Consider the following 144,179-nt stretch of genomic DNA (forward strand, 5'->3'; position numbering starts at 1 on the left):
ACTCTTAGGCTGGCATTGTATGTACAGAACTAAAACATCCACATAACTGATCTCTAAGTTTATTCAGGACTGAGACATAGCTTGCAGTTGTGTGGCTCCGATACATATTTAGATATGGTCCCCAGGGTAGGATTTCTGGTGATAACGTTTTAATATAAAATACATCGATTTTAATCCCACCTTTCTCATCTATTTGCTCAATTGCAGGACGTGTTCCTTACAATATATTCAATTACAAAAATACAAGGATTCCACAACACAATAACTAGTAGCAATCAGGTGTTAGCAATGTTACCATGTGATATTAGATCAATGAATGGCATAGACAGAGCCTGGAAAACAACTGGGGGAGTAGATTGGAGAATCAAATTATACTATTAGGGGGTTACATGGCTTTTTGAAATGACTTACCCGCAAACCCCGGGGGCATGAAATCTGGGTTTGATGTTCCTAATTATCTTTAATTTTCTTTTTGCTCTCCTCTCACAATGACATCTCTGTATATCCTGAGCTGATCTGTTTATTCCGCTTTCTCATTCTGTCACTATTTTGGATCGGTGCCAAGGGTCTCATTTCTATATTCCATTTGAAGGCTTAGAATGGAAACCCGTTAATTTTGTATAGCTTTATTTATTGTGACTGGGTTTCTCGAGGGTTGTAGTTTATAAATTTGTATGCATTGGCAATTATGCTGCACATCCTTGAGGCACACATTTGTCAAATAATTAATTAAATCAGTCCACGTCTTGGTATTTACATTTCAGATCTTAATTAAGGGTATGAAATTTGTAATTGTCATGGCGCCGGAGGGATGCAATCACGTGACTGTGCCTGATCAGCTTGGCCATAGCCAAAGAGGGCATCCTACCTTAAGGCAGATGCAGATCTGATGGGGTTGCGTGTAGGTGTGGTGTTCTAACAGATGCTGACCACCTCCTGACTAAGCATGCTTACAGCTTCGCCTCCTTGACATCACAAGGCCATTTCTGACCAATCCCGGCCATCTTAGGGCTATTTAAACCCATTTAGGCTTTAATCAGTGCTCTGTCATGGTTTCCATTCACTAGTAAACAGAGAGTGCGTTTATCTTGTATTTCTATTTGGCTGTTCTGACTATGGCTTCTATTGACTATTCTTTTTGGTATCCTTGACCTATTGGCTTGTCTTCTCATACTTATCTAATTCTGTATCCCTGACCTTGGCTTGCATCTTACCATTCTATATTTATGTTAATTACGGCCACTCTAAGGCCCAGTAATATATATATTTCTAATTTAAAATATATATAGTTTTACTTACACACTGGCTGTTGGGTCATAGTATATCCTGACAGTAACACAGTGTTTAACACTGATTTTTAAAGGGACTTTTAAGGTACCAAATCCTATTTCTTGTGATAATTGTTGACTTGCCTACAGTTTTACAAGACTGGAGTTCAGCCTTTTCCCAGCTGGAAGCTCCAGTAAGGTCAATTTCAAGATCAATATGCTCATGACGGTTTCTTTTCAAGAAACCCCTTGGCATGTGGAGACCTATTCTAGATCGTCACCATCTCAACGAGTTGATCAAAGAAAATTTATGATGACGTCTCTGGCCATTATCATTTCTGTCATCAATCAAAATGTTTGGCTAGTGTATGTTGACTTAACAGACGCATTTTACCACACTCCCACCGCTCCTGATCAATTCCTTTGCTTCGGCATAGGGAGCAATCACTTTCAGTTGAACCATCATCTGTCATCAACTATTGGTCTGATTCAATGCCAGTGGCATCTTAGAGTGCTGCAGTGGCTATTTCGTGATCCAGTTCAACTCACGGCACCTTAACTGGAATCAATGGATTCGTGTTCTAAAGTCCGTTTTATCTTCAGTGGTGGCAGGATCCAGTAGATAATTTCAGAGACTTTCCATTAACTCTGATACACTGGAAATTCATGACTGCAGTTCCCACACTGGTGAGCTTGAGTGTTATCTCTAAGTCAATATTGAATAATTGAGAGCAGTCTTGAAAGCCCTGAAAGCCTTCAGTCCATAAATAACAGATCAATGGGTAATGACCAGACTGGACAAAAAGTCAGCAGCCTCATATAACTATCAGAGAGGGCACAAAGAATCAGTTATTAAAACTGGAGCTTCTGATGGAGTGGTCTCAGGAATTTCTTCAAGGTTAACAGATGACAGAGAAGTGGCATTCATTAAATCAATCTCATGGCCTCCACCAAGAACGCCAAGGTCAAATTTGTTTGTCCAGAAGGTTCAATCCAAACACCATGGCCACAGCTGTCCTAACAAACAAATCAAGATTCCATCTTGGGGTTATTTTTTTTTTTAATTGTCCTGATTCCCAGAACTTCAAAGAAAATCAGACTCAAGAAATTGATGGCACTCGTAATCTTTCTCTTTAGGCCATGACGGCTTTGATATCCAATGCAATGGAGAATGGAAGTCTAACCACTATGCGAATACAAGACCAGAAGACCTCCTATTTCAAGAACCATGAACATATTGTCAGAGTGGTTCTAGAAGAAGCAGTCTTCTTTCTGTCCTGAACCTTCTAATAATAGCAATCCTTGGATCTAGTTTGTTGTCTGTCAGTTTATATTGCCAGAACTTCATCTGGGAGAAAGTCTTCTCATCTCTTTGTGCTACCTTTTGTCAGGGTCTTACCTGAGTTGGGAGTCTGTAGCGCAGATATGTTGCTCACCCTTGCAGATGGCCACAGGCCAAGGTGGTCAGGTAAGAATTCACCCGGCCTGTGGGTCTGTGCACGGGGGCTGTGCAGGTTGCAGTACCAATACGCAGGACAGGCAAGGACTGAACCAGCAGGATCATCAGGGAATAGCCGAGGTCAAAGGATGCCAGAGAACAGGAACAACGAGGAGTAGCCAAAGTCAAGGGATGCCAGAGGTCAGAGTAAACAAAGTCAGAAGCCGGGGTCAATAACAAGTAGCAAATCAGACGACAGGAACACTGGTACGAAACACACAACAGGATCAAAAACTTGATACTGAGCACAGGCGAGGCTGGGTTTAAATACCCTGCTGATGACTGATCAGGGTCAGGTGGAGCAAAGCCATAGTCAAAGTGCAGCCTCCAGGTTAGTAGACATGCCAGGCTGAACAGGACCGGAATCACTTGTCACGGTATAAAGCTGCTGTGGTTCAGAGGTACGAAGCAGGACCAGGACTGAGAAGTTCCCCGGTTCAAGTCCCCTGTTGGAAACTCCAGGACCGACCACGTCTGGCCGTCTGTCTATCTGGTGAGAACCGTGACAGTACCCCTGATGTGGGATTATTAAAAAAAATCCTTATTGTACTTGTATTGAATTATTGCACTAACTCCATTTTAACTTTATACTGTGACAATCCTCCATTTTGTCCTCCTAACCTGACTTCTTCAATCCTCCATTTTGTCCTCATAACCTAACTTGTTCATTTTAAAACTACCTTACATGACAGAATTTCCCAGCACATCTAATACAATAGACAAAGACTGTATTTTCTATAAAGACATGATTAACACAGGAATTGCTGACTTTTCCTTAAACTTGCAACATAGTATAATTTGAAGGCCATGAGAACACAGTAGTATTGAAATGTTCTATTCATAAGAGACCTTGCACCTGGCCACGAGGCCTGAGATCACCGACCGTGTAAAATGACGCTCAAGACCCCCTTGTCCCCACCCGTGTCCAGAACAATCCCACCTCTTGGTGGGTGGACACGGGACTAACCACTTAGTTTTCGAGCCAATTAACAATATTGATAGGTGGACACTAATCCCGACACTTAACAATTAATCCAATTAATGATGTTTATTTACTGATATTCTAATAATCAATGATGACGTAAAATGTCTCTTAAAAGGGCCTGCGCGTCCGCTTTTTAATCACTTGCCAATAAATGTTCTCGAAGTTATTTTAACCTGAACTTTGTGTGTCAGACTTAATTACTTCAGCGTATATACGCAATTTAATTTTATTGATTTGGACAGGAACAGATAGACATTTAAACATTTTGGTTTACTTCTAAAAAGTACCATAACAACTTGGCGCCCAACGTGGGGCATCGGGCTATGTCCGGCCGGTGAGCCGTCCTAAGGAAGACAAGGGTGGACGGAGGAATCCAGGGGGAAGGAAAGGAGATTGATCACCTCCAGGTACACGGTAGAGACTTCTGCAGAGCCACCGGTATGTTCCGGCCCCTTTGATTGACCCGTCCACGTGTCTGTGACTGCTTCCCGGGAGGACATCAAAGACAGGTAATATCTTGCCCGGTGCCTCGTTACTCACTTGTTTACCTGCATTTTAGTCTATCTGTTGCCTGGGTGTGTTTGAATTGTTTGCCTGTTTCCCCATTTTGAGATAAAGGGGGGTGGACCTGCAGGGGATTTGCCTGGGGTTCTGTCTTGCTTGTTTTCCCCTTTTTGGGATAAAGGGGGGTGGACCTGAGGGGACTTGCCTGGGTCTTCAGTATATCTGTCTATCTGTTTGTATTTTACCCCTTTTGGGATAAAGGGGGGGTGGACCTGAGGGGATTTGCCTGGGTCTTCTGTTGCCTGTTTTACCCCTTTTAGGAACCACGGTGCTGTGGTTGTAGGGAAAAAGGGGGGTTGACCTGTGGATGTGTTCCTGGGGGTCATCTTTTCCTGTTTAACTCTTTTAGGAGCCTCGTGGCTGGGGCTGTAGGGAAAAAGAGGTGTGTTGGATCTGTGGAGATTGTGTAGACTCATAGTTTCCTGGGGATCCTTCTTGTGTCACTTTGATAGCCTAGCTAGCTTCTCTGTGCACGTTACTCTGCTTGCAGAGTGGTGGTACCCTCCAGCTTTGAGCGCTGAGCTGGAGCCATTCCAATTTTTTATTTGTGGTGGATGAATTCGGGCAGGCATTGCTGTTTTCATCGCCACGGAGTAGTGAGACTTATAAAGTGGGTTTTTATAGGGGCACTACAAGGGTGAGGGTAGCGCAGACACTATTAGTGGGCTGCTGTGTCGAGGGAGGCTGGCGGAACTCGGACCGGTGTCAGTTGTTTTCCGCGGCTGCAGGTAGTGGAGACACTACGGGGTTGAGGGAGGTGACTTTGGAGTAAGCACACGAGTAAAGGAAAGGAATTACTGTTGATTTTATTTGAACTGTGATGCATGCACTGTATTTCAACTTGTTTGTTTAATGAGGAGTCTCATGAACTCCTGTGTCTGTCTCTAAGGATTTTTTTCCTTGCCTTTCATCTTTTCTACACTTTCTATATTATTATACTATCCACTCCCATTCCTCTTAAAAGAGAAGTGATTGGTCACACACTTCTCACTTCGCTCCAATCCGTGTCTGCCACCCCGGGTAGGCGGATTCAGTGACTGGTCTACGTTTTGGGAAGACGCACCTGAGAAAGTCCCACGGTTCTCGGGTGGCAGTCGAGCATTGTAGACGTTCCTGTTCAATTTTCCTTCTCTCTCTCTATATCTAGGACGCTGGTATAGGGGTAAAGGGACTATGGGACAGGATTTAGATAAGCCCAGCAAGGGCTGGTTAGCATGTGATTTAGTAGAGAACAGAGAGGGTGAAGAGATGGTTAAAGGTGTTGAGAAGATTGCAAAAGTATGTAAAATTGCTGTACCGACATGTGGAAGATTGCAACCAGAAAGTTGGCGCAAGTTACTGGCAGAAATGAAAGGCAAGCTTACAGATAATGGTTTATTAAAGACTGCTGAAGCATGGTACAGAGTAGCGAAGGCTATTCAGTTAGAAGGTTGGGTCGAGGAAGAGATAAATCACAAAGGTGTGAAATTGTTTGTGTATCATAAGAATTGTGTTGCTGGGGTTTACCCTCAGCCAGCGCCCCAAAATGGCGCCCAGGGGATGTCTATCCCCAAGGTTCAGTCAGCAATAGGTGATAGCCAGCTGACTATGTTCCCCACTCCCAATCCTCCCGAATCCCATCCCATCACCTCCCCTGTCTGCCCGGTCCTGAATTCTGACGGATCTTTCTTTACCCCTTCCCCTTCTCTAACAGTCCCATCATCCTCATCCATCCCCACGCTCCCTTCCATGCCTAATCCTAACATCTCATCTGCCATTTCCTCCCTGCAATCCCTCTCCATGACTAATCCCCTCCCGTCAGCATCCGCCCAACTAACTGCCCCTCCCTCCCTTGCTCCGACTCCTCCTTCTGCACCCATCCCTACCAATCCCGTCCTGTCTCCTCCCATAACCAGCTCCGCCCCAGTCCAATATCCTACCTCCTTAAATGTACCTACCCACCCTACTCTTCTGCCCTCCCCTGCCTGGCCCTACCCCTTCCCATATCCCATGGCCCTGCCCTACCCCGGTTACCCTCCCTTTCCCCAAGCCACTCCCCAGGTTCCGGTCATGCCCAGTCCGGCTCAGTCTGCCCTGGAAGTGCCCATATCAAACATGGCCGCCACTTCTTCCCTTAATCCTAATGCAACTCCTTTCCCCGCCGCCAATATGGCGGCCCCCAGTTCAGCCCTGATGCCGGTAATCCCCGGTGACTACCTGTCCCCAGGTTATGACTCGCTAGCCACCCCTGCATCTGGGGCTCTTTCCCAACCCCCGATCCTTTCACCTCACGCGGGCCCTGCACCGCGTAAGAGAGCCAATATCATAGAATTCGATGACGAAGAGGAGGACAGGGTGTCCCATGTCTCATCGGAGGTTGCTGCGGGAGCCTCAGCTCATCGTTCTATCGATGACCCCTTTGGCCACAAGGGTCGGGGAGAACGGGCCCCTCCTAAATATGTTGCTTTCAACCCCACTCAAGCTAGTGCTCTAATGAAATCACTCCCTGACCCAGAAAAGCAGCCTATGCCCTTCTACCGAGGGATAGTTCAAATTCAAAAGACTTATTCCGCCGCATGGCGTGATCTACTGAGCATTTGTGCTATTAAAGCAGGGGATGCATATTGGCCAAGCATGGCCCGACACCTCAGTACAGATCTGCTCAGCAGTGACGTTGATTACCCCTCTGGAGTAACTTTTTGCACCCAATTAAGAGAATGGGCTAAGGACAAACTTGCAGATCAGGCTGCTGGCCTTACTGATGTTATTCAAGATAAAGGAGAATCAGTGGAAAGGTTTCATGCAAGACTGTATCAAATGTTTACAGATTTGGGGTTTGATCTTACTGACAAGATTCATTCACAAATGCTGTCTGGTGCGTTTGTCCAAGGTGTTAAAGACTCTATACGCAAGGGAATTATTGCTGCCCGCCCAGAATATAAGGTTGTTCCTCTGGATACCCTGCTCTTAGTTGCCAGAGGGTTAGAATCTGCTCAGACCCCAAGAAGACCCACTTCAGCTCCTCTCATGGTCTCCCGCTCTACCCCTGTTCCCAAGGGCGTCCGACCGGAGGATGGCCATTGCTTTAATTGTAAGGCTAAGGGACATTTTAAAAGTGATTGCCCAGAACCCAAGAGAGAGCCAAGAAAGCCATCCAGGCCTGCCCCGGCCCCCAAGGCCGAGAAAGAGGTTCCGATAATTGAGGAACCCGATGATTAGGAAATTGGCAAGCCTGTGTCTGTAACCCCTGTAATGGCAGTGTCTGCAGGGGATAAGGGGGGGCCACTTGCCACAGTGACTTTGCCCATTGAAGGCCACCCTACCACATTTCTGGTTGACACAGGTGCAGCCCGTAGTGTTCTGCGAGAACAAGACCTGCCAGACCCATCCTTCCTGTCCAATATTGATGTTTCTTGTGTTGGAGTGGATGGCCAGCCAAGGCATAGCCCTCTAACAACTCCACTACGAGTTGGCTCTAGCCTGCTTGCTCGCTTTGTGGTATCCTCCACATGCCCAATTAACCTGTTAGGTGCTGATGTTCTTTCACGCCTGCAAGCCTCTATCACCTTTACCCCAGACGGTCAGGTAGAAATGTCTACACCCCTATCTGAATCAGACACCTCAGCCTTGTGCTCATTGCCTCTGATGCTGCATTTAGAAAAGCCCCGTGAGAAAGCAGCAGAATTAAGGTCCAATTTCCCAGAGGTATTAAAAACACAGGTGCCCGCCAAGTTATGGTCCTCAGGCCCAGAGGACATAGGTCACCTAAATGTTCCCCCTGTGGTGGTAAAGCTTATCCCAGGAGCTAAGTTACCAAGAAAACCACAATATCCTTTAAAACCAGCACAGGCTGCAGCCATTTCTACCCAGATCAAGGCACTCTTGGAGAAGGGTGCCTTGGTAAAATGTAAATCTGAATGCAATACCCCGCTATTTCCTGTGAAAAAGAAAACTCCAAAAGGTGAGCCAGAGAAGTACAGGATGGTTCAGGATCTCCGTGCCGTCAATGAAGCCACTGTCCTGGACACCCCTCTTGTACCAAATCCCCATACTCTGCTCTCTGGAGTCCCACCATCTGCAAAATTTTTCACAGTCATTGACCTAGCAAATGCCTTTTTCAGTGTCCCACTGGACCCATCCTGCCAATACCTGTTTGCTTTCACCCATGAGATGCAACAGTATACCTGGACTGTCATGCCCCAAGGGGCACAAAATTCACCAAGTCAGTTTGCAAAGGCCATGGCCACCATCCTTGACCCATGGCAAGCTGAGCACCCAGAAGTTGTTCTGCTCCAGTATGTGGATGATTTGCTGCTCTGTGGAGATGATATACCCACTACTGAAAAGTGCTCAATTTTTTCTTTAACAAAGTCTTCTTTGTTATTTGGCAGAACAAGGATGCAAAGCTTCGCTCATCAAGCTACAGTTCTGCCAACCCTCAGTAATTTTCCTTGGACATTGCCTATCTCAAGGTACCAGACATCTTACTCGGGACCGGGTAAGAGCTGTACTGGATATTCCAACTCCAAGGACTTCAAAATCTCTCCATGCCTTCCTAGGCCTCATTTCCTACTGCAGAGCATGGATCCCAGAAGCCTCCCTGCTCATGCAACCTCTCTATGACGCACTTAAGTCTGACCCTTTCTGTTTGACTAATGAAGCTCTGGACAATTTCAATGCTCTCAAACGTGCCATTGCTTCTGCTCCTGCCTTGGGCCTACCTGACTACTCCAAACCTTTCAAATTATTTGTCTCTGAAAGACAAGGCCACGCAACAGGAGTTCTCACCCAAACTAATGACTTAAGAGGCCGCCAGAGGCCTATTGGATATTTCTCATGTCAACTGGACATTGTGGCCAGAGGGACTCCTTCCTGTCTCAGGGCTGTTTTTGCTGCAAGAGAGCACATAGAAAGAACCTCAGACCTGGTCCTTGGCCACCCTCTGGTTGTTTTGGCCCCTCATGACATTTCTGCCATCATCAACCAAGTCCAGCTCAAGCACGTGTCTCCGGCCAGACACCTACGCCTCCAGTGCCATCTTCTTCTACCTGACAACATTTCCATCCAAAGATGTCAAGTTCTTAACCCATCCACTCTTCTTCCACTCCCTGAGGGGGGTATCTATTATGGATTTATCACGGATGAAACCTACATTTACCTGCTTTGTGGATGTATCAAGAAAGTCATGCATCCACATTTGACATTTTATGAAGATGAGAAGCCTCTCTGTGAAGGCCCAGATTACGCCTTCTGTACCATGTGGTACAAACCAAACATTACTCCCGAACCTTGCTATGAAGATGAGCTTTACCACTGGACTGATGTGAAGCTCACTGCTCAAGATTTCTATTGTGACTCTGAAGGCAATAGCATGGTCTTGGTCCAACTACCTCAACAACTTAACTACCTCTACCGCCATTGGGATACTGCTATCCCACATATTCCTGTTACCAAATTGAAGACAAGGTCATGGAATGATCTTGGGCCCATGGCAAAGTCATGGGCCACCATGGATGAAGAACAGCTACAGGAAAATGGTATTGTCAAATACCCAACAACTGACCTTCTGGAAGCATGGCCACGCCACTTCCTAGAAAAAGAATTTCAAGATCTGGTCATAGTGAATGATTATGACCCCGAAACACCTCATGACTGTTTTGAACAGATGAAAATGGAGACAGTGCACCTACCAACTGTGCATGAGAATCCATTACTAGATCCAGATTTTACCCTGTTTGTGGACGGCTCAAGATATGCTGATGAAGAAGGAAGATATCATACAGGATATGCCGTAACCACAACAGATGAAGTTATCAAATCATCATCCTTACCGCCAGCAATGTCTGCGCAAGAAGCTGAATTACAGGCTCTGACTTCAGCATGCAAAATTTCCGAAGGAAAACGTGCCAACATCTATACAGATTCAAGATATGCTCTGGGCGTGGCACATGACTTCGGCCTAATTTGGAAGACAAGAGGATTTCTTACCACCACCGGTACACCAGTCAAGCATAGTACTGCAATCAAGGAGCTAATGGATGCCCTCCTACTCCCTAAAGAAGTGGCCGTTTTGAAGGTAAAGGCCCATGGGAAATTGGATACAGATGAAGCAAAGGGCAACCATTTGGCTGATCAGGCTGCTAAGCTAGCAGCCAGGGATCTGCAGGAAGTGGATGAAGAAGTGTCCGGACAAGAAGAAGAAGAAGTCCCTATTTTTGCTCTGCAAACTCTTCCTACTGATTTGCGAATTCTGCGAGAACAGCAAGCTGCAGTCACTCCTGAAGAAATCCAGAAATGGAAAAAGAAAGGAGCTGTCCAAAAGGACGGAGTATATTACAATAACTTCAAATTTTGTCTTCCAAAAAATTTATATCCAGCAGTTGTCCAATGGGCACATGGGCCTGCACACCTGTCAAAGGAATTGATGGCCGCCCTCATACAGAAGTATTATGAAGCACCCGGAATCACAACATTGATCAGCAGCTTCTGTAAGGCCTGTGTCATTTGTGCAAAATGCAATCCAGGAAGACCAATCAAGGTGCCTGCGAAACACCTGGCAAAGCCCATGTACCCCTTCCAGCGAATTCAAATTGACCACATCCAAATGCCCAAGAGTGGGCCCCATGAATATGCACTAGTCATAGTGGACATGTTCTCAGGATGGCCAGAGGCCTACCCAGTGGCCAATATCACTGCAAAAACAACCGCAAGACGCCTACTTACAGAGATAGTATGTAGGTTCGGACTCCCAGAAGTCATTGAAAGTGATCAAGGCCCAGCCTTTACAGCAACAGTGTCTAAAGAAATTTGGACTGCTCTAGGGGTGACCCTAGCCTTCCACACCCCTTACCACCCACAAAGTAGTGGTAAAGTAGAGCGCATGAATGGCACTCTAAAAGCCAGAATGTTAAAAATGTCACAAGAAACGAAAATGCCCTGGCCAGAAAGCCTGTCAATAGCTTTATTTAGTGTTAGGCACACACCTAGAGGGAAGCATTCACTGTCCCCATATGAGATTCTATTTGGGACAGCACCCAGACTAGGTTGTTATTATCCGCAGCAGTTACAGCTCCAATCAGATGTTTTAGTAGATTATGTAACTGAACTTGCAAGTGCCTTGAACAAAATACATGCCCAAGTTTTCTCTTCAATTCCAGATCCCGAATTGGATACAGGTACCCATAACCTGCTTCCCGGAGATTGGGTTCTGGTCAAGAAATTTGTGCGGAAAAATACCCTGGAACCAAGATTTGACGGTCCATTCCAAGTTCTCCTGATTACCGCAACCTCCGTCAAACTGGCCGGTAGGCCAAATTGGATCCACGCTTCTCACTGCAAGAAATCTCCAGCCCCCGAGGAAGCAGATACCGCACAAGCATGTACCTCTGGTACACCTTCTCCTTAATTAGCCTCATAAAGGCCCAGCAAGTAGCCATCACCAAAGATATTAGTGGGTATACCTTCTGGTACAATTCATCGTGCACCCATGTGGCTACTTACACCTTTGACTATTGTGATATTGTAGAATGCCCGTTCCCCACATCACAAATCCAGAGTATCTACAGAGATATCCCTCATTCAAAAGACCCATATGTTTGTGTAGTTGACAAGCAATGGGGGCACAATTGTAACCATTGGGGGGCGGCGGGATGGAATGCCGGGCCTGCCTGGGGTTACAAACCAAAAAGTGCCTTATCTAAAGTAGATGATCAAGGTAGATCCCTTCTCCAGAGAATGACTTTGAGAAAGCCTGGGGGGGGTACACCAATGAAATTAATCCTTAACATTGAGCATCCAAGCCCAACGGATGCAGACCAGTATGTGATGGGAATGTATTGGAAAAAGGGTTCCTACCGTAAATTAGGGCATTTCTTCCTAAAAGATATGTGCAACTCTTCTGAGTGGCAAGGGGCCACCCATATGGTCCCTAACCCATTAAAACCTCATATCCAGACCTTTCAAGACATGATGGCCATTGCTAACCCCACCTTTGAAGATACCATGGCCGCTGAAACAGGTTTTAATGATGTAAATTTATGGTTAGAATGGATGAAATATAATGCTAATAAGCATAATAAGACTGCATGCTATGTGTGTGGCGGTGCCCGGCCTCACCTGGGTACTGTACCTCTAATCCTGCCAGTAGATGTAGAGGAATGTGTTTTAAGCCTTTTTGCCTATCACTATGATTTTAACAGGTCCATATGTATTGCATGGACAAAGGAGTATCCTCTCCTAACAAAGGATGTCAAACCCCCAGATGGTATTACCGTGTATAAAGGTAATTACACTTGTTATGCTAATTATGATGGAATTGGTAAATTCTTGGGTAACTTCTCTAAGGGGTATTGTGCTACCTACAGAAGTGTCTCTATGAACTTGTTGCAGTTTCACACCAGGTCATTAGGGGATATCTACTGGTTGTGTGGGGATTTACAGCTAAGATCCAGAATGGACAAGGAGTGGTGGGGGGAGTGTACTTTGGCTAAAGCCATTATGCCTATACATATCATCTCTGACACACACCTCGTCACCCATGAGTCCAGGCACACTAAGGTTAAGCGTGACGCCCCAGTGAAAGGAAGTTTTGATCCTCATGTGTATATTGATGCCATTGGAGTGCCTAGGGGGGTGCCCAATGAGTTTAAAGCAAGAGATGAAGTTGCTGCAGGATTTGAATCACTTTTTGCCATAGTTACCACAAACAAGAATTTAAATTGGATAAATTACATTTATTATAATCAACAGCGTTTTGTTAATTATACCAGAGACGCCCTCCAGGGATTGGCCGAACAGTTGCAGGCCACATCCCAAATGGCTTTTCAGAATAGAATGGCCCTAGATATGATCTTAGCCGAAAAAGGAGGGGTTTGTAAAATTTTGCCCGACACCATGACATGTTCCTATATCCCAGAAAACACAGGCCCTAATGGTGAAGTTACATTAGCCATAGAGAAATTAAATGACCTGTCTGAAGAGTTAAAAAGGAATTCCGGGATAAAAGATCCCTGGGAAAGATGGTTTGGTTGGATGACAGGATGGCAAAAGGCTTTAATGCATATTGGTATGGCTATACTAATTTTTCTTTTTATCTTTACTCTTCTCTTTTGTTGTATCCTCCCATGTCTGAGAAAATCCCTCATGAAGACTGTTGACCAAGCGGCACCCACTTTCACCCATCTCGAAGTTGATGACCAAGATTTCCAAGACATCAACTCACCCTGTCTGCCGCTGCAAACAATCCCTTTTGTTGATAAAGTGCAGGAATTCTAGGAAGGGACTAGCTTAGGGACAGCATCTGTCAGTGAATGGTAAAGGCCCCGTGTGGAGAAGTGGTGGGTTAGCTGCCATGGGACACCCATGGGTGTGAAGTGTTCGAGAGCCATACTGACGGATGAGTTAGCCTATCAGGGTCAGATCTAGGGACAGTCTTGCACTTTGCATTAACACCTAGCTAGCGGCCACGGGGTTTCTGTGCCTTTGGGTTAACACGTCTTCCTGATACTAACTTAATAAAGTTTTATCTCTTAGAATCTAACATTTCATAGGGGGGACTGATGTGGGATTATTAAAAAAAATCCTTATTGTACTTGTATTGAATTATTGCACTAACTCCATTTTAACTTTATACAGTGACAATCCTCCATTTTGTCCTCCTAACCTGACTTCTTCAATCCTCCATTTTGTCCTCATAACCTAACTTGTTCATTTTAAAACTACCTTACATGACAGAATTTCCCAGCACATCTAATCCAATAGACAAAGGCTGTATTTTCTATAAAGACATGATTAACACAGGAATTGCTGACTTTTCCTTAAACTTGCAACATAGTATAATTTGAAGGCCATGAGAACACAGTAGTAATGAAATGTTCTATTCATAAGAGACCTTGCACCTGGCCACGAGGCCTGAGATCACCGACCGTGTAAAATGACGCTCAAGACCCCCTTGTCCCCACCCGTGTCCAGAACAATCCCACCTCTTGGTGGGTGGACACGGGACTAACCACTTAGTTTTCGAGCCAATTAACAATATTGATAGGTGGACACTAATCCCGACACTTAACAATTAATCCAATTAATGATGTTTATTTACTGATATTCTAATAATCAATGATGACGTAAAATGTCTCTTAAAAGGGCCTGCGCGTCCGCTTTTTAATCACTTGCCAATAAATTTTCTCGAAGTTATTTTAACCTGAACTTTGTGTGTCAGACTTAATTACTTCAGCGTATATACGCAATTAAATTTTATTGATTTGGACAGGAACAGATAGACATTTAAACATTTTGGTTTACTGCTAAAAAGTACCATAACACCCCCCCCCCTTTAAAAACGACCTCCGGGCGTAAATAGGTTCTCTGTCAGCATAGTACACCTCTCCAGGGTCACTATCTGAATCCAGTCCCCAGTATGGATTCCTTTTACAGCTTGGGAGTCCGCAGTACCAGCTTCTGGTACAGCTGGAGAATTGTCCAGGTCTTTTAGGTTCCGGGCACAGGTGGCAAGCACTTCCACAACTTCAGCAGGAGCAGTGTTCGTAGCTAACAATGCTTTTTCGAACATTTCAAGGTCTTCTGTACGGATGGTAGTGCCAATAGAAGAAATATCCTTTTTGGGCGGGCAGGAAGTAGTGATGGTATCACAGGAAGCAACTTCGGGAGTAGATGCAGGTGGCTCTGGAGCAGGGGATGTAGTTTTTCCCGTGGAAGCCAAGCATGGGCAAGAACAACGGCTTCTATTTAGCTTTCTAGGCTGGTATGCGGTGTACACAGGGCGAAGGAAATTAGTACACAGTCGGAGAGCTGGAGGTCTAGGAGGACGAATAGGACACAGTGTGATGAAATGCCCTTTTTCTCCACAGTAATAACATAGGCCATGGCTTCTCCTTCGGTCTCTTTCCTCAGGTGTCACTTTGCAGTGGACAAGTACTAGTTGCATAGGTTCTTCAGGGTCAAGTGGAACACAGGATACCTCTGGAGTTTTCCTGGGAACAGGATCCTAAGGGGGCATCACTGGGGTGTAGTGATGGTACTCGGTTCCTTGGTTACGAAGACTCCGCGATTTTTTAGTACGTGGAGCTGGCTTGGGCACAGTGGTCTTGCATTGTGAGTCCATAGCAGTACTAAAGGATTCCCAGCTGCTGTGGTTCAGAGGTAGGAAGCAGGACCAGGACTGAGAAGTTCCCCGGTTCAAGTCCCCTGTTGGAAACTCCAGGACCGACCACGTCTGGCCGTCTGTCTATCTGGTGAGAACCATGACACCTTTAGACTCCAGGAAAGGGGACACAACTTGCACAGGTAGCAGAGGTGTGGGGTGCATGAGATCACTGTAATTGGATCCACGGCATGGAGGACATGATGACACTGTTATTACAGCAGAGTACATAAAAACAAAATTCTGGCCAAAGTTAGTGTTAATATTTGTTTGTGTGTGAAAAATGCAAAATACTAATTTGAATGCCAGTTTTGGCCAGTGTTTGTGACTAAGTAGCTACTATATAAGACTGGACATTCCCCATTTGCAATACCTTGGGTTGTCTTCTTTTGTGAATGATATGGTATGGTAATCCATCAAAGGGGTAATTCTCATTCCTGGGCTACCATACGGTCTCAAAGGCAACAAAACCAATCTGGCTAATTTCAATGTGAAAAAACTGAAACACAAGCCTTATATTTGATTCTGTCACTTTTGAAAACACCCTAAAACCTGTACATGAGGGGTACTGTTATACTCAGGAGACTTCGCTGTACACAAATATTAGTGTACAAAACGTAAAACGTATCACAACAATTATATTGTCAGTGTAAGTGCCGTTTGTGTGTGAAAAATGCAAAAAAACGTCACTTTCACTGATGATATCATTGTAATACATTTTACTGTTTTGAAACCCTAATATTTGTGTTCAGCAAAATCTCCCGAGTAAAACAGTACCCCCCCATGTACAGGTTTTATGGTGCCTTGGAAAGTTACAGGGTTACAGTGCTAGCAAATTAAATTCTCTGGACTTTCTGCCTGGGTTATCAGGCAGGTCCTACAAATTGTAATTAATAAAATGACTTAATTATGTAAAAATATTACATAAATATATATATATATAGAATTAATATATATATATATATGTCAGGATCGGGACAGGGATCCAACACGCAGAGTACAAACAGTAGCCAGATACGTATACCGGACCTTAGAATGGCCGGACTAACGTAAGTAGTACAGTATAGAATGGTCAAAGACAAGCCGAGGTCGAGGGTAACAGAAGACAGGTAAGCGAGAGACAAGCCGAATCAAGGGAAACAGAGATAAGCAGAGTAAGGTAAACAAGCCGGGTCAAAACCAAAAGGAATAATAGAATACACAAGCACTGAGTGACTAGAACAAGCTAGAACCACAACAGGGCAATGAGCTAATGAAAGAAGCTCTGTTAAATACCCTGTCCAGAGCAGTAACCACGCCACCGAGGCGTCCTGATTGGTCCTGCAGCAATTGACTGACAGGTCGTTCCGGGGGAGTGTCCTGATGACTACTTCCTGCCTAGATGCTGTAAAAGGCAGTCACTCCCTCGCGGCCGGCCTAGCATGACCGGATAGACCGCGGGGAAGGGAGCCATCAGACCGTCTGCATGGAGGAACAGCTAAGTCTCTACCTCTTTCGGAGGTAGAGACCACAGGTACCCTGACAATACCCCCCCTCTCAGATACGCCCACCGGGCGGAATGAACCGGGACGAGATGGGAAGCGAGAGTGATACGCCCTGCGGAGACGGGGAGCATGAACATCCTCCTGAGGTACCCAACTCCTCTCCTCAGGACCATATCCCTTCCAATCAACCAGATATTGTACTCTCCCCCGGGAGATTCGAGAATCAATAATAGCGTTAACCTCATACTCCTCCTGACCCTCCACCTGAACGGAGCGAGGAGGGGCTATTGTGGAGGAAAATCTGTTACATATGAGTGGTTTCAGCAATGAAACGTGAAACGAGTTCGGGATGCGTAAGGTATTAGGAAGAGCTAAACGATACGCAACTGGATTGATACGGGTCAGCACCCTGTAGGGTCCAATATAACGAGGAGCGAACTTCATGGAGGGCACTTTTAAACGGATGTTCCTCGTGCTCAGCCATACCCTATCACCTGGAACAAAGACCGGAGCCGCCCTTCTACGTTTATCAGCGTGTTTCTTGACCAACATAGAGTTGTGCACAAGGATTTGTCGAGTTTGATCCCACAACTTCCTCAAATTGGCAACATGAACATCAACCGACGGCACCCCCTGGGAAGGAGAATCCGAAGGAAGAATAGACGGATGAAAACCATAATTCATGAAGAAGGGGCTTGAATGAGTAGAATCGCAAACGAGATTGTTGTGTGCAAACTCCGCCCAAGGAATCAAACCGACCCAATCATCCTGGTGTTCAGAAACAAAGCATCGTAAATATTGTTCAATTTTCTGGTTGGTACGTTCAGCAGCTCCGTTAGACTGAGGATGATAGGCAGAAGAAAAGTTTAATTTAATACCAAGTTGAGAGCAGAAGGACCTCCAAAAGCGGGAAACAAATTGGGAGCCTCTGTCCGATACAATTTGAGAGGGTATCCCATGTAGGCGAAAAATCTCCTTAGCGAATATCTCTGCCAATTCGGGAGAAGACGGGAGTTTAGGCAGGGGAATGAAGTGTGCCATCTTAGTAAACCTGTCAACCACGTTGAGGATAACAGTCTGTCTTTTACAGATAGGTAGATCGACAATAAAGTCCATGGCCAAACAGGACCATGGTTTTTCTGGAACCTCCAAGGGTTGCAGGAATCCACATGGAAGCGTATGGGGTTGTTTGGTTTTAGTACAAACTTCACATGCAGCGATGAACTCCTCAATATCCCTCCGTAAAGCAGGCCACCAGAAGTCCTTAGAGATCAACGCGTAAGTTTTGCGAATACCAGGATGTCCCGCCATCTTGCTATTATGTAAACACTGTAAAAGTTCCAGTTGAAGAGCAGGAGGAACGAAATGACGGCCCGCAGGAGTCTGTTTAGGTGCTAGATGTTGCAACTTAATGATCTCGGCCAGTAATGGAGAATGAATCCTGAGATTCGTATTAGCAATGATATTGCATTTCGGAACTATAGAAGAAAGAACTGGTTCAGGTACAGTAGAAGGTTCATATTGGCGAGATAATGCATCGGCTTTAGAGTTTTTAGAACCAGGTCTGTAAGTCAGTACATAATTGAAGTGAGTCAGGAATAAGGACCAACGAGCTTGTCTAGAGGATAAGCGCTTAGCCTCCCCAATATAGGACAAGTTTTTGTGGTCCGTCAAAATCGTAATAGGGTGTAGGGTCCCCTCCAACAAATGTCTCCACTCCTTTAAGGCTTTAATGACTGCTAACAGTTCCCTTTCCCCGATGTCATATCTGCTCTCAGGCCCAGAAAATTTCTTAGAGAAGAAACCACAAGGGTGTAACGGTTTATCCACCCCTAACCTTTGAGACAGAACAGCCCCAACTGCTGTCTCAGAGGCATCGACCTCGAGCAAGAAAGGCAGAGTCGTATCAGGATGGACTAGAATGGGAGCCGAGGCAAAAAGTTCCTTGAGAGTCTTGAAAGCACCAAGAGCTTCCTTAGACCAGAACTTAGTATCAGCCCCTTGTTTGGTCATATTGGTAATAGGCGCAATGATAGAGGAGTATCCTTTAATGAAGCGCCTATAGTAGTTGGAAAAACCAATAAACCTTTGGATAGCCTTGAGTCCTTTGGGCAAGGGCCAGTCTAAAATAGATTGGAGTTTTACAGGATCCATTTTAAAACCCTCCCCAGAAATCACGTATCCAAGAAAGTCTACCTGAGACTGATCAAAACTGCACTTCTCCAATTTGCAATATAGACCATGTTGCAGCAGCTTGAGTAATACCTTTCTGACCTGTCTATGGTGAGTCTCAATCTCCTTAGAGTGTATTAGTATGTCGTCCAGGTAAACAATAACACAATCATGCTGAAACTCCCTAAGTACCTCATTAATCAAATCTTGAAATACTGCAGGAGCATTGCATAGTCCAAATGGCATAACAGTGTATTCGTAATGGCCATACCGGGTATTGAATGCCGTCATCCACTCGTGACCTTGCTGGATTCTCACCAAATTGTAAGCCCCTCTGAGATCTAACTTGGTGAAGATTTTGGAGCCCTTAAGACGATCAAATAACTCGGTAATCAGTGGGATAGGATAGGCATTTCTGACAGTTATTTTATTCAAGCCTCGGTAATCGATACAAGGTCTCAGCGTGCCATCCTTCTTCTTAATGAAAAAGAACCCAGCCCCGGCCGGAGAAGAAGACCTCCTGATGAATCCCTTTTCTAAATTCTCCCGAATATACTCCTCTAGAACCGAGTTTTCCTGAACAGACAAAGGATATACATGGCCCCTCGGAGGCATAGTGCCGGGTAGAAGCTTAATCTTACAGTCAAATGACCTGTGTGGAGGCAAAGAATCGGCATTCCTCTTGTCAAACACTGCCCTTAAGTCTAGGTAAAGGTCTGGTATTTGTCTTTCTGTGGACTGAGTAGGATTCTCTGGTATGTTAATATTAGCTAATGGAGAAACCTTGCACAAACACCGATCCTGGCAGCCCTGGCCCCACGAGAGTATCTCTCCTAACTCCCAATCGATAATAGGGTTATGTTTTTTCAACCATGGGTACCCCAGAACTATGGGAACGGAAGGAGACGAAATGAGCATAAGAGATAATTTCTCCACGTGTAGGATACCAACATTTAAATCAATGGGTATGGTCTCACGAAAGATAACAGGGTCTAGTAGTGGTCTACCATCTATGGCCTCAACGGCCAAAGGTGTCTCCCTTAGCTGGGATGGGAAATTGTTCTTACTAGCAAAGGCTTGGTCGATAAAATTCTCAGCAGCACCGGAATCTATCAATGCCATAGCCCTTACTACTTCCTTCCCCCAAGTTAAGGAAACTGGTAGCAGAAGCCTGTGATCTTTATAATCAGGAGTAGAGGACAAAATAGAAACACCCAAGGCCTGTCCTCTAGAGAGACTTAGGTGCGAGCGTTTCCCGGGCGGTTAGAACAGTTCGAGAGTAAATGACCCTTGGCTCCACAATACATACACAAACCCTCTCTTCTCCTGTGCTGTCTTTCCTCCTCAGAGAGGCACCCTATCTGCATAGGTTCAGTAAGCAAAGATATCGTGGAGTCAGGACTTGGAGCAGCGGGAGCTAACCTAAAAGAAGGTCTCTGGTTCCTCTCTCGAGTGTTCTGTCTCTCTCTTAGACGTTCATCTATACGAGAGATGAACGAAATTAAATCCTCTAAATTCTCAGGGAGTTCTCTGGTAGCAACCTCATCAAGGATTACATCAGATAGGCCATTCAAAAATACATCCATATACGCCTGCTCATTCCACTTGATTTCTGCCGCCAGAGACCTGAACTCTAGTGCATAATCCACTAGTGTTTGGTTCTCCTGTCTCAGGCGCAACAGTAATCTGGCTGCATTAACCTTTCTACCTGGAGGGTCAAATGTTCTTCTAAAAGCAGCTACAAATGCGTTATAGTTATAAACTAATGGGTTATCGTTCTCCCATAGTGGGTTGGCCCATCTCAGAGCTTTCTCAATGAGTAGGGTGATAATAAATCCTACTTTTGCCCTATCTGTAGGATAAGAGCGAGGTTGCAATTCAAAGTGGATACTAATTTGGTTTAAAAAACCACGACACTTCTCAGGAGCCCCACCATAGCGTACTGGGGGGGTAATGCGAGAAGAAGCACCCACTGTGGCTACCTCTAGACCTGAACCGACAGGAGAAACAGGGGTATTACGTATCTCCTCTGGTGGGTTATTGGCACAAGCTAATAGAGCCTGTAGCGCAAGCGCCATCTGATCCATTCTGTGATCCATGGCTTCAAACCTAGGATCAGGAGCAGCCAGCTGACTGTTTGTACTTGCAGGATCCATTGGCCCTGTCGTAATGTCAGGATCGGGACAGGGATCCAACACGCAGAGTACAAACAGTAGCCAGATACGTATACCGGACCTTAGAATGGCCGGACTAACGTAAGTAGTACAGTATAGAATGGTCAAAGACAAGCCGAGGTCGAGGGTAACAGAAGACAGGTAAGCGAGAGACAAGCCGAATCAAGGGAAACAGAGATAAGCAGAGTAAGGTAAACAAGCCGGGTCAAAACCAAAAGGGATAATAGAATACACAAGCACTGAGTGACTAGAACAAGCTAGAACCACAACAGGGCAATGAGCTAATGAAAGAAGCTCTGTTAAATACCCTGTCCAGAGCAGTAACCACGCCACCGAGGCGTCCTGATTGGTCCTGCAGCAATTGACTGACAGGTCGTTCCGGGGGAGTGTCCTGATGACTACTTCCTGCCTAGATGCTGTAAAAGGCAGTCACTCCCTCGCGGCCGGCCTAGCATGACCGGATAGACCGCGGGGAAGGGAGCCATCAGACCGTCTGCATGGAGGAACAGCTAAGTCTCTACCTCTTTCGGAGGTAGAGACCACAGGTACCCTGACAATATATATATATACATACATATATTATTTTGTTCTAAGTGTATTTTGATATCTATATACATACAAAATACACAATCCTGCTTCCCCCTCGGTCCTGGAGATTTATTCCCGGTTCCCTGGGTGTTCAGGGGCCATGTATGCTACAGACCGAGCTCTCTCCCCAGTCTCTAGCCAGCAAAGGCACTTAGAAGATGCAGTTTGTGCCTTATGGGAATACAGATTGCGGCAGCCATCTTGGATTAGGGCAATTGCCAGAGAGTACCTAAATGGAGGGAAAAATAACTGTAAACATCCCAAACTTATTTGGAAAGTAATTGCAGGTTCTCCAGACACGGGTAGGTGCTCTTTTCCAGTTTTAAATATGTTTGTTTTCTTGGTTATAGAATTTGACAGCGCCCTTTTGTACTTTTATACTTTGCCACATGTAATTCTTTTTGTTTTGTTTATTTTATGTCTGAATCTACACCATGTTCTGATTGTGATGGAAATGCAGTGGTAGGAAAACTGTTATGCATTGCCTGTCTTCAGAAGGTAACCTCTTCAGCTTCACCTATAGCTGCGCAGCCACAGGACATGTTGGCATAGCTTATAAAGGAAGCTGCAAGGTTTTGACTGAATCTACACCATGTTTTGGTTCTGATGAGAAAGCAGTGCAAGAAAAACAGTTATGCTCTGACTGTCTCCAAAAGGTAGCTGCTTCAGCATCACCTATACCGGCGCAGCCACATGACAGGTGGGACGATGCTACCGCTTGACAACCTAGCTTTTTTTTTTTACGCAAGCCTATGGATCAAAGGTGGACGCAGACCTGTCCAAATTTATACGCCTGCTGATGCAGGTTGTCATCCAGCTGTAGTTTTCACTGCTGTTTCTAGAACCATGAAAAGAGTGTTTAAAGATCTAAATGCTACTGTGGATAGAGATATTAAGAGCCAAGATTGAAGATGCAGTCTGTATTCTTCAGGTCACAAGTGACTTCTTCACAGAAGCTTCCTTAGATGTAACTAGGATATTCTCTTGAACAAAGCACTTTATGTATAGGAGCTAGGAAAGCATTATGGTTCTGCTTCTGAGATGATGACTCATCCTCCAATTCTGCCCTCTATGCCATTCTATTTGAAAGGGAGCTGCTGTTTGGGAAAGCTTTTGATGAATCCATTAAAAGGTAGCCGAGGGCTGCAAGGTATTTACCTCAGGACTGAAGATCCAAGAATCCGGCTCCTCAGAGCCAGACAGGAGAACCTCCAGTGACCAGCATTTCTGAGATACATGGAATTACTGACCCTGCAGGGTATACTCCAGAGGTAACTCGTGGCAGTTGGTAACCTGCCTATCAAGGTTCGAATAGAGCTATAAAGAAGGTATAGCACTGAAGCTTCAGACACGAGAATCTCTATATCAACAAGAGAATTCAGACAGATGAATCCAAGGTAGAGCACTGAAGGTGCTTCTGGACAAAGATGTGATTTCTTAGGTCCCTTAACAAGAGCGGTTCCTGGGACAATGTTCATCTCTCTTCTGATGCTAAAAGTAAAGGCACATTGAAGTCTATACTGGACCTAAGAAGGGCCAACAATAGGATGGATGACAGAGCCTTCAGGATAGAGTCAATCAGATCCATATCCCGAGCAATTTGGAAGGACAAGTTCCTTATCTCTATATATCTCATGGATGCTTACGATCATTCCAATAGTCCTAGATCTTTAGCATTATCTCAGAAGAGAACTTCCAATTAGTGCCCTACCATTTGGCCTCACTGAAGCCCCAAGAACCTTATGTGTGCTTATAGTGATATTGAGAGTCCAGAACACCACCTGGTTCCATTATCTGGATGATCTACTACTGGTAGCCTCAGACCCACAGAAGGCAGGCGCACAGAGGGGTAGAGTTCTTTCAGAATGTCTGAAGTTTGGCTGCTTGATGAATACCCTCATAAGCAGTCTCACGCCAGCTCAGAGGATGACTTTTCTGGGTGGAGTATTCTATACTCTGCTTTCCCCTATCTCAGGAACAGTTCCACAGGTGTAACTGGATGCAACTACTAGGAATCCTGGCTTCCACCATTAGACTTGTCAGATGGCCTTAATGGCCTCTCGGGATTCCTCAAAGGTCCTTCCTATCTCAGTTCAATAAGAGTAAGATGAATTGGGGACAGCCACTGACGATGTCATCATCAGTGGAGTTACACCTTACCTGGTAGCTGACATATGTCTCTGGGTTTCCTATGAACAGAACTTCATTGGGCAATTATAAGCTCGGATTCCAGTTTTCAAGGATTGGATACACATTGTCTGGACGATGTTACACAAGGTCTGTGAATAAGGGAAGGAACAATATTTCCATCCAATGTTATGGAATTATGAGTAATTTTCAGGGCTCTTCTTCACTTCGGAAGGTTGCTGAAGAACAAGCGGGTCCAAATTTGCTCAAATATCAATTCAAATGTATCCTATATCAATCATCAAGGTGGGACTCACAGCCACTTATTGATAAAGCAATTGCAGCCCATGATGAGCAGGGCACAGGAGTACAACCAGGGGCTCAGAATACAATGGCTGATTACCTGAGCCAAGTAACAGTGATCAAGGTGGAATGGCAACTTTGTCCTGACGTATGCTCGGGGTTGACTCAGATTTGGCTGATACCCTATGTAGATCTGATGGCCACTTCTCAGAACAACCAGATCCAGAAGCCTTTTTTTTCGTTTTTAAGACCAGAATGCTCAAGGTCAGAATACTCTGACACAAATTTGGATTCTCAGTCTGATGTACATACTTTTCCTGTCTTCAACGTTCCTAAAGGAAATTCAAAGGAGACAGTTGAAAGCCACGAAGACTCTAAATTCACATGATGAGTAAGATTAATCTGGAACCTCCAAGGTAAATTCCAGTATATCCAGACCCATTATTACAAGGTCCCGTGACACACCAAGATCCTTAAGCTCTAGTGTTGAGGCTGGTGTCTCTAGAAGTATAGGCATCCCTGAGATGGTCATTAAGATCCTCTTACAGTCCTATACATACTTTACAGATTACAAACGTGGCATGGATTTGTCTATTGGTCTTAAGAATAGAGGTTGGAATTACTCCTCAATCAGGCCTTGACGTGGTCTGCATTATAACACTCTAGAGGAGCACAGATTGGCACTTTCTACATGGATGGGTACCCATTGAGCTTTGCTTCACGCAAGCAGCAACTAAATTGAAGTCTCCACCGAGGGTGCTTCCATGGTGGCAGCGCAGAAAGTGATGTTGCTGGTGGCTGGTACCTCAGCAAGGTGAATGTGTGAACTCCAGGCTTGATCCTGAGTACCTCCATTCAGTAATTTTCAACAGGATATGGTTGACTTCCATTTAGCACCAGAGATCCTGCCTGAAGGGTATCCATTGAGTATTGGAGCCCCTGGTGCTTTGCTTCATGTAAGCAGCAATTAACCTCAAGTCTCCACTGAGGGTGTTGAAGTCCATATGTGACCTACCACTCGTCTTGCAGGCTATGACTAAACCATCATTTGAACCTCTAGCAGAAGCTCCCATGATGTTAGCACAGACGGTGCTGTTGCTGGTGGCTGGTACCTCAGCAAGGTGAATGTGTGAACTCCAGGCTTGATCCTGTGTACCCCCATTCACTGAATTTATACAGGATGTGGTTGTCTTGGATTTAGCACCAGAGATCCTGCCTAAAGTGAAAGCTTTTCAATGCCATTCTTTACCTGTACCAAAGGGTTTCGGGGCACTCTCCACTAGTGCAGTTGCAGCATCGTGGGATCCATGCAGGGGCGTGTCTTCCGCGAGGCAAACAAGAAATCTGCCTTGGGCGGCACTTTGCAGGGGGTGGCAAAAAAAGCCGCCCCCAAACGCCCATGCAGATCCCTTGCTTGCCTCGCATCCTGGGGGGTTCAATAGCCGGCCGGCTGGCCACTTTTGAGCCCCGGGGCGGCGGGCAGCAGGGGAGCGAGGGAGAATACTTACCTGATCACTTCCTGCTCAGCTCCCTCCGCGCTGCTTAATGAAGCCGGGAGCCGGAATAGGATGTCAGACCAGCTCCCGCCATCACTAAGCCTGTGCACCCCCTGCCTGCCCGACCAGCAGCCACACTGGACTGCAGGTAAGCAATCCACTCCAGCTCTCCCAGGGAGGCTGGGTGGATTTAAAATAAAATAAAAATAATTATAAGTGAGTGTTGGGAGAAATGTTTGTTAAGACCTGCAGTGGTTGTGGTACTGCGGTCTTCTATTCCTTTCCCAACAGCTGAGCATAAGTGATTATAGCTGCAGCAAGGAGTAGAGGAATAGTGTAGATGAATGCAGCTTCCAAGACGATTCTCCCCAGCAAATAGAATATTCCCCAAACATGAGCCTAGACTTCATGAAGGGTGTAACAGGAATCAGGTTTATTGAAAACACACTGGCTTTTATGAGAAATCCTCCTGCAAGAGGACCTCCCACAGCAAACAAAGACATTGACCAATCATCATATAGTTTTACAGTAATACACGCCTTCCCTCTGCCTGGGAGATATTGAGATAAGTTAAGGAATCAATCAATTATCTCCAGGCAGAAGGCACACAATTTCCCCAAAAGTTGGAACACCCCTTTCCCCACAAATTACATATCCCCTGATAGCCCCGATCTGGGGGACAAACATATCCAAATTTCACCCAGATCGGTCCAGGGGTTCTTAAAAAGTATGGAAGTCGTGTTTTACCGACCACACGAGGCTCCTGCCCAAAACAGTTCCACAAATTCAGCGTGTGCGGTCGGTCAATTAAGAAAAAGGTAAAAAACGAACAAAGTACCGAATGGATCCTCCTGTCTCATAGGAGCGATTTTTCCCCTTGTCTGTACGAACAAAACTACCGAATGGCGCTCTTCTGGCTGTTCAGTAATTAAGAGAAGCCGGCGTTCGGTAGTTTCAGCAGTGGTTCGTGAGGTTGAGTGTCCGATTTTAGTTCCAGACACTCGACGACCAAGTCCCGCTGACTCCCCTCGTGCGAACAAGATGGCCGCCGTTTTCTTTTCCACGTGGCGTTCGGCTATACGAACAGCGGCTGCCCAGGGAGCACTTAATCGTCGGTTCTTTTGAACTTAATGAGCCAGGAGGGTGGTCGGTAGTTTCAAACTACCGAACTAATATCCAATATCCATGCAGTGAATGGAGAAAACAAACGAATAAAGAAGAAAATGTCAAATAAAAGTACATTTTCTTCACAATGTGTATGTGTCTTTAAGTGTGTGTGTCTAAGTGTATGTTTGTGTGTCTGTAAGTGTGTATGTGTGTGTGTCTGTAAGTGAATGTGTATGTGTGAGTGGGTCAGTGAGTGTGTATGTATCGGTCAGTGAGTGCGTGCGTGCGTCTGTCCGTGTGTGTGTGTCTGTCAGTGTGTGTGCACTTGTCAGTGTGTGTCCAAGTAATAGTGTGTGTGTATGTCATTGTTTGTCAGTGTATATGAGAGTGTGTGTCTGAATATTTTGGTGAAACACTCAGACATGGTGAACGTTTTGGTGAAACACTCAGACATGGTGAATGTTTTGGTTAAACACTCAGACATGGTGAATGTTTTGGTGAAACACTCAGACATGGTGAATGTTTTGGTGAAACACTCAGACATGGTGAATGTTTTGGTTAAACACTCAGACATGGTGAATGTTTTGGTTAAACACTCAGACATGGTGAATGTTTTGGTTAAACACTCAGACATGGTGAATGTTTTGGTTAAACACTCAGACATGGTGAACGTTTTGGTTAAACACTCAGACATGGTGAATGTTTTGGTGAAACACTCAGACATGGTGAATGTTTTGGTTAAACACTCAGACATGGTGAATGTTTTGGTTAAACACTCAGACATGGTGAACGTTTTGGTTAAACACTCAGACATAGTGAATGTTTATTAAATACTCAGACATGGTGAATGTTTTGGTGAAACACTCAGACATGGTGAATGTTTTGGTGAAACACTCAGACATGGTGAATGTTTTGGTTAAACACTCAGACATGGTGAATGTTTTGGTTAAACACTCAGACATGGTGAACGTTTTGGTGAAACACTCAGACATGGTGAATGTTTTGGTGAAACACTCAGACATGGTGAATGTTTTGGTGAAACACTCAGACATGGTGAACGTTTATTAAACACTCAGACATGGTGAATGTTTTGGTTAGACACTCAGACATGGTGAATGTTTTGGTGAAACACTCAGACATGGTGAATGTTTTGGTGAAACACTCAGACATGGTGAATGTTTTGGTGAAACACTCAGACATGGTGAATGTTTTGGTGAAACACTCAGACATGGTGAATGTTTTGGTGAAACACTCAGACATGGTGAATGTTTTGGTGAAACACTCAGACATGGTGAATGTTTTGGTGAAACACTCAGACATGGTGAATGTTTTGGTGAAACACTCAGACATGGTGAATGTTTTGGTGAAACACTCAGACATGGTGAATGTTTTGGTGAAACACTCAGACATGGTGAATGTTTTGGTGAAACACTCAGACATGGTGAATGTTTTGGTGAAACACTCAGACATGGTGAATGTTTTGGTGAAACACTCAGACATGGTGAATGTTTTGGTGAAACACTCAGACATGGTGAATGTTTTGGTGAAACACTCAGACATGGTGAATGTTTTGGTGAAACACTCAGACATGGTGAATGTTTTGGTGAAACACTCAGACATGGTGAATGTTTTGGTTAAACACTCAGACATGGTGAATGTTTTGGTGAAACACTGACATAGTGAACGTTTATTAAACACTCAGACATGGTGAATGTTTTGGTTAGACACTCAGACATGGTGAATGTTTTGGTTAGACACTCAGACATGGTGAATGTTTTGGTTAGACACTCAGACATGGTGAATGTTTTGGTTAGACACTCAGACATGGTGAATGTTTTGGTTAGACACTCAGACATGGTGAATGTTTTGGTTAGACACTCAGACATGGTGAATGTTTTGGTTAGACACTCAGACATGGTGAATGTTTTGGTTAAACACTCAGACATGGTGAATGTTTTGGTTAAACACTCAGACATGGTGAATGTTTTGGTTAAACACTCAGACATGGTGAATGTTTTGGTTAAACACTCAGACATGGTGAATGTTTTGATGGTGGACACGTCTCTCTCTCTCTCTTTGTGTGACTGTCTCTCTCTTTGTGTGACTGTCTCTCTCTTTGTGTCACTGTCTCTCTCTTTGTGTCACTGTCTCTTTGTGTGACTGTCTCTCTCTTTGTGTAACTGACTGTGTGACTGACTCTCTCTTTGTGTGACTGACTCTCCCTTTGTGTGACTGACTCTCCCTTTGTGTGACTGACTCTCCCTTTGTGTGACTGTCTCTCCCTTTGTGTGACTGTCTCTCCCTTTGTGTGACTGTCCCTCCCTTTGTGTGACTGACTCTTTGTGTGACTGTCTCTCTCTTTGTGTAACTGACTCTGTGTGACTGACTCTCTCTTTGTGTGACTGACTCTCTCTGTGTGTGACCGACTCTCCCTTTGTGTGACTGTCTCTCTCTTTGTGTGACTGACTGTCTCTCCCTTTGTGTGACTGTCTCTCTTTTTGTGTGACTTACTGTCTCTCAGGAGCCAAGGTCTACATGACGTCATGAGAAGGAGCTCGATGCACTAGAGACACACAGCTGTTACTATGGTTACTGCACCTCACCCGCGCACAGCCTCCTTTCCCGACAGGCATTGCGCAGAGTCCCTGAGAATGTGATCAATTAATCGGCTCTGGGTGTACCCGGCATGGAGAGAGCAATGTTAGAGCCTGGGGCTGCAGCTAACACGATTTCTGAATCCAGGCTAAAAGTGATGAGGTGGCGGCCATTTTGGTGAAGCCCCCAGCCCGTTACTCCATGGGCTTCAGAAACATGGCGGCGCTAGCTGTGCTCAGTGACAGGCTGGACTCCAGCTCCCGGCATGCCCCGCGCACCCCGTGACCGTGACGTGAGATCGCAGCGCTGTTTCCGGGCTGTGTAGTCCGGGGCCCGTGACGCAGCTCGGTGCAGGGATCGGGATCTGTTCGCTGGGCCCCCAAGAGCCGCTCGCCATGGAGGCCGTGCCCCGTATGCCCATGATATGGTTGGACCTCAAGGAGGCCGGGGAATTCAGCTTTACCCAGGCCGTCAAACAGGTGACAGGGGCAGGAGGGCAGGAGGGCAGGGTCTGGGTGGGGGGACAGGGGCAGGAGGGCATGGTCTGGGTGGGGGGGCAGGAGGGCTGGGTGGGGGGGACAGGGGCAGGAGGGCAGGGTCTGGGTGGTGGGGGGGCAGGAGGGCTGGGGGGCAGGAGGGCTGGGTGGTGGGGGGGCAGGAGGGCTGGGTGGGAGGGGCAGGAGGGCAGGGTCTGGGAGGGGGACAGGGGCAGGAGGGCAGGGTCTGGGTGGGGGGGGCAGGGTCTGGGTGGGGGGGCAGGAGGGCAGGGTCTGGGTGGTGGGAGGGCAGGGTCTGGGTGGTGGGGGGGACAGGGGCAGGAGGGCAGGGTCTGGGTGGGGGGGGCAGGAGGGCAGGGTCTGGGTGGGGGGGGCAGGAGGGCAGGGTCTGGGTGGGGGGGGCAGGGTCTGGGTGGGGGGGGCAGGAGGGCAGGGTCTGGGTGGGGGGGGCAGGAGGGCAGGGTCTGGGGGGGGGGGCAGGAGGGCAGGGTCTGGGGGGGGACAGGGGCAGGAGGGCAGGGTCTGGGTGGGGGGGCAGGAGGGCTGGGTGGGGGGGACAGGGGCAGGAGGGCAGGGTCTGGGTGGTGGGGGGGCAGGAGGGCTGGGGGGCAGGAGGGCTGGGTGGTGGGGGGGCAGGAGGGCTGGGTGGGAGGGGCAGGAGGGCAGGGTCTGGGAGGGGGACAGGGGCAGGAGGGCAGGGTCTGGGTGGGGGGGGCAGGGTCTGGGTGGGGGGGCAGGAGGGCAGGGTCTGGGTGGTGGGAGGGCAGGGTCTGGGTGGTGGGGGGGACAGGGGCAGGAGGGCAGGGTCTGGGTGGGGGGGGCAGGAGGGCAGGGTCTGGGTGGGGGGGGCAGGAGGGCAGGGTCTGGGTGGGGGGGGCAGGGTCTGGGTGGGGGGGGCAGGAGGGCAGGGTCTGGGTGGGGGGGGCAGGAGGGCAGGGTCTGGGGGGGGGGCAGGAGGGCAGGGTCTGGGGGGGGACAGGGGCAGGAGGGCAGGGTCTGGGTGGGGGGGGCAGGAGGGCAGGGTCTGGGGGGGGGGCAGGAGGGCAGGGTCTGGGGGGGGGGGCAGGAGGGCAGGGTCTGGGGGGGGGGCAGGAGGGCAGGGTCTGGGGGGGGGCAGGAGGGCAGGGTCTGGGGGGGGGGCAGGAGGGCAGGGTCTGGGGGCGGGAGGACAGGGGCAGGAGGGCAGGGTCTGGGGGGGCAGGAGGGCAGGGTCTGGGTGGGGGGGCAGGGGCAGGAGGGCAGGGTCTGGGGGGGGCAGGAGGGTAGGGTCTGGGGGTGGCAGGAGGGCAGGGGCAGGAGGGCAGGGTCTGGGTGGGGGGCAGGGGCAGGAGGGCAGGGTCTGGGGGGGACAGGGGCAGGAGGGCAGGGTCTGGGGGCGGGAGGACAGGGGCAGGAGGGCAGGGTCTGGGGGGGAGGACAGGGGCAGGAGGGCAGGGTCTGGGGGGGCAGGAGGGCAGGGTCTGGGGGGGCAGGAGGGCAGGGTCTGGGGGGGAGGACAGGGGCAGGAGGGCAGGGTCTGGGGGGGGAGGACAGGGGCAGGAGGGCAGGGTCTGGGGGGGAGGACAGGGGCAGGAGGGCAGGGTCTGGGGCGGAGGACAGGGGCAGGAGGGCAGGGTCTGGGGGGGAGGACAGGGGCAGGAGGGCAGGGTCTGGGGGGGAGGACAGGGGCAGGAGGGCAGGGTCTGGGGGGGAGGACAGGGGCAGGAGGGCAGGGTCTGGGGGGGGAGGACAGGGGCAGGAGGGCAGGGTCTGGGGGGGGAGGACAGGGGCAGGAGGGCAGGGTCTGGGGGGGGAGGACAGGGGCAGGAGGGCAGGGTCTGGGGGGGAGGACAGGGTCTGGGGGGGAGGACAGGGGCAGGAGGGCAGGGTCTGGGGGGGAGGACAGGGGCAGGATCTGGGCGGGGAGGGACAGGGGCAGGAGGGCAGGGTCTGGGGGGGACAGGAGGGCAGGGTCTGGGGGGGGACAGGGGCAGGGTCTGGGGGCGGGAGGGCAGGGTCTGGGGGGGCAGGAGGGCAGGGTCTGGGGGGGGACGGGGGCAGGAGGGCAGGGTCTGGGGGGGAGGACAGGGGCAGGAGGTCAGGGTCTGGGGGGAGGACAGGGGCAGGAGGGCAGGGTCTGGGCGGGGAGGGACAGGGGCAGGAGGGCAGGGTCTGGGGGGGGGCAGGAGGGCAGGGTCTGGGAGGGCATGGGGGCAGGAGGGCAGGGTCGGGGGGGGCAGGAGGGCAGGGTCTGGGGGGGGAGAGGGGCAAGAGCGCTGGATCTGTGGGAGGTAGAGGGGCAGGGTCTGTTGGAAGAGGAGCTGGGTGGGAGGGATCTGTGGGGAGGAGGTAGAGGTGAAGGAAGGCAGGGTCTATGGGAAGAAGCTCAGGAGGGCAGGGTCTTTGATGAGAGGGGCAGGAGGGTGGGGTCTTTGATGAGAGGGGCAGGAGGGCAGGGTCTGTGGGGAGAGGGGCAGGAGGCCAAGATCTGTGGGTAAAATCTGGAAACTGGAAATAGTAGTCACTAAAGGTACCATAACCACTTTAGTTTACTGAAGTGGTTATAGTACAAATACCTTTTCCCAGCAGTCATTCTAAATGCGCAGTGTGCTAAATGCTGAGCACATGGCTATTACTATTTGCAGCTCCCAAGGTGTTTAGGAAGGGCGGGAATGTCACATGCACCGAGGTGTGACCAGGGCTGTATAAACAAAGTGATTTAATTCCTAAATGGCAGATAATTGAGCGGTATGGCTGCAGGGGCCTGATCTATACACCACAACTGCTTCATTAAGCGAACGTGGATTTGGTGACTATAGTGTCCCTTTAATGTGAAACTATAGGCATTTAAATAACGTTTGCTTACCTAGACGCAGGTTTAGATAAATTCAAATTCCCCCAACACTTCAGGAACACCGTACATGCACTCTATTCCGACCCCTCGGCCAGAGTGCTCAATTCAGGTTTCCTGTCAAAGCCTTTCTGTATCGCCAATGGCACTGGAAACACTAGTAGCCAAGATTCAAGGTCTTCTCTACTCATGGCATACAAGTTAGGGCAATCTGTTCACAGATGATATTCTACAAACATTGACTTAACTACTTGTGTCCCTACCAAACCTTATGCAACAAATTATAACAAATGAAATGAAAAACCCAAGCCATGGGCCTTAATCTGGACAGAATTCTAATGGGTAGACCCCGGGAGGCCTTCCCTCTGGACTGGTGGACCAACTACTGGCATTAGACTCACTTAAAACCTAGCCCACATCTTCCATGAAAATTGTTAAAGGATCACTATAGGGCCAGGAAGACAAACCTGTATTCCTGACCCTATAGTGTTTAACCCACCATTTAGGTGGCTTGCCCCCCCTCAGCCCCGCTATAAAAGTATCAAACTCACCTTATTTCCAGCACTGTGCGACTCCGCTCCTTTGTGACATCAAAATGGCCGATTTTTAGCCAATCAAAGCATTGGATTGGCTAAAATCGGCACGGGGCAGGGCCAATTGCCGTTTTGGCCAACCAGGACCTCCTCATAGAGATGCATTGAATCAATGCATTTCTATCAGGAAAAGTCAGCGTCTCCATGCAGAGCGTGGGGACGCTGAACGTCAGAGCTGCTTACTGTGCAGTCCATTAAGCTGTAGTTGTTCTGGTGACTATAGTGTCCCTTTAAACTTCTAAAGGCCACAGTCAATGTTAATCTTACCCAAACTTCAATACCTTTTTCAAACATTGCAAATTCTGGTTCCCAGACAATTCCTTAAAAAAACTTACAGGTTTTTTTTTTTTTTTTTTGTCAATCTTTGTTATTATTGAGGCATAGGATGGGTCAGTACAGAAAGTAAAACAAGTGGTTAATGCATGAGAAACATACGTTATACATAACTGGTTATACAATGGTTACATGCACTCCCGAATATAACGGCCTCTTTTTTATGAAAGTTTTAACTGTAGTATTGTACAGGCTAAACAAGGTAAGTAGGCTAAATACTAGAGGTTCACTTAACTAAGTCAGATTCAAAGCTGAATGTTACCTCGCTGGTATATCTAAGCATGGAAGTGGGTGTTAATGGCAAGTTAACAGGCTAGTATATCAACGCTAGTTTTGACCCTAAGCTTATGTGAAGCAATGTATTTGAGGAGGCTTGGGGACTAGGAGCCTATCTGATAACACAAATATTTAAAAGCTTGTGAGGGACATGAGACAAAGCGTACAAAAGTAAATAAAACACCGCTGTGTAGAGTGGACTAAAGAGTACATATGAATGCTTGTTCCTATAGAGGAAACATGAGCTGAGTCACATATACAGAAAATATAGTAGACATGGTCAGTGGTGTATCCTGGTTTTGTGCTGCCCTAGGCAGGACAAAACTCAGGCGCCCCCCCTCCCCCGCGCCACCCCCACCCAACCTTTCCCCCCGCCCCGCATTCTAAATACACACACATTCACTGACAGATACGCATACACTAGCTAACAGAAACACACACTCGCTAACAGAAACACACACTCGCTAACAGAAACACACACTCGCTAACAGAAACACACACTCGCTAACAGAAACACACACTCGCTAACAGACACACACACTCGCTAACAGACACACACACTCGCTAAAAGACACACACACTCGCTAACAGACACACACACTCGCTAACAGACACACACACTCGCTAACAGACACACACACTCGCTAACAGACACACACACTCGCTAACAGACACACACACTCGCTAACAGGCACACACACTCGCTAACAGGCACACACACTCGCTAACAGGCACACACACTCGCTAACAGGCACACACACTCGCTAACAGGCACACACACTCGCTAACAGGCACACACACTCGCTAACAGGCACACACACACACACAGTCAGACACACACACACACACAGTCAGACACACACACACACAGTCAGACACACACACACACAGTCAGACACACACACACACAGTCAGACACACACACACACACACAGTCAGACACACACACACACACACAGTCAGACACACACACACACACACAGTCAGACACACACACACACACACAGCCAGACACACACACACACACACACACAGTCAGAGACACACACACACACACAGCCAGACACAGAGACACACACACACACAGTCAGAGACACACACACACACAGTCAGAGACACACACACACACAGTCAGAGACACACACACACACAGTCAGAGACACACACACACACAGTCAGAGACACACACACACACAGTCAGAGACACACACACACACAGTCAGAGACACACACACACACAGTCAGAGACACACACACACACAGTCAGAGACACACACACACACAGTCAGAGACACACACACACACAGTCAGAGACACACACACACACAGTCAGAGACACACACACACACAGTCAGAGACACACACACACACACACACAGTCAGACACACACACACACACACACAGTCAGACACACACACTCACCCACCCACATTAACACATTTATTTTTTAACACTTTTTTTATTTATTTTTAACACATTTTTTTTTAATGTTTTTTTAACACATTTTTTTTTTTTTATTTAACCCCCCCCCCCCCCCCCAGCCTCCTTACCTTTGGGAATGCTGGGGAGGGGGGTGTCTTTTCCACCCTGGTGGTCCAGTGGCTGCTGGGCGATCGGGCGACACTGCCTGGCGGGCGGCCGGCCGGCCGGCGAGGGAGCACTTCCCCTGAGCTGTCTGCTCAGCTCCCTCGCCAGCCTCAGAGTGAGGCTGGGAGCCGGAATATGACGTCATATTCCGGCTCCCAGCCTCACTCTGCGGCTGGCGAGGGAGCTGAGCAGACAGCTCAGGGGTAGTGCTCCCTTGCCGGCCGCCCGCCCGCCCGCCAGGCAGTGCCGCCCGATCGCCCAGCAGCCCGCCGGCATGTCTGTTAGCCGCAAGGCTAACAAGACATTTGCCTTGGGCATTTGGGGGCGGCTTTTTTTGCCGCCCCCTGGAAAATGCCGCCCAAGGCAAATGCCTTGTTTGCCTCGCGGCTAATACGCCCCTGGACATGGTGATTGCATAGTAAGAGTATATCATGTTTGGTACTAAGTCCTGTATCACACTTTTAAGGTACAGCACAGAGGCATGCTAGTGGTACTTATTAGGCAACATCGAATGAACATTAATCGTATGAGAGAGTCCCAATGTGTGAGTGTGTGGGCATAATGGTAGGCTTAGGCACATGTCATCGAGCCGGCCTGCACCTCATGTTAGAGGGCTGATGCTTCTATGGTACGGCAGGTTCAGCCAATGCCCCGCTTGTGCTGGAGTGTTATTGCTGAGGCGAACTTGAGTCTGCCCGGGTCTTCCTGGTTCTCAGCTCCCCGCACTGTGGTTCTCCCTCTGCACTTCCTGTGTGCTCGTCGTCCGGGTGCCGTGTCTCTTCGGCCCGGTCGGGGGCCCGAGGGTGTGCCGGAACACGATTATCTCCTCGGGTATATGGGCGGCATGGGAGGATCACCTCCAGGTAAGCCCCCAGCTTGGAAGAAGGGTATACGGTCCTAGTATCGACTTCGTCCCTTTGGGTGGTGAGGTGTGCCGTTCGGCCCATAGGTGGTCCCTGTGGGTTCTCCAGAGTGTTACCTCCAGGCAGGGATGTTATAGAGGTCGTGTCTGTGCGGCAGCGACGGGGAGTATGTCCGCCTTTTCCGTCTGTGGGTTTTATGTGGTAGCGGTTGTCTCTTTGGTGCAGTGAGGATGTTGTTGCCTGGCCGTCGGCTCTTGGGAGGCCGCTGAGGTCGCCGTTCATTGCGTTTTTGTTCACCTCCGTCCGGCTTCCTTGTGGCTTGTGCTTGTCTTGCTCGATCCTGCAGCATGGACCAGAAATTGTCAAATATGACCCCCAGGGTGTCCGTAACATGACACCTGGGGTCTGCTTTATCCGGTTGTGGTATTGTCTGGCCCATTGCCGCAGCGCCTGGTGCGTCCGCCATCTTGAGTGGCTCCAGACCCTTGCAGCTTGATGGTTCTGCCGGGTACGCAGAGGTGTTTAGACCGGAGGCAGCACAGGTCTTTGGGAACCGGGATAACCCCCACCGGCAGGGGGGGACGGGGACGGGATGTGTGTGCCCCCTCGTCTGCCAGAGAACCGGGAGAGCGGCCATCTCTCCTCGGCTCCCACCCGCAGAGGCTGCCCGTCGCACGTGGTCTGCCCGGCTCCGGAAGACCAAGTGTCTGGTATCCCCGGGTTCAGGTCGGTCTTTTACACTCGATTAGTGCTGTCAGCAATTCGGGTGGTCGGGCGTTGTGCCCTGAATCTTGAGCCCACTCTTTGCATGTCTTGTCCGTTTGGCAGTCAGGCTCCGCCCCCCAAACGTACAGGGTTTATTTGTCTCATTTCTATGGAGCGGGAAGAGGGTACAAGTGGCAATGCATATGTAGCAACAAGCGATGATGGTCTGGGCACCCTAAACATTTTGGTATACTACAAAGCATCCTTCCTGCATAGTACAACTAATGTGCCCCCAATGGGTTGTGGATGAGTCCTTTTGGTCGACCCCAATGGAGCTGAGCACACTATTGTGGGTACCGAAGTGACTTCGACCCACAATGTCCCATGTACTACCTACCACGAGACATCTTTTTCACAAATGGGACCAAATTAAGGAACAAGTGACCCAGATGCCCACACTACCATTTGCTACTCTACTAAAATCGATGAGCCATAGTATACCAACCTTAAACCGTAACGCCTGGGTGGGACTGGGAATACAGATCTTATAATGGAAATTTACTCTTTAATAAATTATACTGGGTACACCCCCTTGGCTTTCAAACAGACAACAGATCTTGTTACTTCCTGGTTTGGTTACTTATTTGCACTGAACTCTGCCTTGCAAAGACTTCTCATTGAGCTGCATTGGGGAGTCTGTGATTGGACAGTTACAGAAAGTCTGGGCGGGGTTAGAAGGGGAGAGTTTGCAAAGGCAACAGACAAGAGAACTACAGTTTTTGCAAGCTGTTTTTATATATATATACTTCCAATGAAAAAATACATAATTAAATGCATACATGCTTTCATATGGGTGTATCTACTAAACAGGGATTTTTACTTTTTGTATTTAGACAGTGGAGTGTCCCTTTAACAGAGCAGGAGATGAAAAATTCTAAATTAAACAAAAGGTGCAATAAACATTAGATCTCTCTCTACAGAAAGTTTTCAGGAACATGCAGTTAGGTGTGACTATGGCTGTATAAACAAACTGATTTAACTCTCAAATGATTGAGAATTGAGCAATGAGACTGCAGGGCATGATCTATTCATCAGAACTGCTTAATTAAGCTAAAGTTGTTTTAGTGCCTATAGTGTCCCTTTAATGAAGCAGTTTATGTATATAGATTCTGTCCCTGTATTTAGGAATCAAATCACATGTTTATTCAGCCCTATGGATTTAAAAAAAAAATATTATACAGCACAATGTGTTTACTTTAAAAGTTCTTACCTGTTGATTGAAATGTAATAACACACAGTGGGCTGCTGCACGCAGAAGATAAGAAATTCTAAAATGCATGTGTAAACAACGTGATTTAACTCCAAAATGACAGAGAATTGAGCTTTAAAGGACCACTCTAGGCACCCAGACCACTTCAGCTTAATGAAGTGGTCTGGGTGCCAGGTCCAGCTATAGGGTTAAGCCATTTTTTTTTTATAAACATAGCAGTTTCAGAGAAACTGCTATGTTTATAAATGGGTTAAGCCTTCCCCCTAATCCTCTAGTGGCTGTCTCATTGACAGCCGCTAGAGGCGCTTGCGTGATTCTCACTGTGAAAATCACAGTGAGAGCACGCAAGCGTCCATAGGAAAGCATTGTAAATGCTTTCCTATGCGACTGGCTGAATGCGCACGCAGCTCTTGCCGCATGTGCGCATTCAGCCGACGGGGCGGAGAGGAGGAGGAGGAGGAGGAGAGCTCCCCTCCCAGCGCTGGAAAAAGGTAAGTTTTACCCCTTTCCAGAGCCGGGCGGGAGGGGGACCCTGAGGGTGGGGGCAACTCAGGGCACTATAGTGTTTTCCTGGCACTATAGTGGTCCTTTATAGTGGCACTATAGTGGTCCTTTAAGGCTACAGGATCCTTATTGCAAAGCTGCTTCATTGATGCTTAATGCCTCCTTACTTGTTCGTCTTTAACTGTGCATTGTACATGAGATATTTGAGATGAATTCCAATTACTCTATACAAGAAGCAAATGGGCACTAAAGGGAAAAAGCTCAAATCATTTATGTAACAGATTAGTGAAAGTAAACTTGATTATACATGGAAATGAAAGCTGTATTCTGACTGTAAAGTAAATCAGGCACTGCGCATGCTCAAAAATAGAAAATGGATCCATGGAGTCACTCAGGCTGGGATGGCAATATTCCATTGTAGTAGACCATAGCAGAAAGATGTCCAGGCACACACAGTTTGTTCAATATACACTTCATTTGGAGATTGAAGCTGGCAACGTTTCGTCTCTGTCACAGAGTGTTTCTCTGCTTAATGTGTCTGTGTGTCTGGCATTACAGCCATGGTCAGCATCCAGAAAGGGCACACATGCCAATGTCTGCTATAACATGCGGCAAATGAAAATGTAACCGTTGCTGTCTTTTAACATAGTATGAAAGGAATCCTGCTGATCTGTTTTCCATTTTACAGTTTGTTTTAAAGCATTATGGAGAAAACCCTGAGAATTACAACGAGGAGCTGAAGAAACTGGAGCAGCTGAGACAGGTCTTTATCATCCTCCTAATACTCTGGTTATTCCGAATATATCTGGAAACTCTAAATTCTGATTGGTAACTCGGAGAGCCTGCTTGATTTACGCTGTCTCTGAGAATCGGGGAAAACCACTGTCTGCCTTAATGGCCCTTTCATTGTCAGAGGAAGACAGTGCAAACTATATTTGAGGGAATGGGTTAGTGTAGAACAGTGGTTCTTAACCCAGTCCTCGAGTACCCCCTAACAGTCCAGGAATTAGGGATTACCCAGTTGTGTCTGTGTTTTTAGGAGAAGAATAAAAATAATGTTTTTGTGTGCACAATGTTTATTCCCTTTCAATGGAGATATTCAGTGTCAATTGCTCTCTTGGTTCCAGTTCACCCTTACTCACAATATGGGGCCCTTCACCTGTTAAACTACAGCTCCCATAATACTTCAGAAATCCAAGGGAGACTCATTTCCCAGCCTTGCTTTGCTGTGTCTTGGAAAGAAAGAAGCTCTTCCGAGCAGTGCTGATGGGGCTGGGAAAAGCTAATTACACTGGAAGGCCTTGTTTACTGCTACGGGAAATATAAACAAGAATGCAATGTGTCTAATTAATTCCAGCGGGATGGCGTTAGAATCCTTACTGCATTATATACCCCTCTATGGACTTGAATGAAATGGTTGCTATGGATAGTTAATATACAGGGTGTTCTGTCTCTATATGGAGGTTACCACATAGGATAGCTCTGGTTCTCAATAAGGGAATGCAGGTGTATAGTTACGTGCGCGTGTGTGTATATATGTACTTTTGTCATTTTATGGATTATTTCTGTGAGTTATTGAGTATTCCAATTTTTGCAGAGTGCTGTGAATGTACCCCGAGATTTTGAAGGGTGCAGTGTGCTCCGTAAGTACTTTGGACAGCTTCACTACCTCCAGAGCAGGATACCCATGGAGTCTGAACAAGATGCAAGTGTTCCAGTCACATGGTAATTATCACCACCTCAAGAGGAGCTGGGATGAGTTCAGTCTTGGGGAGAGAGGACCATGCGCTGCACAGGATGCTGAATCAGTGCAGTTATTTCTGTATGCCTTCAGACACTCTGGCTCTGTATCCAGACAGACAGATTTTAGTCAAACAAAATATCCCTCCTAACCAGCAGCTCTATACCCTTTCCCCCACACTGTAATTACAATGTAAAATCTGTTCACAGATCATATTCTACTAATGTTGACTAAAGAGAAACACTTTTAGAGTTTGTACCTTCTGTCTCGTTAGAGAGTGTACCTTCTAGCTGAAATCAGCAAGGTGAGCTGTTAGAGGTTTGCATTAACATGGCAGCCTCCAGATCCAGGGCCTTCCCTCACAATTAGCTCTAACCATGTATAGCTCAGAGACAGGACTTATACAATACCTATTTTATATTTCAAGGTGTTTCTACTGCCAGACTACACATTGGTTGCCTCTCTCCCTTCTATATTAAAGCGGAGGAGCAGTACGATGATGCCCTAAGAGCATACAAGCCTGTTTACGGAGCCACTCCTTTCAATGTGGATGGCCTTAATATTCTCATTTTAATGCCATCCGTGTTTATCCATTGTGTGTATCACATGTTCACAACTTCAACAAGATAAGCTAACCCCATATTTTCTATTTATTGTATTATATGGAGTGCAGGATTATTTTTCTTTTTTATATATAATATATAATGTGTGTGTGTTTATGAATGAAAATACTGCACATTGTTGAACTACATGTCTAATAAACCACAGCAGGCTGATGATAAATAAAACAAGAAGGCTGATTAATGTGGATCCTGCGAATTACCTGGAAGGGCCTTAGAGGAATTGTTCGATTTCTAGACTTTATTTTCTGTAAGTTAATATCAGGAAAATACTTTCCAATCTTCCTCTTCAGGGCCGAGATCTTCTCAGGGAAAGCTGTAACTCATGATGACATAAAGTATGAGCAAGCCTGCATCTTGTATAACCTCGGTAAGACCCATGTTTTCTCAGAAAGTGATCATATTTAGAGTATAATGCTGCAGTATAAATGCATAGCAAACCTTATTCCATTTATTTCTTTGAATTGTTTGGTAATAAATTCATTGATCTGTTAGTGACAAAGTATAGCCTGTAGAATTCACATTTCATGTGCTGTGTTTTATTTTCAAGGTGCACTGCACTCGATGCTTGGAGCCATGGATAAACGGGTCTCAGAGGAGGTAAGTTTGGCTGCATTATTTCTCATCTCATAGTAATGTGCTGCTCACCACAATTCAGTGCTGTTGATCTCAACATGGTTTGGGTTTTTAGCCAGCAATTAAATGTGGAACATTCTATGACCAAACCATTCCCATAGATAGTAATAAATACCAGAGCAAGATATTTAGTTTCATTTTATTATTAGCAAGTTATTGAAACGGCAAGGAGAGGTGTATAGAAGGATCATTTTATGAATTCATGCTTCTGCTGGTCTGGTACGTTATATAGAGTGAAATAGTTAATAATCTAAATCTGTCCAAGCATTGCATATTAATGCTGCCATTCTGTGTACTGTGCCAGTTTGGCGTTGTGACAGACTGCTTGGCACTCTGACCGAGTGCCTCCGCCAATCTATGCTCCTAGTGCTCACCAAGGAATTCCAGCACTCCACCAGACACCATAAGCACTGCAGACCCCACTTCCAGCGATGCAGCTTCGCCGGGTTCTCGCTGTCCTTCACCCACCCTGGACCCAGGACTGGGATCCAGCTTCCAGTGGGCAGACTTCTCCGTCACAGGCGTGATGTCTGTCTAGCTCACTGCGTGTTTGTGCTTTGCCTGTTTTTGTGATGCATTAAGGGGACACTGTAGGTACCCAGACCACTTCAGCTCATTGAAGTGGCTTGGGTGCAGTATTCCCTTTGCATTAGTGCTGCAATGTTAAACATTTTTGTAGTTCCAGACAGCCACTAGAGGGCTTCCAGAATCGTAACGGACTTTTGGTCCGTTATCTGACGCTGGACGTCCTCACACTCTGCATGAGGACCTCCAGAATCCGATTTTTTTCCCCATAGAAAAGTGACAACCTCCTCCTCGTCGCGGGACAGAGCTTCGGCTAAGCGCCGAGGGACATTGGCGCTGGGATCAGGTAAGTAAATAAAGCGTTTTTAACCATTTACTTACCGGGTAGGAGGGGGCATGAGAGAGGCGAGAGTCAGAGGGATCAGTAGTACAAGGAATACAGCTATATCAGAGCTCACCTGGTGTGTGTATCACACACACAAAACACAGATCAGGGGAGTTCTGATACACACACAAAACACAGATCAGTGGAGTTCTATCAGTGTTTTGTGTGTGTGTGTGTGTATCAGAACTCCACTGATATGTGTTTTGTGTGTGTGTATCAGAACTCCACTGATATGTGTTTTGTGTGTGTGTATCAGAACTCCACTGATCTGTGTTTTGTGTGTGTGTATCAGAACTCCCCTGATCTGTGTATTGTGTGTGCGTGTGTATCAGAACTCCCCTGATCTGTGTTTTGTGTGTGTATCAGAACTCCCCTGATCTGTGTTTTGTGTGTGCATCAGAACTCCCCTGATCTGTGTTTTGTGTGTGCATCAGAACTCCCCTGATCTGTGTTTTGTGTGTGCATCAGAACTCCCCTGATCTGTGTTTTGTGTGTGCATCAGAACTCCCCTGATCTGTGTTTTGTGTGTGTATCAGAACTCCCCTGATCTGTGTTTTGTGTGTGTGTATCAGAACTCCCCTGATCTGTGTTTTGTGTGTGCATCAGAACTCCCCTGATCTGTGTTTTGTGTGTGCATCAGAACTCCCCTGATCTGTGTTTTGTGTGTGCATCAGAACTCCCCTGATCTGTGTTTTGTGTGTGTGTGTGTGTGTGTGTGTATCAGAACTCCCCTGATCTGTGTGTGTATATCAAAGCTCCCCTGCTCTGTGTGTGTATATATGTGTGTGTATATCTATCTATATCAGAGCTCCCCTGCTCTGTGTGGGTGTATATCAGAGCTCCCCTGCTCTGTGTGTGTGTGTGTGTGTATGTATCAAAGCTCCCTTGCTCTGTTTGTGTGTGTGTATCAAAGCTCCCTTGCTCTGTGTGTGTGTGTGTGTGTGTGTGTGTGTGTGTGTGTATCAAAGCTCCCCTGCTCTGTGTGTGTTTCAAAGCTCCCCTGCTCTCTGTGTTTCAAAGCTCCCCTGCTCTGTGTGTGTGTATCAAAGCTCCCCTGCTCTGTGTGTGTGTGTATGTATCAAAGCTCCCCTGCTCTGTGTGTGTGTGTGTGTGTATCAAAGCTCCCCTGCTCTGGGGGTGTATATATTAGAGCTCCCTTGCTCTGTGGGTAGGGGTGTATATATTAGAGCTCCCCTGCCCTGTGTGTATCAGCTCCCCTGCAATGTGGGTGTGTGTGTCAGATTCCCCCGTCACTTTGTGTGCTTTGACGCTCTCTTGCCCTTTAAGCTGCCTATCATGTGCCCTTTGAAGCTCTGCTGTGTCCTATGTGTGTTTTGAATCTCTAGTCTATGTTATGAAGCTGCCTGCTTTATGCATTTTTTGAATTCCTTTTCCTGTGTTTTCTTCCCGTGCAGGGGATGAAGGTTTCCTGCACCCATTTTCAGTGCTCAGCTGGGGCCTTTGCCTACCTTCGGGATCACTTTGCACACTCCTACAGCGTGGATATGAGCCACCAGATCCTTAATCTGAACATTAACCTCATGCTGGTAAGAGCAGGGCTAGGATTGTAATCACATTGTGTCAGTCTGCACCCCCAGTTAGAGAAAGCAGGACACTCATCGCTTGTCACTGCTATTCTGATGATCAGTTTCCAGCATTTAGCTCAGAATGAGTCTTCTACACGCACTTACTATCTGTATTGTATAAATGCGGGAAAAAAAATCTAATGAAGGTTTTGCAGAAAGCAGAGTGGGTCTGTTTTGATGTTCACTTTTGCCAGTTGATTGGCACACAGCAGGATTATGCAAAGGGGATGCCCAGTTATTGGCACACATCAGGATTATGTGAAGGAGGTGCACAGTTATTGGCACACAGCAGGATAATGTGAAGGCGGTGCCCAGTTGATTAGCACACAGCAGGATTATATGAAGGAAGTGCCCAGTTGATTAGCACACAGTAGGATTATATGAAGGAAGTGCCCAGTTGATTGGCACACAGTAGGATTAAATGAAGGAAGTGCCCAGTTGATTAGCACACAGTAGGATTAAATGAAGGAAGTGCCCAGTTGATTGGCACACAGTAGGATTATATGAAGGAAGTGCCCAGTTGATTAGCACACAGTAGGATTAAATGAAGGAAGTGCCCAGTTGATTGGCACACAGTAGGATTAAATGAAGGAAGTGCTCAGTTGATTAGCACACAGTAGGATTAAATGAAGGAAGTGCCCAGTTGATTGGCACACAGTAGGATTAAATGAAGGAAGTGCCCAGTTGATTAGCACACAGTAGGATTAAATGAAGGAAGTGCCCAGTTGATTGGCACACAGTAGGATTATATGAAGGAAGTGCCCAGTTGATTGGCACACAGTAGGATTAAATGAAGGAAGTGCCCAGTTGATTGGCACACAGTAGGATTAAATGAAGGAAGTGCTCAGTTGATTAGCACACAGTAGGATTAAATGAAGGAAGTGCCCAGTTGATTGGCACACAGTAGGATTAAATGAAGGAAGTGCCCAGTTGATTAGCACACAGTAGGATTAAATGAAGGAAGTGCCCAGTTGATTAGCACACAGTAGGATTAAATGAAGGAAGTGCCCAGTTGATTGGCACACAGTAGGATTAAATGAAGGAAGTGCCCAGTTGATTGGCACACAGTAGGATTAAATGAAGGAAGTGCCCAGTTGATTGGCACACAGTAGGATTAAATGAAGGAAGTGCCCAGTTGATTAGCACACAGTAGGATTAAATGAAGGAAGTGCCCAGTTGATTGGCACACAGTAGGATTAAATGAAGGAAGTGCCCAGTTGATTGGCACACAGTAGGATTAAATGAAGGAAGTGCTCAGTTGATTGGCACACAGTAGGATTAAATGAAGGAAGTGCCCAGTTGATTGGCACACAGTAGGATTAAATGAAGGAAGTGCCCAGTTGATTGGCACACAGTAGGATTAAATGAAGGAAGTGCCCAGTTGATTAGCACACAGTAGGATTAAATGAAGGAAGTGCCCAGTTGATTAGCACACAGTAGGATTAAATGAAGGAAGTGCTCAGTTGATTAGCACACAGTAGGATTAAATGAAGGAAGTGCTCAGTTGATTGGCACACAGTAGGATTAAATGAAGGAAGTGCCCAGTTGATTAGCACACAGTAGGATTAAATGAAGGAAGTGCTCAGTTGATTAGCACACAGTAGGATTAAATGAAGGAAGTGCTCAGTTGATTGGCACACAGTAGGATTAAATGAAGGAAGTGCCCAGTTGATTAGCACACAGTAGGATTAAATGAAGGAAGTGCCCAGTTGATTGGCACACAGTAGGATTAAATGAAGGAAGTGCCCAGTTGATTAGCACACAGTAGGATTAAATGAAGGAAGTGCCCAGTTGATTGGCACACAGTAGGATTAAATGAAGGAAGTGCCCAGTTGATTGGCACACAGTAGGATTAAATGAAGGAAGTGCCCAGTTGATTAGCACACAGTATGATTAAATGAAGGAAGTGCTCAGTTGATTGGCACACAGTAGGATTAAATGAAGGAAGTGCCCAGTTGATTAGCACACAGTAGGATTAAATGAAGGAAGTGCCCAGTTGATTGGCACACAGTAGGATTAAATGAAGGAAGTGCCCAGTTGATTGGCACACAGTAGGATTAAATGAAGGAAGTGCCCAGTTGATTAGCACACAGTAGGATTAAATGAAGGAAGTGCCCAGTTGATTGGCACACAGTAGGATTAAATGAAGGAAGTGCCCAGTTGATTGGCACACAGTAGGATTAAATGAAGGAAGTGCCCAGTTGATTAGCACACAGTAGGATTAAATGAAGGAAGTGCCCAGTTGATTAGCACACAGTAGGATTAAATGAAGGAAGTGCCCAGTTGATTGGCACACAGTAGGATTAAATGAAGGAAGTGCCCAGTTGATTGGCACACAGTAGGATTAAATGAAGGAAGTGCCCAGTTGATTAGCACACAGTAGGATTATATGAAGGAAGTGCCCAGTTGATTAGCACACAGTATGATTAAATGAAGGAAGTGCTCAGTTGATTGGCACACAGTAGGATTAAATGAAGGAAGTGCCCAGTTGATTGGCACACAGTAGGATTAAATGAAGGAAGTGCCCAGTTGATTGGCACACAGTAGGATTAAATGAAGGAAGTGCCCAGTTGATTGGCACACAGTAGGATTAAATGAAGGAAGTGCCCAGTTGATTAGCACACAGTAGGATTAAATGAAGGAAGTGCCCAGTTGATTGGCACACAGTAGGATTATATGAAGGAAGTGCTCAGTTGATTGGCACACAGTAGGATTAAATGAAGGAAGTGCCCAGTTGATTAGCACACAGTAGGATTAAATGAAGGAAGTGCCCAGTTGATTGGCACACAGTAGGATTAAATGAAGGAAGTGCCCAGTTGATTAGCACACAGTAGGATTATATGAAGGAAGTGCTCAGTTGATTAGCACACAGTAGGATTAAATGAAGGAAGTGCCCAGTTGATTGGCACACAGTAGGATTAAATGAAGGAAGTGCCCAGTTGATTAGCACACAGTAGGATTAAATGAAGGAAGTGCCCAGTTGATTAGCACACAGTAGGATTAAATGAAGGAAGTGCCCAGTTGATTAGCACACAGTAGGATTAAATGAAGGAAGTGCTCAGTTGATTAGCACACAGTAGGATTAAATGAAGGAAGTGCCCAGTTGATTAGCACACAGTAGGATTAAATGAAGGAAGTGCCCAGTTGATTAGCACACAGTAGGATTAAATGAAGGAAGTGCTCAGTTGATTAGCACACAGTAGGATTAAATGAAGGAAGTGCCCAGTTGATTGGCACACAGTAGGATTAAATGAAGGAAGTGCCCAGTTGATTAGCACACAGTAGGATTAAATGAAGGAAGTGCCCAGTTGATTGGCACACAGTAGGATTATATGAAGGAAGTGCCCAGTTGATTGGCACACAGTAGGATTAAATGAAGGAAGTGCCCAGTTGATTGGCACACAGTAGGATTAAATGAAGGAAGTGCCCAGTTGATTGGCACACAGTAGGATTAAATGAAGGAAGTGCCCAGTTGATTAGCACACAGTAGGATTAAATGAAGGAAGTGCCCAGTTGATTGGCACACAGTAGGATTATATGAAGGAAGTGCCCAGTTGATTAGCACACAGTAGGATTAAATGAAGGAAGTGCCCAGTTGATTGGCACACAGTAGGATTAAATGAAGGAAGTGCCCAGTTGATTGGCACACAGTAGGATTAAATGAAGGAAGTGCCCAGTTGATTAGCACACAGTAGGATTATATGAAGGAAGTGCCCAGTTGATTGGCACACAGTAGGATTAAATGAAGGAAGTGCCCAGTTGATTGGCACACAGTAGGATTAAATGAAGGAAGTGCTCAGTTGATTAGCACACAGTAGGATTAAATGAAGGAAGTGCCCAGTTGATTGGCACACAGTAGGATTAAATGAAGGAAGTGCCCAGTTGATTGGCACACAGTAGGATTAAATGAAGGAAGTGCTCAGTTGATTAGCACACAGTAGGATTAAATGAAGGAAGTGCCCAGTTGATTGGCACACAGTAGGATTAAATGAAGGAAGTGCCCAGTTGATTAGCACACAGTAGGATTAAATGAAGGAAGTGCTCAGTTGATTGGCACACAGCTGGCTGGATTATGTGAAGGAAGTGCCCAGTTGATTGGCACACAGCAGGCACATTCAGTTTGGACAGCAGTGATTGGTTGTGGGTGTTGTGCTAAGCTGCCTCTGTGGTTGGTACCATCCAAATTTGGACGGGTATTGCAGAGAAATAACAGAGGGCTATACTTACGGATGCTGTGGAGGGCCCCAATTTTAGTATAACTGCTCCAAAAGTTTGAGGGGTTTTGCACACAGACTCAGAAGACAATAGTCATTACCACAAGCTGCGGTGGTTATTGTGCTATGGTCTTTATTAATATAAAATTCTCTGATTTTAACCAGAGCCAGGTTTAATTCTGTGCCATCAGTGCTTCTCAATCCTCTCCTCAAGCACACCTAACAATCCAGGATTTAGGGATTACCCGGGTGTGTCTAAGGTGTTTAGAAAAAGAAGAAAAAAACACCTTAGAGTCTAACGTGTTTTTAGTGTATTTCTTTTTTTTTTAAACACCTTAGACACACTTGGGTAATCCCTAAATCCTGAATTGTTAGGTGTGCTTGAGGAGAGGATTGAGGAGCACTGTGTCCCATATTCACACTGTGCTTGTATTTCTCTGCCCAGGGGCAGGCCCAGGAGTGTCTGCTGGAGAAGTCCATGCTGGATAACAGAAAGAGTTTTCTTGTCGCCAGAATTAGCGCCCAGGTAAGCCCTTGTCGTCCCGCCTTATAGCGCGTGAAATTACTCTGACAGATTATCTTCCATTTATATATAACCGGTGCTGTTTAACTGATACTTGTTAAAAAAAACTGTGAAACTCCTTGGGGGAGTGAGACATCATGTAGAGAGGGACCAGTATATGTGATGGATTGACAACTGAATCATTTGGGTGGTAGCTGTAAGGATATGACTGGTATGTGTGCTGGATTGACATCCAAGAGACTATAACTAATATATGGGATTGGTGGCAGCCATGAGATGTGACTGATATATGGGATGGGATTGGTGGCAGCCATGAGATGTGACTGATATATGGAATGGGATTGGTGGCAGCCATGAGATGTGACTGATATATGGGATGGGATTGGTGGCAGCCATGAGATGTGACTGATATATGGGATGGGATTGGTGGCAGCCATGAGATGTGTGACTGATATATGGGATGGGATTGGTGGCAGCCATGAGATGTGTGACTGATATATGGGATGGGATTGGTGGCAGCCATGAGATGTGTGACTGATATATGGGATGGGATTGGTGGCAGCCATGAGATGTGTGACTGCTATATGGGATGGGATTGGTGGCAGCCATGAGATGTGTGACTGATATATGGGATGGGATTGGTGGCAGCCATGAGATGTGTGACTGATATATGGGATGGGATTGGTGGCAGCCATGAGATGTGTGACTGATATATGGGATGGGATTGGTGGCAGCCATGAGATGTGACTGATATATGGGATGGGATTGGTGGCAGCCATGAGATGTGTGACTGATATATGGGATGGGATTGGTGGCAGCCATGAGATGTGACTGATATATGGGATGGGATTGGTGGCAGCCATGAGATGTGTGACTGATATATGGGATGGGATTGGTGGCAGCCATGAGATGTGTGACTGATATATGGGATTGGATTGGTGGCAGCCATGAGATGTGTGACTGATATATGGGATGGGATTGGTGGCAGCCATGAGATGTGTGACTGCTATTAGTGTGTAAAATGTGCCATTGATTCCCTGATTGTGGAGGTGATTGCGTTCTGAACATCCTCAGACCGACTCGTGTCCTGTTTTCCCAGGTGGTGGATTATTACAAGGAAGCCTGCCGAGCCTTGGAGAACTCTGAGACGGCTTCTTTACTGGGCAAGATTCAGAAGGACTGGAAGAAGTTGGTACAGATGAAGATCTACTACTTTGCAGCCATTGCACATGTGAGTCAGAGCTTTGCTAGTGTTGTCTGATCCTGGGTGCACTGATAACCTAATGCTATGTGTAGGTCGCATGTGGGAGACCACCTGCATTATAGACACAGCAACCCACCCAGTATAACTAACTGTAACCTAACCTACACAGTGCACCTAACGTGTGGGAGCCTGGAGTGTCCCTTTAATAATATACACCCGCCCAGTATAACTGTAACCTAGCCTACACAGTGCATCTAACGTGTGTGGGAGCCTGGAGTGTCCCTTTAATAATATAAATCCACCCAGGTAACTAACTGTAACCTAACCTACACAGTGCATCTAACATGTGATAACCTGGAGTGTCCCTTTAATAATATAAATCCACCCAGGTAACTAACTGTAACCTAACCTACACAGTGCACCTAATGTGTGTGGGAGCCTGGAGTGTCCCTTTTATAATATAAACCCACCCAGTATAACTGTAACCTAACCTACACAGCGCACCTGGCGTGTGTGGGAGCCTGGAGTGTCCCTTTTATAATATAAACCCACCCAGTATAACTAACTGTAACCTAACCTACACAGTGCACCTAACGTGTATGGGAGCCTGGAGTGTCCCTTTTATAATATAAACCCACCCAGTATAACTAACTGTAACCTAACCTACACAGTGCACCTAATGTGTGTGGGAGCCTGGAGTGTCCCTTTTATAATATAAACCCACCCAGTATAACTGTAACCTAACCTACACAGCGCACCTGGCGTGTGTGGGAGCCTGGAGTGTCCCTTTTATAATATAAACCCACCCAGTATAACTAACTGTAACCTAACCTACACAGTGCACCTAACGTGTATGGGAGCCTGGAGTGTCCCTTTTATAATATAAACCCACCCAGTATAACTAACTGTAACCTAACATACACAGTGCATCTAACGTGTGTGGGAGCCTAGAGTGTCCCTTTAATAATATAAACCCACCCAGTATAACTAACTGTAACCTAACCTACACAGTGCATCTAACGTGTGTGGGAGCCTGGAGTGTCCCTTTTATAATCTAAACCCACCCAGTATAACTAACTCTAACCTAACCTACACAGTGCACCTAATGTGTATGGGAGCCTGGAGTGTCCCTTTAATAATATAAACCCACCCAGTATAACTGTAACCTAACCTACACAGTGCATCTAACGTGTGTGGGAGCCTGGAGTGTCCCTTTAATAATATAAACCCACCCAGTATAACTAACTGTAACCTAACCTACACAGTGCACCTAATGTGTATGGGAGCCTGGAGTGTCCCTTTAATAATATAAACCCACCCAGTATAACTAACTGTAACCTAACCTACACAGTGCATCTAACGTGTGTGGGAGCCTGGAGTGTCCCTTTAATAGTATAAACCCACCCAGTATAACTAACTATAACCTAACCTACACAGTGCATCTAACGTGTGTGGGAGCCTGGAGTGTCCCTTTAATAATATAAACCCACTCAGTATAACTAACTGTAACCTAACCTACACAGTGCACCTAATGTGTGTGGGAGCCTGGAGTGTCCCTTTAATAATATAAACCCACCCAGTATAACTAACTGTAACCTAACCTACACAGTGCATCTAACGTGTGTGGGAGCCTGGAGTGTCCCTTTAATAATATAAACCCACCCAGTATAACTAACTGTAACCTAACCTACACAGTGCATCTAACGTGTGTGGGAGCCTGGAGTGTCCCTTTAATAATATAAACCCACCCAGTATAACTAACTGTAACCTAACCTACACAGTGCACCTAACGTGTGTGGGAGCCTGGAGTGTCCCTTTATTAATATAAACCCACCCTGTATAACTAACTGTAACCTAACCTACACAGTGCATCTAACGTGTGTGGGAGCCTGGAGTGTCCCTTTAATAATATAAACCCACCCAGTATAACTAACTGTAACCTAACCTACACAGTGCATCTAACGTGTGTGGGAGCCTGGAGTGTCCCTTTAATAATATAAACCCACCCAGTATAACTAACTGTAACCTAACCTACACAGTGCATCTAACGTGTGTGGGAGCCTGGAGTGTCCCTTTAATAATATAAACCCACCCAGTATAACTAACTGTAACCTAACCTACACAGTGCATCTAACGTGTGTGGGAGCCTGGAGTGTCCCTTTAATAATATAAACCCACCCAGTATAACTAACTGTAACCTAACCTACACAGTGCATCTAACGTGTGTGGGAGCCTGGAGTGTCCCTTTAATAATATAAACCCACCCAGTATAACTAACTGTAACCTAACCTACACAGTGCACCTAACGTGTGTGGGAGCCTGGAGTGTCCCTTTATTAATATAAACCCACCCTGTATAACTAACTGTAACCTAACCTACACAGTGCATCTAACGTGTGTGGGAGCCTGGAGTGTCCCTTTAATAATATAAACCCACCCAGTATAACTAACTGTAACCTAACCTACACAGTGCATCTAACGTGTGTGGGAGCCTGGAGTGTCCCTTTAATAATATAAACCCACCCAGTATAACTAACTGTAACCTAACCTACACAGTGCATCTAACGTGTGTGGGAGCCTGGAGTGTCCCTTTAATAATATAAACCCACCCAGTATAACTAACTGTAACCTAACCTACACAGTGCATCTAACGTGTGTGGGAGCCTGGAGTGTCCCTTTAATAATATAAACCCACCCAGTATAACTAACTGTAACCTAACCTACACAGTGCATCTAACGTGTGTGGGAGCCTGGAGTGTCCCTTTAATAATATAAACCCACCCAGTATAACTAACTGTAACCTAACCTACACAGTGCATCTAACGTGTGTGGGAGCCTGGAGTGTCCCTTTAATAATATAAACCTACCCAGTATAACTAACTGTAACCTAACCTACACAGTGCATCTAACGTGTGTGGGAGCCTGGAGTGTCCCTTTAATAATATAAACCCACCCAGTATAACTAACTGTAACCTAACCTACACAGTGCACCTAACGTGTGTGGGAGCCTGGAGTGTCCCTTTAATAATATAAACCCACCCAGTATAACTAACTGTAACCTAACCTACACAGTGCATCTAACGTGTGTGGGAGCCTGGAGTGTCCCTTTAATAATATAAACCCACCCAGTATAACTAACTGTAACCTAACCTACACAGTGCATCTAACGTGTGTGGGAGCCTGGGGTGTCCCTTTAATAATATAAACCTACCTAGTATAACTGTAACCTAACCTACACAGTGCATCTAATGTGTGTGGGAGCCTGGAGTGTCCCTTTAATAATATAAACCCACCCAATATAACTAACTGTAACCTAACCTACACAGTGCACCTAACGTGTGTGGGAGCCTGGAGTGTCCCTTTAATAATATAAACCCACCCAGTATAACTAACTGTAACCTAACCTACACAGTGCATCTAACGTGTGTGGGAGCCTGGAGTGTCCCTTTAATAATATAAACCCACCCAGTATAACTGTAACCTAACCTACACAGTGCATCTAACGCCTGTGGGAGCCTGGAGTGTCCCTTTAATAATATAAACCCACCCAGTATAACTAACTGTAACCTACACTGTGCACCTAACGTGTGTGGGAGCCTGGAGTGTCCCTTTAATAATATAAACCCACCCAGTATAACTAACTGTAACCTAACCTACACAGTGCATCTAACGTGTGTGGGCGCATGGAGTGTCCCTTTAATAATATAAACCCACCCAGTATAACTAACTGTAACCTAACCTACACAGTGCATCTAATGTGTGTGGGAGCCTGGAGTGTCCCTTTAATAATATAAACCCACCCAGTATAACTAACTGTAACCTAACCTACACAGTGCACCTAACATGTGTTGTAGCCTGGAGTGTCCCTTTAATAATATAAACCCACCCAGTATAACTAACTGTAACCTACATTGTGCACCTAACGTGTGTGGGAGCCTGGAGTGTCCCTTTAATAATATAAACCCACCCAGTATAACTAACTGTAACCTAACCTACACAGTGCATCTAATGTGTGTGGGAGCCTGGAGTGTCCCTTTAATAATATAAACCCACCCAGTATAACTAACTGTAACCTAACCTACACAGTGCACCTAACGTGTGTGGGCGCATGGAGTGTCCCTTTAATAATATAAACCCACCCAGTATAACTAACTGTAACCTAACCTACACAGTGCATCTAATGTGTGTGGGAGCCTGGAGTGTCCCTTTAATAATATAAACCCACCCAGTATAACTAACTGTAACCTAACCTACACAGTGCACCTAACGTGTGTGGGAGCCTGGAGTGTCCCTTTACTAATAGAAGCCCACCCAGTGTAACTTTAACCTAACTTACACCGCGCACAGTTTAAATATGGATGAACTATTTTTTAGATCATCCTCTCCAGCAATTTCATTGTATAATCCCAAAATGAAAAGTTGTCATATGATTTCTCGCAATGGTTCCACATTGATGCAGGCAATCTGGACACTCCTACGCGCAAAGGAGCTTAAAAGGACAGTATAGGCACCGTAACAACCTCATCTAAATGAAGTTGTTATGGTGTGTTAGGGTTCCAGGAGGCCTACGCACTCTTACCTTCAGTGGTTAAACTTTAACCCAAAAGTTGACTTCGGCACTGATGTCACTCACCCCAGACAGCATTTGATTTCTGAAAGTCAGCTGACTGCTCTGTCATCAGCGGCACATCTACCTGGCTACACGCTACGCTTGCTGAAAGTGAAAGTTCTGAAGCGGGATTCTGCCTAAAGGAATCTGAGAGCGATGATGCAGGCAAGCTTGTGATTAAACAGTTCGAGTAAAGTTTAACCCCTGGTCAGAGGTAAGATCAGAGTGCCCCCAGGGGCCACCTGGCACCATAACAACTTAATTTAGATTACGTTGTTATGGTGCCTGGTGTGTTCCATTAAATATAAAGATTATATGATGTATACTTACCTATAGACACTCCCCTTCACCTTTATTTGATCCAGCATCCCACACCGCACGGGGAGTGGCATGTCCATTTCAGGTGGATCGTGGTATTGGAGGTGTATCTGTAGGAATATTGAATAAAATAACTTTATCTCCGTACATTGTGTTAGCCATTACTAGTCTCACAGTCTGTTTTAATATAAAGCCTTAATGAAAACCTCTGTCTCTTTATTCAGCTGCACATGGCGAAGCAAGCAGAAGAGCAGCAGAAGTACGGAGAACAGGTATGAACCTATAGTGCCCCCTTTTTTAACTTTGTGTGAGGATTCTATGCAAAACAATCTAAAATTGGCGATTTTCTCTACTAGAATGTTTGTAATTGTTCAGCAATTTGATTCTCCATTCTAGACAGTCTGTGATTGCTCAGTAGTTTGATTCTCTGTATTAGGAGATGTGGAATTGGTCAGTAGTTTGATTCTCTGTATTAGGAGGCCTTTATTTGGTCAATAGTTTGATTCTCTGTATTAGATGTGTAATTGTTCAGTAGTTTGATTCGCTGTATTGGGAGATGTGGAATTGTTCAGTAGTTTGATTCGCTGTATTGGGAGATGTGGAATTGGTCGGTAGTTTGATTCGCTGTATTGGGAGATGTGGAATTGGTCGGTAGTTTGATTCGCTGTATTGGGAGATGTGGAATTGGTCAGTAGTTTGATTCTCTGTATTAGGAGATGGGGAATTGCTCAGTAGTTTGATTCTCTGTATTAGGAGATGGGGAATTGCTCAGTAGTTTGATTTGCTGTATTGGGAGATGGGGAATTGCTCAGTAGTTTGATTCGCTATACTAGGAGATATGTAATTAGTCAGCATCATGACCGACTTGGTTTTGTTTTTTTATTAGTGAAGTTATTTTCTATATTTGGTTTGTTAAAGTAATTCTGAAATCATTTTTGGTGGGTTAGTATCATGTTTGTTTGAGCAGATACTCCACGTTTATCGCATCCTCTGTGACGGATAACAGATCTTATTGTGGATTAATGAATTCATTTCCTCTTTGTCTATATCTACAGGTTGCTTACTTGCAAAGCGCTTTGGACAAACTCAATGAAGCTATCAAACAGTCGAAGGTAAACACTGTATTCACTACTACAAATTCTTCTTAAAACAATGTGGTTTTAGGCGGACCTCAGGTAAGTTGTCAAACCATTTGCAAACGGTTTGCCTAGTTATCCTGGGAGGGCAACCACAACCATTTTAATGTACTTGGAGTACTCCATCAATGTCCTAAGTTTCCATAGTGACCTGAAATGTTGGGTCTTTCCCTGTGTACTCGCTGTGCTTTGTGATCCAGGAAATTCTTCCTCTAGATATTACTAGTTCACATTTTCTGCCAGATTCGGTAGCAGAGCCAATTTTGGCCAGGTCTCAGATGTCTCTTACAGTTAATAAGTTTCAGGTAATTATTCCAGTTAATTAGTAAAGGTAATTATTCCAATTAATTAGTAAAGGTAATTATTCCAATTAATTAGTAATAGGTAATTATTCCAGTTAATTAGTAAAGGTAATTATTACAGTTAATTAGTAATAGGTAATTATTACAGTTAATTAGTAATAGGTAATTATTACAGTTAATGCTAGGGTTAAAAATAAACCACCTCTGCACACAATTCTCACTTAAGTGAATAACTCGGTATACTGTCCAGTCCCTCTCCTGCTGCCTAATTAATGTGTACATTTCACATTTATATTATCCCTACAAAACAACCCAACCCTGGACTGCAGCTCCACCCAGTAATATTACAATGGAATATGTAGTGGTTATGGTGCTCAGTGTGAAAATTAGATCCGTCCACCCGTGTGACCCGTCTGTACTACTATGGAGTATTACTAAAAAATATAAGATAAGTGGACTTCTAAAAACAGCGTAAAGTGTAACTATCCACGATTAGACTTAATAAATTGTAGAATTGCTCACGAAGTGAAACGTCACCATAAAAAGAGGAAAACAAATCTCTTTTGATTTATTTGTTTTTCTCTTTTTATGGTGACGTTTCTCTTGGTGAGCAATTCTACAATTTATTATAATCTTGAATTGTTGCACTTTATGGTGTTTTTAGAAGTTCACTTAATTTGTTTTTGTGCTTCACTTATCTCATATTTTTTTATTTTATCTTATTTTGCTGAAGTTTTCTCTGGAGTTAAAGCATTTAATTGTGTAGCAGCATTGGTATTTATTTCTTTTTATTTCACTTTGGGGGAGAAAGTCATTTTTTTTTTTTTTTTTACCTATATCTCCCTCTCTTGAATGCCTTTTTTGTATTTAATTTTTTGCTTTTTTTTTATTATTTATTTTTTTGCGTTTTTATTTTTTTTTTGCAATATTCCCCTTTTTTATAGAGTTTACTGCCTGCCCAGCCCTTATATGTCAGTGTTTTAGGAATAACTTTATATTGCATTGTACCGATGGCACATTCTCTCTTCATTATCAGGGGCAGCCATCAGCAGTGCAGGATGCTTTGAGATTTACTATGGATGTGATTGGTGGAAAGTAAGTTATGTTATTGTTTGAATTTGCATTAATCTGTAATATTGACATGTCAGGCTCTTAATGATCTATTAAAGACATGTACACAGCCTGCAGCCCATTCAGTGCACTGCGCATGCCTCTATTAAGGTATGGTATTGTATAACCTCCCCCACATCATTTTGATTTCCTTATTACCGTATAACCAACTATTTTTTAACCCTTACACACAAAATGAAATGAAGTTTGATTTGAAAAAGCAGTGATTTGCATTTCATGTGTTTTGTTGCTCTTGCAGTCAGCTCTCCAAATCCAAGAAATAATCTCTCTGCCAATCCTGGCTATTTCATAGTTTTCCTTTTAGCCCTAGCCAGCAGGATTTGTGGGAAATGTTTAGCGCCCTATTGTAGTTTAGTGGCAGTGATATGCATGTTAGTAGGCATAGCATTGCTATATCTGTGAACTTACTACATAGCCCAATCCATTAAAAAAGCTATGAGGGAGGTGGACGAAGGTAGGTGAACCCCTAAGATGTACACATGACGTAAGTACTTGTAATGACATAACATCTACCTCTGATGTCATCACATGGGTGTTTGCTGTGTATATATTTTTGTTTTTTGACACTCCCCTGATTTTCATGGCGTAATAGAAAAAAAATGCCGTCATCCCCAAAATGCATTCTGGATTTAATGACATCAGATATGTTGGCAAGAAAGTAAACCTCTCTATCATTTTAGGTATTTGTTTGTTGTTTATTTAACTATAACATTTTCCACAGCACTCTGATGATTCTTATGAGATTCACAGCACTCTGATGATTCTTATGAGATTCACAGTTTGGATTAACCACACACTCTTCTTCCTATAATAACAATATCAATAACCCTTTATATATCCGTTTGAAACAGTAGTTAATTTTAGCGGAAAATTTCTATTCAGATTTAGTCATAGTCTTTTGACTAAAAAGCTGTTTTAGCAGAGTTGTTTTAGTCAAAATGTAACTCTGTGTTGAAAGTGCCATGGCCCACACTGAGATTATTTAACTGGATTAATGGAGCATTGAGCCGTGTTCAAGAGGGAGTTTTCAATGCTGTTAGTAATGTGTGTATTAACCCCTTCATTACAAGTGTGCCAGGACTCTTGTGACATCTTGTGATTTGATGTCCTTCTCTCTTTTCCTGAACCAGTTAAGCTGTGGCCTCTGTCATCTCAGACTTGGCTCACTGTAATTACTGAGCGCCCTTCTATGGTTGTTTGAAATCTGCAATGATCTGCTCCTGATAACCATAATTAAGGGACAATAAGTCAGCTCAGTCCTGCGTTTAGGAGTATCCAATTATCAGGAGATTACTTCCATATCCCTGGCCTCCACTGATGGTTTTTAACTGGCCATGTTAATAAACATAGCAGGGCAATTATTATTTAGCCTCATGTTAGAGTGTGATTACTCTGTTCCAGTATATCTGCACAACCGGGCTCTGGTGCCGTATAAAGTTACTGGTATACCTGTATTACCGGGCTCCAGTGCCGTATAAAGCTGCTGGTATACCTGTATTACCGGGCTCTGGTGCCACATAAAGCTGCTGGTATACCTGTATTACCGGGCTCTGGTGCTGTATAAAGCTGCTGGTATACCTGTATTACTGGGCTCTGGTGCCGTATAAAGCTGCTGGTATACCTGTATTACTGGGCTCTGGTGCCGTATAAAGCTGCTGGTATACCTGTATTACCGGGCTCTGGTGCCGTATAAAGCTGCTGGTATACCTGTATTACTCAGCTCTGGTGCCGTATAAAGCTGCTGGTATACCTGTATTACCGGGCTCTGGTGCCGTATAAAGCTGCTGGTATACCTGTATTACTGGGCTCTGGTGCCGTATAAAGCTGCTGGTATACCTGTATTACCGAGCTCTGGTGCCGTATAAAGCTGCTGGTATACCTGTATTACCGGGCTCCAGTGCCGTATAAAGCTGCTGGTATACCTGTATTACCAGGCTCTGGTGCCGTATAAAGCTGCTGGTATACCTGTATTACCGAGCTCTGGTGCCGTATAAAGCTGCTGGTATACCTGTATTACCGGGTTCTGGTGCCGTATAAAGCTGCTGGTATACCTGTATTACCGGGCTCTAGTGCCACATAAAGCTGCTGGTATACCTGTATTGCCAGGCTCTGGTGCCGTATAAAGCTGCTGGTATACCTGTATTACCGGGCTCTGGTGCCACATAAAGCTGCTGGTATACCTGTATTACCGGGCTCTGGTGCCGTGTAAAGCTGCTGGTATACCTGTATTACCGGGCTCTGGTGCCGTATAAAGCTGCTGGTATACCTGTATTACTCAGCTCTGGTGCCGTGTAAAGTTGCTGGTATACCTGTATTACCGGGCTCCAGTGCCGTATAAAGCTGCTGGTATACCTGTATTACCGAGCTCTGGTGCCGTATAAAGCTGCTGGTATACCTGTATTACCGGGCTCCAGTGCCGTATAAAGCTGCTGGTATACCTGTATTACCAGGCTCTGGTGCCGTATAAAGCTGCTGGTATACCTGTATTACCGGGCTCTGGTGCCGTGTAAAGCTGCTGGTATACCTGTATTACCGGGCTCTGGTGCTGTATAAAGCTGCTGGTATACCTGTATTACCGGGCTCTGGTGCCGTATAAAGCTGCTGGTATACATGTATTACCGGGCTCTGGTGCCGTATAAAGTTACTGGTATACCTGTATTACCGGGCTCCAGTGCCGTATAAAGCTGCTGGTATACCTGTATTACCGGGCTCTGGTGCCACATAAAGCTGCTGGTATACCTGTATTACCGGGCTCTGGTGCTGTATAAAGCTGCTGGTATACCTGTATTACTGGGCTCTGGTGCCGTATAAAGCTGCTGGTATACCTGTATTACTGGGCTCTGGTGCCGTATAAAGCTGCTGGTATACCTGTATTACCGGGCTCTGGTGCCGTATAAAGCTGCTGGTATACCTGTATTACTCAGCTCTGGTGCCGTATAAAGCTGCTGGTATACCTGTATTACCGGGCTCTGGTGCCGTATAAAGCTGCTGGTATACCTGTATTACCGGGCTCTGGTGCCGTGTAAAGCTGCTGGTATACCTGTATTACCGGGCTCTGGTGCCGTATAAAGCTGCTGGTATACCTGTATTACTCAGCTCTGGTGCCGTGTAAAGTTGCTGGTATACCTGTATTACCGGGCTCCAGTGCCGTATAAAGCTGCTGGTATACCTGTATTACTCAGCTCTGGTGCCGTATAAAGCTGCTGGTATACCTGTATTACCGAGCTCTGGTGCCGTATAAAGCTGCTGGTATACCTGTATTACCGGGCTCCAGTGCCGTATAAAGCTGCTGGTATACCTGTATTACCAGGCTCTGGTGCCGTATAAAGCTGCTGGTATACCTGTATTACCGGGCTCTGGTGCCGTGTAAAGCTGCTGGTATACCTGTATTACCGGGCTCTGGTGCTGTATAAAGCTGCTGGTATACCTGTATTACCGGGCTCTGGTGCCGTATAAAGCTGCTGGTATACATGTATTACCGGGCTCTGGTGCCGTATAAAGTTACTGGTATACCTGTATTACCGGGCTCCAGTGCCGTATAAAGCTGCTGGTATACCTGTATTACCGGGCTCTGGTGCCACATAAAGCTGCTGGTATACCTGTATTACCGGGCTCTGGTGCTGTATAAAGCTGCTGGTATACCTGTATTACTGGGCTCTGGTGCCGTATAAAGCTGCTGGTATACCTGTATTACTGGGCTCTGGTGCCGTATAAAGCTGCTGGTATACCTGTATTACCGGGCTCTGGTGCCGTATAAAGCTGCTGGTATACCTGTATTACTCAGCTCTGGTGCCGTATAAAGCTGCTGGTATACCTGTATTACCGGGCTCTGGTGCCGTATAAAGCTGCTGGTATACCTGTATTACTGGGCTCTGGTGCCGTATAAAGCTGCTGGTATACCTGTATTACCGAGCTCTGGTGCCGTATAAAGCTGCTGGTATACCTGTATTACCGGGCTCCAGTGCCGTATAAAGCTGCTGGTATACCTGTATTACCAGGCTCTGGTGCCGTATAAAGCTGCTGGTATACCTGTATTACCGAGCTCTGGTGCCGTATAAAGCTGCTGGTATACCTGTATTACCGGGTTCTGGTGCCGTATAAAGCTGCTGGTATACCTGTATTACCGGGCTCTGGTGCCACATAAAGCTGCTGGTATACCTGTATTGCCAGGCTCTGGTGCCGTATAAAGCTGCTGGTATACCTGTATTACCGGGCTCTGGTGCCACATAAAGCTGCTGGTATACCTGTATTACCGGGCTCTGGTGCCGTGTAAAGCTGCTGGTATACCTGTATTACCGGGCTCTGGTGCCGTATAAAGCTGCTGGTATACCTGTATTACTCAGCTCTGTTGCCGTGTAAAGTTGCTGGTATACCTGTATTACCGGGCTCCAGTGCCGTATAAAGCTGCTGGTATACCTGTATTACTCAGCTCTGGTGCCGTATAAAGCTGCTGGTATACCTGTATTACCGAGCTCTGGTGCCGTATAAAGCTGCTGGTATACCTGTATTACCGGGCTCCAGTGCCGTATAAAGCTGCTGGTATACCTGTATTACCAGGCTCTGGTGCCGTATAAAGCTGCTGGTATACCTGTATTACCGGGCTCTGGTGCCGTGTAAAGCTGCTGGTATACCTGTATTACCGGGCTCTGGTGCCGTGTAAAGCTGCTGGTATACCTGTATTACCGGGCTCTGGTGCCGTATAAAGCTGCTGGTATACCTGTATTACTGAGCTTTGGTACCGTGTAAAGCTGCTGGTATACCTGTATTACCGTGCTCTGGTGCCATATAAAGCTGCTGGTATACCTGTATTACCGAGCTCTGGTGCCGTATAAAGCTGCTGGTATACCTGTATTACCGGGCTCCAGTGCCGTATAAAGCTGCTGGTATACCTGTATTACCAGGCTCTGGTGCCGTATAAAGCTGCTGGTATACCTGTATTACCGAGCTCTGGTGCCGTATAAAGCTGCTGGTATACCTGTATTACCGGGCTCTGGTGCCACATAAAGCTGCTGGTATACCTGTATTACCGGGCTCTGGTGCCGTGTAAAGCTGCTGGTATACCTGTATTACCGGGCTCTGGTGCCGTATAAAGCTGCTGGTATACCTGTATTACTCAGCTCTGGTGCCGTGTAAAGTTGCTGGTATACCTGTATTACCGGGCTCCAGTGCCGTATAAAGCTGCTGGTATACCTGTATTACTCAGCTCTGGTGCCGTATAAAGCTGCTGGTATACCTGTATTACCGAGCTCTGGTGCCGTATAAAGCTGCTGGTATACCTGTATTACCGGGCTCCAGTGCCGTATAAAGCTGCTGGTATACCTGTATTACCAGGCTCTGGTGCCGTATAAAGCTGCTGGTATACCTGTATTACCGGGCTCTGGTGCCGTGTAAAGCTGCTGGTATACCTGTATTACCGGGCTCTGGTGCCGTATAAAGCTGCTGGTATACCTGTATTACTGAGCTTTGGTACCGTGTAAAGCTGCTGGTATACCTGTATTACCGGGCTCTGGTGCCGTATAAAGCTGCTGGTATACCTGTATTACTCAGCTCTGGTGCCGTATAAAGCTGCTGGTATACCTGTATTACCGGGCTCTGGTGCCGTATAAAGCTGCTGGTATACCTGTATTACTGGGCTCTGGTGCCGTATAAAGCTGCTGGTATACCTGTATTACCGAGCTCTGGTGCCGTATAAAGCTGCTGGTATACCTGTATTACCGGGCTCCAGTGCCGTATAAAGCTGCTGGTATACCTGTATTACCAGGCTCTGGTGCCGTATAAAGCTGCTGGTATACCTGTATTACCGAGCTCTGGTGCCGTATAAAGCTGCTGGTATACCTGTATTACCGGGTTCTGGTGCCGTATAAAGCTGCTGGTATACCTGTATTACCGGGCTCTGGTGCCACATAAAGCTGCTGGTATACCTGTATTGCCAGGCTCTGGTGCCGTATAAAGCTGCTGGTATACCTGTATTACCGGGCTCTGGTGCCACATAAAGCTGCTGGTATACCTGTATTACCGGGCTCTGGTGCCGTGTAAAGCTGCTGGTATACCTGTATTACCGGGCTCTGGTGCCGTATAAAGCTGCTGGTATACCTGTATTACTCAGCTCTGGTGCCGTGTAAAGTTGCTGGTATACCTGTATTACCGGGCTCCAGTGCCGTATAAAGCTGCTGGTATACCTGTATTACTCAGCTCTGGTGCCGTATAAAGCTGCTGGTATACCTGTATTACCGAGCTCTGGTGCCGTATAAAGCTGCTGGTATACCTGTATTACCGGGCTCCAGTGCCGTATAAAGCTGCTGGTATACCTGTATTACCAGGCTCTGGTGCCGTATAAAGCTGCTGGTATACCTGTATTACCGGGCTCTGGTGCCGTGTAAAGCTGCTGGTATACCTGTATTACCGGGCTCTGGTGCCGTGTAAAGCTGCTGGTATACCTGTATTACCGGGCTCTGGTGCCGTATAAAGCTGCTGGTATACCTGTATTACTGAGCTTTGGTACCGTGTAAAGCTGCTGGTATACCTGTATTACCGTGCTCTGGTGCCATATAAAGCTGCTGGTATACCTGTATTACCGAGCTCTGGTGCCGTATAAAGCTGCTGGTATACCTGTATTACCGGGCTCCAGTGCCGTATAAAGCTGCTGGTATACCTGTATTACCAGGCTCTGGTGCCGTATAAAGCTGCTGGTATACCTGTATTACCGAGCTCTGGTGCCGTATAAAGCTGCTGGTATACCTGTATTACCGGGTTCTGGTGCCGTATAAAGCTGCTGGTATACCTGTATTACCGGGCTCTGGTGACACATAAAGCTGCTGGTATACCTGTATTGCCAGGCTCTGGTGCCGTATAAAGCTGCTGGTATACCTGTATTACCGGGCTCTGGTGCCACATAAAGCTGCTGGTATACCTGTATTACCGGGCTCTGGTGCCGTGTAAAGCTGCTGGTATACCTGTATTACCGGGCTCTGGTGCCGTATAAAGCTGCTGGTATACCTGTATTACTCAGCTCTGGTGCCGTGTAAAGTTGCTGGTATACCTGTATTACCGGGCTCCAGTGCCGTATAAAGCTGCTGGTATACCTGTATTACTCAGCTCTGGTGCCGTATAAAGCTGCTGGTATACCTGTATTACCGAGCTCTGGTGCCGTATAAAGCTGCTGGTATACCTGTATTACCGGGCTCCAGTGCCGTATAAAGCTGCTTGTATACCTGTATTACCAGGCTCTGGTGCCGTATAAAGCTGCTGGTATACCTGTATTACCGGGCTCTGGTGCCGTGTAAAGCTGCTGGTATACCTGTATTACCGGGCTCTGGTGCCGTGTAAAGCTGCTGGTATACCTGTATTACCGGGCTCTGGTGCCGTATAAAGCTGCTGGTATACCTGTATTACTGAGCTTTGGTACCGTGTAAAGCTGCTGGTATACCTGTATTACCGGGCTCTGGTGCCGTATAAAGCTGCTGGTATACCTGTATTACTCAGCTCTGGTGCCGTATAAAGCTGCTGGTATACCTGTATTACCGGGCTCTGGTGCCGTATAAAGCTGCTGGTATACCTGTATTACTGGGCTCTGGTGCCGTATAAAGCTGCTGGTATACCTGTATTACCGAGCTCTGGTGCCGTATAAAGCTGCTGGTATACCTGTATTACCGGGCTCCAGTGCCGTATAAAGCTGCTGGTATACCTGTATTACCAGGCTCTGGTGCCGTATAAAGCTGCTGGTATACCTGTATTACCGAGCTCTGGTGCCGTATAAAGCTGCTGGTATACCTGTATTACCGGGTTCTGGTGCCGTATAAAGCTGCTGGTATACCTGTATTACCGGGCTCTGGTGCCACATAAAGCTGCTGGTATACCTGTATTGCCAGGCTCTGGTGCCGTATAAAGCTGCTGGTATACCTGTATTACCGGGCTCTGGTGCCACATAAAGCTGCTGGTATACCTGTATTACCGGGCTCTGGTGCCGTGTAAAGCTGCTGGTATACCTGTATTACCGGGCTCTGGTGCCGTATAAAGCTGCTGGTATACCTGTATTACTCAGCTCTGGTGCCGTGTAAAGTTGCTGGTATACCTGTATTACCGGGCTCCAGTGCCGTATAAAGCTGCTGGTATACCTGTATTACTCAGCTCTGGTGCCGTATAAAGCTGCTGGTATACCTGTATTACCGAGCTCTGGTGCCGTATAAAGCTGCTGGTATACCTGTATTACCGGGCTCCAGTGCCGTATAAAGCTGCTGGTATACCTGTATTACCAGGCTCTGGTGCCGTATAAAGCTGCTGGTATACCTGTATTACCGGGCTCTGGTGCCGTGTAAAGCTGCTGGTATACCTGTATTACCGGGCTCTGGTGCCGTGTAAAGCTGCTGGTATACCTGTATTACCGGGCTCTGGTGCCGTATAAAGCTGCTGGTATACCTGTATTACTGAGCTTTGGTACCGTGTAAAGCTGCTGGTATACCTGTATTACCGTGCTCTGGTGCCACATAAAGCTGCTGGTATACCTGTATTACCGAGCTCTGGTGCCGTATAAAGCTGCTGGTATACCTGTATTACCGGGCTCCAGTGCCGTATAAAGCTGCTGGTATACCTGTATTACCAGGCTCTGGTGCCGTATAAAGCTGCTGGTATACCTGTATTACCGAGCTCTGGTGCCGTATAAAGCTGCTGGTATACCTGTATTACCGGGTTCTGGTGCCGTATAAAGCTGCTGGTATACCTGTATTACCGGGCTCTGGTGCCGTATAAAGCTGCTGGTATACCTGTATTACCGAGCTCTGGTGCCGTATAAAGCTGCTGGTATACCTGTATTACCAGGCTCTGGTGCCGTATAAAGCTGCTGGTATACCTGTATTACCGGGCTCTGGTGCCGTGTAAAGCTGCTGGTATACCTGTATTACCGGGCTCTGGTGCCGTGTAAAGCTGCTGGTATACCTGTATTACCGGGCTCTGGTGCCGTATAAAGCTGCTGGTATACCTGTATTACTGAGCTTTGGTACCGTGTAAAGCTGCTGGTATACCTGTATTACCGTGCTCTGGTGCCATATAAAGCTGCTGGTATACCTGTATTACCGAGCTCTGGTGCCGTATAAAGCTGCTGGTATACCTGTATTACCGGGCTCCAGTGCCGTATAAAGCTGCTGGTATACCTGTATTACCAGGCTCTGGTGCCGTATAAAGCTGCTGGTATACCTGTATTACCGAGCTCTGGTGCCGTATAAAGCTGCTGGTATACCTGTATTACCGGGTTCTGGTGCCGTATAAAGCTGCTGGTATACCTGTATTACCGGGCTCTGGTGCCACATAAAGCTGCTGGTATACCTGTATTGCCAGGCTCTGGTGCCACATAAAGCTGCTGGTATACCTGTATTGCCAGGCTCTGGTGCCGTATAAAGCTGCTGGTATACCTGTATTACCGGGCTCTGGTGCCGTGTAAAGCTGCTGGTATACCTGTATTACCGGGCTCTGGTGCCGTATAAAGCTGCTGGTATACCTGTATTACTCAGCTCTGGTGCCGTGTAAAGTTGCTGGTATACCTGTATTACCGGGCTCCAGTGCCGTATAAAGCTGCTGGTATACCTGTATTACTCAGCTCTGGTGCCGTATAAAGCTGCTGGTATACCTGTATTACCGAGCTCTGGTGCCGTATAAAGCTGCTGGTATACCTGTATTACCGGGCTCCAGTGCCGTATAAAGCTGCTGGTATACCTGTATTACCAGGCTCTGGTGCCGTATAAAGCTGCTGGTATACCTGTATTACCGGGCTCTGGTGCCGTGTAAAGCTGCTGGTATACCTGTATTACCGGGCTCTGGTGCCGTGTAAAGCTGCTGGTATACCTGTATTACTGGGCTCTGGTGCTGTATAAAGCTGCTGGTATACCTGTATTACTCAGCTCTGGTGCCGTATAAAGCTGCTGGTATACCTGTATTACTGAGCTTTGGTACCGTGTAAAGCTGCTGGTATACCTGTATTACCGTGCTCTGGTGCCATATAAAGCTGCTGGTATACCTGTATTACCGGGCTCTGGTGCCGTGTAAAGCTGCTGGTATACCTGTATTACCGTGCTCTGGTGCCGTGTAAAGCTGCTGGTATACCTGTATTACCGGGCTCTGGTGCTGTATAAAGCTGCTGGTATACCTGTATTACTGGGCTCTGGTGCCGTATAAAGCTGCTGGTATACCTGTATTACCGAGCTCTGGTGCCGTATAAAGCTGCTGGTATACATGTATTACCGGGCTCTGGTGCCGTGTAAAGCTGCTGGTATACCTGTATTACCGGGCTCTGGTGCCGTGTAAAGCTGCTGGTATACCTGTATTACTGGGCTCTGGTGCCGTATAAAGCTGCTGGTATACCTGTATTACTCAGCTCTGGTGCCGTATAAAGCTGCTGGTATACCTGTATTACCGAGCTCTGGTGCCGTATAAAGCTGCTGGTATACATGTATTACCGGGCTCTGGTGCCGTATAAAGCTCCTGGTATACATGTATTACCGGGCTCTGGTGCCGTATAAAGCTGCTGGTATACCTGTATTACCGGGCTCTGGTGCCGTATAAAGCTGCTGGTATACCTGTATTACCGGGCTCTGGTGCCGTATAAAGCTGCTGGTATACATGTATTACCGGGCTCTGGTGCCGTATAAAGCTGCTGGTATACCTGTATTACGGGGCTCTGGTGCCGTATAAAGCTGCTGGTATACCTGTATTACCGGGCTCTGGTGCCGTATAAAGCTGCTGGTATACCTGTATTACCGGGCTCTCGTGCCGTATAAAGCTGCTGGTATACATGTATTACCGGGCTCTGGTGCCGTATAAAGCTGCTGGTATACCTGTATTACTCAGCTCTGGTGCCGTATAAAGCTGCTGGTATACCTGTATTACCGGGCTCTGGTGCCGTATAAAGCTGCTGGTATACATGTATTACCGGGCTCTGGTGCCGTATAAAGCTGCTGGTATACATGTATTACCGGGCTCTGGTGCCGTATAAAGCTGCTGGTATACCTGTATTACCGGGCTCTGGTGCCGTATAAAGCTGCTGGTATACCTGTATTACCGGGCTCTGGTGCCGTATAAAGCTGCTGGTATACATGTATTACCGGGCTCTGGTGCCGTATAAAGCTGCTGGTATACCTGTATTACGGGGCTCTGGTGCCGTATAAAGCTGCTGGTATACCTGTATTACCGGGCTCTGGTGCCGTATAAAGCTGCTGGTATACCTGTATTACCGGGCTCTGGTGCTGTATAAAGCTGCTGGTATACCTGTATTACCGGGCTCTGGTGCCGTATAAAGCTGCTGGTATACATGTATTACCGGGCTCTAGTGCCGTATAAAGCTGCTGGTATACCTGTATTACGGGGCTCTGGTGCCGTATAAAGCTGCTGGTATACCTGTATTACCGGGCTCTGGTGCCGTATAAAGCTGCTGGTATACCTGTATTACCGGGCTCTGGTGCCGTATAAAGCTGCTGGTATACCTGTATTACCGGGCTCTGGTGCCGTATAAAGCTGCTGGTATACCTGTATTACCGGGCTCTGGTGCCGTATAAAGCTGCTGGTATACCTGTATTACCGGGCTCTGGTGCCGTATAAAGCTGCTGGTATACCTGTATTACCGGGCTCTGGTGCCGTATAAAGCTGCTGGTATACCTGTATTACCGGGCTCTGGTGCCGTATAAAGCTGCTGGTATACCTGTATTACCGGGCTCTGGTGCTGTATAAAGCTGCTGGTATACCTGTATTACCGGGCTCTGGTGCCGTATAAAGCTGCTGGTATACATGTATTACCGGGCTCTGGTGCCGTATAAAGCTGCTGGTATACCTGTATTACGGGGCTCTGGTGCCGTATAAAGCTGCTGGTATACCTGTATTACCGGGCTCTGGTGCCGTATAAAGCTGCTGGTATACCTGTATTACCGGGCTCTGGTGCCGTATAAAGCTGCTGGTATACCTGTATTACCGGGTTCTGGTGCCGTATAAAGCTGCTGGTATACCTGTATTACCGGGCTCTGGTGCCACATAAAGCTGCTGGTATACCTGTATTGCCAGGCTCTGGTGCCGTATAAAGCTGCTGGTATACCTGTATTACCGGGCTCTGGTGCCACATAAAGCTGCTGGTATACCTGTATTACCGGGCTCTGGTGCCGTGTAAAGCTGCTGGTATACCTGTATTACCGGGCTCTGGTGCCGTATAAAGCTGCTGGTATACCTGTATTACTCAGCTCTGGTGCCGTGTAAAGTTGCTGGTATACCTGTATTACCGGGCTCCAGTGCCGTATAAAGCTGCTGGTATACCTGTATTACTCAGCTCTGGTGCCGTATAAAGCTGCTGGTATACCTGTATTACCGAGCTCTGGTGCCGTATAAAGCTGCTGGTATACCTGTATTACCGGGCTCCAGTGCCGTATAAAGCTGCTGGTATACCTGTATTACCAGGCTCTGGTGCCGTATAAAGCTGCTGGTATACCTGTATTACCGGGCTCTGGTGCCGTGTAAAGCTGCTGGTATACCTGTATTACCGGGCTCTGGTGCCGTGTAAAGCTGCTGGTATACCTGTATTACTGGGCTCTGGTGCTGTATAAAGCTGCTGGTATACCTGTATTACTCAGCTCTGGTGCCGTATAAAGCTGCTGGTATACCTGTATTACTGAGCTTTGGTACCGTGTAAAGCTGCTGGTATACCTGTATTACCGTGCTCTGGTGCCATATAAAGCTGCTGGTATACCTGTATTACCGGGCTCTGGTGCCGTGTAAAGCTGCTGGTATACCTGTATTACCGTGCTCTGGTGCCGTGTAAAGCTGCTGGTATACCTGTATTACCGGGCTCTGGTGCTGTATAAAGCTGCTGGTATACCTGTATTACTGGGCTCTGGTGCCGTATAAAGCTGCTGGTATACCTGTATTACCGAGCTCTGGTGCCGTATAAAGCTGCTGGTATACATGTATTACCGGGCTCTGGTGCCGTGTAAAGCTGCTGGTATACCTGTATTACCGGGCTCTGGTGCCGTGTAAAGCTGCTGGTATACCTGTATTACTGGGCTCTGGTGCCGTATAAAGCTGCTGGTATACCTGTATTACTCAGCTCTGGTGCCGTATAAAGCTGCTGGTATACCTGTATTACCGAGCTCTGGTGCCGTATAAAGCTGCTGGTATACATGTATTACCGGGCTCTGGTGCCGTATAAAGCTCCTGGTATACATGTATTACCGGGCTCTGGTGCCGTATAAAGCTGCTGGTATACCTGTATTACCGGGCTCTGGTGCCGTATAAAGCTGCTGGTATACCTGTATTACCGGGCTCTGGTGCCGTATAAAGCTGCTGGTATACATGTATTACCGGGCTCTGGTGCCGTATAAAGCTGCTGGTATACCTGTATTACGGGGCTCTGGTGCCGTATAAAGCTGCTGGTATACCTGTATTACCGGGCTCTGGTGCCGTATAAAGCTGCTGGTATACCTGTATTACCGGGCTCTCGTGCCGTATAAAGCTGCTGGTATACATGTATTACCGGGCTCTGGTGCCGTATAAAGCTGCTGGTATACCTGTATTACTCAGCTCTGGTGCCGTATAAAGCTGCTGGTATACCTGTATTACCGGGCTCTGGTGCCGTATAAAGCTGCTGGTATACATGTATTACCGGGCTCTGGTGCCGTATAAAGCTGCTGGTATACATGTATTACCGGGCTCTGGTGCCGTATAAAGCTGCTGGTATACCTGTATTACCGGGCTCTGGTGCCGTATAAAGCTGCTGGTATACCTGTATTACCGGGCTCTGGTGCCGTATAAAGCTGCTGGTATACATGTATTACCGGGCTCTGGTGCCGTATAAAGCTGCTGGTATACCTGTATTACGGGGCTCTGGTGCCGTATAAAGCTGCTGGTATACCTGTATTACCGGGCTCTGGTGCCGTATAAAGCTGCTGGTATACCTGTATTACCGGGCTCTGGTGCTGTATAAAGCTGCTGGTATACCTGTATTACCGGGCTCTGGTGCCGTATAAAGCTGCTGGTATACATGTATTACCGGGCTCTAGTGCCGTATAAAGCTGCTGGTATACCTGTATTACGGGGCTCTGGTGCCGTATAAAGCTGCTGGTATACCTGTATTACCGGGCTCTGGTGCCGTATAAAGCTGCTGGTATACCTGTATTACCGGGCTCTGGTGCCGTATAAAGCTGCTGGTATACCTGTATTACCGGGCTCTGGTGCCGTATAAAGCTGCTGGTATACCTGTATTACCGGGCTCTGGTGCCGTATAAAGCTGCTGGTATACCTGTATTACCGGGCTCTGGTGCCGTATAAAGCTGCTGGTATACCTGTATTACCGGGCTCTGGTGCCGTATAAAGCTGCTGGTATACCTGTATTACCGGGCTCTGGTGCCGTATAAAGCTGCTGGTATACCTGTATTACCGGGCTCTGGTGCTGTATAAAGCTGCTGGTATACCTGTATTACCGGGCTCTGGTGCCGTATAAAGCTGCTGGTATACATGTATTACCGGGCTCTGGTGCCGTATAAAGCTGCTGGTATACCTGTATTACGGGGCTCTGGTGCCGTATAAAGCTGCTGGTATACCTGTATTACCGGGCTCTGGTGCCGTATAAAGCTGCTGGTATACCTGTATTACCGGGCTCTGGTGCCGTATAAAGCTGCTGGTATACCTGTATTACCGGGCTCTGGTGCCGTATAAAGCTGCTGGTATACCTGTATTACCGGGCTCTGGTGCCGTATAAAGCTGCTGGTATACCTGTATTACCGGGCTCTGGTGCCGTATAAAGCTGCTGGTATACCTGTATTACCGGGCTCTGGTGCCGTATAAAGCTGCTGGTATACCTGTATTACCGGGCTCTCGTGCCGTATAAAGCTGCTGGTATACCTATATTACAGTTATAGTAGATATACTGGTTGTGTGCCAGTTCTGGAAGATCCTGCTTAACTTTACCAAAACGCAGCATCAGCTGAAACAAGCCAATAACTTGCCAAACATTTTACAAAGCTTTATTTAAACTTTAACACTCCCCCTTTTTATGTTTTAGGTTTAATTCCTCCAAAAAGGATAACGATTTCATATATCACGAATCTGTCCCCACACTGGAATCCCTGCAAGCCGTCAAAGGTAGGTGCTGTTTAACCCTGCACTCCTTTAATGACTGTATGGGTAAATATTAGCTGAATAATTGGAAGGGTTCATTGAATATTTCCATTGTTTGAAGCTTCTATATACTCTTTACTGATACTGTACTTTGTTGTATTTAAGTGGATTGCAGTTTACTGGATGATCTCCAAATGTATCCATTTACTCATGAAATGTATCACAGAAGTTATGTCTGTTTTTTAAAGCACATTGTTGCGTTGTTTTTGGGTAACTGTCAGGAACCAGGAACCAGACAGAGACAGAAGTAGATGCAAACACACCTTTATTAATAAATAACTAATAAATAACAAAAGCAAAGTCCAGGAATCAAGCAGGGGTCAGTCACCAGAGCGGGTAGTCAGACAAGCCAGGATCAGGAGCACGGAGAGCAGCGGAGTCAGGAACAAGGCCGGAGTCAGGAACCAGGAGCAAACAGGAAACACAGGAACAAGGAGACTTCTGGGAAACAGGAAACCACGCAAGGGCAAGGAGGTTCTGGGCTTAGCTGCTTAAATAGGCAGAACTGATTAGCAGCAGGGTGATTACTACTCACAGGTGAGTAACCGTGGCAACAAGCAGAAGCAGCTCATAGTAATTGCAGCTGAAAACTCAATCACTGAAACAGAAAGGGTTGCTGTTTAAAACAGCAAAGAAACCCTGACAGTACCTCCCCCTCAACGACTCCCCCCATCTCTGTTGGTGGGTCCGGGCTTCATGGGGAAGCGGGCGTGATAGGAACGAAGGAGGGATGGTGCATGGACATCAGAGGCTGGAACCCAGGAGCGTTCCTCTGGACCGTATCCTTTCCAGTGCACCAAGTATTGGATCTGTCCTCTGAAGACCCGTGAGTCAATGATGCTGCGTATTTCATATTCCTCATGATTGTCAATCAGAACAGGACGTGGACGTGGCACTGAGGTGGTGTAGCGATTACAAACCAACGGTTTCAAGAGGGAAACATGGAAAACATTTGAGATGCGCATGTTAGCAGGAAGGTCAAGTGCGTAAGCTACAGGGTTAACCCTTCGAAGTATACGAAATGGCCCAACGTATCGGGGTGCCAGTTTTTGTGAGGGAACACGGAGGCGTAGGTTGCGGGAAGACAGCCAGACCCTCTCTCCGACCTGATAGGTAGGTGCAGGAAGGCGTCTGCGGTCGGCCTGGAGTTTGTAGTTCTGCATTGCGCGTTGCAAAGAACTCTGAACCTGCACCCAAGTGGAACGGAGTTCCCTGAGATGTTCCTCCAATGCCGGTATCTCCTGTGGCAAGAACGTATCAGGCAACATGGACGGTTGAAACCCATAGTTTGCCAGGAACGGGGATAGCCGGGAGGAGGCATTAATCGCACTATTGTGGGCAAACTCCGCCCAGGGTAGCAGATCAGACCAGTTGTTCTGGTGGTCAGAAATGTAGCAACGCAGAAACTGTTCCAGTGTTTGGTTAGCTCGTTCCGCTGCACCATTGGATTGCGGGTGGTAGGCCGAGGAGAAGGAAATCTGAATTCCCATTTGCGTACAAAAAGCTCTCCAAAATCTGGACACGAACTGGCTACCCCTATCTGAGACTATCACTTTGGGTAACCCATGCAAACGAAAGATCTCCCGACCAAAAATTGTTGCAAGTTCCTGGGAAGTTGGTAGTTTTTTCAAGGGAATGCAATGTGACATCTTCGAGAATCGGTCAACAACCATGAGAACGACTGTATTGCCACGGGAGACCGGAAGATCTACGATAAAATCCATGGACAAGTGGGTCCAGGGTCGTTCACCATTAGGTATGGTTTGCAGGAGACCCACTGGAGGGCGTCGTGGGGTTTTGTTTTGAGCGCACACAGGACAGGCAGCTACAAAAGCGGTGACATCCGAACGGAGACTAGGCCACCAAAATTGCCGGGATACGGACCAGATTAACTGGTTTTTGCCTGGATGTCCAGCTGCTTTGGGGTCGTGGTATGTACTCAATAGTTTCGTACGGAGGTTAATAGGTACAAAACAACGGCCATTAGGTTTCTCTGGAGGAGCATTACTTTGTGCAGCCAGAATCTCCTCGCCTAGGGGTGAGGTGAGGTTAGTACGGATGGTTGCCAGTATATGGTCCGGAGGAATCACAGGAGTAGGGGTTATCTCCTCTCTAGATGGAGGGGAGAACTGTCGAGACAAGGCATCAGCCCGAATGTTTTTTGTACCGGGCAAGTAAGAAACCACATAATTGAATCTTGATAGGAAGAGAGCCCATCTAGCTTGCCGGGGGGAAAGTCGCTTAGCTTCAGAAAGATATGTTAGATTCTTGTGGTCTGTGAGTATGAGGATTGGCACTGAAGTACCCTCAAGAAGGTGCCTCCATTCTTTGAGAGCTAAAATTATGGCTAGAAGTTCTCTATCACCAATCTGGTAGTTGCATTCCGCCGGGTTCAATTTCCTCGAGAAATACCCGCACGGATGCCTGGAGCTCTCTGGGTTAGGACGTTGAGACAGGAGGGCGCCCACTCCTGTCTCAGACGCATCGACCTCAAGAATGAATGGTAAGGCAGGGTTAGGGTGTGCCAGTATAGGAGCAGCAGCAAAGGCGACTTTGAGAGACTCAAAGGCAGTAATGGCTTCCTGTGACCAATGCTGTGGATCAGCATCTCTCCTGGTCATGTCCGTGAGAGGTTTAACCAAGGAAGAAAAGTTGCGTATGAACTTCCGATAATAATTGGCGAAGCCCAGAAACCGTTGTATAGAGCGAAGACCCGTAGGTCGAGGCCATTTTAGTACAGCCGAAAGTTTCTCCGGATCCATAGAGAATCCAGTATCTGAGATAACATATCCCAAGAATGTAACCTGTTTGCAGTGAAACTCACATTTCTCCAATTTGCAGAACAGACTATTTTCTCTAAGTCTCTGTAGAACACGAGAAACGTCTGCGTGATGGTTCTCGAGAGATGTGGAATGGATCAGAATATCATCAAGATAAACCACCACACATTGCTGCAGCATATCTCGCAGGACGTCATTTATAAATTCTTGGAAAACCGCCGGAGCATTGCAAAGACCAAAGGGCATTACTAGGTATTCGTAATGGCCGCTCCTGGTGTTAAATGCGGTTTTCCATTCGTGGTCCTCTTTTATCCGGACGAGATTATATGCCCCTCTCAGATCAAGTTTGGTGAAGACCGTTGCTCCCTTGAGGCGGTCAAATAATTCCGTGATTAATGGAATGGGGTAGGCATTCTTAATAGTAATGCGATTGAGACCCCTATAGTCGATACAGGGTCTCAACTCGCCATCTTTTTTCTTTACAAAGAAAAAGCCGGCCCCGGCAGGAGAAGATGACTTCTGAATAAAACCCTTAGACCAGGGGTAGGCAACCTTTTAGCAGCACTGTGCCGATATAGGATTGTGATGTCCCGTAGCGTGCCCATCCTATTTTTATAAATTGAGGTGTGAATGCTGCCGTATTCTGCTTGTTATTTTTACTGTAATTGCTTTGTGTGTTGATGGATATGTCACGTAGTGTGTGGTGGCTGTTTGGGGTATTGCATGTGAGAGGCTGCATGTGGAATTGTGTGCATGTATATGGATTGTTAGTGGTGTTGAGTTTGTGCGGATTGTGTGTTGTGTTTGAGTATGGGCTGTTTATATTATTTGTATGAGAGGCGAGGCTTATTCTGCAGCTCTGTGTATATCAAGCAGTGTGGGTGACTTCCCTGGGTTCCAGTGGGGACCAGGCACAGCTCAAGGACAGGAGCTGCAACAGCAGCTGCAGGATGCTCTACTACAGTGTGGATTCCCATTCATAAGTGCTGGGAGGAACTGATCTGAGATCACTTCCTCTACGTTCTGCAATGCATAAATTAAGGATTGTCCTCAACTACCTCTTCGTATTAGCAGATATCTGAAGTTTCACCGAGACTCCTGATATGCCAGCGCCTGTTTGGCTCTAGCAGCCTTAAGTGCCGTGCAAAGACACCTCGAGTGCCGTGCATGGCACTAGTGCCGTAGGTTGCCTACCCCTGCCTTAGACAGTGCATCGGTAACATACTCCTCCATGGCTCGATTCTCTGCTACAGACAGTGGGTAAATCCGGCCCCGGGGAGGATTGGTACCCGGTTGGAGTTCGATACCACAGTCATACGGACGGTGTGGTGGCAGAACGCTGGCTTGACCCTTGTCAAATACATCTTGGAATTCTTGGTACTCAGCGGGTAAGGAAGAGGCAGAACATGCGCCCAAAACTTTGACCGGTTTCTGGAGACAGGACAATGTGCATTGCTGGGACCATGATAATATCTCAGCTTTGCGCCAATCAATTGTGGGGTTATGCTTCTGTAACCAAGGGTATCCCAAAACAACCTGGTAATATGGAGAGGAAATGACCTGGAATTGGGTCGTCTCATGATGTAGCGCCCCTACAGCCAGAGATATGGGCACGGTTTCTTGGGTCACGTGGGTTGGCTGTATTGGTCTGCCATCGATGGCTTCGAAGGCTAGTGGGGAGTTGCGAGACTGTAAGGGTATAGAGTGCTTTGCTGCAAATGCACAATCTATAAACAAGCCTGCAGCCCCAGAATCAAGTAACGCCCGGGTTTCAATGGATGAATCAGGCCAGGAGAGGATAACAGGCACCAAGGGTTTGCGCACACATATCTCTGGGTCTGCAGAAAGACCACCCAAGATCTGCCCCTGACAGTATCTTGGGTGCGGGCCCTTTGCCGGACGAATCGGGCAAAATTTTAACAAGTGACCATGGTGTCCGCAGTATAGGCACAGACCCTCCCTCCTCCTAAAGGCTCTCTCCTCGACCGAGAGGCGTGAGAAGCCTAACTGCTTTGGCTCCACACAGACAGAGGACTCAGGACCAGGAGGCATGGGAGGTGAGGGAGGTTCGGGTGGGCAAGAAAAGCTCGGTGCCAAATTTACAAGAGGCCTCCGCAGGCGCTCCTTGGATGAGGATCTCTCTCGGAGTCTGATGTCAATGAGGGTGACAAATGATATCAGTTCCTCGAGATCTTTAGGTAATTCTCTGGCTGCAATCTCATTTTTAAACACATCGGAGAGACCCTGTGCAAAGGCAGCCACGAGAGTCTCGTTGTTCCAGCCACCCTCTGCTGCCATGGTACGGAATTCACTGGCATACTCGACAATAGTTTTTGTGCCCTGAGAATTAGACATGAGTAGTTCGGCAGTAGGGGTGGAGCGAGCTGGAATATCAAAAACCCTATTGAAGGATGCAACAAATTCAGGGTAATTGTAAATAATAGGCCTCTCTGCCTCCCAGAGAGGTTTTGCCCAAGCTAGGGCCTTTTCAGACAGCAAAGAAATCATGAAGTGAACTTTGTCACTGTCTGTAGGAAATGCCTGGGGCAGGGTTTCAAGGTATCCTTTAACCTGATTTATAAATTCTCTGCACTGTGCTGGGTCGCCCCCAAAATACTGAGGGAGCGGGACAGACACAGTCATTTCTCTAGCCGCTACAGGTTTGGAGGCTACAACCGGTGCTAGAACAGGAAGTGAGGCAGAGGCGGCCGCAATCGCAGGCTGGCCGGGTACTGGATCCAGATGGGCATACTGGTCCAAAAGGTGGTTCTGCTGGTCCCACCGGGTAAATAGGTTAGGTATAGGTGTCTTGCCTGTACCATCTGTATTCATGGCCCTTGCGTAATGTCAGGAACCAGACAGAGACAGAAGTAGATGCAAACACACCTTTATTAATAAATAACTAATAAATAACAAAAGCAAAGTCCAGGAATCAAGCAGGGGTCAGTCACCAGAGCGGGTAGTCAGACAAGCCAGGATCAGGAGCACGGAGAGCAGCGGAGTCAGGAACAAGGCCGGAGTCAGGAACCAGGAGCAAACAGGAAACACAGGAACAAGGAGACTTCTGGGAAACAGGAAACCACGCAAGGGCAAGGAGGTTCTGGGCTTAGCTGCTTAAATAGGCTGCACTGATTAGCAGCAGGGTGATTACTACTCACAGGTGAGTAACCGTGGCAACAAGCAGAAGCAGCTCATTGTAATTGCAGCTGAAAACTCAATCACTGAAACAGAAAGGGTTGCTGTTTAAAACAGCAAAGAAACCCTGACAGTAACTACCAGCAGAATTTGTTACTGCCTTTTTATTTTATTGACTTGCCTTCTCCTTATTGTCTGTTTCAGGGGCCCCTCTGGTTAAGGCTCTTCCAGTGAATCCCACTGACCCGGCGGTAACTGGACCAGATATTTTCTCCAAACTTGTACCGATGGCTGCACACGAAGCATCCTCACTCTACAGGTCAGATTATGAAGTCTCATTTTATCACTCCACAATTCTTAGCAAGGATTGCAAACTCTAAGCGATGGTATTATTCCACCGAAGGCCAAACAGACGTCCAAGCAATATCTATACCCAGCCTTACTATAAATAGCTCCATAGCTTTATCAGCATTCGTTGGCTGTAATCTATACACCTACAGAACATAGTATAGATCTGGTCTTTAATGCCTAACAGGGTCAATTGAACCCTGGGATTCCATTTGTGGGGTAATGCAGTATTGTCTACAGCAGCAGAGAGAGCACCATGTGTCGGTACTAATGTCAAGTTTCCTCTTTTTCAGTGAAGACAAAGCCAAATTGCTGCGAGAAGTCATGTCAAAGATTGAAGCCAAAAACGAGGTTCTCGAGTGAGTTTTAATGGTTCTCATTCTCTGTTATCACAAACAAAATCTGAAACTATAAATGCAAACTTCACAGGAACATAATTCAAATGGCAGTTACAAAATAATCTCATTTAGAATATACCCCTTGTCTAAGGAGTGAAAACATTAAAATATGGAATGGAGCCTTCTTAGAAGAGGATCCCCCGAAATAGAAACAAATAAAAATGTTGTTTGGAGTCCATTCCCATCAGGGGGTCATATTGTTGGTTGTAATTTCTTCCTGTGGGGACGTCCTATGGTTTAGATAACTGTTTTTAGAGGATGGACTCCACAACCAATTGTGCTCTGAATTTTAGCGCTAGGTGCCGGGATTTTTAAGGATCTTTTTCTGTTTCGTTAATATATCCATATGTGATCAATGCCTGTTAGATAAAGTATATAATGGATGATCTCAGTCCATGTTTCTGTTTCGTTAATATATCCATATGGGATCAATGCCTGTTAGATAAAGTATATAATGGATGATCTCAGTCCATGTTTCTGTTTCGTTAATATATCCATATGAGATCAATGCCTGTTGGATAAAGTATATAATGGATGATCTCAGTCCATGTTTCTGTTTCGTTAATATATCCATATGTGATCAATGCCTGTTAGATAAAGTATATAATGGATGATCTCAGTCCATGTTTCTGTTTCGTTAATATATCCATATGAGATCACTGCCTGTTAGATAAAGTATATAATGGATGATCTCAGTCCATGTTTCTGTTTCGTTAATATATCCATATGTGATCAATGCCTGTTAGATAAAGTATATAATGGATGATCTCAGTCCATGTTTCTGTTTCGTTAATATATCCATATGTGATCACTGCCTGTTAGATAAAGTATATAATGGATGATCTCAGTCCATGTTTCTGTTTCATTAATATATCCATATGTGATCACTGCCTGTTAGATAAAGTATATAATGGATGATCTCAGTCCATGTTTCTGTTTCGTTAATATATCCATATGTGATCAATGCCTGTTAGATAAAGTATATAATGGATGATCTCAGTCCATGTTTCTGTTTCGTTAATATATCCATATGAGATCACTGCCTGTTAGATAAAGTATATAATGGATGATCTCAGTCCATGTTTCTGTTTCGTTAATATATCCATATGAGATCAATGCCTGTTAGATAAAGTATATAATGGATGATCTCAGTCCATGTTTCTGTTTCGTTAATATATCCATATGTGATCACTGCCTGTTAGATAAAGTATATAATGGATGATCTCAGTCCATGTTTCTGTTTCGTTAATATATCCATATGAGATCACTGCCTGTTAGATAAAGTATATAATGGATGATCTCAGTCCATGTTTCTGTTTCGTTAATATATCCATATGTGATCAATGCCTGTTAGATAAAGTATATAATGGATGATCTCAGTCCATGTTTCTGTTTCGTTAATATATCCATATGTGATCAATGCCTGTTAGATAAAGTATATAATGGATGATCTCAGTCCACGTTTCTGTTTCGTTAATATATCCATATGAGATCACTGCCTGTTAGATAAAGTATATAATGGATGATCTCAGTCCATGTTTCTGTTTCGTTAATATATCCATATGTGATCACTGCCTGTTAGATAAAGTATATAATGGATGATCTCAGTCCATGTTTCTGTTTCGTTAATATATCCATATGTGATCACTGCCTGTTAGATAAAGTATATAATGGATGATCTCAGTCCATGTTTCTGTTTCGTTAATATATCCATATGAGATCAATGCCTGTTAGATAAAGTATATAATGGATGATCTCAGTCCACGTTTCTGTTTCGTTAATATATCCATATGAGATCAATGCCTGTTAGATAAAGTATATAATGGATGATCTCAGTCCATGTTTCTGTTTCGTTAATATATCCATATGAGATCACTGCCTGTTAGATAAAGTATATAATGGATGATCTCAGTCCATGTTTCTGTTTCGTTAATATATCCATATGTGATCAATGCCTGTTAGATAAAGTATATAATGGATGATCTCAGTCCATGTTTCTGTTTCGTTAATATATCCATATGAGATCACTGCCTGTTAGATAAAGTATATAATGGATGATCTCAGTCCATGTTTCTGTTTCGTTAATATATCCATATGTGATCACTGCCTGTTAGATAAAGTATATAATGGATGATCTCAGTCCATGTTTCTGTTTCGTTAATATATCCATATGAGATCAATGCCTGTTAGATAAAGTATATAATGGATGATCTCAGTCCACGTTTCTGTTTCGTTAATATATCCATATGAGATCAATGCCTGTTAGATAAAGTATATAATGGATGATCTCAGTCCATGTTTCTGTTTTTTGGCTTTAATCACTTCACAAAGAAAATTCCATGGAGTCAAATTAGCTCTAACAAAGAATTGTATGTTTTACGCCGATAGTGTGTACAAGAGTAGTTTGGATATATGTGAGCAAGGTTTTGAAGATTGGTCAAGCAGCCTGGCCTTTTACATCCTACGTACAGGCTGTATCCACACTTCACCCATGAGCTCAGGATATAGAGGTTACATGGTTAGGATTACATTAGAGTTGCCAGACTCTTTCAGTGTATCCCAATCACCAAACCACATGGAGAGTTTCGAGACAGATTTATTGATAGTGTGTTTTTGGTGCTGAAATTAAAGTAACTTTTTATTTTTTATATATATAGTTTACTTACGGTTATGGCTAAGATGTAAATGTCCTTATTCATTTTCTGTATTATCTTCTTTCAGTCAATTTACAGATTCCCTTCAGCTGGACCCAGACACCGTTGATAACCTAGATATGTACACTCACATTCCCCCGGCACTAATGGAGAAGTGTGCAGCACTCAGCGTGAGACCGGACACCGTTAAGAGTCTAGTCCAGTCTATGCAGGGTGAGATTCCTCTTAAACACTCTGCTAGTGTAGATGTGATCCAGACAATTTCATAAAAAGTAATATCCATTTTCATTCTCTCTAACCATCCTAGTTCTCTCCGGGGTGTTCACGGATGTAGAGTCTTCTCTGAAGGATATCAAAGACCTGCTGGACGAATATGAGAACCAAGAGAAGAAGCTTCAGGAGGAAGTTGGTAAACCGGTCCCATCACCCTCTCCATCATCCCCTTCCATGGCTGAAGTAAGCAAAGAATGGACCAAATACATGGAAGTCCACGAAAAGGCCAGCTTCACCAACACGGAGCTACATAAAGCAATGAATCTACATATCAGCAACCTGCGGCTGCTCAGCGGACCACTAGACCAGCTTCAACAAGCCCTACCGGCGCCCAACCTGACCGAAGGTAAATTGTTTTTCCCGCTTTCTACATAATACGTATACAGAGAGTTGAATCTCTTTTACATGTGTGAAGTACTCTTTATCAATATAAAATGTGAAACCAATAAATCGGTCATTACCAAATGCTTTGTCTCATTTCAGAGGACAAAGCCGTGCTCCTGAACCTGAAGCGTATACTAAGCAAAGTGCAGGAGATGAGAGAACAGCGCGTCTTGCTGGAACAGCAGCTTCGAGACACCATCCAGAAAGATGATATCACTACCTCACTGGTTACCACTGACCGTTCCGAGATGAAGGTGAGTAGGGTAAAGCAAGGCTAAAATTTCAGGTCCTACACCACTAGCCAGGCTTTAAGTTATTTGCCATTGCAAACCTGGAGGATCCATGTCTCGCTCACCGGGGGAGAATTTCTGCTCACCAGGGCTACATTTTCTTTCATTTTTTGTAGCTCGCCAATAGCTAGTGGATATTTTGAGCCCGGGGTACAGCATATAAGGTCCTGTACATAGGGTAACTTGGTTTTGGTTTTCTGTCCTCCCTTGTCTTGCTTTAGTAGAAATGATTTATTAAAGCAATTTTAAGACATCACATTAGACAGACACCGTGTAATCATCACATACCCCCACCAGTTTCAGTAGGTTACCATTTACTACGGGTATCTTCAGTGAAGTTCCTTAGCGTATAAGGCTTGTTCTGTACTACAGCTAATAGTTACGGCCCCAGGGGCTTTTTTTTTTTTTTCTATTTCAAAAAAGGTATAATGATCGGGTTCTTTCATTTGTACCAGTTGTATTATAATTATGTTATGTTTGTGCTTATTTGTTTCCCTTTTTGGCAATTTTTGCTGCGAGGGTTCTGGGCGTATTCTATATTATTGCTGAGACCCATAATGTCTCCTGTGTCTTTTAGAAACTATTTGCTGAACAGCTGAAGAAGTATGACCAGATCAAGGTCTACATTGACCAGAACCTCTCAGCTCAGGAAAACATTCTGAAAGCCCTTACTGAAGCCAACGTCAAATATGCGCCAGTCAGGAAGATCCTGGGGGAATCTGAGCAGAGGTAAGTGTTCTGCAGGCATGGGACTCAGTGAGGTGGTAGATATATGCATTTATATTCTCTAATGCTTGCCTTCTAAGGGCATCCATGTAACTCTGATTGCAATGCTAGAGTGTTGTGCTTGACACTGGCCCAATCGCTTGCATCATATCACAGACTCCATATTCCCGTTAAGATAGCAGCTGTGCCTAAAGCTGAGCAGGAATTGTTCTCATTGGATTTATTTGGGAGTGCACAAAATGCCTCACATAGACCATATGCTATCTTCCCATTTATGGGGAAAAAAATTAAATTGTACATTAGTACAATGAGTGAATGAAAGTTCTTTGTTCATTTTTTTTTCACGCAAAGAACGTTCCAGTAGGTTTCCAGCTTGCTGTATGTAACACTAGAATGGTGCATGGATAATGAGACAGGTGGTCATGCTCCCATTGAAAAGAGTCTGAATGCCAGGATTGGGTACAAGATCTCTGCCTAGTCCTGGTCTGTGTAGATGGCACATAGAGATCTGCATCTTGATCTCTGAAGGACCTGGAATGGCTCTTTAATGCGTCAAACCAAGCTTGATTGATCTACTACGAATATGTACTAAGACCATCGTCACCAGTGTCACCAGTCTAACTATCCAGGCTGTGACTACAGTCAGCTTTTTTATATTTACTGTCAATTACTTAGAACAGTTCTATAAAAAGCTTGTTAGAGGCTCTGCAGCTATGAACTGTGCTTGTTAACCCTACAGGTGAAAATACTTGTAAAGGCTCTTCCATAGCTTCCTGAGAGTTGGTGACTACAAGCTCACCTGGCTTAATTTATATTAAAAAATATGTATCAATCTCTGCCTAATCCTATCTCCCCACTGTCAGATGGAACCATACAGTGCAGACACTCATCGCATCTTATGAGGCCTATGAGGACCTGATGAAAAAGTCTCAGGAGGGCAAGGATTTCTACGCTGACCTTGAAAGCAAAGTGGCAAGGCTCCTGGAGAAAGCTCAGTCTGTGAATGAAGCGTACAGCGCCAGCCGGCAGCAGATCCTGGAGAGGTAGCACAGTGTAATCTATCCATCCTTCCCTATCTTCCCTCCACTGGCTCTTATTTGATGTAGCTCTATAAATTATTGTAAGTTACCATAGAGAAAAAATATACAGTATCTCACAAAAGTGAGTACACCCCTCACATTTTTGTGAATATTTTATTATATATTTTCATGTGACAACACTGAAGAAATGACACTCTGCTACAACGTAAAGTAGTAAGTGTACAGCCTGTGTAACAGCGTGAATCTGCGGTTCCCTCAAAATAACAACACACAGCCAATAATGTCTAAACCGTTGGCAACAAAAGTAAGTACACCCCTAAGTGGAAATGTCCAAAGTGTCAATATTTTGTGTGACCACCATTATTTTCCAGCACTGCCTTAACCCTTATGGGCATGGAGTTCACCAGAGCTTCACAGGTTGCCACTGGAGTCCTCTTCCACTCCTCCATGACGACATCATGGAGCTGGTGGATGTTAGAGACCTTGCACTCACCCACCTTCTGTTTGAGGATGCCCCACAGATGCTCAGTTGGGTTTAGGTCTGGAGACATGCTTGGCCAGTCCATCACCTTTACCTTCAGCTTCTTTAGCAAGGCAGTGGTCGTCTTTGAGTCTCTGAAGGGAGTGGATCATGCTCTGCTTCCTTATGTCACAGTACATATTGGTATTCATGATTCCCTCAATGAACTGTAGCTCCCCAGTGCCTCCAGCACTCATGTAGGCCCAGACCATGACACTCCCACCACCATGCTTGACTGTAGGCAAAACACACTTGTCTTTGTACTCCTCACCTGGTTGCCGCCACACACGCTTGACATAATCTGAACCAAATAAGTTTATGTTGGTCTCATCGGACCACAGGACCTGGTTCCAGTAATCCATGTCCTTAGTCTGCTTGTCTTCAGCAAACTGTTTGTAGGCTTTGTTGTGCATCATCTTTAGAAGAGGCTTCATTCTAGGACGACTACCACGCTGACCAATTTGATGCAGTATGCGGCGTATGGTCTGAGCACTGACAGGCTGACACCTCGCCCCATCAACCTCTGCAGCAATGCTGGCAGCACTCATACGTCTATTTCCCAAAGACAACCTTTGACAACCTATGACGCTGAGCACGTGCACTCAACTTCTTTGGTCGACCATGGCGAGGCCTGTTCGGAGTGGAACATGTCCTGTGACTGCCTTGCCCACCGTGCTGCAGCTCAGTTTCAGGGTCTTGGCAATCTTCTTATAGCCTAGGCCATCTTTATGTAGAGCAACAATTCTTTTTTTTAGATCCTCAGAGAGTTCTTTGCCATGAGGTGCCTTGTTGAACTTCCAGTGACCAGTATGAGAGCGATAACACCAAATTTAACACACCTGCTCCCCATTCACACCTGAGACCTTTTTAACACTGAGTCACATGACACCGGGGAGGGAAAATGGCTAATTGGGCCCAATTTGTACATTTCCACTTAGGAGTGTACTCACTTTTGTTGCCAACGGTTTAGACATTAATGGCTGTGTGTTGATTTATTTTGAAGGGACAGCACATTTACACTGTTATAAAGGCTGTACACTTACTACTTTACATTGTAGCAGAGTGTCATTTCTTCAGTGTTGTCACATTAAAAGATATAATAAAATATTTACAAAAATGTGAAGGGTGGACTCACTTTTGTGAGATACTGTATGTATTTGTGCCAAAGGGAGCTTTAAATCGTCATCCATTGTATTACATTTTCCACCAGTTTATATGGATTATGTTACAAACAGCATTATTTCTGAATGTTTGTGTCCTTCTTTGTGAATGCAATACCATGAATAAAGATTTAAGGAATATTCCAAACCCGCCGTTGCTGTCGCGCTTTATGGGTTAAGTGCGTGTCCCCTTGCTCTTATTTTAAAACATGTTAATTTCAAGAGAAAAATCACTTATTTTGAGTGCTCTCTCAAAGCAGAAGGTTTGCCATAAACAAACATTGATTTTAATATTTATTGTTTTATACAGTTGCAAGAAAAATTATGTGAACCCTTTGGAATGATATGGATTTCTGCACAAATTGGTCATAAAATGTGATCTGATCATCATCTAAGTCACAACAATAGACAATCACAGTCTGCTTAAACTAAATAACACACAAAGAATGAAATGTTGCCATGTTTTTATTGAACACACCATGTAAACATTCACAGTGCAGGTGGAAAAAGTATGTGAACCCCTAGACTAATGACATCTCCAAGAGCTAATTGGAGTGAGATGTCAGCCAACTGGAGTCCAATCAATGAGATGAGATTGGAGGTGTTGGTTACAGCTGCCCTGCCCTATAAAAAACACACACCAGTTCTGGGTTTGCTTTTCACAAGAAGCATTGCCTGATGTGAATGATGCCTCGCACAAAAGAGCTCTCAGAAGACCTACGATTAAGAATTGTTGACTTGCATAAAGCTGGAAAGGGTTATAAAAGTATCTCCAAAAGCCTTGCTGTTCATCAGTCCACGGTAAGACAAATTGTCTATAAATGGAGAAAGTTCAGCACTGCTGCTACTCTCCCTACAAGTAGCCGTCCTGTAAAGATGACTGCAAGAGCACAGCGCAGACTGCTCAATGAGGTGAAGAATAATCCTAGAGTGTCAGCTAAAGACTTACAAAAGTCACTGGCAAATGCTAACATCCCCGTTAGCGAATCTACAATACATAAAACACTAAATAAGTGGATTTCATTGGAGGATACCACAGAGGAAGCCACTGCTGTCCAAACAAAACATTTCTGCACGTTTACAGTTTGCACAAGAGCACCTGGATGTCCCACAGCAGTACTGGCAAAATATTCTGTGGACAGATGAAACCAAAGTTGAGTTGTTTGGAAGAAACACACACCACTATGTGTGGCGAAAAAGAGGCACAGCACACCAACATCAAAACCTCATCCCAACTGTGAAGTATGGTGGTGGGGGCATCATGGTTTGGGGCTGCTTTGCTGCGTCAGGTCCTGGACGGATTGCTATCATCGAAGGAAAAATGAATTCCCAAGTGTATCAAGACATTTTGCAGGAGAACTTAAGGCCATCTGTCTACCAGCTGAAGCTCAACAGAAGATGGGTGTTGCAACAGGACAATGACCCAAAGCATAGAAGTAAATCAACAACAGAATGGCTTAAACAGAAGAAAATACGCATTCTGAAGTGGCCCAGTCAGAGTCCTGACCTCAACCCGATTGAGATGCTGTGGCATGACCTCAAGAAAGCGATTCACACCAGACATCCCAAGAATATTGCTGAACTGAAACAGTTCTGTAAAGAGGAATGGTCAAGAATTACTCCTGACCGTTGTGCACGTCTGATCTGCAACTACAGGAAACGTTTGGTTGAAGTTATTGCTGCCAAAGGAGGTTAAACCAGTTATTAAATCCAAGGGTTCACATACTTTTTCCACCTGCACTGTGGATGTTTACATGGTGTGTTCAATAAAAACATGGCTACATTTCATTCTTTGTGTGTTATTAGTTTAAGCAGACTGTGATTGTCTATTGTTGTGACTTAGATGATGATCAGATCACATTTTATGACCAATTTGTGCAGAAATCCATATCATTCCAAAGGGTTCACATACTTTTTCTTGCAACTGTATATATTATATATTAATTTTTCTTTTCTCAAATGTTTTGCTTAATGAGTCTGAAGATCCCTAAAAAAAATGTTTTGTATTTTTGTTTTCCTTTCAGTTAACAAATTCCATTTTGATCCATGCATACAACAGTGATTTAACCAGCACATATGCATAGATCAACTATTGAGAATTTTGACGTGACACTGTCTTATCCTCTTGTCAAAGCAGCCAGTGGGTTTATTCATAGCTGCAATCATGTTACCTGTATGCCATACATTTAAAGTAATATCATGTAACACTACTTCGCTGTAGATAAATACTTGGGATTGTTTCAGAATTGCTGCTTTGAGTAAAATTCTCATATCCTTTAAGGAACAATGCAATACAAATAAATAAAATAAAAAATATACCACAAATCAAGTAAGTATGTCATTTGTTTTGCATGTTTTCTTTTGTGAAATTTTGGCTTGCAATGGCTACTGCAATCTCTCACCTTCGTCTCTAGCGCAGACTTTTTCTATCTGTCTCTCTGTCTCTATTACACCCCTGTGTAAAGTCTTTGACTGTGAATTATCTGCCTCTTTAGTACAGCTCAACTGAACTAAACAACCAGGAAGTAACCGGCTGATTGACAGCTGGGAAGGTGTAACAAGGTTCATTTGTAAAAGTACTGATTTCTGCTAAAGTTGGCACTTTGATAAAATGAAGAAAAAAGAGAAGGCACGCCTCTTCATACATAAAGCATTTAGCAGCTCTGTTTTGAATGATATTGTAACCAATGTTTAGCTTTAAATCAACCGTTTTATAACCCTAGAGGTATGTTTTTTATTAATGTTGTAAAAGGCTTACATTGGTTTTGCTATTTTCATTGCGCACAGGTTTTTAAAAACCGTGTTAAGTTTGTCTTCTTTTTGCAGAGAACTTAAAAAGAAACCTCCACCTCGCCCAACAGCCCCTAAGCCAGCATTGGAGAAAGTTTCAGATGTGGATCTTGGCAATCTCCCGGCTGCAGACCTCGCAGAAATACAGCAGTTCACTTCTCTATTCCTTTCCGATCTGCCAGAGGAGTTGAAAAGCCTGCCCCCAGATGTTCTTGCCGCTCACATTGACCGCTTATCTGCTAATGCCTTTGGTGCATATCACGGATTACCGGCTCCTGGGACAGATGTATACAGAATTGACAGGACAGCCAGTGCGCCCATGCCTGATCGACATGCAGTGCCCTTCAGCCAGGCTCATTATAATGCTGTATCTGGAAATGTACCACAGTACGGCATCCCAGGCCACCCCTTGCCACCTGTAACATACAACAATGCCCCTCAAGTGAGTGCTGCTCATGGTGTTCATTCACCGTTCATGCATGCACGGGCTCCTCAGCCAGGCATATCAGCTGCCATGCCAACCTCTTCCTCCTCACAGATTCCACAAATGTATCCAGTGGGCTCAATGATCAGGACACCGGGATCTGTTCCTTTACCGTCTGGTTACCAATGTGGTGTACCGCCACCACAAAGATCCCCTCAGCACACACCAGTCCCCGTCTCTGCAGCAATACCAGGTGCCCCTCAGTTTAAATTAAATAATGCAGGGCAGTTTGGGATGGGTCAGCAAGTCCCAACCTCAGGATATATGCGTGGTCCTTTAAACCAGCCTGTGCCAGTCAGACCTGATGTAAACCAGTGCTTCCAGGGCCCATCCCCTAGAGATCATTTCCAGCCACCGTTGACACAAGGTATCCGTCCAGCCACAACCACCGTGGACAGTATTCAAGGTCCTATTTCAAGTTATACAACCCCTAGACTTCACGGTCCCATCCAAGGCGGTGCACCACTCACAAACCATACAATGCCACCAGCTCCAATACAGGGCAATTATATGGGTCCTCCTGGAGGAATGGTTCAGCCAGCTCCCTTTCCTTACAGCCAGAGTGCAGTTCCAAACTACATCCAGCAGCCTCAGACCCGTTTACCACATGCTCAGCCAACTCAAATGTTTCAACCTCCCAGTCAGCCCCAGCCTAGAGTGGATATGCAACTAAGACCTCAGAGCTTTCCTGGGCAGCAGCAGTATGCGCCTGTACCACCATTTACTGGTAACATGCAGACACCCCTTCATCCACATCAGTCGATGTACCAATCGCAGGGTCAGCCCCCTCTGATTCCTCAAGCAACACCAGTTCCTCCTCAGCAGCATTATCAGCAGTTCCCAGCACAGCAGGGTATAACACCCTCACATCCTGCCAATCAACAGCTGGTACCTCAACGTTACCCAGTTCCCCATCAAGACAAGCCAAATTCTGGGGCAGTGACATTCCCTGGCACTCTTCCCATGGCAACTCCACAGCCAGTGCAAACTATGCCTCCACCAATGAGTCAGTCATCATCACCACAAATTCTAACTCATCCAGCAAGGACAATTATACATTCGTTACCTCCCGGTTCAGTATCACAGATGACCCCAGCAATGCCATTTGCTCCTCATCCAAGACACCCAGCGCCTCCTGCTAATGCTTTAGCAACTGCTGTTCAACAAATGCCAGTAGTGGGATCACAAACCACAACTCCAGTGTCACATCATATACCACCCTCCAGCAGCCCTGCTGTCAGTCAGTTACCAGGTGCTGTGATATCTTCAGCTGCTCCACCCATGCCATCACCAGCACCCTCTCCACAGCCCTCTGTTGTTGCACCACCTCCTGTGGTCCACTCATCCACTGTGCCGACTTCTGCTGCCATGCCACAAAGACCTCCCCCATCATTGACACCTGGAACAACGCCTTTAACCCAAGGATCTACGGATGTTGTTTTCCAACGGCAGAGTTCCTCCACAGATGATCTTCTTTCGTCAAGTCCAGAGAGCCAACATGGTGGCTCCAAAACTTCAGTTGGGCAGCCATTGTTGCAACCCACTAAGGCTGATTCTAAGGATGGACAGAAGCCAAAAGGCATTCAATTAATAGAAAATGACCCATATGAGAAACCTGAGCATATCATGAGACTGCTGTCAGAAATTGATCGCTTCCGGACTGTAGTTGGAGCTCTCGACAAACCAGTTCTTGGTGCAGCAACACAACTAGACTCCATGTGGAAAGACTTTCAAGATGCTCAGGAGAAAGAAGCAAGACATCTATCAATTGCCATCGCTCGCTGCTATGCTATGAAGAATCGGCACCAGGATATAATGCCATATGACAAAAACCGCATTGTGCTACAGTCAGGCAAGGATGATTACATTAATGCTAGTAGGATTGAAGACCTGTCTTCATACTGCCCATCCATGATTGCAACACAAGCCCCACTTGTGGGCACAGCTTCAGACTTCTGGCTAATGATACACGAGCAGAAGGTCTCCCTGATTGTCATGCTGGTGTCTGAGCTGGAGATTGAGAAGGTGGGTCTTTTAAAGTTATCCAGTTTTAGAATACTTTCTGTTTCCTGTGCGTTGAGTTATTTTACCCCACTTTCTCATTTTAAGGACTGCAATAAATGATCTCTTACACTCCAGATAAAATATAACTAGCAGCACAAAGTCAGATGAAGGTACTTATCCCTCACTGTTATGCGAATGTGTTATTTTATCAACCACCCCTAGTGTGTATGAATAATTGCTCACGGACCTGCCCTCAACTGTGTCTTTGATGGAATCATGATGAGTAATAGCTGCCTAATAATTTGTCATTTTGTTGTTACAGCAAAAGGTTGTACGATACTTTCCTGTAGAGCGGGGTCAGCCCATGGTCCACGGACATATCACGCTCACTCTTACCAGCCAAAAAGTCACCGACACGCATGTGGAAAGAGTTATCTCCCTGCAATACAAGGATCAAAGTCTGAAACGATCTATTATCCATTTGCAGTTCACTTCTTGGCCTGAGCTGTGAGTAATGTCTTTTAATCGGTATTGGGAGTTTGACAGGGACACAATAAGAGTATCTACAACAGGACATAGGTTAAAACCAAATAAACGTTAGTCTACTTGGCACAATCTCTGCTACAGTAGTATTGCACATCGCAAAAATATGATGCCTTTTGTAATATGAGAACTGCGTGCATTGTAAGATATTTTTTGCGTTGTAATATGTGGAGAGTTTGGATTGGCCATTTTCATTGTCGGTGTATATCCTGAATTAATGTTTCTTGCAGGGGACTTCCGGACAGTAAGGGGAACTTGCTGCGCTTCATTCAGGATGTGCACAGCCATTATCTGCACCAAAGACCACTACATACACCCATCGTTGTTCACTGCAGGTAAGATTTTCTACATCTCCTGGATCAGATCTATGGAGAGTCAGAAACCTGCAGATTCTTGTGTGTGTCAGTCTGCTTGTGTTTGAGCTGTGCTTTCTTTTTTTTTTATTATTATTATTATTATTGCCATTTATATAGCGCCAACAGATTCCGTAGCGCTTTACAATATTATGAGAGGGGATTTAACTATAAATAGGACAATTACAAATAAACTTACGGGAACAATAGGTTGAAGAGGACCCTGCTCGATCGAGCTTACATTCTATAGGAGGTGGGGTGTAAAACACATTTTCTCAGTGTTATGTTTCCTACTTTCTTTTCATGTTGAAAGTGGAAGAAAAGAGATTGCATTTGACAAAATACCCTATTTCAGTAAAATGTATACAGCGTATTATGTCGTTTTTCAGTTTGTTTGATCAGATTTAATGGTCGATTCTAGATCACCCTAAACAGGGCTCAAACTTTCCACTTGCCACTAGCCATAGGTGAGTGAAAATGTACCCTTGGTGAATAGAAATTAATTCCTGATGGAAATGCTATGGCTCGCAGTGGCCAGTAACTTTTAAGGCCTACAAATTTTAAGCCATAATCCTAAACATGATTTCCCTTATTCCTCTCTCCTTGAAGCTCGGGCGTGGGACGTACCGGGGCATTTTGCATTATGTATGCAGCTGTGCAGGAAATCGAGGCTGGCAATGGGATCCCAGATCTAGGTGAACTTGTGAAGAAGATGAGACAGCAGAGGAAGCACATGCTGCAGGAGAAGGTAAGGGAGAACATAACCAGTTATCAGCACAGAACCCACTACTTCTAGAGTGCACAGCGTGTGGCTTCTCACGGTACATAGCATCTGTCAGTGCACAGCTGGTGGCTTCTCACGGTACATAGCATCTGTCAGTGCACAGCTGGTGGCTTCTCACGGTACATAGCATCTGTCAGTGCACAGCTGGTGGCTTCTCACGGTACATAGCATCTGTCAGTGCACAGCATGTGGCTTCTCGCAGTACATAGCATCTGTCAGTGCACAGCATGTGGCTTCTCGCAGTACATAGTATCTGTCAGCGCCCAGCGTGTGGCTTCTCGCAGTACATAGCATCTGTCAGCGCCCAGCGTGTGGCTTCTCCCAGTACATAGCATCTGTCAGCGCCCAGCATGTGGCTTCTCGCAGTACATAGCATCTGTCAGCGCACAGCGTGTGGCTTCTCGCAGTACATAGCATCTGTCAGCGCACAGCGTGTGGCTTCTCGCGGTACATAGCATCTGTCAGCGCACAGCGTGTGGCTTCTCGCGGTACATAGCATCTGTCAGCGCACAGTGTGTGGCTTCTCACGGTACATAGCATCTGTCAGCGCACAGCGTGTGGCTTCTCGCAGTACATAGCATCTGTCAGCGCACAGCGTGTGGCTTCTCACGGTACATAGCATCTGTCAGTGCACAGCGTGTGGCTTCTCGCAGTACATAGCATCTGTCAGTGCACAGTGTGTGGCTTCTCACGGTACATAGCATCTGTCAGCGCACAGCGTGTGGCTTCTCACGGTACATAGCATCTGTCAGTGCACAGCGTGTGGCTTCTCGCAGTACATAGCATCTGTCAGTGCACAGTGTGTGGCTTCTCACGGTACATAGCATCTGTCAGTGCACAGAGTGTGGCTTCTCGCAGTACATAGCATCTGTCAGCGCACAGAGTGTGGCTTCTCGCAGTACATAGCATCTGTCAGTGCACAGTGTGTGGCTTCTCACGGTACATAGCATCTGTCAGCGCACAGCGTGTGGCTTCTCGCGGTACGTAACATCTGTCAGTGCACAGAGTGTGGCTTCTCGCGGTACATAACATCTGTCAGTGCACAGAGTGTGGCTTCTCACGGTACATAACATCTGTCAGTGCACAGAGTGTGGCTTTTCGCTGTATATAGCATCTGTCAGCGCACAGCGTGTGGCTTCTCCCGGTACATAGCATCTGTCAGCGCACAGCGTGTGGCTTCTCGCGGTACATAACATCTGTCAGCGCACAGCGTGTGGCTTCTCGCGGTACATAGCATCTGTCAGCGCACAGCGTGTGGCTTCTCGCGGTACATAACATCTGTCAGTGCACAGAGTGTGGCTTTTCGCTGTATATAGCATCTGTCAGCGCACAGCGTGTGGCTTCTCCCGGTACATAGCATCTGTCAGCGCACAGCGTGTGGCTTCTCGCGGTACATAGCATCTGTCAGTGCACAGAGTGTGGCTTTTCGCTGTACATAGCATCTGTCAGCGCACAGCGTGTGGCTTCTCCCGGTACATAACATCTGTCAGTGCACAGAGTGTGGCTTTTCGCTGTATATAGCATCTGTCAGCGCACAGTGTGTGGCTTCTCACGGTACATAGCATCTGTCAGTGCACAGAGTGTGGCTTTTCGCTGTACATAGCATCTGTCAGCGCACAGCGTGTGGCTTCTCGCGGTACATAACATCTGTCAGTGCACAGAGTGTGGCTTTTCGCTGTATATAGCATCTGTCAGTGCACAGAGTGTGGCTTTTCGCTGTATATAGCATCCGTCAGTGCACAGAGTGTGGCTTTTCGCTGTACATAGCATCTGTCAGCGCACAGCGTGTGGCTTCTCGCGGTACATAGCATCTGTCAGTGCACAGAGTGTGGCTTCTCGCGGTACATAGCATCTGTCAGTGCACAGAGTGTGGCTTTTCGCTGTATATAGCATCTGTCAGCGCACAGAGTGTGGCTTCTCGCAGTACATAGCATCTGTCAGCGCACAGAGTGTGGCTTCTCACGGTACATAGCATCTGTCAGCGCACAGCGTGTGGCTTCTCGCGGTACATAGCATCTGTCAGTGCACAGAGTGTGGCTTTTCGCTGTATATAGCATGTCAGTGCACAGAGTGTGGCTTCTCACGGTACATAGCATCTGTCAGTGCACAGAGTGTGGCTTTTCGCTGTATATAGCATCTGTCAGTGCACAGAGTGTGGCTTCTCGCGGTACATAGCATCTGTCAGTGCACAGAGTGTGGCTTCTCGCGGTACATAGCATCTGTCAGTGCACAGAGTGTGGCTTTTCGCTGTATATAGCATCTGTCAGCGCACAGAGTGTGGCTTCTCGCAGTACATAGCATCTGTCAGCGCACAGAGTGTGGCTTCTCACGGTACATAGCATCTGTCAGCGCACAGCGTGTGGCTTCTCGCGGTACATAGCATCTGTCAGTGCACAGAGTGTGGCTTTTCGCTGTATATAGCATCTGTCAGTGCACAGAGTGTGGCTTCTCACGGTACATAGCATCTGTCAGCGCACAGCGTGTGGCTTCTCACGGTACATAGCATCTGTCAGTGCACAGAGTGTGGCTTTTCGCTGTATATAGCATCTGTCAGTGCACAGAGTGTGGCTTCTCACGGTACATAGCATCTGTCAGTGCACAGAGTGTGGCTTTTCGCTGTATATAGCATCTGTCAGTGCACAGAGTGTGGCTTCTCGCGGTACATAGCATCTGTCAGCGCACAGCGTGTGGCTTCTCGCGGTACATAGCATCTGTCAGTGCACAGAGTGTGGCTTTTCGCTGTATATAGCATCTGTCAGTGCACAGAGTGTGGCTTTTCGCTGTATATAGCATCTGTCAGTGCACAGAGTGTGGCTTCTCGCGGTACATAGCATCTGTCAGCGCACAGCGTGTGGCTTCTCGCGGTACATAGCATCTGTCAGTGCACAGAGTGTGGCTTTTCGCTGTATATAGCATCTGTCAGTGCACAGAGTGTGGCTTTTCGCTGTATATAGCATCTGTCAGCGCACAGCGTGTGGCTTCTCACGGTACATAGCATCTGTCAGTGCACAGAGTGTGGCTTCTCGCTGTATATAGCATCTGTCAGCGCACAGAGTGTGACTTCTCGCGGTACATAACATCTGTCAGTGCACAGAGTGTTGCTTTTCGCTGTATATAGCATCTGTCAGCGCACAGCGTGTGGCTTCTCGCAGTACATAGCATCTGTCAGCGCACAGCGTGTGGCTTCTCACGGTACATAGCATCTGTCAGTGCACAGAGTGTGGCTTTTCGCTGTATATAGCATCTGTCAGTGCACAGAGTGTGGCTTCTCACGGTACATAGCATCTGTCAGTGCACAGAGTGTGGCTTTTCGCTGTATATAGCATCTGTCAGTGCACAGAGTGTGGCTTCTCGCGGTACATAGCATCTGTCAGCGCACAGCGTGTGGCTTCTCGCGGTACATAGCATCTGTCAGTGCACAGAGTGTGGCTTTTCGCTGTATATAGCATCTGTCAGTGCACAGAGTGTGGCTTTTCGCTGTATATAGCATCTGTCAGCGCACAGCGTGTGGCTTCTCACGGTACATAGCATCTGTCAGTGCACAGAGTGTGGCTTCTCGCTGTATATAGCATCTGTCAGCGCACAGCGTGTGGCTTCTCGCAGTACATAGCATCTGTCAGCGCACAGAGTGTGGCTTCTCGCGGTACATAGCATCTGTCAGTGCACAGCGTGTGGCTTCTCGCAGTACATAGCATCTGTCAGTGCACAGAGTGTGGCTTTTCGCTGTATATAGCATCTGTCAGCGCACAGCGTGTGGCTTCTCGCAGTACATAGCATCTGTCAGCGCACAGCGTGTGGCTTCTCGCGGTACATAGCATCTGTCAGTGCACAGAGTGTGGCTTTTCGCTGTACATAGCATCTGTCAGCGCACAGCGTGTGGCTTCTCCCGGTACATAACATCTGTCAGTGCACAGAGTGTGGCTTTTCGCTGTATATAGCATCTGTCAGCGCACAGTGTGTGGCTTCTCACGGTACATAGCATCTGTCAGTGCACAGAGTGTGGCTTTTCGCTGTATATAGCATCTGTCAGTGCACAGAGTGTGGCTTCTCACGGTACATAGCATCTGTCAGTGCACAGAGTGTGGCTTTTCGCTGTATATAGCATCTGTCAGTGCACAGAGTGTGGCTTCTCGCGGTACATAGCATCTGTCAGCGCACAGCGTGTGGCTTCTCACGGTACATAGCATCTGTCAGTGCACAGAGTGTGGCTTTTCGCTGTATATAGCATCTGTCAGTGCACAGAGTGTGGCTTTTCGCTGTATATAGCATCTGTCAGCGCACAGCGTGTGGCTTCTCACGGTACATAGCATCTGTCAGTGCACAGAGTGTGGCTTCTCGCTGTATATAGCATCTGTCAGCGCACAGAGTGTGACTTCTCGCGGTACATAACATCTGTCAGTGCACAGAGTGTGGCTTTTCGCTGTATATAGCATCTGTCAGCGCACAGCGTGTGGCTTCTCGCAGTACATAGCATCTGTCAGCGCACAGCGTGTGGCTTCTCACGGTACATAGCATCTGTCAGTGCACAGAGTGTGGCTTTTCGCTGTATATAGCATCTGTCAGTGCACAGAGTGTGGCTTCTCACTGTACATAGCATCTGTCAGTGCACAGAGTGTGGCTTTTCGCTGTATATAGCATCTGTCAGTGCACAGAGTGTGGCTTCTCGCGGTACATAGCATCTGTCAGCGCACAGCGTGTGGCTTCTCGCGGTACATAGCATCTGTCAGTGCACAGAGTGTGGCTTTTCGCTGTATATAGCATCTGTCAGTGCACAGAGTGTGGCTTTTCGCTGTATATAGCATCTGTCAGTGCACAGAGTGTGGCTTCTCGCGGTACATAGCATCTGTCAGCGCACAGCGTGTGGCTTCTCGCGGTACATAGCATCTGTCAGTGCACAGAGTGTGGCTTTTCGCTGTATATAGCATCTGTCAGTGCACAGAGTGTGGCTTTTCGCTGTATATAGCATCTGTCAGCGCACAGCGTGTGGCTTCTCACGGTACATAGCATCTGTCAGTGCACAGAGTGTGGCTTTTCGCTGTATATAGCATCTGTCAGCGCACAGAGTGTGGCTTCTCGCAGTACATAGCATCTGTCGGCGCACAGCGTGTGGCTTCTCGCGGTACATAGCATCTGTCAGTGCACAGAGTGTGGCTTTTCGCTGTATATAGCATCTGTCAGTGCACAGAGTGTGGCTTCTCACGGTACATAGCATCTGTCAGTGCACAGAGTGTGGCTTTTCGCTGTATATAGCATCTGTCAGCGCACAGAGTGTGGCTTCTCGCAGTACATAGCATCTGTCAGCGCACAGAGTGTGGCTTCTCACGGTACATAGCATCTGTCAGCGCACAGCGTGTGGCTTCTCGCGGTACATAGCATCTGTCAGTGCACAGAGTGTGGCTTTTCGCTGTATATAGCATCTGTCAGTGCACAGAGTGTGGCTTCTCACGGTACATAGCATCTGTCAGCGCACAGCGTGTGGCTTCTCACGGTACATAGCATCTGTCAGTGCACAGAGTGTGGCTTTTCGCTGTATATAGCATCTGTCAGTGCACAGAGTGTGGCTTCTCACGGTACATAGCATCTGTCAGTGCACAGAGTGTGGCTTTTCGCTGTATATAGCATCTGTCAGTGCACAGAGTGTGGCTTCTCGCGGTACATAGCATCTGTCAGCGCACAGCGTGTGGCTTCTCGCGGTACATAGCATCTGTCAGTGCACAGAGTGTGGCTTTTCGCTGTATATAGCATCTGTCAGTGCACAGAGTGTGGCTTCTCGCGGTACATAGCATCTGTCAGCGCACAGCGTGTGGCTTCTCGCGGTACATAGCATCTGTCAGTGCACAGAGTGTGGCTTTTCGCTGTATATAGCATCTGTCAGTGCACAGAGTGTGGCTTTTCGCTGTATATAGCATCTGTCAGCGCACAGCGTGTGGCTTCTCACGGTACATAGCATCTGTCAGTGCACAGAGTGTGGCTTCTCGCTGTATATAGCATCTGTCAGCGCACAGAGTGTGACTTCTCGCGGTACATAACATCTGTCAGTGCACAGAGTGTGGCTTTTCGCTGTATATAGCATCTGTCAGCGCACAGCGTGTGGCTTCTCGCAGTACATAGCATCTGTCAGCGCACAGCGTGTGGCTTCTCACGGTACATAGCATCTGTCAGTGCACAGAGTGTGGCTTTTCGCTGTATATAGCATCTGTCAGTGCACAGAGTGTGGCTTCTCACGGTACATAGCATCTGTCAGTGCACAGAGTGTGGTTTTTCGCTGTATATAGCATCTGTCAGTGCACAGAGTGTGGCTTCTCGCGGTACATAGCATCTGTCAGCGCACAGCGTGTGGCTTCTCGCGGTACATAGCATCTGTCAGTTCACAGAGTGTGGCTTTTCGCTGTATATAGCATCTGTCAGTGCACAGAGTGTGGCTTCTCGCAGTACATAGCATCTGTCAGTTCACAGAGTGTGGCTTTTCGCTGTATATAGCATCTGTCAGCGCACAGCGTGTGGCTTCTCGCGGTACATAGCATCTGTCAGTTCACAGAGTGTGGCTTCTCGCTGTATATAGCATCTGTCAGCGCACAGCGTGTGGCTTCTCGCAGTACATAGCATCTGTCAGCGCACAGAGTGTGGCTTCTCGCGGTACATAGCATCTGTCAGTGCACAGCGTGTGGCTTCTCGCAGTACATAGCATCTGTCAGTGCACAGAGTGTGGCTTTTCGCTGTATATAGCATCTGTCAGCGCACAGCGTGTGGCTTCTCGCGGTACATAGCATCTGTCAGTGCACAGAGTGTGGCTTTTCGCTGTACATAGCATCTGTCAGCGCACAGCGTGTGGCTTCTCCCGGTACATAACATCTGTCAGTGCACAGAGTGTGGCTTTTCGCTGTATATAGCATCTGTCAGCGCACAGTGTGTGGCTTCTCACGGTACATAGCATCTGTCAGTGCACAGAGTGTGGCTTTTCGCTGTACATAGCATCTGTCAGCGCACAGCGTGTGGCTTCTCGCGGTACATAACATCTGTCAGTGCACAGAGTGTGGCTTTTCGCTGTATATAGCATCTGTCAGTGCACAGAGTGTGGCTTTTCGCTGTATATAGCATCTGTCAGTGCACAGAGTGTGGCTTTTCGCTGTACATAGCATCTGTCAGCGCACAGCGTGTGGCTTCTCGCGGTACATAGCATCTGTCAGTGCACAGAGTGTGGCTTCTCGCGGTACATAGCATCTGTCAGTGCACAGAGTGTGGCTTTTCGCTGTATATAGCATCTGTCAGCGCACAGAGTGTGGCTTCTCGCAGTACATAGCATCTGTCAGCGCACAGAGTGTGGCTTCTCACGGTACATAGCATCTGTCAGCGCACAGCGTGTGGCTTCTCACGGTACATAGCATCTGTCAGTGCACAGAGTGTGGCTTTTCGCTGTATATAGCATCTGTCAGTGCACAGAGTGTGGCTTCTCGCGGTACATAGCATCTGTCAGTGCACAGAGTGTGGCTTCTCGCGGTACATAGCATCTGTCAGTGCACAGAGTGTGGCTTTTCGCTGTATATAGCATCTGTCAGTGCACAGAGTGTGGCTTTTCGCTGTATATAGCATCTGTCAGTGCACAGAGTGTGGCTTCTCGCGGTACATAGCATCTGTCAGTGCACAGAGTGTGGCTTCTCGCGGTACATAGCATCTGTCAGTGCACAGAGTGTGGCTTTTCGCTGTATATAGCATCTGTCAGCGCACAGAGTGTGGCTTCTCGCAGTACAAAGCATCTGTCAGCGCACAGAGTGTGGCTTCTCACGGTACATAGCATCTGTCAGCGCACAGCGTGTGGCTTCTCGCGGTACATAGCATCTGTCAGTGCACAGAGTGTGGCTTTTCGCTGTATATAGCATCTGTCAGCGCACAGCGTGTGGCTTCTCACGGTACATAGCATCTGTCAGTGCACAGAGTGTGGCTTCTCGCTGTATATAGCATCTGTCAGCGCACAGAGTGTGGCTTCTCTCGGTACATAACATCTGTCAGCGCACAGAGTGTGGCTTTTCGCTGTATATAGCATCTGTCAGCGCACAGCGTGTGGCTTCTCGCAGTACATAGCATCTGTCAGCGCACAGCGTGTGGCTTCTCACGGTACATAGCATCTGTCAGTGCACAGAGTGTGGCTTTTCGCTGTATATAGCATCTGTCAGTGCACAGTGTGGCTTCTTGCGGTACATAGCATCTGTCAGCGCACAGCGTGTGGCTTCTCGCGGTACATAGCATCTGTCAGTGCACAGAGTGTGGCTTTTCGCTGTATATAGCATCTGTCAGTGCACAGAGTGTGGCTTTTCGCTGTATATAGCATCTGTCAGTGCACAGAGTGTGGCTTCTCGCGGTACATAGCATCTGTCAGCGCACAGCGTGTGGCTTCTCGCGGTACATAGCATCTGTCAGTGCACAGAGTGTGGCTTTTCGCTGTATATAGCATCTGTCAGTGCACAGAGTGTGGCTTTTCGCAGTACATAGCATCTGTCAGCGCACAGCGTGTGGCTTCTCACGGTACATAGCATCTGTCAGTGCACAGAGTGTGGCTTCTCGCTGTATATAGCATCTGTCAGCGCACAGCGTGTGGCTTCTCGCAGTACATAGCATCTGTCAGCGCACAGAGTGTGGCTTCTCGCGGTACATAGCATCTGTCAGTGCACAGCGTGTGGCTTCTCGCAGTACATAGCATCTGTCAGTGCACAGAGTGTGGCTTTTCGCTGTATATAGCATCTGTCAGCGCACAGCGTGTGGCTTCTCGCAGTACATAGCATCTGTCAGCGCACAGAGTGTGGCTTCTCGCGGTACATAGCATCTGTCAGTGCACAGCGTGTGGCTTCTCGCAGTACATAACATCTGTCAGTGCACAGAGTGTGGCTTTTCGCTGTATATAGCATCTGTCAGTGCACAGCGTGTGGCTTCTCACGGTACATAGCATCTGTCAGTGCACAGCGTGTGGCTTCTCGCAGTACATAGCATCTGTCAGCGCACAGAGTGTGGCTTCTCGCGGTACATAGCATCTGTCAGTGCACAGCGTGTGGCTTCTCGCAGTACATAACATCTGTCAGTGCACAGAGTGTGGCTTTTCGCTGTATATAGCATCTGTCAGCGCACAGCGTGTGGCTTCTCACGGTACATAGCATCTGTCAGTGCACAGCGTGTGGCTTCTCACGGTACATAGCATCTGTCAGTGCACAGAGTGTGGCTTCTCACGGTACATAGCATCTGTCAGTGCACAGCGTGTGGCTTCTCACGGTACATAGCATCTGTCAGCGCACAGCGTGTGGCTTCTCACGGTACATAGCATCTGTCAGCGCACAGCGTGTGGCTTCTCGCGGTTTATAGCATCTGTCAGTGCACAGCGTGTGGCTTTTCGCTGTACATAGCATCTGTCAGTGCACAGAGTGTGGCTTCTCGCAGTACATAGCATCTGTCAGTGCACAGCGTGTGGCTTCTCGCAGTACATAGCATCTGTCAGCGCACAGCGTGTGGCTTCTCACGGTACATAGCATCTGTCAGTGCACAGCGTGTGGCTTCTCACGGTACATAACATCTGTCAGTGCACAGAGTGTGGCTTTTCGCTGTATATAGCATCTGTCAGCGCACAGCGTGTGGCTTCTCACGGTACATAGCATCTGTCAGCGCACAGCGTGTGGCTTCTCACGGTACATAGCATCTGTCAGTGCACAGAGTGTGGCTTCTCACGGTACATAGCATCTGTCAGTGCACAGCGTGTGGCTTCTCACGGTACATAGCATCTGTCAGCGCACAGCGTGTGGCTTCTCACGGTACATAGCATCTGTCAGCGCACAGCGTGTGGCTTCTCGCGGTACATAGCATCTGTCAGTGCACAGCGTGTGGCTTTTCGCTGTACATAGCATCTGTCAGTGCACAGAGTGTGGCTTCTCGCAGTACATAGCATCTGTCAGTGCACAGCGTGTGGCTTCTCGCAGTACATAGCATCTGTCAGCGCACAGCGTGTGGCTTCTCACGGTACATAGCATCTGTCAGTGCACAGAGTGTGGCTTCTCACGGTACATAGCATCTGTCAGTGCACAGAGTGTGGCTTCTCACGGTACATAGCATCTGTCAGCGCACAGCGTGTGGCTTCTCGCAGTACATAGCATCTGTCAGTGCACAGAGTGTGGCTGCTGAGGCACGCCTGGAGGCAGTGGCTGCATATTAGTCTGCAAAGTTGACCAGTTATTTGAAAAGGTAATAAAAGGTAGCAGCAGCTGGGCTGTAGATCCTGATCCCATAAGAGTAAACAGTTGTCTGATCCCTCTAATGAGAAATTACTCCTCAATTAATGCAGAAACAATGTCTTTCTTCAAATAACAAACAGCATGGTTAAGACATGAGGGAGACCGCAAAACTGACACCTTACGTGCTTTGCCCTGGATAGCATTTCCTCACATAAAGTTCGCTGTTAAGCATGACATTTGTTAGTTACAGAACAAAATAAAAGTATTATTGAGGAGTTATTCCCTGCTTGAGGCATCCACTCCTTTACAGCTGTTTCCAGGTGGCTCATAGCTTTTGGCTCATAGCAAGGCCTCCAGGTGTAAGTACTATGGATTATAGGTAGTCCGTAATTACAGGAACATTCCAATAAAAAAATAAGTAAATATGCCCTGAGGAAAATATGTAATTTGATGCACAAAGACACACATAAAGCCCTTCAGCAAGTTAGAGTGCTGTATGTGTTTGGAGTGTTTTTTTACAGTAGAAGGAGGAAGGAAGACCTATGTTTCTAGAAGACCTAGGGATGCACTGAAGGCTGGAGTTTACTCCTGGCTGTTTTAAATCTATCATACATTTTTTTTTTTTTCTTGCAAATATGATTTTTATTTTTCAGTCATTAGATATCGATTGGCATCAATCAGAGGTGGGACACGCACAGGAGACTCGCAGGTCTCATATATGTCAAGTTAAAACCAATGATCGAGACGCGCAGGTCTTTATTTTATAACATAGTATATCATACTTGTGTTAACCATAACAAAGAGTTACATATGTTAGCGTTTACGAATATTTGTCAGGGGCTTGTACAATAATTCTGTCTAACAAGTATTGGGGATAGTGAAAAAGGGTGGGATAGTAGGGATGGAAAGAGAGAGGGCAGGGGGATTGCCATTATCCGTGCTTGTCAAGTGTGAGGATGTCGACCCCCTTAGTGCGGGAAGGTGTGGTAAGAAGCGTCATCCTAGCAGTGGAGTTTGCCAACAAACCCTTCTGCTGTTGTCAGCAGCCAGTGTGCCCAAATGTCTAGGTATTTTTGCATTTTGTCTGTGAACTTCATGTGTAGGTCCTCAAGTCTTCAATCTAGGCGAACCATTTATCTATTGTGTGTATTTCTTTGCTTTTCCGCTATTGGGGGGGATTATCTGTTTCACTACATTAAGGATCCTAATTGTGATCGTTTTTTTTATATCTAGTGCTCTGTATGGTCGCTTTGCAGCAGGGTCGAAGGGGGGCAGCTGGTCAGTAAACTCCTGTAATATGCCGTGTGTCCCCCTTGAGAAAGGTTGTATCTTATCACTCCCACCATATATACAAAGACGTCCCCATCACGGCATCAAATCTCCAGCACTACGCGGGGTAATCTGGGTTCATCCGAGGCAACGTGGTGTTGTGATACCAGTTTGTAAGCAATTTGTAAGCCGTCTCCTGATATTTGCTGAAGATGGAGCAGCGGTGTGTTAGGTAGCATATTTTCTCCCACTCACCTTCGCTAAACCTGCAGTTCAGGGCCATTTCCAATTTTCCCCATAAATTTCAGGGACTCGATTGGGAGGAGCATTTGCAGCGTTGAGTAGAGGAAGGACACTCCGTGTAGGAGCGGCTCCAGATCCATGCATGTCTGTTTGAATAGTGTGGGGGTGCGTTACAGCACTTACCCCTGTGGTAAGGGTCTTAATATAGCCAGTCAGCTGTTTGTATTTGAATATCTTTATAAAGTTTGGGGTTGATTCCCCTAATCATACATTTTGGTATCACTGGGTATTCTCCACTGATTGATGGTTGGTTCCTATAGAATAGCAAATAATATTGTTGTATTTTCCAGCTACACCTAAAGTTCTGCTATGAAGCTGCCCTGAAGCACGCTCAGCAGGTCCTGCAGAGACACGGCATCTGCACCCCATCCTCCATTAAACCCCAGCACAACACATCACAGAGAGTGAGTATCCACAACAGCAACTCCACATCATGGTGAACATGGCTTATTCACACATACCAAAAAGCACACCCTACAACATTTCATAACCGAATGTGTCCAAAAGAGTTTTCTAAATTAATGGTTTCAACCGAGGAATTTGTCTTTTGCATAGCCTATCTCCAGTATTACTTTGACAATAGTCAACTTCCAATCTATGGAAGTTATGTTTGAACATAACTGAGGACCTGTTAGGGTTGTTTTTGTTTGTTTGTTTTCCTTTATTTTGAGTCATGAAAGGTTCTAAGAGCTGTTTCACTCATGCACGTAGTAGACTCTTATACTGTGTAGCAGTGTTGACATCTTGTCTGCCTTCTGTTTTTAGATGTACACCTTGCAAGACCCACAGGACATCGTGCTGGGAGGGGACATGCCCATCAGCTCCATCCAAGCAACCATTGCCAAGCTGAGCATTAAACCATGCTCTGGTGTAACAGAGTCTCCCAACCATTACCAGTTGCCGCCTCTTCCTGAATCCAATCTAATTGACCAAATGGCAAATGATCACTTACTACCAAGTTTGCCTTCAAATTATTCTCAACCTGATTCAGACATACAAGTAAGTTTGGAGCAGCCACCATTCCAGGTCCAACCTCAGGCTGTCTCTAATGGTAATTCCATGCCAATAGCTGACATTGCCCCAGAGTCCAGTAATCATTACGCCCCATCAACAGGGGGTTCAACACCTGACGCTGACCCTTCCTCTGGTGCTGCCTCTACAGGGCCTTCATCTTCATCCCTCAATCTTCTGGCCTCCATGACACCCGAGACCTTTAATTTGGATAGCCCACAGAGAGGAAAGCAAAAGATAAGCAGGCATAGCTTTCTGCAGCCACAGAATGGTGGACTGCTGATCCGAGGCACTAACGCTGCTGATGACCCACTCAACATGTTGGACCCTCTGTGGACATTGAATAAAACCTAAACCACACCACATTACAAATGGTTTTGGCTTTGCCCTATAGTTGGTAACAAACATTTTGTGGGCATCTTTACTTCACTCCATGATACCTACGTTTCACAGTCTGGGTTACTTTGCGTCCAAGCCTGTGGAATGCCAGATTCTGCAGCTTCTACTGGATGGCTCGTACCATTTGAGTCCTTTAACCCACAACCTCTGAAAAGTCAACACTACTTTCTATGCAGCAAGGATTGAAACCATACATGACATGATTTTACTCTGGCCACACTCACAGTCACTGATAACTTTCACTACAGCCTTAACCTGTGGTCTGCTCATGGGTTACCATGGAAGGCAATCTTTCTAACTAACCACCAGATGCATGCATTCTCGGCAAGATGTAGGGCTGGTCCTTTCCCAGAGCAGGGACAAGTAACTGAATTCCTTCAGTGTGTGACACTGTGTAGGAGTAAAACTGAGAGTATGGGCCTTATGTTCTGCTGGGCACTTATGTAAAGTGTTTGAAAATGTTTTGGTTCTGGTTAAACCAATCAGAGGTTTTTCACGAAACCCTCAGCCTTTGCTGTATAGAGAAAGACTAAGTATGTGCACTCTAGCTAAGAGAGCAGTTTGTTTAGGAAGCGGGAAGGATTGGCTTTGTGATGTCTGCCTACTGGCATTAACTTTTCCTCTAAACGGTTGGCACAAGAATTAAACAATGCGCAATATTGTACTGTTTGCAGCTCCGAAGTCTTCCACTCACAGGAAATTTCCTAAATTAAATAAATTAAAACGAAGTGGATTTCCATTTTGTGGAATAGAAGACTTCTTATATGATCAAGGATGGATTCAGGAACAATTTTACTGTAAATATTGTCCATTGCAGTGCCCATGGGTGTGATGTCTATCCTGTTTCACTGGTATGGCCTGCCTGCCCAATCTCTGTAGGTCATAATGCTGTGTTTCATTCCTGATCCATAGAGCTGTTTGCAAATGCTGTCATTTATCCACCACTTTCTGTGCTGATAACGTTGTCAACAACTAATGCAGGGTAATGCCTGTCCTTTCCAAAGGTCTGTGTCTTTTAACCCCTTAAGGACCAAACTTCTGGAATAAAAGGGAATCATGACATGTCACGCATGTCATGTGTCCTTAAGGGGTTAACCATCGTCAACATAGCCAGATTGAACTGCATGAAGTCAGGATGTTCTCCAGCCATTAGTTTGCCTTATTACCATTGCTATATCACAAATTGTAAATGTGAAAATGATCCAACTTTCCCCACCCTGGCCAGTGCTTAGTGGTGCAGTCCTGCCATTTTAAGGATCCGATCACTATAAAGCCATCTTTATCTGCTGCGTTTATCAAATCCTTTCTTTTTCACTACTGCTCAACGTGAAAATAGTACACATTGCTACAGCTTTATTTAGTCCTTTTTTCCTGCTTGTTTTTTGTATTTTTTTTTTTTTTGAATTATTATATTAAGACCCTAAATGAGACTGGAAAACACATGCAGTGTATGCTGGGATCTCTATATCCAGCGCAGTATGTAAAGTTACCGCTAAACAGATTTTAAATTATGAAATAAATAATTAAAATTGTGTCCTGTGGCTTCATGCATTTTCTTTAACCTTTTCATGACAAGTACGTTGAAAGATTTATAATATATATGCCAATAATTTTGTGTGCAAAGATGACCCAATAAGCTGATAATCTGCCTTCTTGCTGTGTATTATGGGATTGCAGACTTTCTATAGAGTTTACATAAAACACACTCAAGTGTTTAAAACATGTTTTCCTTTTTTTTTTTATAAAAATGCTCATTAACATATTGTGATCCTGTATTGCAATTAGCACTGTCCTCTAGGGTATTAAACATGCACAGTCTTTTGTTTTTAATATAACTCCAGACTCTTTATTGGGAACTCCACACAGAAGGCAGCATCAAAAGAAACAATATGTCAAAAGTCCCTGCAAACAAAATCCTGACATTTCATTCCCTGTCTATCAAGGGTAAAACTAAACAAAATACAAGTTTCACACCCCAGTGCTCCAAGCCAGCTTCCAAAGGAGAAACCAACTATCTCTTACCTGTCTATTCCCACTGTTGCAGCTGAGCAATGGGTTGGAGACAGCCTGCATTCCTGGCCTGAAACCTTCTGTCTCCCAGTTGCTTGTAAACGGAGGCACGTTATCACAATATATAGAAGTCTGTTTGAAGTGCTTTCTTAGTTGCAAGCTGCTTCTTGGTTTAACCCATTAAGACCACAGGACGTTCTATGCCGTCCTTATTTTGGTGGCTCTAAACGCCCCAGGACGGCATAGAACGTCCTGCGATCTTATGTACTTACCCGGTCGCCGACGATCGCGGTATGGGGGACTTACCTGGGAGCCCAGGGAGTCCCCCTCTGTCCTCTTCGACCCCCCAGGGCCATGTGATCACATGGACGGCATAGCCGTCCATAGCAATGCCAACAGGGGGAGTGCCTGTAATGACAGGTACTCCCCCTGCTGCCTGAAAATAAAATAAAACATGTTAAATAAGTGTAAAATTAAATAATATATACTTAGATCATATATATATTTATTATATATATGATCTAAGTGTGTGTATATATATATATATATATATACACACATAAATATACAATTGATGTAGATTAATTTAGAAATAAACAAATATGTTTAAATATCTATCTGTTCCTGTCCAAATCTGAGATGATTAAATTGCGTATACGCAGAAGTAAATTCACACTGACACACGGAGTTCGGGTTAAAATAACTTCGAGAAAATTTAATGGCATCTGATTAAAAGCGGGCTCGCAGACCCTTATAAGAGCAAAATTACATCATCATTGAATATCAAGATATCAGTAAACATCATTAATTGGATTAAGTGTTAAGTGGCTATGTCAATGTCCACCCATCAATATTATTAATTGGCTCAAGAACTAAGTGGTTAGCTAGGTGTCCTCCCACCGGGAGGTGGTATTGTTCTGGACACGGGTGTGGACAGATGGCTCAAGCGCCATCTTACCCAGTTCGAGGCTTACTCGGTTGGAAGGGGGGCTTGGGCGTCATTTTGGGTAGTTAGTGATGTCAGACTCGTGGTCAAGTTCAGGTTTCTTTTATGAATAGAACATTTCATTAGGCCAGCTTTCCCATGGCCTTGGCTATACTTTGTTGCATGTTACAGGAGATTCAATAATTCCGGGGTTAGTCATGTCTTTATAGAAAATACAGTCTCTATTCATTATACTAAATGCTGTTAGGAAATTCTGTCATGTAATGTAGTTAAAATGGAGGATCTGTCATAATATGAAGTTAAAATGGAGTTAGTACAATAATTCAATACAGGTTCAATAAAGATTTTTAATAATTCTACATCAGTCCCCCCTATGAAATGTTAGATTCTAAAAAGATAAACTTTATTTGTTAATACCAGAAGACGTGTTAGCCCAAAGGCACAGAAACCCCGTGGCCGCTAGCTAGGTGTTAATGCAAAGTGCAATTCTGTCCCTTAATCTGACCCTAGTAGGCTAACTCATCCGTCAGCATGGCTCTCGAACGCTTCACTCCCATGGGTGGCCCACGGTAGCTTGTCCACCACTTCTCCACACGGGAGGCTTTACCCATTACAGACGGATGCTGTCCCTAAGCTGGTCCCTACCTAGAACTCTTGCACTTTATCAATAAAAGGGATAGTTTGCAGCGGTATACAGGGTGAGTTGAGATCTTGAAAATCTTGGTCATCAACTGCCAAATGTGCAAAAGTTGGTGTTGCTTGGTCTACAGTCTTCTGTAGGAATTTTCTCAGACAAGGGAGGACACAACAAACGAGAAGAGCAAAGATAAAAAGAGAAATTAGTATTGCCATACCAATATGCATTAAAGCTTTTTGCCATCCTGTCATCCAACCAAACCATCTTTCCCAGGGATCTTTTATCCCAGAATTCCTTTTTAACTCTTCAGAGAGCTCATTTAATTTTTCTATGGCTAAGGTGACTTTACCATTAGGGCCTGTGTTTTCTGGGATGTAAGTACAACATGTCATGGTGTCGGGCAAAATTTTACATACACCCCCTTTTTCAGCTAGAATCATGTCTAAGGCCATTCTATTATGGAAGGACATTTGGGATGTAGCCTGCAGCTGTTCGGCTAATCCCTGGAGGGCATCCCTGATGTAATTAACAAAGCGTTGTTGGTTGTAATAAATGTAATTTATCCAATTCAAATTCTTGTTTGCAGTAACTATGGTAAAAAGTGATTCAAATCCTGCAGCAACTTCATCTCTTGCTTTAAATTCATTGGGCACCCCCCTAGGCACCCCAATGGCATCAATATAAATGTGAGGGTCAAAACTGCCTTTTACTGGGGCTTCACGCTTAACCTTGGTTGGTGTGTGTTTGGACTCATGTGTGTCAGAGATATGTATAGGCATGATGGCTTTAGCCAGAGTACACTCCCCCCACCATTCCTTGTCCATCCTGGATCTTAGCTGTAAATCCCCACACAACCAGTAAATATCCCCCAATGACCTAGTATGGAATTGCAGCAGGTTCATGGAGACAGTTCTGTAGGTGGCACAATACCCTTTGAAGAAGTTACCCAAGAATTTACCAATTCCATCATAATTAGCATAACAGGTGTAATTACCTTTATAGACTGTAACACCGTCTGGGGGTTTGACATCCTTGGCTAAGAGAGGATATTCCACTGTCCATGCTTTGCAGAGGGACCTATTGAAATTGTAGTGGTAGGCAAAAAGACTCAAAACACATTCTTCTAAATCTACTGGCAAGGTTAAAGGTACGGTGCCGAGGTGAGGCCGGGCACCACCACACACATAGCATGCGGTTCTGTTATGTTTGTTGGCATTATATTTCATCCATTCCAACCATAGATTAACATCATTAAAACCTGTTTCAGCTGCCATGGTATCTTCAAGGGTGGGGTTTGCAATGGCCGTCATGTCTTTAAAGGACTGGATGTGTGGTTTTAATGGATTTGAGACCATATGGGTGGCCCCTTGCCACTCTGGAGAGTGGCACATATCTTTAAGGTAGAAGTGCCCTAGCTTGTTATAGGAACCTTTCTTCCAATACATTCCCATTACATACTGGTCTGCATCTGTTGGACTGGGATGCTCAATATTTAGGATTAATTTCATAGGTATACCTCCTCCAGGCTTCCTCAGAGTCATTCTTTGGAGAAGGGATCTACCATGATCATCTACTTTAGATAAGGCACTTTTTGGTTTGTAACCCCAGGCAGGCCCGGCATTCCATCCCGCCGCCCCCCAATGGTTACAATTGTGCCCCCATTGTTTGTCAACTACACAAACATAGGGGTCCTTTAAATGAGGGATATCTCTATAGATATTTTGAATTTGTGACGTAGGGAATGGGCAATCTACAATGTCACAGTAATCAAAAGTGTAAGTAGCCACACGGGTACATGAAGAGTTGTACCAGAAGGTATACCCACTGGCATCTTTAGTAATTGCTACTTGCTGGGCCTTAATTAAGCTAATTAAGGAGATGATGTACCAGAGGTACATGGTTGTGCGGTATCTGCTTCCTCTGGGGCAGGAGTTTTCTTGCAATGGGAAGCGTGGATCCAATGTGGCCTGCCGGCCAACTTGACAGGGGTTGAAGTGATTAAGAGAACTTGGAATGGTCCATCAAACCTTGGTTCCAGGGTGTGTTTCCGCACAAATTTCTTGACCAGAACCCAATCTCCGGGAAGCAGGTTGTGGGTACCCGTATCAGATTCAGGATCTGGAATTGAAGAGAAAACTTGGCCATGTATTTTGTTCAAGGCATTTGCAAGTTCAGTTACATAGTCTACTAAAACATCAGTTTGAAGCTGCAACTGTTGCGGGTAATAACAACCTAGTCTGGGTGCAGTCCCAAATAGAATCTCATATGGGGATAGTGAGTGCTTCCCTCTAGGTGTGTGCCTAACGCTGAATAAAGCTATTGACAGGCTTTCTGGCCAGGGCATCTTTGTTTCTTGTGACATTTTTAGCATTCTGGCTTTTAGGTTGCCATTCATGCGTTCCACTTTGCCACTACTTTGTGGGTGGTAAGGGGTGTGAAAAGCTAGGGTCACCCCTAGAGCAGTCCAAATTTCTTTAGTCACTGTTGCTGTAAAGGCTGGGCCCTGGTCACTCTCAATGACTTCTGGAAGTCCAAATCTACATACAATATCTGTAAGTAGGCGTTTTGCTGTTGTTTTGGCAGTGATATTAACCACTGGATAGGCTTCTGGCCAGCCTGAAAACATGTCCACTATTACTAGTGCATACTCATGAGGCCCACTCTTGGGCATTTGTATGTGATCAATCTGAATTCTCTGGAATGGGTACATGGGCTTAGCCAGGTGTTTCAAGGGCACCTTGGTTGGTTTTCCTGGGTTGCATTTTGCACAAATGACACAGGCCCTACAGAAGCTGTTGATCAATGTTGTGATTCCAGGTGCTTCATAATACTTCTGTATGAGGGCCGCCATTAAATCTTTTGACAGGTGTGCAGGTCCATGGGCCTATTGGACAACTGCTGGGTATAAATTCTTAGGAAGGCAGAATCTAAAGTTGTTGTAATATACTCCATCCTTCAGGACTGCTCCTTTCTTCTTCCATTTCTGTATTTCTTCGGGGGTAGTTGTAGCTTGCTGTTCCCGTAAGATTCTTAGGTCAGTAGGAAGGGTCTGCAAGGTAAAAATAGGAATTTCTTCGTGTCCGGACACTTCTTCATCCACTTCCTGCAATTTTCTTGCCGCTTGCTTAGCAGCCTGATCAGCCAAGTGGTTGCCCTTTGCTTCATCTGTATCCAACTTCCCATGTGCCTTCACTTTCAAGATGGCCACTTCTTCAGGGAGTAGGAGGGCATCCATTAGTTCCTTGATTGCTGTGTTTGACTGGTGTACCGGCAGTGGTAAGAAATCCTCTTGTTTTCCAAATTAGGCCGAAGTCATGTGCCACACCCAGAGCATACCTTGAATCTGTATAGATGTTGGCACGTTTTCCTTTGGAGATTTTGCATGCTGAAGTCAGGGCTTGCAATTCAACTTCTTGTGCAGACATTGCTGGTGGTAAAGATGATGATTTGATAACTTCATCTGTGTTTGACTGGTGTACCGGCAGTGGTAAGAAATCCTCTTGTTTTCCAAATTAGGCCGAAGTCATGTGCCACACCCAGAGCGTATCTTGAATCTGTGTAGATGTTGGCACGTTTTCCTTCGGAGATTTTGCATGCTGAAGTCAGGGCTTGCAATTCAGCTTCTTGTGCAGACATTGCTGGTGGTAAAGATGATGATTTGATAACTTCATCTGTTGTGGTTACGGCATATCCTGTGTGGTATTTTCCTTCTTCATCAGCATACCTTGAACCGTCCACAAACAGAGTGAAATCAGGATTTGTTAATGGATTCTCATGTACAGTTGGTAGGTGTATTGTCTCCATTTTCATCTGTTCAAAACAGTCATGAGGTGTCTCTGGGTCATAATCATTCACTATGACCAGATCTTGAAATTCTTTTTCCAGGAAGTGGCGTGGCCATGCTTCAAGATGGTCAGTTGTTGGGTATTTGACAATGCCATTTTCCTGTAGCTGTGATTCATCCATGGTGGCCCATAATTTTGCCATGGGCCCAAGATCATTCCATGATTTTGTTTTCAACTTGGTGACAGGGACATGTGGAATGGCAGTATCCCAATGACGGTACAAGTATTTGAGTTCTGGAGGTAATTGAATCAAGGCCATGCTGTTGCCTTCAGAGTCACAGTAGAAGTCTTGAGCAGTGAGTTTCACCTCCACCAGGTGATAAAGCTCATCTTCGTTGCAAGGCTCAGGAGTGCTGTTTGGCTTATACCACATGGTACAGAAGGCATATCCTGGTCCCTCGCAGAGAGGAGCTTGTTCATCATGAAAGGATAAATCAGGATGCATTCTCTTGATTGTACCAGCAAGAAGGTAGATGTAGGTTTCATCCATGATAAACCCATAGTGGATACCTCCCTCAGGTAGTGGGAGAAGAGTGGACGGATTGAGAACTTGACATCTTTGTATGGTAATGTTGTCAGGTAACAGGAGATGACATTGGAGGCGTAGGTGTCTTGCAGGAGACACATGCTTGAGTTGTACTTGGTTGATGATGGCAGAAATGTCATGAGGGGCCAAGACAACTAGAGGGTGGCCAAGGACCAGGTCTGCAGTTCTTTCGATGAGTTCTCTTGCTGCAAAAACGGCCCTAAGGCAAGAAGGGGTCCCTCTGGCCACGATATCCAGCTGGCAGGAGAAAAATCCAATAGGCCTTTGACGGCCTCTTAAGTCATGTGTTTGGGTAAGGACTCCTGTAGCATGGCCTTGTCTTTCAGAGACAAACAATTTGAAGGGTTTGGTATAGTCTGGTAGGCCTAGAGCAGGAGCAGATGCAATGGCACGTTTTAGTGTATTGAAATTATCCAGTGCTTCATTGGTCAGACAGAATGGGTCTGACTTGAGTGCATCATAGAGTGGTTGCATGAGCAGATAGGCTTCTGGGATCCATGCTCGGCAGTAGGAAATGAGGCCTAAGAAGGCATGTAGAGATTTTGAAGTCCTTGGAGGTGGAATATCCAGTACTGCTCTAACTCGGTCACGAGTGAGATGTCTGGTGCCTTGAGATAGACAATGTCCAAGGAAGATTACTGTAGGTTGACAGAATTGCAGCTTTACATCCTTGTTCTGCTAAATAGCAAAGGAGACTAATTGAACATTCTTCAGTTGTAGGTATGTCATCTCCACAGAGCAGTAAATCATCCACATACTGGAGCAGGACAACTTTTGGATGGTCTGCTTGCCATGGATCAAGGATAGAGCACATGGCCTTTGCAAACTGACTTGGAGAGTTTTGTGCCCCTTGGGGCATGACAGTCCATGTATACTGTTGCATTTCATGTGTGAAGGCAAACAGGTATTGGCAAATTGGGTCCAGTGGTACACTGAAGAAGGCATTGGCCAAATCAATGACTGTGAAGTATTTTGCAGAAGGTGGGACCACAGAGAGCAGAGTGTGTGGGTTTGGTACAATAGGGGTGTCCAGGACTGTTGCTTCATTCACTGCACGGAGATCCTGAACCATTCTATACTTCTCTGGTTCACCTTTTGGAGTTTTCTTCTTCACAGGAAATAATGGGGTGTTGCACTTTGATTCACATTTCACGAGAGCACCCTTCTCCAAGAGTGCTTTGATTTGACTTGAGATAGCTGCAGCTTGAGCTGGTTTCAAAGGGTATTGTGGTTTTCTTGGTAACTTTGCTCCTGGAATGAGCTTTACCACCACAGGTGGAACCTTTAGGTGACCTATGCCCTCTGGGCCTGAGGACCATAGTTTTGCAGGTACCTTTGTTTTTAGTGAATCTGGGAAATTGGACCTCTGTTCCTTTGCTTCCCCATGGGGTTCTTCTAAATGGAGCATCAAAGGCAGGGAGCACAAGGCTGAGGTATCTGATACAGATAGAGGGGTAGATAGTTCTACTTGTCCATCTGGAGTGAAGATGATAGATGCCTGCAGGCGTGAGAGGACATCAGCGCCTAACAGGTTAATTGGGCATGTGGAGGATACCACAAAACGAGCAAGCAAGCTAGGGTAGTTGCCAACTCGTAATGGAGTTGTTAAGGGATTGTGTCTTGGTTGGCCATCCACTCCTACACAAGAGACATCGATATTTGACAGAAATGATGGGTCTGGCAGGTCTTGTTCTCGTAGAACACTTCGGGCTGCACCTGTGTCAACAAGAAATGTAGTAGGTTGTCCTTCAATGGGTAGAGTCACAGTGGCAAGTGGCCCCCCCTTATCCCCTGAAGACACTGCCATGACAGGGGTTAATGACACAGGCTTGCCAATTTCCTAATCATCTGGTTCCTCAACAATTGGAACTGTTTTTGGGGCTTTGCAGCCTTTGTCACTTTCTTGGGCTCTTTCTTGGGCTCTGGGCATTCACCTCTGAAATGTCCTTTAGCACCACAATTAAAGCAATGTCCATCCTCGGGTTTGGTGCCTTTTGGGACAGGTCCGGTGCGGGACACCATGAGAGGAGCTGAATTGGGCCTTCTAGGAGTCTGGGCAGATTCCAGACCCCTAGCAACTAAGAGTAAGGTATCCAGAAGGACTACCTTATATTCAGGGCGTGCAGCAATGATTCCCTTGCGGATGGAGTCTTTAACACCTTGGACAAATGCACCAGACAGCATTTGAGAATGGATCTTGTCTGTAAGATCAAATCCCAAATCTGTAAACAGTTGAAACAGTCTTGCATGAAACCTTTCCACTGATTCTCCTTTGTCTTGCACAATATCAGTAAGGCCAGCAGCCTGATCTGCAAGTTTGTCCTTAGCCCACTCTTTTAGTTGGTTGCAAAAAGTTACTCCGGAGGGGTAATCAATGTCACTTATAAGCAGATCTGTACTGAGGTGGCGGGCCATACTGGGCCAGTATGCATCCCCGGCTTTAATAGCACAAATGCTCAGTAAATCACGCCATGCTGCAGAATAAGTCTTTTGAATCTGAACTATTCCTCTGTAAAAAGGCATAGGTTGCTTTTCTGGGTCAGGGAGTGATTTCATCAGGGCACTAGCCTGAGTAGGATTAAAAGCTACATATTTAGGAGGGGCCCGATCCCCCCGACCCGTATGTCCGAAAGGATCATCGAGGGAACGGCGAGGTAGAGGCCCCGTGGCATCCTGTGAGCCCTGGGATCCCTCCTCATACTCATCTTCGTCTGTGACCTGGACCCCTCTGATTAATGGGGCCATTTGAGGTGTCAGAACCGGGGGAAATGAGGGAATCCCAGATGCTGGGGTGGCCAGTGTATTATGGGCTTGGGGTGAGTAGTCGCCGGGAAGTACCGGCATTAGGGGTGCTGGATGACTGGGGGCCGCCATATTGGAGGCGTGAAAGGAAGCTGCGTTAGGGTTAAGGGAGGAAGTGGCGGCCATGTTGGATGTGGGCACATCCGGGGCAGACTGTGCCGGATTGGGCGTGACCGGGGTCTGGGGAGTGGCTTGGGAAAGGAAGTAGGCTTGGTTTGGATAGGGCAGGGCCAAGGGGTAAGGGAAGGGGTAGGGCCAAGACAACTGGGTGGGGGTTTGGGCGGAACCTTGGGAGGGTGGGTTAGTTGGGCAGGGATTAGGGAAGGAGGTGGGATATCCGGGGCTCGGATATGAAACTGAAGGGGTGGGAACCTGGGCTGTGGGAGGAGTGGGAAAGGGAGAGAACGGAGAGGGATTAGCAGAGGCAGGTGTAGTAGGAGGAGCCGGAGCGGGTGTAGTAGGATTGACAGTAGCAAGAGAGGAGGGGTTAGTGAACTGGGTGGATGCAGACGGGAGGGTAGGATTATTGACGGAGAGAGAGCGTAGAGAAGGAATGGCGGATGAAATGCTTGGATTAGGCAGAGAAGGTAGTGCAGGGATGGATGAGGATGATGGGAATGTTAGGGATGATGATGGGGAAAATAATGATCCATCAGAATTCAGGACCGGACAAACAGGGGAAATGACGGGATGGGTGTTGGGAGGATTGGGAGTGGGGAACATGGTCAGCTGGCTGTCACTTATTGCTGACTGAACCTTGGGGATGGACATCCCCTGGGCGCTGCCAGCATACAAAGCATTCATACGACGAACCACGGCTATCCTGGCCGTTCGCCGTACGAATGTGGACTCCCCAGGTAGACCACACATTCACAGGTCGTGTGGCACCAATTAACCGGTTGCAACATTGTTGCAATCGGTAATTAAGGGCTCTCCTAGGTGGCCGTCGTTCGACTACCGACCATGCGGCGGTCGGCCATCTTGGATCCTTTGTCTCTGCAGCGGTGTTCGGTCGTCGAGAGCCTGGAACTGAAAACGGCTACTCAATGATCCGAACACCGCTGGACTTCCAGAGCGTTCGGGAGTTCCGCGTTCGGTACATTATATGTCCCGTACTTATTCGGTACTTTTAAACCCACTTTAATGTTTAACTGTATTATGTGCGGCGTTCGGTCAATTCAGCTGGGATCAGAGCAGTATTCTCACAAAGTGTGTGCTCCGACCCCAGCTATCTACCGAACGTTCAGTTATTCCAAAGTACCGAATATTGTGTGAATTATGTATTTTAATGTCAATTGTCGGTTTTGCTGCACGAGGGGATAATCCACTTAATCGTCCATTTTAGTGGGAGTATCCTTCTCGTGCAGCAATGCCTGTTGGGAAAGTCACAGTGCATGTTGGGAGAAATCCCCTGGAATTACTGTCTGGAAACCCCTTGCATGGGGAACTGTATAAATATGCTGCTTGTGAATAAACCGAGTTAGTTGACTCCCAAACTGTGTTTCGTCCGGTTATTGGGAGGATTGGGAACATTACCTTGCTTTCTATTCTGACTGTGGATTTCCTGGATGTACCAACGGATATCGTATGCTATTACACTGCATTCCGTTACAATTGGTGGCAAGCGACGGGATCCGAACCTTACAGCCGAAAAAGCAGCGTTCGTGTAAACTGGAACTACCGAACAAGGAAAGCAAGGGCAATTCGTATGGAGATTGATTATACCATACTAAAACGACAGACTTTAACCCCTTAAGGACCAAACTTCTGGAATAAAAGGGAATCATGACATGTCACACACGTCATGTGTCCTTAAGGGGTTAAAAGAGCTACTGGAAGCCAGGGGTAAGATAGCCAGCAACAAATCTAAGGCTGTGCTGATCGCTGAACTGATGGAGGGAGACAGAGCCCGCAGCGCTACACCCCCACCAGCCATGGAAGAGACCCCATTCCAAAAAGAGCTACGAACCAGGTTGGCGTTCTTACCGCAACCAGTACCGCTGGAAATATTGACCGTGATGGTATCGGATGTACAGGATTATCTGATGGCAACCAGCACACCAGCGACACCGCCTAGGGCAGAGTCTGTTACTGCCTCCACCTACGGACAGGTAAAGCCCAAAGTCCCACATCACGCATTTAAAGCGTTTTGTGAAGAAAAGGACGAAATTGATGGGTATTTGCAGGACTTTGAGCGGCTGTGCGATTTGCACGATTTGGAACCCGCAACATGGGTGCCGCTGCTGGCAGGCAAATTATCGGGTAGGGCGGCTGAAGCCTACCGTGCTGTACCCCGAGAGGACAGCAAGGATTACCCTAAAGTAAAGAGGGCGATCTTGGAGAGGTATGCTATTACCCCAGAGGCGTACCGGCGGAAATTCCGGGGCTTGCGCAAGCCTGAGAAAGATTCTCATGCAGAATGGGCGCACAAGCTGGACCAAGGATCACTAGGCTGGATACAGGCCAGCAACGCTACTAACATGGAGGAGTTGAGGCAGTTAATGCTGCTGGAACAGTTTTTTAATGGTTTGTCCCCAGAAGCACAAGAATGGGTGAGAGACCGTAAACCACTCACCCTACCCGAAGCCGCTAAATTGGCGGATCAGCATTTTGATGCCAGGAGGCATCACGGTGCCCAAAATAAGACTCTCCCTCGGATTACAGGGCCACCCAATAATTTTATCCCTACTGGCCCCACCGCACCCCTGCACAGGCCGGCACTGAATACTCCACCAACCCCCTCCCGATACAACGGCCGGGCTAACATTCAGTGTCACACCTGCAAGCAGTGGGGGCACATTTCTCGAGAGTGCACCCAAAACCGGAGCCGACAAGCTTGGAATCAGGTGCGACAAAATTTGGCACCCAGGGCTGCTGCGCACCATTACCAGGTAGCACCCGCCACCCAAGAATTGCTGAGCGCTCAAATTGAGGAGCCTCTAGGGGTGCTGCACGAAGTAATGTCAGTCCGAGCCACCGACAACCGACAACATCATCGGCAGCTAGTGACCCTGGAGGGGAAGGAGGTACAAGGGCTCCGGGATTCGGGAGCCACTTTAACTTTGGTTGCACCACATTTGGTACCAGGCGCAACCCACACTGGCGGCTCCGTGGCAGTACGGGTGGCCGGGGGAGCAGTATACCGGCTACCTACTGCCAAAGTTCATTTGGATTGGGGTGTGGGAGAGGGGACCGTAGAAGTGGGGCTGATGCAGAATTTACCTGCCGATGTTGTACTGGGGAATGACTTGGGCCAAATGACTTCCGCTTTTATTCCCCAGGCTCCGTACCAGGAGGCCCTTCCCGTAACCACCCGGCAACAGGCTCGCACCACGGCTACACCGATACACTCTGAGGCTCATGTAAGAGACCATGTTCCCCAACTGACCCCCATGTCCTGGGATACCCCGACTACCTTTGCGACCGAAGTCCAGACCGATCCCACTCTCCAAGTATATAGGGACCGGGCAAAAACAGACCAAGCAGGGTTAGAGGGGGAGCGGTTCATCTGGGAGAAAGAGTTGCTATACCGTGTCACGGCAAAAGATGTGGGGGGATCTGTCACCTTAACTAATAAACAGCTAGTGGTACCCCAGAAGTATAGACAGGAGCTGCTGAGAATTGCTCATGACATCCCCTTGTCAGGACACCTAGGGATGACCCGTACCCGATATCGTTTGACACATGCCTTCTTCTGGCCCGGGATCTCTCAGGATGTGCGCCAGTATTGCACCTCCTGCGACGTCTGCCAGCGTGTAGGTAAACGAGGGGATCGCCACAAAGCCAGGCTATGCCCCCTACCCATCATAGCAGAACCCTTCAGCCGAGTAGCAGTGGATATCGTAGGGCCCCTGCCAAAACCCAGTCCCTCTGGCAAAAGATATATCCTGACTATAGTGGACTACGCCACCAGGTACCCCGAAGCTGTGGCCCTCTCTAATATCCACGCTGAGACCGTAGCGGAAGCATTAATGAAGGTATTTTCCCGAGTAGGTTTTCCCCAAGAGATAATCTCGGACCGAGGTACCCAATTTACGGCCGAAGTTACCCAACATATGTGGAAGGTGTGTGGCATTAAGCCAATAGTTAATTCCGCCTACCACCCCCAGTCCAATGGGCTATGTGAGAGGTTCAACGGGACGCTGAAGCAGATGCTTCGGACGTTCGGGGAAACCCACAAAGACTGGGAGAGGTTTCTGCCTCACCTACTCTTTGCCTATAGAGAGGTTCCCCAGGAGTCGACAGGATTCTCCCCGTTTGAACTACTATTTGGGAGGAGGGTGCGAGGACCCTTGAACTTGATTAGGGAACACTGGGAGGGAGAGAGTACCACTAACGAAACCCCTATCATATCATACGTCCTGGAGTTCAGGGACCGTCTGGAGGCGCTAACTCAGGCTGTACACACCAACCTCCAGGCGGCCCAGCAACGCCAGCGACGCTGGTACGATAGAGGAGCCAGGGACCGCAGCTTTCAAGTGGGACAGAAGGTTTTGATTTTAAAGCCCGTCCGCACAGATAAGCTGCAGGCCATCTGGCAAGGCCCATATCAGGTAGTGGAGCAGCGATGCGACACTACCTATGTGATCGGCCCCTGCTCAGGGGTAGGGAAGAGACGCATGCTCCACGTGAACATGCTCAAGCCCTACCATGAGAGGATCGAGGATGTGACGGCAATCTGTGCCTCCTCCTTAGAGGATCAGGAAAACTTACCCTTACCCGACCTACTAGAACCCGAGGAACAGATAGAGCCCTCCCGGGGAGTTCAGCTGGGGGAGCGGCTAAGCCCCCAGGAGCGTGCCCAGGTACAGGCGCTGATTGTAGCAAAGGGGACTACCTTCTCCAATTTACCTGGATACACTCCGCTAGCCACCCACCGAGTGGAGACCCCGGGACGGCTACCTATGCGCCAGGCTCCATATAGGGTTCCGGAATCCGTCCGTACCCATATGAAAGCCGAACTAGACGAAATGTTGCAGCTAGGGGTTATCGAACCCTCCGATAGCCCCTGGGCATCGCCGGTAGTCCTGGTACCTAAAAAGGATGGCACCACCCGATTCTGTGTTGACTACCGGAGGCTAAATGACAAAACGGTGTCTGATGCCTACCCGATGCCCCGGATAGACGAGCTGTTGGATAAGATGGCACGAGGCCAGTACCTCACTACCATTGATTTGTGTAAGGGGTACTGGCAGATCCCTCTAGCCGATGACGCCATCCCCAAGTCTGCGTTTGTCACCCCGTTTGGCCTGTACCAGTTCAAGGTCATGCCTTTCGGGATGAAAAACGCTCCGGCTACCTTTCAGCGGATGGTAGATCGGCTACTGGACGGTTTTCAGGAGTATGCCTGTGCCTATCTAGATGATATAGCCATCTTTAGCCAGACCTGGGAAGACCACCTACACCACATAGGGGCGATCCTAGATCGCATTGGGGAGGCTGGGTTAACGCTAAAACCTAGCAAGTGCCACATAGGTATGGCCGAGGTGCAGTATCTGGGCCACCGTGTAGGGTGTGGGCAGCAGAGGCCCGAGCCAGCCAAGATTGAGGCCGTAGCCAAGTGGCCTACCCCCAGGACTAAGACCCAGGTGCTGGCGTTCTTAGGGACAGCCGGCTATTACAGAAAGTTTGTTCCCGACTATAGCACCCTGGCCAAACCCCTAACAGACCTGACGAAAAAGAACCTTCCCCGACTGGTTGTCTGGGCCCCAGAGTGTGAGCAGGCATTCCAACGACTCAAGACTGCTCTCACTAATGCTCCTGTGTTAACTGCTCCTGATCCAACTAAAAGATTTCTTGTTCACACAGACGCTTCAATGTTTGGATTGGGGGCAGTACTGAGCCAAGTGGGAGCCGATGGCGGAGAACACCCCGTAGCTTATTTAAGCCGCAAGTTGCTGCCTCGTGAAGTGAGCTACGCCGCCATCGAGAAAGAATGCCTGGCCGTGGTGTGGGCCCTTAAAAAGTTACAGCCATATTTGTACGGACAACCTTTTTCCTTACTCACAGATCACAACCCGTTAGTGTGGCTAAACCGTGTGTCTGGAGACAATGCCAGGCTGGAGCTTGGCGCTGCAGCCCTTTGACTTTACTATCCATTACCGGCCAGGAAAACAAAACGGTAACGCTGACGGGTTATCCAGACAGACTGAACTCGAGAAGTGATCTGTGAGTACTCTCCCGGACATCCCCAAGCCGATCCGTTGGGATCAGACTGTGTATGCCGGCTTGGTTCTGGGGGAGCATTGTGGCAAACCTAGCCACTTCTGAACTACATTCAGTACAGGTTGTCCGTAGGCTGAAGATATAATGTGTAACGTTAAATGTATATGTATTGTCCTATGGCCGTTCGCATGCTGGCAGCCGTATGCTGCCAGCATACAAAGCATTCATACGACGAACCACGGCTATCCTGGCCGTTCGCCGTACGAATGTGGACTCCCCAGGTAGACCACACATTCACAGGTCGTGTGGCACCAATTAACCAGTTGCAACATTGTTGCAATCGGTAATTAAGGGCTCTCCTAGGTGGCCGTCGTTCGACTACCGACCATGCGGCGGTCGGCCATCTTGGATCCTTTGTCTCTGCAGCGGTGTTCGGTCGTCGAGAGCCTGGAACTGAAAACGGCTACTCAATGATCCGAACACCGCTGGACTTCCAGAGCGTTCGGGAGTTCCGCGTTCGGTACATTATATGTCCCGTACTTATTCGGTACTTTTAAACCCACTTTAATGTTTAACTGTATTATGTGCGGCGTTCGGTCAATTCAGCTGGGATCAGAGCGGTATTCTCACAAAGTGTGTGCTCCGACCCCAGCTATCTACCGAACGTTCAGTTATTCCAAAGTACCGAATATTGTGTGAATTATGTATTTCAATGTCAATTGTCGGTTTTGCTGCACGAGGGGATAATCCACTTAATCGTCCATTTTAGTGGGAGTATCCTTCTCGTGCAGCAATGCCTGTTGGGAAAGTCACAGTGCATGTTGGGAGAAATCCCCTGGAATTACTGTCTGGAAACCCCTTGCATGGGGAACTGTATAAATATGCTGCTTGTGAATAAACCGAGTTAGTTGACTCCCAAACTGTGTTTCGTCCGGTTATTGGGAGGATTGGGAACATTGCCTTGCTTTCTATTCTGACTGTGGATTTCCTGGATGTACCAACGGATATCGTATGCTATTACACTGCATTCCGTTACAGCGCCATTTTGGGGCACTGGCTGAGGGAATGCCCCAGAAACACAATTATTATGATACACAAACAATTTTACACCTTTGTGATCTATTTCTTCCTCAACCCAACCTTCCTGCTGAATAGCCTTCGCTACTCTGTACCATGCTTCAGCAGTACGTAATAAATCATTATCTGTAAGCTTGCCTTTCTTCTCTGTCAGTAATCTACGCCAGCTTTCTGGCTGCAATCTACCACATGAAGGCACAGCAATTTTACACACTTTAGCAATCTTTTCAACCCCCTTAACCATTTCCTCACCCTCTCTATCCTCAACTAGATCACACGCTAACCAGCCCTTACTCAATCCCTGTCCCATATCCCCCTATAAAAGGCGTCCCAGATATAGGGAAAGGAAAATGAAACAGAGCGTCTACAATGCTCGACTGCCACTCGGAAGGGTGGGTCCCCCCAAGTGCGTCTTCCCAAAACGTAGACTAGTCACTAAATCCGCCTACCCGAGGTGGTAGTCACGGATTGGAGCGGGGTGAGAAGTGTGTGACCAATCACTTCTCTCACAAGAGAAATAGGAGTGGAAAGTGTAAATAACACAGGAAGTAGAGTAAAAGTAAAAGTAAAGTGAAATTTAGAGACAGACACAGGAGTTTGAATGACTCCCAATTAAAACAACAATTCAATTGAAATACAGTGCATGCATCACAGTTCAAATAAATTCAACAGTAATCCCTTTCCTTTACTCATGTGACCAAAGTCACCTCCCTCAACCTCGTAGTGTCCCCGCTCGGAGAACAACTTTCGTAAGTTTCACTACCAGCGGCCACAGGAAACGGCAACCATCTCCGACCCGAATCCTGTATAGCCTCCCTTGTTACAGCAGTCCACTAAGTGTGGCCACCACTATCCTCACCCCCGTAGCGCCCCTACAGACCCACCCGTAAGTCTCACTACCACGTGGTGCTGGAGACAGCAATGCCTGCTTGAATCCACCCGCCACAAATAAAATTGGAATTCCACCAGCCTCAGCGCTCCAAGCTGGAGGGTACCACCTCTCTGCAAGCAGAGTTATGTGCACAATGAGGCTAGCTAGGCTATCAAAGTGACACCATGGGGAATCCCCAGGAAGCAATGAGTCTACACCCCTCCACAGATTCCCCCCTCCTCTTTTTCCTTACTGCTGCAGCTACCCAGCACCTAAAAGAGGTAAACAGGCAAAGAAGACCCCCAGGAAAACTTCCACTGGTCCACCCCCCTTTTTCCCTACAGCCACAGCCACGTGGCTCCTAAAAGGAGTAAACAGGCAACAGAGGACCCCAGGCACACACCCACAGGTCCACCCCCCTTTATCCCAAAAGGGGTACACAGATAAACACTCTACCCGGGTACTTAAGCTAAAGACAGACCAATATAAACACACCCAGGCAACAGATAGACTAAATGCAGGTAAACAAGTGGGTAACAATAAGGCACCGGGCAAGATATTACCTGTCTTTGATGTCCTCTCGGTAGCAGTCACAGACACTTGGACGGGTCAATCAAAGGGGCTGGAACATACCGGATAGGCTCTGCAGTAGTCTCTACCGTGTACAGGGAGGTGATCAATCTCCTTTCCTTCCCCCCGGATTCCTCCGTCCAACAGCGTCTTCCTTAGGACGGCTTACCGGCCAGAGGCCATAGCCCGGTGCCCCACGTTGGATGCGCCAAATTGATGTAGATTAATTTAGAAATAAACAAATATGTTTAAATATCTATCTGTTCCTGTCCAAATCTGAGATGATTAAATTGCGTATACGCAGAAGTAAATTCACACTGACACACGGAGTTCAGGTTAAAATAACTTCGAGAAAATTTAATGGCATCTGATTAAAAGCGGGCTCGCAGACCCTTATAAGAGCAAAATTACATCATCATTGAATATCAAGATATCAGTAAATAAACATCATTAATTGGATTAAGTGTTAAATGGCTATGTCAATGTCCACCCATCAATATTATTAATTGGCTCAAGAACTAAGTGGTTAGCTAGGTGTCCTCCCACCGGGAGGTGGTATTGTTCTGGACACGGGTGTGGACAGATGGCTCAAGCGCCATCTTACCCAGCACGAGGCTTACTCGGTGGGAAGGGGGGCTTGGGCGTCATTTTGGGTAGTTAGTGATGTCAGACTCGTGGTCAAGTTCAGGTTTCTTTTATGAATAGAACATTTCATTAGGCCAGCTTTCCCATGGCCTTGGCTATACTTTGTTGCAAATTACAGGAGATTCAATAATTCCGGGGTTAGTCATGTCTTTATAGAAAATACAGTCTCTATTCATTATACTAAATGCTGTTAGGAAATTCTGTCATGTAATGTAGTTAAAATGGAGGATCTGTCATAATATGAAGTTAAAATGGAGTTAGTACAATAATTCAATACAGGTTCAATAAAGATTTTTAATAATTCTACATCACATACACTGTCTACGTGTATTTTAATATTAATATATACATAATTACATATATATTAATATCAAAATACACGTACAATGATATTGATTAAATATATATATAATTTTCATTATATATTTATATATAATAAAAAATATATAAATATGTTAAAAAATAAAATTAAAAAATATATAAACATGCGTAATTTCGTTCTAACTGTATTTTAAAATTAATATATATATATATTGATATCAGAATACATGTAGAACAAAATAATATATCTTTATACATAAGTATATACGTATATATCACTATATATATATATATATATATATACCTATATATAAAAAAAATTATATATATATATATATATATATATATAATAATAATTCTACGTATATATTTGTCATAATTTTACATAATTAGGTCATTTTATTAATTACAATTTGTGGGACCTGCCTGACAACCCAGGCTGAAAGTCCAGGGAATTTAATTGGCAAGCACTATATTTAACCCTGTAACTTTCCAAGACACCATAAAACCTGTACATGGGGGGTACTGTTTTACTCGGAAGACTTCGCTGAACACAAATATTAGTGTTTCAAAGCCGTGAAACTTTTTGCATTTTTCAAACACAATGTCTGCTCTTACACTGACGATATAATTGTTGTGATACGTTTTAATGTTTTGAAACACTAATATTTGTGTTCAGCGAAGTCTCCCGAGTATAACAGTACTCATGTACAGGTTTTATGGTGTTTTATAAAAGTTAGAGTCAAATATAAGGCTTGCCCCCATGATGGCATACCATTTGCAATAGTAGACAACCCAAGGAATTACAAATGGGGTATGTCCAGTCTTTTTGTTTTAGTAGCTACTGTGTCACAAAAACTGGCCAAATTAGGTTTTTGCATTTTTCACACAAACAAATATTAACATTAACTTTGGCCAGTGTTTGACCAAGTGGCTACTAAAAAAGACTAAACATACACCATTTGCAAAACCTTGGGTTGTCTACTTCTGCAAATGGTATGTCATCATGGGGTAATTCTCATTCCAGGGCTACCATACGGTCTCAAAGGCAACATAACCAATCTGGCGAATTTCAATGAAAAAGAAAAAAGTAAAATCAAGCCTTATATTTGACCCTGTAACTTTCAAAAACCATATAAAACCTCTACATGTGGGGTACTGTTATACTCAGGAGACTTCGCTGAACACAAATATTAGTGTTTCAAAACAGTAAAATGTATCACAGCAATAATATCATCATCAGTGAAAGTGCTGTTTGTGTGTGAAAAGTGCAAAAGACGTCACTTTAACTGACAATATGATCGCTGTAATACATTTTACCGTTTTGAAACCCTAATATTTATGTTCAGCGAAGTCTCCCAGTAAAACAGTTTCGCCCATGTACAGGTTTTAGGGTGTCATAGAAAGTTACAGGGTTAACCCCTTAAGGACCAAACTTCTGGAATAAAAGGTAATCATGACATGTCACACATGTCATGTGTCCTTAAGGGGTTAAACACAGTGCTAGCAAATTAAATTCTCTGGACTTTCGGCCTGGGTTGTCAGGCACGTCCCTCAAATTGCAATCAATAAAATTACTTAATTAGGTAAAAATATTACATAAATACGCACGCAGAATTTAAATATATATACATATTTATATATTTGAAGTCTACGTGTATATTTTTGAAATTATTTATGCAGTTATGTATATGGACATATGTATATTCCGTATTATTTTTAATATAAATATATATATATATATTAGAAAAATACCGGCACTCTAGGTCTTCCAAACAGTGTAGTTTATTTTCAGTCAATCCAACAGGTCAACGTTTCAGCCCTAGTTCAGGGCTTTCATCAAGACACATTAAAAACATTTGACAAAATGACAGGCTTATATAGGACTGAAAATCACATTGAACACTCACCAAGTCAGCTGTTTCTAATCGCTCCTGATGTTCGGCGTGATTGCGCATGCGCGCGACCATAGGAATACCCTCCCCGTCACCGATCAGCTGGGGTGCCTCACGTGACGCGGCTACGTCACATTGCCCTAGAAACCGCACAAACATTGCGGCTATGGGCAGTACTATTGTGCTTCCGCATACCGTCTGGAGAATCTCTCCTCTCGTCCATGATAGGTCAGCCCAGCGGATGACGTGGGAGGCATTCTAACGCCCCCAACTTTCGAGATCGCCGTGAACAAGGAGATAAAATCATAAGAGCAAAACTCCAGGTTGAGCTCTATACATATATATAGCACCATCCTTCAGACAGCCATATAAAGAGCTTATATTGTGCAATAAAAATTAACTGGTAATTCTCAGTAAGACATGCATATATCAGAATAAGCAATAATCAATACATTATTCTATCAAAAAATTCCTAAAGAATAAAAATAAGAATGGAGTAAAAGAAGAAAAAAATATGTATGTTATATAATATTAAGCAGATGCCCAATAAATGGTGTATAGTGACCAAAATGTATCTTGTATATAATAAGGTATATTTAAAATCTGAATGTCAGATATATGTGATATTTAGAAGAGTGGCCATTGTATATCATGCTGTGTAAAAAAGGTTATAGACACATCATGGTGTGAGTATCTTCCTGAGCTATGACAGTTATACACAAACTTAGCAAAGTCCTCTATTGGCGTCAGATCTATCTTATGAACTGGCTGGGTGAGTGTCCAACAGTGATAGTACATAATTGCAACATAAAAAAATATATATAATAAAAAGAAACATTGTAGGGGAGAGAAAACTTATATCACTTCATTATATAACATATTAAATGATCAATAATATTGGTCATAAGAATGAGATAAATGAGCACTTCTCGTTCAGACCTTTAGGAGATCATGTGTCAAGCTCTAATGTCCAGTATGTTTCTCGCTGTAGCAAGAGTTTCCCTCTATCGCCACCTCTGGCCATTTCTGGGACATGGTCAATGGCCAAACATCTCAAAGAGGAGAGTTGATGTTTTTTCTCCAAAAAATGTCTGGCCACAGGTTTGTCCGTCTTTCCATCACGATAGGCTAGACGGATACTAGACCTGTGGCCCCTTATTCTCTCGCAGAGAGCTGTCTCTGTTTTTCCTATATAGCTTAGTCCACATGGACATGTAAGCTTATAGATAACAAACTCTGTGCTGCAATGTATTCTGTAGGCTATTTTATATACCTTACCCGTATGAGGATGGGAAAAGGTCTTAGCCGGAATAATATGGCCACAGGTCACGCACCCCAAACACCTCTCTCCAGTACTGTCGGATTATAACAATGAATCGGATCCGTTTTTACCAATAGATCTCTCAAGTTCTTATTTCTCTTAAAGCAGAACATTGGTGGTTGTGTAAATTGTTTCGGTGGGGTTGGGTCTTGTCTTAAGATAGTCCAATTCCGTTTAATGGACTTCGTCATTTTTTGTATTACCTTCTTTGTTGGGTATTCTAATATTCCCACTATGCTGCAATCTAGCCTTATGCAAAGCATTCTCCAAGTCCGGCCGCTTATAGCCTCGTGTTAAAAATTTGGAATACATGATCTTCAACTGTTCTTCACATTGTTCATTCTGGGAATTATTGCGAAACACTTGTAAAAATTGAGAAAGTGGAAGTGAGTTTTTCAGTGATTTAGGGTGAAAACTTTCATAGTGCAATAGAGTATTGCGATCAGTAGTCTTTGTCTATAGTCTGTATTCCAATTTTTTATTGACCACCATCAATTCAACATCCAGGAATTGTATACACTTATCATCAATCTGTGAGGTTACTTTAATTGGAGTAGATAAGTTGTTAACATATTCAACTAACAACTGAGCTTCATCTTTAGAACCACTCCATAGAATCAAAATGTCGTCAATATATCTATAATATCTCACAATTCGTTCTTGAAAGTGTGTCAAAATATACTGTTGTTCGAAATTATACATGTATGCATTTGCATACATGGGGGCCATTGCGGCCCCCATGGATGTACCAGAGATTTGGAGGAACCATCGGGACTCAAAACGAAAGTAGTTGTTATTGAGTGTCAACGAAAGAAGTTCCATAATGTATAAGTTGGAGTGCAGGAATTTTTGCTTTTTATATATATATATATATATATATACACGTCTCAGCACTCAATGCTCCCGGTCTTTTAATGCCCTGGTGCTGTTTCCAACCAAATTGTATACGAACAGAAAATCACTAAATATAAGATATCTGACTATGAACTGAAAAACACAGCGCTGATTACTACACCTAATTGTGATGCACTTATTAACAAACTGTCAGAGGATTTGAAACAAAATAAGAAAGATTTATTACGTTTCAAACGTCAAAAATTGGACAAAGTAAATGCAGATTATACTGATCACAGGGTATACAAATGGCTTGTGGGAGAAAGTACACGACCCTATACAAGACCTTACAGACCAGAATAAGGAAACCACCGGCATCCACTGTAGATTATACTTCTGGAGAATCAGCGTCTGAAACAGAGCATACTAGCCAATGCCCAGAAAGCACCTCAAAGAACTGAAACAAGCAAGAGCAACAATGTAGTTTTTTTAGAGCCAGGCCTGGGCCTTACCAGGGAACCTGTATTGACGAATACACATCAAAGAAATATAAGCGACACAAATCGACATTTACCCGAAACAGACCAGCCAGGCGAGGCCAGAAGGGGAAGGCGTACCGGCATCAGAGGGAGACCTCCTCGCAGGTAATTGATAACCCTATCATTAATTTATCAAGCAAAATATTAACAATACCTGAAACCCCATTGTTATCAAAAGGGCTGTCATTTATTCCCACCACTGATATTAATGACTTTGAATGGGAAGTCGATCAATATAGATTCCAACGTAAACTAAGACTGGCTGACTTCTTTAAATCTCGCCCAGAGAATGTTGTAAATGAACAGCAAGAAACTATGAAATTATATAGTTCATTTGATCCACAGAGTAATAACGCTTCCCTGAAGGTCTTCTCGCAGAGCCTAAGATCAATAAGATCAATATTTCCAAAATTGAAAGGGATGCCCTTAACAACTTGGCTGCAGATACTACCATCACTATTCGTCCAGCGGACAAAGGTGGGGCTATTGTCTTGATGCAATATCAAGACTATAGAAATTGGATTTTAAGACAACTTTTAGATAATAAGTTGTACAAATGTTCTGAAATAGATCCAACCGTGGAATTTGGGAAAACTATTTTTGCAACACTACAGAGAGGGGTAGAAAACATCTATATAACACAACAAGAATTTGAGTACTTACATGAAACTCACCCCAGGTGTCCGGTGTGGTACACACTTCCAAAAGTGCATAAGGACCCCATTCACCCCCCGGGATGACCTATAGTCTCAGCAATTGGTGGTTTATTGGAGTCCATCGGTAAATGGCTGGACAAGATATTTAAAGCTCCAGTGTTGTCTTTGCCTACTGGTGAAAAAGACAGTGTAGCTGTTATTGAATGTCTTAACAACACAGTACCGGCAGAGGGGATTTTACTAGCAACGATTGATGTGTCTAGCTTATACACAATAATCCCACACAATGATGGTATACTAGCAGTCAAGGAAGTTCTACAGAATTTTACTGAGTGGGTGAATCCCCCCCTGGAGTATATACTGGAACTTTTGAAGCTATGCCTCACTTTGAATTATTTTAGATTTTAAACAAAATTCTATATACAACAGACAGGAACTTCAATGGGGGCTCCTATGGCCCCCATGTATGCAAACGCATACATGTTTGTTTTTGAGCAATAACAGATCCTTGGGCCTTATGGAGAACATATATTACAATACCTCTGCTTTATAGATGACGTCCTTCTTCTATGGACTGGTGGAGAGGAAAACTTTGTTAACATGATGCACACACTGAATTCACTCCCTACACCTGTGAGATTCACCAGTCGAGGATGACTAATATCAATTCCCTGGATCTTCAAATTTTCATCACAGGCAATCGCTTGGGCTATACTTTGTTTTCTAAATCAACGGATAGGAACACTATTCTGCATTCAACAAGTTTCCATCCTAGAAAACTAAGAGTCACTGCCTATCTCCCAATTCATAAGAGTATTGTGCAATAACTCAGATGACAGCCAGGCGAAGATACAGATTCAGGACATGTTCCAAAAATTCCTACAAAGAGGATATTCAAAAACTGTTTTGAATGTGGCATACACAAAAGCAATAGAATCAATTGCAGAAAACAGGATTCATCAAGACATCGGTGATCGATTCATCTTCCCTCAGGCATTTCATCCAAAGTCCCAAAAACTCAAAGATACCATTCAAAAAAATTGGCACGTTCTATACAATGACTCATCCCTGCCTCCTGTATTTAACATTATGAGTTACAGAAAAGGGAAAAATCTGATAGACTATTTGATGCACACAGATATAGTGTCCAGAACACAGTCATTACAGAAAGTGACAACAGCAGGATGTTTTCGCTGTTTGAACTGTCTGGCGTGCAATTCTATGATACCGGGTAAAACCTTCTGTCACCCAAAATCTGGAAAGGTGTACACAATTAAACACCGGATTACTTGCAGGACCACACATGTTGTGTATAGAATTATATGCCCCTGTGGTCTCACTTACGTGGGCAAGACGTCTAATGACCTAAGGGAACGCATGCGGGGTCATAGATCTACTATACGTTCAGCACTACTGAGCGGCACTGTGAGCACTCCAGTCGCCCGGCATTTCCTTGAGATGGGACATAGCCTGTGTGAAGGATTTTCCATGTACTTGCCTGTGGGCCCTCAGTTAAACCCTCTCCCTGCTGTTTTAATACCTGTATCTGTTCGGTTTAAAATGTATGAAGGAAATGTATTCGTTTACCGAACAGAGACCACACACCCTGGGTAGCAATTAACATTAGAACAGAGAAACCACAACTTAACTGCTACTAGGTGGCCGCCATTCGGCATACGAACACGTGGCGGGAACAAAGGATGGCGGCCATCTTAGAACTCACGAACGCGGTCAGCGGGACTTATGCAGGGATTGCCTGGAACTAATTTCGGCATGGCAACCGGCAACGCCCGGTCCCCACGGAAGTCCTGGATAAATACGTTCCCCTCCACGAATCAAACTGGCATTCGGTAGATAGAATCTACCGAATGAGGGGAACATTCACATGTAACCAGCTATACCATACGAACTGTGGTTTTCGTGTAGTTAGATGCGAACGGAGACCGGCTCTTGCTACTGATTCTATGGAACTCTAGATCGGATACCTCCACATGGCAAGCCGGTCAAACTTCCACACGATGCGACACGGAAACTACCGAACGGTACCACCAGTATCCTCAGCTACCCAGGGATGTTGAAATTATGTTTGTATGTTGTATGGAAAGTACTTTTCTGAAATTGTTGAAAAACTGTAAATGTTCTGGCCAGCAGATAATAGAGCTGTGTGTATTGTAAGAACTCAATTATCTAGCCTGGCCCAGAGGAGGAGTTATGTGTTGCATAAATTGTGAGTTCTGTGTGCCAGTAAATCAGTCCTGTTCCAGCATTAAGCCTTGGCTCATGTGTGGATTATTCGGCGATACCAGCGATTTATTACTCTGTGGATTACTTGCTGATTTTATTTTATGGGAAGAAGGGGGCGGGGCCTGACCGCCATGCTGACCGGTCGCAGGCCGGAGAGGCTCCTGACAAATTTGGCCCCATGTGGCACAAAACCCAAGCTTCACAACAATCTGGGCGACCAAAAGATGTCTCAAGTATCCGGGCAGATGCCGGAGCCACCGCGGTCCCTGAGATCGGGAGTTTCGGAGTCCCCTGAGGGCGATACAAGGCTTTGGGGTCTGCGGCCTATGAGGGTGAAGAGCGGGGTGGACGGCCGCCGTCCCGCTTGAGAACCTGGCTGCCGGGCAACGGCCTTGGGATACGCCTTGCGGGCCCCGCTTCCCCCCCATGGACCGGGGGGTTATCCTGGTCCCCACCGGTAAGAGTCATTGCCTTACAAAGGCCCAACATCAAGCCTACCTGGCATTGTGCACCACGCGCCCGGTCACTGAAATGGCGGCAACACGGCTTACACTAAGCATCAAAGCCTCGCCCGCCTGCAGAGCAGACAGACACAACAGCCTGCTGAGCATCACTCCTACTCCTAAATCTGCACACGATCCTGCCTTCAGGCTGCAGGGAGAGCGGGCTGGGGTCGGAGAGGGAAAGCGACGACAGAACACAGAGTCCACGGAAGTCCCATTCACTCTATACACCTGAAGGCGGGTAGGGAGAGGGACTGATCAAAGCAACCCACCAGCAGCATTAGCTGAAACACTGCATAACTACTGACCAGAAGCCGATACCAGAGCAACTATACCTGTCAACTACTCTCACCACTCTCACACACTTCAGCTGTGTGGCTTGCCTACATTACGTGACTCTCATGTGCAGTCCTCCTTGCCTTACCACCCATTGGAGATGGCTGATCCCAGACTCGGACTCACTGCAAACGCTGTACCCCACTGTGTCGCACCATACACCCGAATGATTCTGCAGTACTCTGTGTGCGGCAGCATGCATATGGCCAGGACTACTGACGGTGGTTTCACTTACTGCTACTTGCTACAGCATGTTATATCGCTATACTAAATATGCTCCTCTATAACTGCTAGTCTATGACATGATACCCACTAATAAGCAACTACATATTGAATATATGTTTATCTATATGTCTTAGTTTACCTAACTACTGGCAAGCTGTATGAAGCTCCTCGTTGCATTACCCAGTTCGCATCTGTGGCGAAACCAACCTCGCCACTGGGCCCTGGAGAAGCCTGTTTGCTAGCCTCCTATCTACTGACTATGGCCCCTGGGTTATTTGGGGCATATTGTACTGTATATTGCTGCTACTGGCCCTTTTAACAGCATCTATGGACATATTGGGACTTTTGGGACTACTGTCCCTTTAAGACTGTGCTACATATTCTAGTGTACTGCCTGTAATATTATATGTGTATTTGTGTGTTAAGTTTAACCTGGGATATGTATGCAGCATTCATCTGATTGTTCGGTAGAATCACTCCATTCATTATATTGAGTGAAACTACCGAACAACCAGACCACCCAGGAATAAGTGTGCCTCCAATTACAGTTTGCAACAATGTTGCAAACGGGTAATTGGCAATCAGTGTAATGTATTCTTTGTCCTCTGGGTGGCCGCCATTCGGGAAACAAACACGTGGCGGCGGCCATCTTAAACTCCCGAACAGCGGTGTTTTGCCGTCGAGTGTCTGGAACTAAAATCGGACACTTGACTAGGCAAACACCGCTGAGACCTCCATACTTCCAGAAATTCGTATAGAAACTACCGAATGACCCGCCGTTCGGTAGAAAGAACCCCACAAACAAGGGAATTCATTCAAACCCTCTCCAGGCTCTATAACACAGGCAATTCGCCTGTTTTCATTCCATTGTTTGTGACCGACCGCAGGGCCAAAATGCATGGAACTGTTTTCGGATACTTTACCCATGCGGTCGGTCAAATCTTTGGAACCCCATATCTCACGAACCGTTCATCCGAATGACTTGAATTTTGAATATGTTGTCCCTCTGAATAAGGGCTATCCAGCGATGCTGGATTTAAAGGTGTACCCCCTGTTTTTGGGGTACATCCAGAACTTGGCTGGAAAAGTGTACCGGATAATTGGGTTTAATGTTATCTGAGGGGAGGGGATGTGTGGGCTGAACCATGTATGTGATTGGGTATTTTATGCCTCCCCCTGGGTGTGGACTGTATGTGTATTATTGTAATAAAAGCCAGGCTGGATGAGCCAGTCCAGAGTTCCTGCTTAACCCTCAAAGCGATGTGTCATCTCGTTCTTTGGGGGAATTGGATTGTATGCTGTTCCAGTTGACTGCTAGGAGTACAAGCCTATTCGTATGGTTCCTATTCAATGGTCTACAGCATTCATATGCTTGGGAGAATTTAAAAGGTTTCTCGGATTCGGTGATTGTGGTGTCTGCCAGAGTGCTTGGAGTCCTCAGGAAGCACTAGGAGCATCCATAAACGGAGGTACTCAGTCGGGGTGCCAGGTGATCCGTTACAGCATCTTTGACCCCTGCAATCATAGTCAGTAGGTAGCATATGGCGGTATATTTGTTTCTCTCCCCAAGTACTGAATACTACTTATCGTTAATATTTCTTTTCCTATACAAAAAAGTGCAGCAATCTCAACATGTATAACGTTAATTCATACGACACTTTTACTGCAATCTAATGACATGTTTATGTTTACCTATGTACTGAACAATGCACTACCAAAATAAAGAATTAAAAAAAAAAAAAAGGAAGAAGGGAATGCTTGACGGAGTAACGGATTGTACCGTCACAACTGGTGGCAAGGGGCGGGATTTTCCCTTCTCTTTCCCGGCACAGAGGATTCAAGGAAAGCATATATTGTATAGTGCATGGAGGGCAACGCTAGCACTCGTGCAGCGACCCTGGCTTCGGAGGAACTCAAGGGATAGAGCTAGCTACGGGCAGCGTCCCTATCCACAGCAACATGGAAAAGGAGTTTCGCTGGAGGGTGCAGCAGCACTTGGCCCAACAGGATGGGCCTGTATCAGAGGAGTACTGTGGCGAAACCGACCTCGCCACGTGTCCTTGGAGGGGGCTGATTGCCCGCCTCTTGCCTTTGGACTATGGACCAGACTTTATGGGAATGTGATACCCCAGATAGCCATACCATGGAGCCTATTCATATAATGAAAGACTATGGGAAAGACTTTAGCTCCATGGCAATTGTACTGTGTGAGTAGGATCTGCGCGCTATTCGGTAGTTTTGTGCGCGCAGATCCCAGCTATCTGGGGATAGGTGAAATGTCTGTGTGTTATGTGTAAAGGTGAATTTATGTATTTTTTTTTTTTTTTAAATTCTTTATTTTTGCATGCACAAAGGATAACAGTCAGCTTACCGCGCCACAACAGTGGTTGGAAGCCGAAACACATCACAGTTAATATACAGTTATGGCATTAAAACAGTGCACAATTTTTTAAGTGAAAATAAGCTTATTCGTTGTGAGGCAATATATGAGCATTATATGGTAAAGACATGCAAATTGCCAGTTGGTTAAGCTATGCTGGTATTACATTCTGGTTATGATTTATGAGAAAAGTTAGACCATATATTATGCTGAGAAAATCAGAGTATAAACACGCTAATATTAGATGGGGTTCTACGATTATTATATCACCCTGGCTGGTCCAGAGTCCATAAGTTATTTTATGCTTTAGGGATTTTCGCCCGGTGGTCTCTAGGCCTTGCTGGTGGTCTTGGGCTTGTGTGTAATCGATGCTCGCTCTGTCAGGTATGAGTGCCTGCTGAGGTAAGGGCCCAGGCAGTGCCCCTCTGGGAGTGTCTCTGAGCTCGTTGTTAATGTCATGTGCAGCCTCCCCAGCCAGCCAGGAGTACCTTCTCCGCATGTTCAGAGGTGAGTGTCCGTTAGGGAGGCTGTTCGGGTGCTGTGTGAGGTGACTGGCTGCCAGGGGGGGCACTGTAAGATCCTCTGTTAGGCCGCCGTGCTGCATGGTGTGCGCAGGGTGGGTGTGCAGTTGCTTGTGGGCTGCAGTTTGTGGCGTGGTGTACCTGGGCTCTCTCAGTTCCCTGAGTTCTCCTCTGGAGGCCTTGTTGGTCGCTCTGTACTCCGCCGGGGAGCCGTCTCTGCTGTCGTGCTCGGCGTACGTGGAATCCGCCATCTTGGAGTCCCGACCAGGACCTCGAGCGGCCCTGTCTTCGAGCCCTGGTTGCAAAGCCTCTGGGTGAGGGCCGGGATCACCCCCGCCGGCCCATAGGGGGGGGAACGGGGCCGGGTCCACCCGTGTCTCATCCTCCGGTTCGGCACCATTAGGCAGGATAGAGGGGCAGCGGCCGTCCGCCCCTCTCACCGCCGGCTTGGGCCCCCACTTGATCGTCGAGGGCTTCACCTCCCGGGGACTGAAGCTCCATGAGCCAGCCTCTCCCAGGATCCGGTGTCTCCGTGGTTCTGACGACCCGTGCTGTCGGTTAGTTTGGGGTTTTTAACATATTTTAGGTGCTTGTTTGTGGATGGGTAGCAGGAGCTGAACTCGCTTGCGACCGTCCAGCTTGGCGGTCCGGCCCCGCCCCGAATTTATGTATTTTAAAGTGTTTTACTGTCTTTGTGTCCCCATGTGCTTAATGGAGTCTGTCTCTGTGTTGGGAGATAATTGGATTACTTCTCCAGCACAGAGAAGGCCCTGTAAACCTGGAAAGCTAGGGGTTTTAAAAGATACTTTTAGTAACTTTTGAACCCCTGGTCTGATCCCTGCCATTTTTTAATATGTTGTTCCCCTGAATGGATTGATTGTTAATATGTAATTTTGTGTGAATGTGATGTATGGTTTTAGAGTTATGAAAGTTGTGTAAAAAGTATATGTTTAACTGTATGCATAATGGGATTATGTGTCACACGAAGGGGAGGGGATGTGTGGGAGGTAACATCTATGTCATTGGTTCTTTTATGCCTCCCCCTGGGTGTGGCCTGTATGTGTGAGTTGGAAATAAAGGCCAGGCTGGATGAGCCAGTCCAGAGTTCCTGTTTAACCCTCAAAATGAAGTGTCGTCTCGTTCTTGGGGGGAATTGGATTGTAAGCTGACTGCCAGGAGTGTAAGCGGATTGTATGCTTTTCTTGTTCAGCTGTTCCAGTTCGGAGTGTTATCTTGTATCCAGTTCGGGAGTTTGGTGTTCTGCAGTAGCTGTGCCTGTCTCTCAAAAAGGGGATTATCGCCTAAACGGATTTTATTCCCTTTTATGCTGAAACGGTCCGTTACAAGTACATACTAGACTTGAGAGAGGCCACTCATAAGGGATTGTGGAACAAGGCCCTGGACGAGGTACAGCGGCGGCGGGGTGAGAGTCTCCCCAGTGAAGAGCAGCGGTTGCAGAAGCAAGTGGCCCTGCGGATGCCCTACCTGGGAGAGCAGCCCCTGGAAGAATGGGTGAAGGAACTGGAGCACCGGTTATGGCAGGAGCTATGGCTGGAGGATGCCTACCAGGCACTCTGGTGGTATATGGCACAATATATACCCTGGACAGCCGAGCATGACAAGCCAGAGGGAGAGGAGTTTGATGGTCCTGGCTTGTTATGGGAGTCCTTTGCAGAGACTGACTTCGGGAGCCCTGCGCAGACCAGACTTCAGGATATTTTCTACACAAGGGAGGCTAGGCATGACTGGGATGACCCCCATGAGGTAGGGCAAGACTTGCTTCACCTAGCAACCATGGAGTGGGAACTGGAGCAGGACTACCGAGGTCTCTTCCACTCCATTGGGAAGGCTCAGCAGGACAGCAAGGTGACAGACCCAGATCCAGACCCCTTCAGCTGGGAAGATATCGTAGAGATGTACTGGGAGGGACCCCAGGCGGCAGGTGGAGATGGGACCGAGGTCTCTCCACCGGCCCTACAGGGATGCTGGGCGGCAAGCCCAGATCCCCAGCGGCAGTGCATCTCACAGGGAGAGGAGACACCTGGTCTCTCTCCCCAGCGGCGGCCTGAGTTCCAGGAGGAGCGGATGGCAGATTCCTCCACCGTACAGCAACCAGCGTCCTGGGGAGGGGGGGCAACCGGCCTCCCTCTCCTTCACCAACCAGAGGTACCTGAGGTAGTGGACCTCATAGACGTGTCCTGGGGACGCACACAGATGGCAGGTGTAGATGGGACCGAGGTCTCTCCACCGGCTCTACAGGGATGCTGGATACCCGGCCCAGATCCCCAGCGGCAGTACATCTCCCAGGGAGAGGAGACACCCGGTCTCGCTTCCCAGTGGCAGCCTGAGTTCCAGGAGGAGCTGATGGCAGATCCCTCCACCTTACAGCAACCAGCACCCTGGGGAGTGGGGGCAGCCGGAGCCCCTCTCCCACCGCAGCAGGAGATACCGGGTGAGGGGGAAAACAACCCTAACTACACTGGCGCAGATGGGACCGCGGTCTCTGTGCCAGTACTACAGGGATGCGGGACAGGCGGTCCACATCCCCAACCAACCCCGCAGGGATGCCAGGAGGAGGAGGTAAGCAAAACTTCCCCTCCCCAGCTACATCCCAACTGGGTCTTAGAGGCAGTGGATGAGCCTAGGATACCCACTGACCCCCTCCCAGCAGCAGAGCTGGCATCTGGACAGAGCGCTGTTAGCCTCTGCCCTCCCTTTTTCCCGCGTCAAGAGCCTGGCTTACCACGGGGTACCCCAGCGGAAGAGCTGGCAGCAGGGCAGAGCGCCGCTGGCCTCTACCCCCCAAGCAGCACCAGCAGTTTACCTAGCTGCACCAGGGAGACCGAGGGTGTTGAGCTGTCCCACTACAAACTTGAACCTACAGGCCAGTACTGGTTATTGTGGGGGGGGGGCTACTCTGCTAATTATTATTTGTGGGTGGGCTGCCTGACTAACCGGGGTACTGACAGGCGGAAGGTCAGGGGTCTGCGCGCCTGGAGAGGACTACTCACCGGCCTCTTGCCTTGGGATTATGGACCCGGGGAGATCTGGCCCTTTGAATGCTGTATGTGGGCTGGCCCGCCAAACAGACTTATTCTGGGACTAATGACTGGCAGTCCCGTCAGCCCCACTGGACCCGGAAAGGTCCAGTCATGTCTGCCGGAGCAGGGAGAAAAAGGGGGGCCATTGTGAAGGATTTTCCATGTACTTGCCTGTGGGCCCTCAGTTAAACCTTCTCCCTGCTGTTTTAATACCTGTATCTGTTCGGTTTAAAATGTATGTAGCGGAGGGCAGTATTATAATCCACGATCTCCACTGGTATTATCGGTAAATCCACAGTCATTGCTGAAAAGTAAGGCAATATCCCAATCCTCCCAATGACCGGACGAAACACAGTATGGGAGTCAACTAACTGGCTTTATTCACAGGCTTCCATATTTATACAGTTCCCCATGCAAGGGGTTTCCTTACAGATGTTTCAGGGGATTTCTCCCATCAGGCATTACATTTCTCCCAACAGGCATTGCTGCACGAGAGGGATACTCCCACTAAAATGGACGGTTAAGTGGATTATCCCCTCGTGCAGCAAAACCGACAATTCACATGAAATCTGTAATTTACACAATATTCATCTGTTTTACATACAAGCCGGTTGGTAGATAGCTGGGGTCTGCAGGTACATTTAGTGAGAATACCGCTCAGATCCCAGCTAAACTAACCGAACGCCGCACGAAATACATTTAACCATTGAGTTCAGTTTGAAACTACCGAACACCGATGGGGAACATAATGCGATGTGAGCGGAACTCCCGAACGTTCTGGAAGTCCAGCGGTGTTCGTATCATCGAGTAGCCGTTTTCAGTTCCAGGCACTCGACGACCGAACACCGCTGAAGAGACAAAGGATCCAAGATGGCCGACCGCCGCATGGTCGGTAGTCGAACGGCGGCCACCTAGCAGAGCCTTTAATTACCGATTGCAACATTGTTGCAATCGGTTACTGAGCGCCACATGCCTCTAAGTGGGTGGGCTATCAGGTGGGCCCGTATTCGTTTCACGAACAGCCCAGATAGCCGCTGTTCGTGAAACGAAGTATCTGGATGCTAGCTGCGTACGGCTGCTAACATACGAATCCCAATGGCCACATAAGACAAGCAGAATTACATACAGAGTACAGCAGAGAATATAGACAACCTTTACACATGAACAGTTCAGAAGTGGCTCCCCCAGAACCCAGCCGGCATACACAGTCTGATCCCAACGGATCGGCTTGGGGAGGTCCGGGAGAGTACTCACAGATCACTTCACAAGTTCAGTTTGTCTGGATAACCCGTCAGCGTTACCGTTTTGTTTCCCTGGGCGGTAGTGGATCGTAAAGTCAAAGGGCTGCAGCGCCAAACTCCAGCGCAGCAGCCTGGCATTGTCCCCAGCCACACGGTTCAGCCACACCAACGGGTTGTGATCTGTGAGTAACGAAAAAGGTTGTCCATACAAATACGGCTGTAACTTTTTGAGGGCCCACACCACGGCCAGGCACTCCTTCTCGATGGCGGCGTAGCTTACTTCACATGGCAATAACTTTCGACTTAAGTAAGCTACTGGGTGTTCCCCGCCATCGGCTCCAACTTGGCTCAGCACTGCCCCCAATCTAAACATCGAAGCGTCTGTGTGAACAAGAAATCTTTTAGTTGGATCAGGAGCAGCGAGTACGGGAGCATTAGTTAGAGCAGTCTTTAGTTGTTGGAATGCCTGATCACACTCTGGGGCCCAGGTAACCTGTCGGGGAAGGTTCTTACGTGTCAAGTCAGTCAAGGGTTTGGCTAGGGCACTATAATTGGGCACGAACTTTCTGTAGTACCCCGCCGTACCTAGAAAGGCCCTGCCTCCCCTATATGGTCAATAGCTGCTCCTATATGTTGTAGGTGTTCTGCCCAGCTCTGGCTATATATGGCAATATCGTCCAGGTATGCGCATGCATATTCCTGGAATCCGTCCAGTAGCCGATCTACCATCCTTTGAAAGGTCGCTGGGGCGTTTTTCATCCCGAAAGGCATGACCCTAAATTGGTACAGGCCAAACGGGGTGACAAACGCCGACTTGGGGATGGCATCATCGGCTAACGGAATTTGCCAGTATCCCTTACATAAATCTATGGTAGTGAGATACTGACCCCTAGCCATTTTATCTAGCAACTCGTCTATCCGGGGCATTGGATAGGCATCAGACACCGTCTTGTCATTCAGCCTCCGGTAGTCGACACAAAAACGTGTCGTGCCGTCCTTCTTTGGTACCAACACTACCGGCGATGCCCAGGGGCTGTCTGAAGGTTCGATAACCCCTAGTTGCAACATCTCATCAATTTCAGTTTTCATATGTGTCTTGACTGCTTCAGGGACACGATATGGGG

General features: G+C 46.3%; 1 protein-coding gene across 1 annotated transcript; it reads left to right on the forward strand.

Annotated features, from left to right (window-relative positions):
* The first annotated feature begins 29,789 nt into the window (after positions 1–29,789).
* Positions 29,790–108,414, forward strand: PTPN23 (protein tyrosine phosphatase non-receptor type 23). Its single transcript, XM_063452859.1, has 25 exons — positions 29,790–29,977; positions 39,646–39,720; positions 40,555–40,682; positions 41,612–41,688; positions 41,869–41,918; positions 44,280–44,411; positions 49,110–49,190; positions 50,287–50,418; positions 55,542–55,589; positions 56,373–56,429; positions 57,792–57,850; positions 72,912–72,991; positions 79,147–79,261; positions 79,584–79,649; positions 82,410–82,555; positions 82,650–82,961; positions 83,099–83,253; positions 83,867–84,018; positions 84,879–85,058; positions 89,562–92,034; positions 92,336–92,520; positions 92,787–92,891; positions 93,519–93,657; positions 105,764–105,877; positions 106,239–108,414. Exons 1-25 carry the CDS (start codon positions 29,894–29,896, stop codon positions 106,836–106,838), a joined length of 5,745 nt encoding a protein of 1,914 aa, XP_063308929.1. The 5' UTR covers positions 29,790–29,893; the 3' UTR covers positions 106,839–108,414.
* Positions 108,415–144,179: the final 35,765 nt, after the last annotated feature.

This window comes from Pelobates fuscus, chromosome 4, assembly GCF_036172605.1.
Source record: "Pelobates fuscus isolate aPelFus1 chromosome 4, aPelFus1.pri, whole genome shotgun sequence".
In the NCBI taxonomy this organism is placed as follows: domain Eukaryota; kingdom Metazoa; phylum Chordata; class Amphibia; order Anura; family Pelobatidae; genus Pelobates; species Pelobates fuscus.

What these genes read in the sequence shown, in the direction of transcription:
- PTPN23 (XM_063452859.1), top strand. Translation starts at nt 29,894, where the DNA reads ATGGAGGCCGTGCCCCGTATGCCCATGATATGGTTGGACCTCAAGGAG. An exon ending in GGCGCCCAACCTGACCGAAG is followed by an intron (nt 82,962 to 83,098) that starts GTAAATTGTTTT and finishes GTCTCATTTCAG; the next exon opens with AGGACAAAGCCGTGCTCCTG. An exon ending in TTCACTTCTTGGCCTGAGCT is followed by an intron (nt 92,521 to 92,786) that starts GTGAGTAATGTC and finishes TGTTTCTTGCAG; the next exon opens with GGGACTTCCGGACAGTAAGG.